Consider the following 144179-nt stretch of genomic DNA (forward strand, 5'->3'; position numbering starts at 1 on the left):
GAATCAAAATGTAAGCCATCAAGAGCAAAGCTTTTGTCACTGTTAATTGTACGCAAACGGTGTAAAGTAAGGATGTATTGATTTTACCCGATGATTTGTAATTTCAATAGTCTGTAACTTTTTGCATGCAAATACAAAGATAACGTCCAACATTCCAAGATTGATACAAGTTTGATCCAACATAACATCAATATTGCAAATGATTTATCTACCCATTTGCAATCGTAACCTATTCCTGGAAGATTTAATTTTAGATCAACATTATCGATAAATCCTGCTCAAAAACCAGACAACAAACCATTTTCATGAGACCCCATTTAATTACGAATACTTCTTCAACCGACCCCCAGAGGCTTACCCTGAACTATGCAAAACATTTGGTGCATATTTAATGGACGGAGCTAGATTATGGATCGCCTTGCAAACCATTCGTACCATAGCTTTAGCTTTCCGAGAAAATTCTAATCACTTAACGAAGAATCGCTTTCTGATGCACGTGCGCTCCTTCGGCCCTTAGAAATAATAATAATTTTATTTCTTCCAAATATTTTTTTATTAAAGCACAACGTCTATGTAAAAGCGAAAAATAAATAAAAATAAAAGAAAATCGGTGGTATCTTGCAACAGGTTGGTCGGTACGAAGCTCGAAGGACGGATAGGCAGGGACGACGATACTGTGATCATAAATAAACTTGTGCTATCGTCAATTTTTTGACTAGTCATCACTAACAATTACCACGCCGTAGAACGTTAACGACGCCCTTTTAAAAAACATAAATTCTCCATTAAAATTATTTTCAACAAACAAGCATGCTTTGAAGGAATCTTTGCCATGACATGGATTAAATTACTATCGATTTTAGTGTAATGTAAAACGGAGGCATTAGCTGGTAGCTGAAACTGGCTCAATTTAATTTGGCTTATATCTCAATTGTTAAAAACTAAATGATATCAAAAATTCAATCTGGATAAAATCGGTGACCATTTTCTTGACATATCGGAAAAAAATTCCAATGCCTTTCACATAAAAAATATGTAAAAATCAATTCTTCAGACGAAAAAAACTACAGAACGTACGCCACACATATCTACGTCTAGTGTTTATATTTTTAGGAAACGATTCAAACAATCGCTTGAAATGCATTATTGAAGCGTTCCTTGACAATTTAATGAGCATAAAATAAACTTCCCGTGCAAAAATCCATGGATGTCTTTTTATATATTTTTTGTTGTATTCAATTGCAACGGTCGTCACACGTTTTAATTTACAAAAATATGTATACATCTTGCCATCGTTCAAAATTATGTATATTCCTACCCCTCATTGACTGTCAAACAACAATTGCGTGAGGTGAAGACATCTCGTTCGATCGCGATTATTATCAAAAAACTAAGAATTGTGGAAGATTCTTTATCATACAAAGTTGTTTCACTTCGAAAGACCTTTAATTTGAGGGCTCACAAGTCCAAGTCGGTTCAGCGCATAAAAAGTTATTACAAATTCGCTATTTCATCGTAAAATCCTGACCAAGGTTTCTGTACCTATTTCCCATGCAAATCTTTGTAAATAATAGATCAAACAATTATGGAGGAATCATTTTTGTTTAAGTCGTTTGCTTTCACAACACCTTTTGTTTAAGAGATCTATTGTGCAAATTGGCCAAAGTACAAAAAATGGTAAACAAGGTTTTTTAAGCTTGTTCAACTAACCTTGGTCATCAGATGATTGTTTTTGCTGTCAAAATGCTGTCACAAAACTTCAGCAAATTCAACAACTTCACAGCACTTTAAACGGTGCTGTTCGTAAAGACCTGCAGCAAAACGAGCTAAATACGCAGGAGAAGTAAAAGTGCGTTCGAGAACGTGCGTCAGACACGTCGCAACAGAAAAAGTTCCGAACCCCGCTTAGAGGTGAGCTGGGCAAGCACATTTGTTTTGCTCAAAGAAGCATGGTGGAACGTGCATCAAGATTCGTGTCGCTTGCAGAATTGCGTTCGTCAAACGTTCCAGCACGGTACACGAATCAATGACGGCCCAAATCTGCCGTCATCGTCTTTGTGTTGTGTGTGTTGTCCGCTAGAAAGTGCTACTGCCTGCAATTCCTTAAATGCGATCGCAGCGGAAGAAAGAACAACAGACCCCATTGTTGGCAAGATTTAAAGTGTGTTTCGCAAAGATGGTGAACAACTTCTGTGTTGGCAGTGGAAAGGAGCAAAGTGCAATGGTGCTGTAGAAGCTGCAGTACTGTGAACGCAATCATCTTGCACGACGGGCGATAATACTTTTCTCGCGTTGCGGTGTGAATGGTGTACATGATTGTGGTGAAAGGTACAAATTGAAAAGCCCGTGCTGTTGTGTGTGGGTTTCGGGCGAATGGTACGCCAGTGAAAAATTATAATCTGTGAAGCAATCGGAAAATACCACAGAAAAAGTGTAAAAGTCCCAGATTAAATTGTTGCCTGGTGATGGTATTCTTTGGTTGTATGATTGCCAGCATGTACGAATCATAAACGGATAGACGTAATCACCTACGGCATTTCTTCTTCGTCCAAGAACGAATGTGAAAATGTCTCCCAAAGATGTAACCTCCCCGTCATTTGCGCTATTTTCCTGGGAAGGTAGTCACCCACAGGTCACCATTGCTTTCCCTCATCTTTGACCAAAGCAATTTCCTTTCGGAAAAGTGAAAGGATCGCACATCATGCTCTGCCCAATGCCAAATCGAGGACATTAAAACGAAGAAGGTGGCAAAATGGTACGAATGAAAAATGAAAAGAAACGGCCACAAAAACAACAAGCCCAACAAAACACAAAATCTCGCCAACACATATACACATCCTTTCGAAAGGTATAAGCTGGTTGTATGTGGTGTGCCTATGTTTGTGCATGGCAGGACACTTTGATCTGAAGGACGCGCGCACCGCGAGGCAGCAACAGGAGGGGCACGAAGGGCGGTGGTGGCGGGCGGGCAGAAGACAGGACTCGATTTGTTTTTGTTCCTATTGCGCAAACTCAGCACCACGCAGACTAGCAAAAATGCCAAGCGCTCTCGCATTTCCTTTGGGGAGAAGGAAATCGACTGTGTTGATGTTGTGTTTAACTTCTTTTTAATGCCATTTTTTATTATTCATTCTGTGCCAAATGTCATTGGCTTTTCCCCGTTGGGCGGATCTGGAGGGGTGGAACAACCTGCGGGGACATCCGGTTCCGAACCGGACCGTCTACCGGTTGTCCTATTAATTTCACCGATTTTCCCCGGGTGGAATTATCATTGAACGTCCGCTTCGGATCGTTTGGCGGGACATTTGCTTTGTTTGGGGTGCGCTGGTGGTTTTACGGGCTTGATTCCGCTTCCTTTCTAGCAGTTAAACACGCAAAGTAGTTCCGCTACGTCCGGGTGTTTAGCAAGAGTTTCCCGAAGCACGATCAACCAAAGTCAGGTGAGTTGTTAAACATATTTTTTCTGATTTTATCGCTATTCGGAATGCCATCAAAATGATTCACCTTTTAGAGAGGATTTTTGACACTATGACTTTAAGATTGCTTTAATATAAATGATAAATGACCGGCATTTTCTTATATCTAATAAATTACGCTTAATATCAAGAGTGGCGAATTACGTCATCTGTTCCTGTACAAATTTATGGAACAACCAATGCGTCTTATCAGCTACTTAAATTGTTAGCGATAAAGCTTCCGAATCCGTCTTCAAGGACGTTTGGATACCACTTCGCCTAGCAGTTAAAATCACATGGAAAATCTCCCGCGCTAAATTAAGCTAAATGATTCATTCTCCACGATTAGTTATTAGCCCGGTTGCATTTTTACATGAACGAAATAAACGTCCGTGGCCAAAGCAAACGTGAAAATGAAAGGCGCACAAAGCCATCAATTTGCGCCTGCTTCCGGATTCGAATAATGCGCTCCACTTTAGAGTACCTCCACGGCGTTTTCCCGCCAACAAAAGATTTCCATCTCTTTTCGAACGATCATTGCCCTCATCAGTTCGCAAAACCACCCCCAATTGCTGCCTTAATTTTCCGGCACCGATCGGCTTTTCGATTGGAGGGGTTTCCCATCTTAAAAGTGTTCATTGAACATTTGGTTTTATCTCTACTGCTACTTATCGGTTTTTTCGGTGGGCCAGATGTTTCGTTGTATCAACTGCCAAATTGTGCAGGCTTGCCACTTGAGAGTCATATCTGTTGGTGTTTCTTTTACGAAATAGCACGTATTATTTACCTGCCGAGTATGGGAAAACACAGCATGCGCTTGCAAAAAAAAGTGTCACATTTCTGCACGCGTCAGCTTGCTCATATCAAAACGCACCCTCCAACTCGTTCGGGGTGGCGAGGCGCGTCACCAAAAACGGCGTCCATTGCAACGCCACGCATTTAACAACAAAGCAGATAAATTCTGCAGTTTCATACGTAGGGCCGTAAAAGTCCGGTTTCGAGTTCCTGGTGGTATGCGTTTCTACTACGGTGCATCGCGACGTATCACACAAGGGTAAGCGATTTTGGATTAGAGTTCGGCTCAGGGGTGGCAAAGCTTGTACTTAGGGTAGGACACCATTTAGGATAGTAAAATGTTGTTGGAAATGGCAGAATGAAACATCAGCTAGCCTGATTAATATGACTGAAAAATGTTTTATTTGTGTACAGAAACCACCGTTTTTTGCTTTGCAAAAAAAATAAGGAAAGACAGAAACAATCTATTTGTATACTGGCACCGCATACCCTCCTAGTAGAAGACTAGACCTCTCTCCGACGAGAGTATCTGTGACCGAAATATTATAGATCGGTTGATCAGCGGTTCGTAATACCATTAGGTGTCAAGACAAGAGATTCCATCTCACATTTCTGGCGTTGTTTTTACGTTCCATGGGCACCTCCCGGGGGTTAATCACTGTTAAAAGAAGTGGTTTTATAACATAATAAAATCTCGTTAGTTTAATTCCCTTTACAGTTCATCCACTCTGTAAAAAAGGTTTGAATAATCTACATTACGGCATGGTCCGATCACGATAGATTGCAAATGTATGAATCGCCAAATTTATTTTCTTACCCAACTGCAACAGATGTTAAGAGAGTTTTTTGCATCGTTGTATATCAAATATCATCGAAACTTTAAAGTTCTTTACTACTGAAATGTTTTGTGCTAATTAAGTACTATTGTAGAGGTATTTGATCTTTGATATATGAGGGATTTGGATGTAGATTTTAAATAACCAAAAAAAAAATGTTTCATTTTTGAACGCTACTTCTGCGCTATTTCTGGTTTACTAAGAATCGTATGCAAATAAATGTCCAATTTCTCTCATATTTCCGTTGTCCATTTGTACATAAGCCACAAATAACGGAACAATAGTACTGCCATGCTGTAGGATTTTCCCCAACGACCATTAACAAACATTTGACCCATGTTCGACAACCCTGGCTCCCCAAAGCTGCATGGCCCAAGAAGTGGCAAGAAGGTAGCAGGCAGCGTGCGCGCTTTGCGTCACGTAAAACACAAACACGCGAGCGTGGCCGTACGGACCGAAATGCTCCCACCTTTCGAGATCTCGGTCCGCCGGCGACTTTAGTACGCTTCGGGAGGTCAGTCGCGAACGATCGTTGTTGTTGTGTGCCGGCGCGGGGCCCTCCTACGGTCGCTTCCAAAGATGCGCCCAACGTGAGTGAGTAATCACTGGTGGTGGTGGGAGGAAGTGTGTGTGTGTGTATGGGCGTGCTATTTTGCGGTGATTTTTGTTCCCAAAAATAGGTCCTCGAAGACCCTCCGACCAGGATGGGCCGCCGATGGATTCGTGGATGTCGGTGGATTAAAACATTAGAGGAACCGCGTCCGAGAACAGCGCAGGAACCGTAAATATAGCCGAGTGTCTCAACGGGCACACACGGGGTCGGTCGTGCGTCAGATACGCGTGGGTTAAACATTTCCCCCCGAAGAGGAAAATGACCCCGAAAGGTGTGCAGCGCAGCTGGTGATAAACTAATCCGCGCACTGATAATGTGCTGATAATGCGTTCCTTCGAGACCCGCTGTTTCGCTTTCGTTCACTCTGCTCCAGCTCCTCTTATCATGTGAGACATGGCCAGCACCTCCATTCCAGGGCTGCCCAAGAAGCTAATGATAATTGCCCGTACAATTCGAACCGCGCGCGGTTTGTTGTGCCCGGAATCGCCGGCCCCTTGCCTGTTGTGCCCTCCCCTAACCGCTGTGAGGAAACGCCACACACGGTTTTCCACCAAGCCTAATGCGTGTATTTGTGCTCCGGGGATGTAGTGAATTATTAAAGCCAATTTAATGGTGTGTACACGTGTATGTTCGCGATTGGCTTGACTCCTGAGCCCTGTGTTTGGGCTTGTGCGTGCAAATGGCCAGATGTGTGCATGTTTTATCAGCCCCCAAAACCTCACCGCAACGCCCCACCCACCGCAGCCAGCGCCACAACCATCCATTCCTGGTGGTGATGATGTTCCGGGCAGCGATAATGAGTCGATTCCAGCGAACCGGGACCGGGAAAAAATTGGAGCCAGGCCAGATACGCCCGCCCGACAGCTGGAAAAGCTTGTTGTGGGGCTGGAAGCAAATCTTCAAAGAACAAACCCACCAACAAGAGACTCGACTGTTGGGCGGAAAACTTAATTAATGAAAATGGTGTTCGACTCTTGTTCGACTCTTCTGCTTTCCATCCCATTCTGGCGACTTCCGACGTTCCTTTCGACGCTACGTCTTTCTTGAGTGCTACCGTGTTTGTGTTTGTTGAGGGAAAATGAAGGAACAAACGATCTTATTCACCGGTTATTTTTATAACCAAACATTTTCAGTTACTTTAAGTTGCTATTCGGATTATTTTTAATGGTCAAAATTCCTGTTAACTTTAAATTAATTTTCAAACATACCTTTTTAAACACCTTGATGATCAACAGCCGCTTGATCGTGATCAACGATCTTTTCTTACGAGTCATCTACATTAAGTTTCAAAATGCGTGATAATTCCTAATTGATACGTGAATGATTAATTTGGATTTTTGAAAGGTGTATCGGACGGCCTTAATGCAAATCGTACGCTTTTTTCGTTACATTTTCCTTTCGTGCGGTACAACATTCGAATAACTTACCAAGTCACGCTTGTTTCGAGGGAATATGTATACGAACGAAACTATTTGGCCACAGTCGTCATCCGGACTCACGCTTATGCAAAGTGTAAGACCTCCCGTGCGCCTAGTTTGGGGGTTTTTGGAGCAACAACCTGTTGCATACCGGAGCACTCGAGCTGGCCTTCTCGCATTTATCGCCAATGTATCGATTTGATTTTGGTTTACTTTGGCGTCGCGGTTCGAAGTAACCGCTTCTACTAGTTATATATCGGTGCTTACACACACACACACCGGGGCGTATCGAAGATTGGTTCGCGAATCGCGACAGAAATCGGGCGATTATTGCAACGGTCCAGTGGGCGGTCAAAGTACAACCGGCCGGTCTGGGTCGTCGTCGTCGTCGTCGTCGTCGTGTATATGTGGTGTCTCCATGCTCCTCTTTGCTAAAGCTCTCGCTTCCCTGGCCACCCGTTCTTTTCCAGCCCATCATCGATGAACACGCGCCCCCATTTTTCCTGCCACAATGTCCGCGAGCGTTGCGTTAATTGGACTTGGTCCAGCTTTCGGAAAATAAAAACAAAACAGTCCGAACGGTGCTGTGGCGAAGCAATTGCGTAGGCACAATTTTGCACCGTAATCACCGGAGATTTTGCTTTTGTTTCACTCTTCCTTCTTGGTGCACCGCCGATCAATCGTCATCGGCAGCAAAAACAAACAAAAATGGTCGCCGGTTTGAGGAGAAACGTTTTGTCTTTTTTATTGCAACTTCTTCTCAAATGCGTCAATTCGAAGGAGATGGCTTTTTTTATCGCGTTTCCTATAGCACAACGTATTTTTTTAAATTTTTTCATTCATTTTGCTTTGTATAAACTTACCATCCACCCAAAAAAAAATAATAATTTGTAATTGATCGCAATAATAATTATAAAAGGCTCAAACATGACTTCCATTTATATATTTTTGCTCATGAAGGTAACTGTTCAACCTTTACCTCAGTGCTGGCGAAAATGTATAAATCCTAAACCCGCGTGTTCGCACCCTTTTGGGATGCATGAAGACATTTCAGGTTTATGTAACCGCACATAATTTGCGATGCTGATGGAAACTCGGTCAATGTCTGGCCACCTAACCGTCATCATCATCATCACTTTCATGCGGTGGGCAGGGAAAGGCACTAATTCAAGTTCACCCAACGACAATCGGTCCGGGGCCACACAAAAAGTGTTCACACACTTTTCCAACGCGAATACTTTTTCCATCCCTTCCACGGCTCATGGATCGAAGGAAAACCAAGATGATTTCATCGGCCAACGAGAGAGAGAGAGCTTGAGTGTTTATTTATTTTCCTATGCATCCATCGCGTCACACATCTACCCAAACAGATTGTCAGAGTTTCAAAAACGGAGATCGTAGAGAAAAAGAAGTGAACCGCTCACAATAAATCATTAACCTTCGATTTTGAAAAGAAAACTCCATCCCATATGCCTCGTATTTTTTGTTTTGGCCCCTTGACTGGCCAAGAGTTTTGTCCTCATGCATATATGCAATCGGTGCAGTGGGCCAAAGCAGGCGTGCATGCCATTGCGTATGCTTTATCGTGCTTTTCGGCTTCGTTTTCGATCGTTTTGGCTCACTTTAGTTGTTTTACATTTTTGTTTATATGTTGCTTATGCTGCCGGTTGGGCCGTTGCAGACCAAAACAACAGCATACAAAAGCCTCCTGGTGTGTTGCGCTCTACTTATCTTGTGACTCTACCGCCCACAGCAACGAAAACACAGTAACATGGCGTACCACGATCGCCTTGGCAAGTCCCCCCCAAAAAACGTGCTATCGATCGACCGCCGTAAGTCAGTTAGTTATCTTTCGGTCGTTCGATTAACCGACCATGATATCAACGCACAGGCTTTGAAATGGAAAGGAAACTGAACTGAAAGTTGATAGCAACATTTGGTCGATGGCGAAAGTGAAAAACGATGCTTCAGACGTAATCTACTGTAGTCGATCATAACATTGATCGTACCTCGGATGGATGATAACGTGCGGAGTGTTTTTATTTTCCTTCCTGATCACAAACTGATCGCGAGTATAACTTAACCACTTGAATCGACGATTGGTTAGCGAAAAGACGGAGAAAATTGGCGACAGATCTGCGCTTAGTTAACAAGTTTGGCTAAATACCCGACAAATTAATTCGGCATAATTGATTGTTCATAATAAATAAAACTTGGCCGACTGCTTTGAGAAAATTGAAATCTGATCACAACAGATGATTCGAATGTGACACGCTGATGTCTAAGTGCAAGCCGCGTTGCATCCAACCGTGGCCCCCTGTTGCATCGTTTGGATGATGTAATGGGCAGAGAAAACAAACTCCCGGAGCATTAATCATTGCCAGCTGTGTGTGAGGATCGCTCTTCGCCCCATGAATGACATCAACAAGATGCCATTTTTCCACCTTCTTCATCTCTCGCTATGAACCTGCTAGGTGATGGAAGTCTATGTAATAACATCACCACTCCCAGAACCATCCGTTCAGAAACCGAGTCTCCGTTCAGGCCGCTAGGTGATGTTCTATTAATAGGGCCGGGTATGTGTTCCTGTTCGTCAAAAAAGCGGAGGGAAAAAAGGCATAACCTCCGCCACTCTAGATCCATCTCTGCGATCATGAACCATTTTTCTTTGCGGGAGGTAATTCGTTGCCTCCGAAAGAAAAACTCATCCACGACACGCAACCCCCGCCTGAAATGTCTCGTTCGTCTAAGAGAGATGAAACGTTAGTATCGTTCGTTGTTACGTGGGCTTAGTTTTGCTTCATTTCCTTTTTTTTACTCACCTAGTCCATTATTCTACCGTTTGCAACCTCATTAAATCATTTGTTTCACCTCTTCACACACCCAAGGCTCTGGGGAACTTTGGCGCTTCTAGAATAAAAGGGTTCCGTGCCAAATGTGCCAAGGGTTGTGACCATCCTTCAGTCCACCGAATGTCGGTTCCTCACTACTGTTTTGGCCTGCACAGGTTTTGTTGGCCCAGAAAATACAAACCATGGTTCCCCAACATTCGCGATGGTGCCATGTCATATGGCATTCGTTACTCTGGCATGTAATAGTTTTTTTTTTTGTTATTTGTTGGATTAAGATACTTTGGCAAAGGTCACCTAAATCGGTACCGGTTCCCTGTAGGATATTCGGGATCTTGAGGTTCCCCGAGGAGCCATTGCTAGAGGCATTTGTGTTCACGGTCATTGCCGGAGGTTCTAGATTGGACTTGAAAGCAACAACACTGCACATCTGTTGCGCAAATGATATTAGAATCTCATAGTAGAACCATATTCCTATGATTATTTAAGGTTTGACTTCGATTTTACAACGTTCTCTGGTGAATATTCCGTCCTCGCCGGATTCAAGAATTTGTTTCATCTTCGGTGCCACGCACAACCACAATCTGGGCTTATCCACATTCCTGTAAAACCAGTCCCCGCGGACGGTTAAAGAGAAAGTTTCTTCCGCGGAAGAAAGTGGGTCATTATTAACATCGCCCCGAGGGAGAAGGGCTGACATTCCAATAACGATCACACCGCCTCGGCATTCGTGTTATTCCCTTAAGAAATTGTCTTCCATTTGGTTTTGCTACAAAGTTTCGCGGGAAAGCGCAGAGGAGGGTATATTCGTTTACTGTCCAACACCCGACTCCATATGGATGGAAGGTTAAGTGGCAACCGGTTGGGGTCCAACTGTATCAAGTACACAACCCCCACATTTGGCGGCATTTATTGAACCAATAAAATGATCGCGAGCGCACTCTCGGACCGAAGCGGAATAGTCGATGGTGGCTTGATCGTTCGATATTCGTACTCGACACGCAAACTGCCCGTTCGGTATTAGTGGCTGGAAGTTCCGCGAAGCGCGTCACGGTCTAATCATCATCAGCGTCATCGTCATCATCACAAATCATCAGCGTAGCGTGTATTTTAAGTAGCAGCAGCAGCAGCGATCGTGAGGCAGAGACGCGCCACACTTGAACATTGCAAACGCTCCCAAGACAGCTCGTTTCAGCTTATGGAGAAGAGCGCGATCGTTGTCTAATGGATGTGGATGTGTACAAACCGAGAGCAGCGGGAGAATCGCGACGACCGCGTGTGGACCTTGAAACTGTAGGCCATAAATATTGCGCCACAAGCCGCACACTGAAACACAACAACACCTCCCATCGGGGGTTGCCCGCGCTTCTTTGGCCCTCGCGTCACTTTGTCATTTATGGCGAACGTTCTTCTTTCCCAGTGGTGGGATTTTTCGCATGGAATTAAATTACCTCCAAACCAGCCGAAGTTGGTGATGCATGGACAAACGTCTCCCCGATGTGTCTTTACACACCCTTGTTTCCAAGTTCGTCGGCCAAAAATCAAAATGTTACGATTGTTTACAATTTTATTACTAAACCCTCCTTAATGTTGATGCGTGTTACAAGTGGTACGGGTTTATATATGAAAAATAATAACATCCTCCATATCTTCTCCTTCTCCCGACAGAGCTCAACAAACGATGACGGTTTTGGCGATCGTGCAACCATAAACCACCCTCTCGATAGCTAAACGGAAAACTTCTTGTGATTATATTTTAATAGCAGCCCCGATGAAGAACGAAAATTGTTGATGAAGTGAGGAAAATAGTTTCAACCGAACGACAACGCGTACAAGTAGTGCAACAGCATATTAGATAGAACAATTTACTCTAGTGCATTGGTGAAATCGTAAGCAAAGCAGGATTCAAATAGATACAAACACAAACAAAATGGAAGCACGACCGGTGCAGGTGGTGGAGACGGGCGAGGATCACAGCTTCGTGCTGAGCGAGGATGCGCTGACGGAAATCCTGCTGCAGGACAACATCAAGGATCGCGCGATCGTGGTCGTGTCGGTGGCCGGTGCGTTTCGGAAGGGCAAAAGTTTCCTGCTGGACTTCTTCCTGCGCTACATGTACGCCAAGGTGAGGGGGAGAAGGAAGCTTAAAGGGGCGCCTCGCCAGGAGGGGAATGTATAACAAAATTGTTTTACTTGTCCAATTTGTTTTAGTACATGAACCACACCAGCGTCATCGATTGGTTGGGCGACGAGAGTGAACCACTTTCGGGTTTTTCGTGGCGCGGTGGCAGCGAACGGGACACGACCGGTATCCTGATGTGGTCCGACATTTTCCTTCACGACAGAGCCAACGGTGAAAAGGTACGATGGCTTTAATTTGATAATTGTTTACAGTTGGCCTTAATCGTAAGGGACATTTTTTTTTTGTTTTTGTAGCTGGCAATTATACTGATGGACACACAGGGCGCCTTCGACAGCCAGAGCACGGTGCGGGATTGTGCGACCGTGTTCGCCCTCAGCACCATGCTGTCGTCCGTACAGATCTACAACCTTTCGCAGAACATCCAGGAGGACGATCTACAACACTTGCAGGTAAGCGCACGGAACGTCTACCGTCTTTTATCCATCTTGTTTTACTAACGGTTGAGTTTTCCTTCGACAGCTGTTCACAGAATACGGACGCCTGGCGCTGGCCGACTCGGGCAAAAAGCCGTTCCAGCGGTTGCAGTTTCTCGTGCGCGACTGGAGCTTCCCGTACGAGGCGGAATACGGTGCGCTCGGCGGTCAGGTGATCCTCCAGCGGAGGCTGGAAGTGTCGGACAAGCAGCACCCGGAGCTGCAATCGCTTCGGCGCCACATTACGTCCTGCTTCTCGGAGATCGCCTGCTTCCTGATGCCCCACCCGGGCCTGACGGTCGCCATCAATCCGAGCTTCGACGGGCGCCTGTCCGACATTACGCCCGAGTTCAAGCAGAGCCTGCGCGAACTGGTACCGATGCTCCTGGCCCCGGAGAACCTGATCGTGAAGGAGATCAACGGGCAGCGGGTGAAGGCGCGCGATCTAGTACAATACTTCAAGTCCTACATGGCGATCTACAAGGGCAACGAGCTGCCGGAGCCGAAGAGCATGCTGGTGGCGACGGCCGAAGCGAACAACCTGACGGCGGTGGCGGCGGCGAAGGAAATCTACACACAGCTCATGGAGGACGTGTGCGGCGGCACCAAACCGTACCTCAGCACGGCCCATCTCGACTCGGAACACAGCCGCATCAAGGAGAAGGCACTACATCAGGTAAGAGGCCGCTGCCTTTTCCGCCACCGGAGGAAATTGATTGATTGTGCGCTCCCCCCCCCCCCCCTTTTTCTTCCAGTTCTCCTCGAAGCGAAAAATGGGCGGTGAAGAGTTCTCGGAAAAGTACCGCGAAAAGCTGGAGCACGATCTGGACGAAACGTTCGTCACGTTCCGGGCGCACAACGAGAGCAAAAACATCTTCAAGGCCGCCCGGACGCCGGCCGTCTACTTTGCCATTGCCATCGTGATGTACATCCTGAGCGGCATCTTCGGCCTGGTCGGGCTGTACACGTTTGCCAACTTTGCCAATCTCATCATGGGTGTCGCCCTGCTGACCCTGGCCACCTGGGCTTACATCAGGTACGGGACCGCACAGTTCATGCCGAAACACGGCTACACAGTTACTGACTGGGATGCAAATTTTACATCTACCCTCAGGTATAGCGGCGAACTGGGCGACTTTGGCGTGCGGTTAGACGAGATCGCGAACCTGCTGTGGGAAAATGTAAGTTACTTTTTCATTTCCTTCTCTATTGCCGGTGTCGGCGTGCTGCTGTACCTGCACCAGGACGAGCTAATGTACTGTCTGCATCTGGTGAACGTACTTGTGCGGGGAACTAATCTGTAGTTGGGGCAAAAGGTTTCCGGTAATCCATAGTGGGTCCTTTGGAGCACTGGCGGGACGAACCAAAGAAAGGAAAGAATAGGCCGAAGGGAGAAACTAACCGTAACAAAAACCCAGGAAGAGAAAAGAGAAGCAATAGGTCTAAATTATTCAGGAAAACAGTTAAACAAAATTCTAACCGAAAGAACTAATAGCAAAATCAGAAGGATTCACATCAAAACAGCAACATAAGCAAACATCAGAGAGAAAGTGAAGAGGCTAAAGGAAACAACATTCAAACAGAAAACGAAACCTAACGAAAGCAATGTAGAACGAAACGGAACAAAGAAAGTCAATCGTAATTGACGTAAACTGAACCGACTCCTTTGATGCGTTTGTTGTATTTGCGTGTGTTTGCGTTTGGACGGGGGGAGGGTGATATTTTTTATTTGTTATCTGCTTATGTTTTTTCGTCCCTTTTTTATTTATCATTAATTTAATTGTGTGTTGTTATTTGGTGTTGGGGAAAAGTACTAATTTATATACGAGCTATACACGTACCATGTTGTGTCGTTTCTTTGTGGCGTATATGCAATATTATGTATATTATGTTTTAAATTATTGATCGAAACAAAACGAAACTGAACCAAACCATAATCATCTACTGTATTATTACTCATTGTTTGCTCGCGCTCGTCGCTCTCCCGGAAGTGTGTGTATATATAAAATATTGTACCCCACATTCTCCTAACTCATTAGTCGCTTTTCCTCCTCCACCCTTCGGGTAGGTATATAGTGTCCGAAATTATGCCATCTTTGAGGTGAAAGTTAGAACATTTTGTTGGTATTTGCGTGCTTTCCCTTGGCAAGTGGCATTACTTTTAATTTTTTAATCAGATTTTACCATCGCATACGAGGGTATTTATTTTTTTCCTGTATTTGCTCGCTTCGTTCCACTTGCAGATCATGAAACCGGTCTACCAGTCTTGCATGGAGAAGGGCATTCAGCACGTGGCCACCCATGCGACCGAGTACGCGATCAGTGGCGCCGGTCCCGGAAGCCGCCCGCACCAGCAGAACGGTAAGGTGAAGCACTCTTGAGAGTACGCTTCTTTCTTCGCTTCCACTTCGCCGCCCGCCGCCTCGGTGGGCCGGCACCGTCCGGTTGGCGTTGGCGAAGTGCGAGCGGATGGACGCTGGTTTCGACGCTCCGACGATCGCTGGTACGGTTCGCCATGGTGGGGAGCAAAATGGTGGTGGTGGAGGTCGTCCTCCCTATCGGGGGTGGATCGTAATGGAGTGGAGAATACTGCTAACGGTAGTGTGGAGAATAATAACACCGATGCCGGATCGTCCGTGTACACCGTAGCAGCAAACGAAGGCGAACGCAAAAGCAAAGGAATCACGGGAGGCCATGGATACAGTGCTACCACCTACAGTCACGCTACCGGTACAATCCTGGAGATGACCGAACCGTCGAGTAATTATCATCATCAGCAACAACAACAACCACACCACCACCACCACCACCACCACCACCATCTCCGCCAGCAAGAACAACAAATTAAGAACCACAACCACCACCACCAACTCCACCGACGGGAGGGCAATATTAGTAGCCGCAGCTTCGGCAGCGACAGCGACAACAGCAGTGATAGTGGCAATGGACCCGTCGCCGCCAACGACGGCACTAGATTTAGTAAATTTATCACTAGCATTAAGTACGCATTCGGCAGCCACCACAACAACACCACCAATGGCGGTCCGCGAACCGACGACCAGAACATCGAACCAACCAGCAGCAGCAGCAGCAGCAACAGTAGCACACGGCCACTCGTGATCAAATTCGCCACCAACCGATCGTCCACGGTAGCTGCAGAGGATGAGAACACCGGGGAGGATCGCGCCATCAAACGAACGGGAGCACGACGGAACCGGAACTCGGCGAGCAGCTTGATGAACGGATTTAAAATCCTCTAAACGCGTAACCTATGAAGAAATCAACGGCACGCTATCCGCTTGATTTCCCTGCCCTTTTGCCCCCCCTTCCTGCCCCCAAAGGTCCCCAAAAATTGTTCACTTGGTGAATGTCCTTTAACGGATAGCAGCACTCTCGTTCTCACCTTTCTCCCGTGCGTTTTCTTTCCTCCGTTTGCATCGGTGTTTTTTTTTTTTTTTTGGCGAGAGTTAAGCCATCCTCACGCCTTCGTAAGATGTAGTATGCATTTTGAGATATTGTACATTGAGCCCATGTTACTGTTGTTTGTTGATTTACATAGTTTAAAACGATGATGTTACGTTAAATTCTTTGAACTTAGTTTAAAAGAAGTGTTGTGTTTCTTCAATTAGAGCCCCATCGGCGAGGAAAAAGTTCGCTGCCCCTCGACTTACGAACAGTCCACAGATTTTCTATAACTATGCAATTAATATGATCATTATTACTATGTTTGGTGAACGGGAAAGGAATAGATTAGTGCGTAAGCAAAAAAAAAAAACAGAAAAGTGTATTTCGCTGTTTTGACAAGCGATTGCTGTAGGGATTGTTTTTTTTTTTTATCAGGATTAGGAACAAAAATTGAGCTTCACGCTGTGTTAACTTCAAACGAAAAACAATTGCAATAGTGAGTTGGATGAAACTTAAATTATGTGCCAAACCGCGTAACTGTCGCTGAAACACAACACGGACCGCCTTCAATAAAGCGAGGAGAGAGACCATAAGGAGAAGGGATTTGCAGTAAGAATGTGAGAACGAGTGTGCTTCATTTGTCCCATCCTTCCACTCCTAGGGACGCGTCTTTGGAAGGACATTTCGTGCAAAGGTTTTACTTTTTTTATTTGTTATTATGGTTTTCCCTGATTGTATCTTGCCAAAACAAACAATATAACGAGAGAGGGAGCTCGCAGGCCACCGAAACAATCGTGCCCCGAAACACATTAGCATGACGATTAGATGAGAACGCGGCGACACGAGCAAAAAAAAAACGAATTTCCAAACGCCATCGCCATTATTTGCACAGGATGTGTTTTTGATTTTGAATTAGGAATATAATTATGTGTTTTTTTTTCTCTCTGTCTTTTGTTCTGTTACATGTATGATAGTTCGATAGGGCAACTGCGAAGCAAAGCGTTTAAATAGGAGTACACCTGTACATACATTAACAACTACTGCTGTGTCATGTCGGACGACGTAAAACAAAAAAAAACACGAAACAAACAAACAAAACCAACACTTCTTGTACTGTTTAAAACACTGTTTAAGTTTTCTACTTTTATTCGAGAGGTGCAAATCGTGTGCAGCGCAGTGTTGGCTGCGCAAGTGCGTTTAAGTAATGTGTGTGTGTGTGAATATTCCCCGTCCCTTGCCCCATGATGGTTTTCAAAGTACCCCTTTATCCTCCTTTTCCTTCGAGCGTCAGCGCAAGTCGCACCAGACAAAACAAGGAAACCTATTTGGGAATGAGATGATCACACTATGAGAAGTTCAGAAAGTTATGCCGGAGTAAACACGGTAATTCGGATCGCGGCCAACAATTGAACGTTGATGAATAAAATACTACTCTTTAACGAAACCGGATTGTAGCGGTGCAGAATGTGCAAAAAAAAGAAAAACTGAAGTGGAAAAAGGAAAGAAAACCGGGAAGGTGGAAAATTTTCCCAAAAAACACACTTGTGTGCTTGCTTTTGATGTCAAATGGTTCATACTGTCACAACGCTGTTTCGATAAAATTTGCTCAACATATTAAATTAAATTAAAAGCAATTCACATTTGCCCCTTATATTATTTTGGAGTGCGTTCCCACTTCACTGCCCCGTTTGAAAGGAAACAATAATCTATCCGCAATTTCGCTTGCCCCAATCTATTTAAATGAGGATATGTTTTAGTTCTAAAATTGCTTACAGGATAAAGCTTACGTTAGTCCTTGACTTCAGCATATGATCAAACAGACAAAGAAACTAAGCAAAAGCAAACCTTGAACGACCAAGACAACTGCTTATATAACATGCGAATGGTGTACAGAAACAATACCCAACGGATTAATTGAAAATTAAAATAAATTATTTTTATATTAAAGTTTTCGCCAAACTTTGCTATGCGTTTTATTAATGGTGTTGTGTGGAAGGGATCGAAAGAAATGTGGGGAACAACTCAATCGTGAAATTTCTTTCAATTTACTAAACAAGAAGCTGGTGCTTAGAAAGCCAACAAAAAAAAAACACTCTCCCCACCGGGTTTCGGTGTAGAAATCTAATTTCCAGTTTTATTACGACTCATCTTAACCTAACGCGCTTGCATTTGACTATTTTAGATTCTTCTGAAGGGTGTTTTTGATACAAAAAAAAAACAGGAATTAAAATACACTTCGAAGAGAAGCGTTGGAACAATGAAGTAGGGGACACATAAGGTGGAACTGGAAAATACCCATACAAACAAACGGAAAACGAAAAGCTTTATAGTAGTGATAAATAATGCAGTAACACAAAAACTTTACCCAAGCGGATCTGAATAAAAACCACAACACAAAAATTTTATCTTGCGAAGCGTAAAATCCATCAAAATGAGGTTTCAATTTTCCGATTATCTTACGTTTCTTTGTCTCTCGCTTTCTCTCTCCCTGCTTCTACCGCCTGCTCCTACGTAGTCTTGGCAGTAAGGATAAGCGTTTTCGACCCACACACACACACACACACGCAACATGGCAGGAGCCTGGTTAGACCGAGTTTATACAACATAATTGCTCTTCAAAACAGAACGAGGCAAAATGAGCGGAAGGAGAAAGACCCTATATGACTGAACATATCCCGTTTGTCTTTCCCATAACGGAGTGTGATCCATTTGTCGTTATATCTTAACTTTTCATAAAACATGCCAATTCCTTGCTACGAGCAAACTCCGTAAGGTATTTCCCCTTGCTTTTGCTGCTATCTTTTTTTTTAATCTTCAACGATCAATTCCGCATTTCTTTCGTCGTCAGGTTTGTTTTCCTTTACGCATAACCGTGTGTTCCGTTAAACATAATCAAATATTTACTTGGTTTATACATTTCTGTGGAGGAGGATGCCGCAATAGTTGCTGCACCGCCAAACAACACGAGGTTTTTTTTTAAATTGTTCCTCCATTAAGAGCTGATTTCATCAATCGCTGCTCACCTCAACTACTTTTGGTCAGTTTTGCCATTTCACGTTCCGGCATTCAATCGACAACGATAGGTCCATTTTTCGATTTTTCCGGACGATCTAAAAAAAGGTGGAAAATAGAACGTTATTAAAACTTGCGGAACCATGGCAAAATTACAATTCTATCTATCTACAAATCAAATAAGGCGTGTCCATAAACCACAGGTGCGAAACGTGATAAAATGTGTGAACAGAAAAATATGGGGAAGGTGCGTGAAAAAACGTGTCCAGCTGTGTGGTTTAATATTTGGTATACGCAAACTAAAACTTAAATCAAACATAAGACTGGTGTAAAATTAAACGCACTGTGCATTTGGATAGGAGACAAACAATAAATTTTTCACAAGAAATAAAAATAGAATTTGCCCGATTATAACACCTTTGGCTGTTTCTCCTTCTCTTCAACACTCCGGAGTTTAGGGGAAGAATTAACATAAAACCAGAAAACAAAAAGATTCGAAAAGAATTAACAAAAATCCACGCATATTTCCGTGCCTACCGGCCATTTTAACTGTAGTTGTTGGTAGCGAAGAGAAAATCGTCTTCATCCAAATCACAGTCAATAAGAAAGTCCATGCCAGAATCTACCAATGGAAAGGATGATGAAATAAATAAAATCAAACAAAAATTGGTAAAAAGTATTTACGAGATAAACGATAAACGTTGCTAAAAGAACAAAAACACGGGATCAAAATCTAAGAAAAAAATAAAAAAAGTCAACAAATAACAAGTAAACATGCAGACTCGGAAATAGACACAAAACGTGCTCAATACTGTTTTCCAACAATACTTTTCTCCTCCTTTTTTCCTTTTCAATCTAACCTATCAAAAAAAAAAAAAACAATTCACAACATAACATGTCTTTTGAGTATGAAGACATGGTTGAGCAACGATTGATGTTGAATTTGATGTTGAATTCCAATCAATAGAAGTAGAACATAAAAGTGAGACACATCCATGCAAATGTCAAGGCATACTAAGGGCACAACATAGCAGACAAGATTATTAAAAACGGATCCATCATTACCTTAATATGCATAATAAGAGTATGTAAACCACCACAACTATCAACGCACGCTTGGATGTGTTGTTTGTTCGCTGAGGCTACATGCTCGGTAGAAGACGGAGGCATGCCTTTCCAATTACATTGTCTTACGAACGAGGCAAAAATTGTGTCAATGGAACTTGCACTTTAAACGGGCAGGAGTAGACACGTTGGAAGTGAGAGAAGAAATTGTTACATTATTAAAGACATTCTCCTTCGCGTATAGTATCAACTTTTTCGTTAAAAATGTGGTACTATTGAAGTGTATTTCATTTCATCATACCATTCGTACGCTTACCGTGCTGCTGTTGTGGTGGTATCGTTGAGTTGTCCGTCTTGCGATTGCTTCCGACATTGTGATGCTGCTGGAGTTCCTAAAACCAAGCAAAGTTGTAGAGTAATGTTTTCTAACTCAAAAGCGAAACCAGGCACAACTGTCCCGAAGCCCGTACCTGAAACTCCTTGAGATCCTTCATTATCTGGTGCACGTCCAAATCGAGCGATGGTGTCGAGGGCGATTCCTTTATCCTACTGCCGGACGAACCAACCGACCCGGACGGCGGAGGGGTCGCAAACGATAGAGAAGATCCTGGGATGCCGTGTTGCATGATACGATCACTAACCGACGGTGAGTGTTTGGAGTATTTGTTGGCGGGAGGACCGGTGGGCGTTGTGTCCGCCGAACGGATGGGACTGCTACCGTCACCACCACTACTTCCACCAGCTCCGTGGGCTTTATTTTTCCCCGCGATCAAATTTTTATACTTTTCCTTGTTGAGCACGGGCAGCACGCCGGCAGTTGCGGATGGCGCTGGTCCGCCGACCATCGGCTGCGATTGAAGCAGGGATTTCGCGGAATGGATAACCCCGGTCGGGGCGAGCGGGAGCGAATGATTCTGGCTTGCGCTACCAGCTGACCCTCCACCGATCACGTTAAACTCGCCAATGATTTCAATACTGCTATCGCTATCGTCTTCACGGCTGCTCCACCGTTGCCGTTGATTCGTGGAAGTCAGATCACCTGCCGCGATACCGATCGATGTTCTCGGCTCGATTGGGAAAGCTAACGGTCCGCCGCGTTTGGCGCTCGAACTATCTTTGTCCCCGCTAGCGACAGGTTTCGGTGGAGAGAGCATGATTTGGTCGTCATCGAACGAACGCCGGCCGGTGGTGATCGTTTGCGATCGATTGGCGGCGGAATGCTGCTTCTCACCGGTGGTTGGTGGTGGCGGTAGGGGAGGGGAGTTCATGATGTTGCTGATGCTGTGATCGGAAGAGGCACGTTTGTTGCCGTTCGGTGAGAGATGCGGCGGTTGCGTTGTCACGGAAGATCCACTTCCCTGTTTTCCAACACTTCCTCCTGCCCCACCACCGCCCGACGACGAGTTGCCAATCGATTTCGCAGTACCGTTCATCACAACTCCGGCGGTGACCGTGCCGGGCGACATCCAGCTCGGATCGATGACGTTGGAGGCGGATGACGTGGCGTGTGACGGGATGACGACTAGCGGAGGATGCTTCTTTGCCACCGCACTGACGGGTGCCTTCGACAGTGCCTTTTTCCGCCGGTCGAGCTCCTTGTGCAGGTCCTCGTAACGTATCCATCCCTTCGGCCACAGCGGGACCAACTTGTTGCGCAGATATTCCGCCACAAAATCGTCCTCGGTTTCATTGCGGGGCCGTAGCAGCGGGAACAGTTCCACGCGGATGCTGTACAATTCCCACAGCAGGTCCCGCGTCTTCTCGTTCCAAGGGAACTTTTTCTTTGGATTTCGAATCTGCGGAGTGTTTGTGGTTTGCGGTGCCGGTTTCTCGCTATTTGACGCAGACGCCGGGTCGCTCCCAGTTGGCAGGATGGTGCTGTTTGCCGATGCAGCCGCCGCCGCCGCTTGTGCCGCTCGTTGTTCCGCCACAGTCTGGCAGTCATATACGTGTTTGGCCAGCAGGAGAGGCATTTGATCGGAGATTGCATACTGAAGCTGATCGAGCGCCACCTTCGCCCGGCCCTCCAACTTACGGGTGCGTATCTTTTTAATTTTTAACTGCAGCGACTGCCGGCTGATGGAGAGTTGGCCCTCCAGGTGACGGAAGACGGCGTTACGGGTACTATTGCCTGCCGCCCGAGCTTCCTCGTCGACCTGCAGCAACACTTCGGCCACCTTGCTGTCGAAATAGTTCAGCTTACCTCCGATGGCGTGACTCCGGGCGACCTCTTTCAGCGCTTCCACAACCTTCCGCAACGAGTCGGGCAGCTCGTCCGGTAGTTTGCATTCCTTCCGTTTGCGTTCCTTTTGCTCTTTCTCTTTTTGTTCTGGAAGCGCTACAACCGCTGGCCGCTGGCCCGTTTCACCGTCGGTTCCGTTTACGGCAGGGGCCACGGCCACCTTTTGTCCTGCCGCCGGATCCTTTTCACTCGTACTCCCGTGGCTACTCGCACTTTCCGACCCAATGTCCTCCTCGGAGCCAGATTCGTTCGACTCCTTACCACTACCATCGCCCTCGTCGTCGTCGTCTTCTTCCTCCTCATCCTCATCATCGTCCTCGTCGTTCTCCTCATCCTCGTCATCCTCGTCGGCACCACCGTCTCCATCTTCCTCCGCCTCGGAGCTAGAAACCCTACTAGACCCACTGCTGCGGCCCTTCTTTTCCTGCTCCATCTTGCGCAAGCTATCCCGCTTGGCCCGCAGCATGTCCTTCACCGTGGTCGTTTTGATCAACTTAACGCCACCGTCGTTTTCATTCTCATCCTTCTTGCTGCCACCACCTCCACCACAACTAGCAGCGGCGACCTCGGCCGGCGGACCTCCGATTGCCGGTTGTGTGCACGTAGCAGCGACTTTAGCTTTCACTCCATTCGCCTTTTCTGCAGATACGACGTTCGTTCCGGAGGTGGATTTAGATTTATCCTTTTCCAAACCAGCACCTTTCGGTCCACTGTCAGCCAGTTTTGGCTTCTTGGTGACATGCCCGTTCACGCGCGGCTGCTTGTCCTCACCGGATCCCACCTCCGGTCCACTGTTGCCACCGCCGGCGTTCGTTCGCTCCTCTTCACCGACCCGTTGTGGTTCGGGAGTAGCCACCGGTTTCTCTGCCTGTGGCTGGGGCGTTTCTTCCGATTTCTTTTTGGCATTCGTCGGCGGGTCTTCTTCGTCACTGCTCTCAGAGGTCGTTGAAAGTGCACGCTTCTTCGGTTTGGGCATACGGTGTACATCGTCCGGTCGTTCGAAGTTGGACAATTGCTTGAACTCCAGCTGGCCGGAGTTAATGTAGAACCCGCCACCGACCGTCTCGATCTCCTGTGGTATCAGCTCATCGTACTAAAATAAAGCAAGCAAAACCCATCATCATCCCTTGATCGACGAAAAACCTCGTGTATCTTCATTACCGCCTCGGAATTGTCGATGAACGAGTCCTCCTCGTCGTAGCCAGCTCCCCGATCATAGTAGTCCAACTTCGAGGGGCGTGAATTTTTTTCTTTTCCACCGTAGGCCGTGCCGGAACCGTACTTTCGCTCCAACTCTCTTGCCATGCGGGCTACATCGTTATCCAGTTCAGGATCGGACAGGAAACCATTGTTTGCATCATCGTGAAGCTTTTTCTGTGCTTTCTTCAATCGTTTCTGAAAAAAAAACAATTAGCGATGAGAACCAAATATGCAAGGAAAGAAAGAGTAACGTAGCAGACAGGTGACGTTAAATTACAGGATCCTTTGATAAGAAACAATAAAAATAAGTGTGAACTGTGGCCAAACGAAGAAGGTCCATTTTGAAAATGAAAGAAAATTCTATTGATGCATGAGGACGTTAACTAGGTCACGTAGGCATACTTTCTTCATCCTTTGGAGATCATAAGCAAATCAACTGCCCAAACATTGCCAGTTTCTTCCCGGCTTTTCTTCAAAGATGCTGCACGGAACCCAGGACCACAGGGGGGGCGCGACGCAGCGCGGGGCCAAGAAATGTCATCTCAAGCAAAACATGTGGTGCGTTGTGTGGACCGCGGGCAGCTGCGAAACAACACATAAACGCACACCTAGATATGGCGCAGCATGTCGCACGCACACCGCGAAACGCGAAAGGACGTGCGGAATCGCGCGTTTAAACAACAATGCACAAACGGGCAAAAGGTGCAGCGAAAATGGGTGAAGGAAATAAGAAAATGCAAGTAGAACATTAGAAACCGGGTGTTCTCCAGGGATGACCGAAAAAATAAAACGGCAGGATGGGAAAAGTTACCATACCTCTCCCTTCAGGCCATCATCTCGTCAACAAACGTCAAATTTAATGTAATGTGGAATGAAGAAGAAGAAAATAGGTGCATTGGACAATTCTATGATCTTGGTAGAAACATAATCAATACTGACAGCCTACTTTGTAGAATGGGGAAGATCCTTACTGTGGGGAAAATTTATGATACAAATGGAGTGGAAATCATGATGACCATCCCACATTTTCCATGCCATTTGTTACAGCTTTTCATACCGATTTTCGAGTCCCAATCTGACAGAATGAAGGACAGTAATTGACGTTCGAAATCACAGATCCGTTCGCAGCAAAGATGGCCACCCTACCCCTGCCAGCACAGGCGAGGTCCTCCTTACCTGTTCCTCGTGAATCAGCTTGGAAAAGTTGAACTCCGGAAAGCTTTCCGCGGTCGGCTCAAACAGGTTCAGTTCGAGGCGCACAGTTTTCTGCTTTTTCCCCGAGGCTCCGGATTTGCCTCCGTCGGCCCCTCCGCTTCCGCCAGCCGATTCCTTGCCCGCGGGTGTGTGGCTTGCTCCGCCGAATGCGGAACTGCCGCCACCGAACGCCGAGCTCATGGCGTTGGCCGAATCGAACGCAAGTGCACCGAAAGGGCCACCGGTGCCTCCACCGCCGCCCTTCCTGACCACATCACTAATCGTAGTAAGCGTTACACGTTTCACATCCGACATATTTTTTCCCTATTCAGCACACACAAGACACACACTTTTCCTGCTGCTGGCGCACCGTTTCCGTTCTCCTGCCGTTGCTGTCAGGCGGGCAGAGGGAGTGTAGATCGGAGGACGGTACGGCCCTCGCTTCGTTGCCTACTACTTCTTTTCCGCCTTCGTTCGCCGTCGCGCTTTACTTCTTTTCCTGTCCCAGGTGCAGTGTTCTTCATCCGATAACTTCTTCTACTTCCTTAATGTGGTCACCAGGTAGGTCGTTCCGCTTTTCCGTCATTCGCAACGCACACACCGACACGGAGACCATCGAAAACGCACCTTCTTCTTCTCGCTAGGGACGGATGGCGGTTGCACGGTCCAGGAGCGCAGCAATTCGACGGGACGAAGGAAATTAATGAAAAAAAATTAGGCAAAACACACTTGGTAGGCTGGGGGGGGGTACCGCGAGACCTGGCCACTGTCGTTAATTCCCTCCGGGCAACCGTGCCTAATAGGAGGGCCACGTTCACCGACACGGCATCAATTCCGTTTAATTAGTAGCACACGAACATACAAAAAAGAACACCAAATGGAACACCCCATGAGGCAGGTTTCGTCAAAGTCGAAGAACCGATGGTTTTCCGATTTTTGCAAACCCTTCAGCCAAAGCAAAAACACGCACACATTTACGACACAGTGCACTGGTCACGAAGCCGCGATCGAAGCATAGATCGAATCACTGAAGAAGCGCTTAATTCACCGTGATGCGCTGGAATAGTAGATTTCGCACGAGAACAACGCAAATATCTTGACCGACAACCATTCACCGACACCGGAATCGACAGCAAAACGACGTACTTTTCTGAAAATCCGTGAAAATCAGCGTTTACAACATGCACGCACTCGACGAAGGTCGATAGCAGAGGCAGGTCTAGGCATACAGTGTTTTGTAGACAGTAGATGTGGAAAACGGTTGACAGTACGGTCGGATATGTTTCAATTGTTTTGATGTTTTCAAACATTGATTTTAACGGTAAAAGAGTAAATGAGGCCCCGGCCACCATGTTTTCGATCGTGGGTACACCCAAAGTGATTACTATCCAGGTGGGTTCATCCCGAACAAATCGCCTTGATTTTTTTAGAAAAATAAAGGAAAAATTTGACAATCGTTCCGGGATTTGTTTATGTTTACAATTTGCCAGTTGTTGTTTCCAAAGTTCTTTCCGATAGCGTAAGAATGCCGTATTTATCTTGTTCAGCTGTTTTTTGCAAAAATAACTCATGGAATGGGAAAAAATGCGATATCATGAAGATATTGTCGTTTTAACAAACACGTTTCATGTAGCATTGTAGCAACAAAGTGTTAACATATGTGCCTTTGGACGACCTAACCGCTTTACCCATCTCGTCCAACCTCATTTACTAGAGAGGGCCGGTAACCGTATCAACTGGAACCAGCAGCTTGCTAAGAGCCCCGCTACACGACCCGAAAACTCAAAAACTTCTCGGCGAGAAGAGCGGAACAACCGAGAAGTTTACGTCAAAAACTTTTCAGCTCCGTGAGCTGAAAACTGCACCCGAGAAGTTTTTGGCAGCTAACCGAAAACTCAAATGCGTCAGAAGAAGAAGACGAAAAAGAAATACAGTCGGACGTCGATTATCCGGGGCCGGATTAACCGGGGGGCGGATTATCCGGGTGTCTTGCAACTGACAACTGCACAACCGGGTTGAAATATTTCCATGAATTTCAGGTTTGTTCACAAAATGTTTTAGCAATAATGTGTCAAATAAAATTTGTCGGATCAAAATAGCAATAAAAACTACCATAGAAAAATAATTCAACCATTTTTTATGATTAATCCACTAACTGGAACTGGTTAAAAGTGAACTAGCCGAGACTCAAACCAGGTATTAACGAATTTTACGTATATGTTCGATTATCCGTGGAATTCGATTATCCGTGGACCTCCCGGTCCCGACACCCCCGGATAATCGACGTTCACCTGTAAATGTAAACATAACAAATCTCCAAAACAAAATAAACGAACATATGGTGATAAATTTACGTGTTTCTTTTGTAGTTACGGTTAGTTAATATTTTGTTATTTTATAGCTAGAATATCAATTATAAATTCACTATTCACACCAACTGATTCCAAAATCTAAAAGTTTCAAAAAGTTTAATGATAAAGATTAAAATATTTTATTCTACCACTTTTTATGTAACTTGAGAACATCAAAATCTTCCTTCTTCATGCGAAGAAAGTTAATTATAGTTTCATTTGCTTGCTCTGCTACAGTATTGTCCAGCAAACGGTTGCCATCTTCTTGCCTCCGCACAATACGCCTGTTGCGTTGTTGCAAGTTTTGGGTACTCAAATCGATGACCCGCGATAGGGTAGTTAGCCACACTTCAACAGATTATCCATCTTTTACTTTTTGTGTGAATTGAAATAAGATCTTGTTTGCTTTGAAGGAAGATTTTTGAGTTAACTGAAAAATCAAAAACAAAAACCTCGTTGCGCCGCAAAGTTTTGAGTTTGCGGCTCGTGTAGCGTGGCTCACAGAATTGGTACCACAAAACGCGGCTACACGAACCGAGAAGATTTTGACGTAAACTTATACGGTTTTTGAGTTCTCTTCTTCTTCTTCTTTCGCTATGCGAGTCGGGGTATATCCTCCTACGCTAAGTCGAACGTTTGTTCCCTTACTCGTAATCAGAGGCGTACCGACTCGTCCTTTAGGACCGGCTAATAATAGCCATATGTCCACCCGCCGGCCACGGGAGGGATAATTCCTTCCGTTGTCAGGACACAAGAACTCGTGGTCCGCTTGATTGACTCAAACAGAACGAGATGTGCGGCAGCTAGGATTTTTCTGACCTGAGCTCCAGCTCGGCGTGACCACGCGGTCGTGCCGTAACCTTACTTTTCCGCTAACCCTTTCAGGAACTGCACTGCTAACCTCCGCTCTGATTCACTGCCGAACTGAAACTGTTTTGAGTTCTCGGTTGGAGTTTTCGGTTCGTGTAGCGGCCCGGTAACGCGTCGTAATCCTTTTGTTGGTAAACAAAACCAGGAACGATTGTCAAAAATTGATTTCAAAATGGCTGCCACATCCAGGCCTTTGAGCTCACCTCCCTTAGGACCCACCTTGGGTACACCTCTTGTGGACGTTTAAACTGAATGTATGCAATTGGTGATACATTAATTCGTTAAATTCAACCTACGAGTATTTGAATCGTAGTGTGTACCGTTAATTTCGGCTACGCAATAGTGATGAGTCTTACGATTCTTTTCACGGATCGACCCGGAATCGAGTCCGTCCCTAGAAGTATCGATTCCGACCCGTAGGTGCAACGAGTTCGGGTCGACCCGAACCAACGGGTCGAACTCGCATATGGACAGCTGCACCTACTGGTCGACCCGGAGTCGTTGCATCTACGGGTCGACCCGAACTCGTTGCACCTACGGGTCGACCCGAACCAACGGGTCGAACTCGCATATGGGCAGCTCCACCTACTGGTCGACCCGGAATCGATGCACCCACGGGTCGACCCGAACTCGTTGCACCTACGGGTCGACCCGAACCAAAGGTTCGAACTCGCATATGGGCAGCTGCACCTATTGGTCGACCCGAACTCGTTGCACCTACGGGTCGACCCGAACCAACGGGTCGAACTCGCATATGGGCAGCTGCACCTACTGGTCGACCCGAACTCGTTGCACCCACGGGTCGACCCGGAGTCGTTGGAATCGAGAGTTCGACCCGGAGCGCTCCGGGTCGGTTACGGATCGCTCCGACCCGATAGGTTCGGGTCGACCCGCTCATCACTACTACGCAATCAACCTAGGGGTGCGGTATGAGGGGGGACCACGGGCCCCCCTTATTTCTCAAAACTATAACAAACTCTCTTTTTCAGTAGACCTAGCGCAGTCCGCTTGCTGCGCTCGCTGCGGGCGCGCCACCATTTCCAACTCATTTCTTCGACTAAACTCATTGTTTCATGCTGTCCATCATGTGTGGTAAAGTTTAGTTACTAGTAACTTACAGTAACTTAACATGTAAAAGTATATTAACCCGCATTCAACCTCCACTGCGTGATTAGTTTAAACCATTATGTTCTTTTAAGCGAACCGTTAGCGATCAAATATTTGAAAAGTATGCATGCGTCGCGCTTTGCATAGCTTCAGGCGCTTAATGTGAACCAGTAGGAAGAGGAGAATCTAGCCCGGGCACTATGGGGAAAAGGCGGACATTAGGCGATGGAGAGTATGGTAAATTCAGTTACATTTCCTTGCAGTAGACAAGTTAACTAAGACCAATCCAAATTTTTAGCCTTTTAGGACTAGTAGATTTCGAGAAATAATCTGTCAAAGTCAAAAAAGTGATAAAAAATGGTCCGCGCGAGCGAACTTTTATTGATTGCTTGATGGCAATCGTTTTACAAGTATTTAAACTATGACCATGATGTTTTATACATCGTTGGAAAGGTAATATGTTAAGCTAAAAAAAAAAATTAATATGCAAATTAACCATGTCTTACTCACTTTTGCCAAGTAAAACTGTGTGGTATAATGGAAAAATACGCTTTTTCTACTTTGGTAATGCAGCAAAAAAAATGTTTCGATGTGTTCTGGTCTAATTAGTGTTTAGAAACATAGTTTAACTAATTTTAAAGTTTTTAGCAAAGTTTCACCGCCGGCATGGACCCGGATCAACCCCAACCGTAATTTCGAAAAAAAAACACTCTGCTAATCGTTTCTGATCTCTATCCCCAGCTGCATTAATTCATGCGTCGTGCGACAAATCGCGTACATTCCCCAGGAGCATTAATTTATGCGTCGTGCGACAAATCGCGTACATTAACATACAAAATACGAGCGTACATTTAGCGTCTATTAGAAGAGATACAAATGCCTTATTGTACGCTCTCGTAACGTTTCGACCTGGCGGTTGCCTACATGTAGGCGCTAAATGTAAACGGTTTTTTCGGTTTAAAAATTGAAAATTCAAATCAACAGTTACATTTTCAGTTTTTATGGATTATTTTATTATTTCTTATACCTCACCCATATTTTTACAAAAGTAACGCCTAATTTTCTAAAATTAACGAGTTTTGTCTCTGATTTTTTTCCGATGCACTCAAATTGTTGATTGTCTCGGTTCTGTAAAATAAAACACCATATTAACTCAAAAGATTGGCTGAAATTTAATACCATACTTACATTGCTTGTTTATATAATTGCTAATAGTAAATTAACTATTTAGCTAATTCCGTCAACCACGTACTGTGAGGAAAAAAATATGTATCATTCGTACCCATAATTTTGAACGGTAAGCAGTATTTACATAGTTTTACTTACATGTAAAAACCGGTGTATTGTCGAAGATCCGTTCATAACATGTTCTTTATACTTCATGGGTCAGCTTACTATCCAGACAACTGCACCCGCATCGTTCTGCACTACAACTGCATTGGGATATGTATAGTGACAGGTTGGTTCAAGGGAAGGATGCATTTTATAGAAAAATGGTATATTTTTTTATCATTAGCTATGGTTTAAATTTTCAGAAAGAAAAAAGAATCCAGGATTTGTTGATTTATACATATATGGAAAGCATGAGAGCATATTACCTTAAACAAAATTTATCGGCACATGCACAAGTTCACACCTGATCGCTGATTTGAATCCAAATTGGCATTTTGCGGTTCCACACCCGCTCTAATTCGTACTGCAATCCTACTCTATAACCAATTGATGTTTTCGATGAACTCAACTATTCTGATTTGGAAAACATTATTCAATTTCAAAACCCTCAACATTAACAAATATTCAATGTAAATTAACAACTTACTGTTACATTCACTTGGAAGAGATGATGAAAATCAAGAGATCTACCGGATGTTTTCGTCTTTACAACATTGGATGCAGACGAACCATTTCCAGCCTGGCTTCTATCGTGAATATGAGCTCTTACTGTTCATCTCCACATAGCGAACTCATAGGAAACTCTGGTGAAACTCCTGTCAAACTTGTATGGAGTTTCGAGTTTCCCGAGTTCGCTAAGTGGACACGCATTTGTTTCGGTCTTCTTCGCTTCTTCTTAATCCGTCAGTTATTAAACGTCAGAACGAGGGGCTTTGCTAGTGCTGTCAAGAGTTTCCTACCAGTTTCCTACGAGTTTCCCAGCTGTTGCGGGAACTGAGTTCGACAGTTCGACGGAGGAGAGTTCGCTATGTGGAGATGAACAGTTAAAGAATATTATGTCGTTGGTAACCATCTTCAACAAGAGTGAGAGAAATGTTCGCCTTCTGAAAAATTAAAAAACTTCCACAAATTATTTGTTACTACTTACGCAATACGGAATGGCGTCTTGCTCTGTATAATGTAATACGGTAAGATCCTCGTGATTCGCCCCGGTTCCTTCAGTGGAGTCACTTGAGAGCGTGTTCTTTGTGTCCACCATCTAATTCCAGTTTACTCAATTCCAGAGCACAAACACGGTCCACATCAGTGGTCGGAACGGCGACCGCTGGAAACGGCCCCTCTTCCGTTGACGATCTCATCAAATCTGCAATAATATATTGTTGGGGCTGAAGCATACCGAAATACAATTGCATTCAACTTACCAACCACTCTGCCATGTCAGGATAAGAAAGTGGGACTGCAATGCACAATGCATTCATGACCACAAACAAACATTCCTCAATTACCGGTTCCCGTACCGTTTTGTTAAACGATTCACATTTGTTTTTGTACAGAAAACATGTTTAATGTTTCGAAAATTTACAATGAACACTCACTTTTCACGTTGGTTTTGCTATTAAAGCAAAAACAGTATTTTTTATCGACTGGAGTCTTCTAAGCACTGCGCACAAGTTTGTTTTGGTTCGAAGACGTCAAACAACAGAGTTAATTTGGAGGTTACCTCATATAGCATCTGATTGAATTTGAATGTGATATTGAAGTTGAGTTTTGCCTATCGAGGTTAGTGGAAATCAATTTTTCACCATCACAACCAACAACAATTCGTAGGCAGACGACAATGAGTGCAAAAAAATACGTTTAATGTTTTCTTTTTCAATCAACGCTTTTTGTTCTAGATGAACCAACCTCCTTTTTATGAGTGTGTTGCGCTGAGCACACTAGCGCCCCTTCTGATTGTTCCTGTGTGACGCGGATGGTTTGAGAACCTTTGGGGTTATAGCCGTTATGCTGTGGTGTTATGTTGCCCATCGCATCGATTAACGAATCGTTACTATGGCTATCGTACGATCGCATCATTTAACGTAGCTGGGGTTAACATACAAAATGAGAGCGTACATTTAGCGTCTATTAGAAGAGATACAAACGCCTTAATGTACGCTCTCGTAACGTTTCGACCTGGCGGTTGCCTACATGTAGGGGCTAAATGTAAACGGTTTTTTCGGTTTAAAAATTGAAAATTCAAATTTGCCGTTTTATTTTTGAAATTATTTTTATTTTCCTGCCCATTTTTAAAATTATATTATTATATACAAACATTTACAAAATTTGAATATTTTTGGAAGAATACGTATCCCCTTTAACTCTCACATGTTTGAAGAGCCAGTAAAACCGAAACTGAATTATTTAAACAGTTTCAATTTGAATTAAATTGCTTACTTACATCTATAGCCGGTTCTGCACAGCAATTATTATTATTCCTGCAATTGATTCCACCAATCATCTGCTGAAAATAATCAAAAGAATATCTGTATTTCATAATGAAATGATTGATAAAGCTTTTTGTAATGAATTCAACCTACATTAAAACAATTAAGCTTCATCAAAATGTTTGGCTTCGTCTGACGGATATCACTCTTACGGAGTGCTTTGTAAGTTATTCCAATCGATCAAAGAACACGCTTGCTCAGCTCAGGATCGGATGTGAAAAATTAAGAACAGTTGCGAAGGGGAACCGTTCTTGGCGATACTCGATGCTGCTTATGTCCTAGTTGTACAGCAAAGATGCTACGGGAAATCTTGTTTGAAACGTCCATGAACTCCTTAACGAATGGGTGTTTTTCGTTTGAAAAATATTCCTTGATTCACACTCTGGTACTTTCTGAAAATGAATTCAATAAAAAATTAAAATGAAATTGAACAAACGAAGTGAGAGGGAGCATGCACATACTTTTTGTTGAGTCAGTTCGTAAGTCTGTCTTCCAGATATTTCCGTCACAAGAAAATGATCCATTCTGCGGATGATGGTCCTTGCCGTAAGAAAGGAAATAAATATATTAATTTCGTTCATTTTCATTGAAACTTTTCCACATCGTCAGCATTCTTGTGTCCTGAAGTTTTTTTAGTCGGGAAACCATAAGTCAGATTATTAAAAAAACAAATTATCATAATTTAATTACATGCATACCGTCACAATTGGTTCTGCTCAATAATTGTTGATATTCCTGGCATTGGTTAACCTTGTTAGTGGTCTCATCCATTTATCACCTGGGAAGTATAAAAAATGCTGTTATTATGATATAGTTAATCAACATATTAAACAAAAGATAGAATTCAACTAATTTGACGTACTTGCGAACATAATTATATTTTGTTACATAATCTTTTCCACAAAGGTTGCTAAGAGTTCCTAGTTTCCATGCCAGTTTTCAGAAGCAAAGGCTCCTTTACGTGGTTAGAATCCAATTAAAATCGTTTTGAAAAAAACTATTTTAAAAACTTAATCATACCTATGCTAAAAATAAACAATCTGATTCTTATCTGATATGTTGATCTAGCACCATCTATAAATAACAGATCAGCATATGCATTGTTCATAGATTCTAATTGTCCTTATATTGCCACAAACGTTTTCTGTGCAAACAAACGTTCTGTGTGTAAACTAGTGTACAAAAACACATTCAATTGAACTTCCAATGTACAAACATAAATCCCTGTTGTCACCGCCTACAAACAAACACTAAACGAATCACTTCATGAGGTTTAAAAACCAACGCACAAGAACGATTTACAGTTAAATGTTTATCTAAACTTACCTTAACGAACACCGGTTTAATTGCTAGTAGTTTCGCTGCGGATTCAGTGCCTGATGTGCAATGTTATCTGTAATGTAAACAAAGATGAAACCTCTTCACCTCTTACCTTTCATGTAGGTTATTCAAACAACCCACATCACCTTCGATATGTAAAACGCTTTAACTTTCACGAAACTCACTCTGAACTGTGTATTTTTCACTTAAACTTTTTTACTTTAGCATGGATTTTTACGATCACTTTACGAGAGGAAAGCAAGTTTGTTTTTGTTTGAAGATGTCAAATAACAACAAGACCCAAGAAGAGTTAATACGGAGGTTACCTCATATAGCATCTGATTGAATTTGTATGTGGTACTGAACTTGAGTTTTGCCTACTGAGATGAGAGGAAATCAATTTTTCACCATCACAACCAACAACAATTCGTAAGCAGACGACAATGAGTGCAAAAAAATACGTTTCATGTTTTCTTTTTCAATCAACGCTTTTTGTTCTAGATGAACCAACCTCCTTTTTATGTGTGTGTTGCGCGGAGCACACTAGCGCCCCTTCGGATTGTTCCTGTGTGACGCGGATGGTTTGAGAACCTTTGGGGTTATAGTCGTTATGCTGTGGTGTTATGTTGCCCATCGCATCGATTAACGAATCGTTACTATGGCTATCGTACGATCGCATCATTTAACGTAGCTGGGGTATGAAGAAACAATGAAAACAATGAACGAGGTAAAAGAGTAAATGAGGCCCCGGGCTAGATTCTCCTCTTCCTACTGGTTCACATTAAGCGCCTGAAGCTATGCAAAGCGCGACGCATGCATACTTTTCAAATATTTGATCGCTAACGGTTCGCTTAAAAGAACATAACTGTTGCAAACGCAACGTGGGTGTGAAATAAAGGAATTCTTACTGGCCACGTCTGTGGCCCCCCTTTATATCCTTTTGCCCGTGAGTTCCACGGGCAAAATAATCCGTTGGTACTCAGCCCGTTACGTTAAGCTGCTATCGTTACAGGGTTTCTACAAACCATTTGTAACAATAACGGTTTAAACTAATCACGCAGTGGAGGTTGAATGCGGGTTAATATACTTTTACATGTTAAGTTACTGTAAGTTACTAGTAACTAAACTATACCACACATGATGGACAGCATGAAACAATGAGTTTGATGAGTTTAGTCGAAGAAATGAGTTGGAAACGGCGACGCGCCCGCAGCGAGCGCAGCGAGCGGACTGCGCTAGGTCTACTGAAAAAGAGAGTTTGTTATAGTTTTGAGAAATAAGGGGGGCCCGTGGGCCCCCCTCATACCGCACCCCTAGGTTGATTGCGTAGCCGAAATTAACGAAAACCGGGGCCAGCCTGTATACTAAATTTCTCATGAAAAATTGAGATCAAACACTAGGCCCGGATAAGATGTCGTTTTCTCTTTTCTCAATCGATCAAAAGCAAGAGATATTTTCTTCAGTTTTAATATCTCTCAACATAGAGCCTTTGGAAGCAACATCAGGCGCAAACTCCAAACACATGTTGATTAAGTCATTAGAAAATATGTTGAACGAGACCGACCGGCAACGCGAATCCCACGATCATCGTGTCGGCATGGTCTGCGCTCTTACATCTTTCGCAGACTTTCAAACTTTGCAACGGAACCTTGTCACGCCGATTCGGATAATCAATGAGCCAAAATTCATTGCCGGGCAGTTTAATTTAATTTATCAAGAAAAAGGGCAAACCCTGCGCGCTCAAAGAAAAAAGCAAAATCCCTTGGAGGATTAACAAGACGCAAGAATGGGAGCTCTTTTTTTCTCTCTTCCTAGCGCCGGTGACAAAGGAATGAACGACAAGAAAACCGCATCACACAAACCAAGAGCCACCACTACCTTTCCTTTCCTTTGGCATCAATCTCATTTACACTTGTTTATTATTTTCACCGAACCGTGCGCTCTGTTATTAAATATAATAAATCATGAAAGATCAGGTGATTTGAAGTGTTTCCGCGGCTTGAGATCGGGTTGGCAGCGGGGTATATCGTCTTCTTGCTTCCAACGATGTCCCCTTTGGGTCTTCCGCCCCTTAAGCTGCGCCTACTTGAACATAAAATATATGCTGCTAACCCTTTTGCAGCATTAGCGAACAAATGTTTTTTGCCTTCTCGCGTTTCGTTTGTTTTCGTTCGCCGAACGGATTTCTTCATTTGGCCACGCGGAAATTTTCATTCATTCCTTTCGGTGTTCCTTCTTTTTTTTTTGTACGGTTGGTGCCCAAACAGTTGGTTTGGACTTAATGTTTGACCAAATGTTGCCAAAGCCCAAATGTTCTTTTTATTATCTTATCGTTCTCAACGATCCTATTTGCGGTAGTGTGGGTTTTTACGGGTTTTATTTTTATACCCATTGATTTTCTTGTGGCACTTTTAAATTACTGTTCACACTAACAGACAATTCGTTGCTGATGCCTTCAATCGACTTTATTGCAAGAAATACCGCTTAATCTGCTAGCATGGAAACGTTTATGTAGTGTTGTAACATAGAAGTCATTTTTATTATCATCCCATTATTCAGGTAGATGTTTAAAAAGAACTAGTAAGCCCTTAATGGGCATTAAATTACAATATACTTTAGCCCCATGGAGTAGTATTGCTGACAATTATCAATTTCAGATTAGGATATTTAAACGAAAAGAAAAGAATTATCCCCCAAAAAAATCTCCTTCTGCACGCTTCAGTCAAGGTACGTTCCCAAATAAGAACATCGATCCGTTGATGATCCGTTATGAAGAGGGAAAAGAAATATTCCACCAAAAAGAAAGATAACCATGCCGAGGCGCACACCCATGAGCATTATAAAGCCATTATCCGACGGTTCCGATGCCATTATTGCCCTGGGAAAGTAAAGGGGTTAGTTGAGGGGGGTTGAACTGGCGCGTTTGGGCGTGAACCTGCGAAACATCGCTGGTTCCTCAGGTCGGGGAAAGGAGGTGGCTTTGAGTGAGAAGACACGAGACGAATTAAGCCGGGCGATAATTGAGATGAAAGCTTGAATGGAATAATTTCAAGAAAACAACTTAATTTGAAAATGGACATTTGGAAGAAAAATTTAGGGATGGAATGAAACAAAAAATGGAGAAGCAACAGCAAATTTACACAAAAACACGACAGCTTATTGATGCCATGTATGCTTTCCATCGGTCGGTGTTACGTACGCTTCTGCCTAATGTTGTATTTTGGTGGTGGATCAACATTGTGGTTAGTTTTATGTAATGGGTGCTACTTTCCGAGGGTCCTTCTCTTCAATTTGACTGCGTTGATTTTGTCTTCAGCATATTCCCTTTGCAAAGTGAATAAAAATGAACGAATCATCCATGAAGCATCTGTAGAAGGTTGACTGACGATTTGGCATAAAAATTACTATTACTATGGTGCAAATAACTCTTCCGGTTGATTTAATAAGATATATTTTGTGTTACTTTTTTGCAATATTTTTCCTCTGCCTTAATGAATAACAGAAAGTCCCGTTTCTAATTGACCCTAATTGGGTTGTGGACGTTGATTCAAGGTTTGTAACGGTTGTTTGATAAGCAGCTGTGAACAGCTGGTTTTAAGTGATTACCTTTGATGCTCGGTTTTTCTTTTCATAAGCAACATGAATTATGATTCATCGGTGATGAACTAAATAGATGAAAGTAAAGGATCTGTGAATGCAAAGGAAAGGAGCAAAGGAATGTGAACAACTGAAAAATGATATAATTGTTATAAAACTTGTGTCTAGAACGTTTTTAAAAGTTGACACCCTCTATAAACAGTTATATCATAATCTCATCATGCAATGGCATCTGCAAACTAATCAAGATATGTAATGCGCTCTCGAGTTCTGAAGTTCATCTGTTTTATTTTAGTGGCTTGGAGCATTAGAGTGGCTCAATCAAACATTCAAACATTCAGCCGAACCATATTCATATTATTTCACACTGCCATCATTTACCTATTGCGTGTCACTTGGTAGTTTTGGAAACCAGGGCATTTTATTTAACGGCTTTAACTTTTCCAATTCAAATAAATTTATTATTTATTGCCAGCGGATGAAAACTATAAACACATGGAAAACAATGCAGTATGTTGAAAAATTGTCAAGTTTTTTTTTTTGCTGAAACTGCTGTCAATTTTGTTCCCGTGCGTTATGCTCATTTGGTGTTGAAAGATGTCAGTATCAAATTGAAGGGCATCGGATCTATTTTTTCTACTTTCTTTCCGCTTTCCTAAAAGCAAACAAATAAACACGTACGAGGTTTTACGTTATTTTGATGGATTTATTCTTATAAAGGAATCACATTTTGGAGCACGCTGCCGACACATAATTCTGAGCGAGCGTCCAAGTACCGCTGGTATCTTTCAACCATCCATAAGTCAGTAACCTGCAGTTAAAACCGAAGCTTGACCATTCGTTACAGGTCGAACATATCGTGTGATATTGTTTGTAATGTTCTCTAGCAGTGTTGATAGTTGAATCAAACAGTTTACTTAAAATAAAAATCTTCTCAGACGATCTCGCTTCACATCGCTCGGCAAACACAGAGCTGCTTGTGTGCTTTACCATGGTTTATATTTCCATTCTAGTTTGCGCATCCAACTTCATAGTGTAGAGCTTCTTGTAAACTGAATGTTTTCCGTGTCTTCGTTTCTCTCTTTACAAATGGCTACTGATTAGTAACTTTTATGTTCTGCTGTTGCGGCTGCTTAATTGAACATGAAAATTCACTGACTTAACATTTTTGTCCCGCTCTCAAAAGCTAGTATTGCGATGTGTTTGATGCAGTTTATTTGTTTGTTTTTATATTTTCTTCGGTTTGTTTTTGCATTGGCCTTTTCTCAGTCGTGTACTGCCAAACAGGTTTCTGTTTTTGTTGTAATTTGTGTCTATTTTTCTAAGTTTCTGTGCCTTCGGGATATGGAATGACGTTTGCATTGGATTGTTTTCCATGTCGCAGTTGTATGTTTGAAATTTTTTCCCACGCTTGATGTTTCATGTATCTCTTAAACCCCTGCAAACTGATATTTTTTGCTTAGTTTTGATTTGATTTCGTTCTTCTAATGTTACATTTTACACTTTACTCTGATATAACCGTCCCGTTGCGCTTCAGCATTCGCTGCATTTAGTTAGTTTTATTCTTTTTTATTTATATGCATTTATGTATATATATATACTCATGTACTTATACTTATAGGCCTCTTATTGTTGCTGCTATTTACACCACCTTCCGCTATCCAGATAAGAGGATCTAGTACCGTCTCGTGCGGCCGTGTGCATGGTGCCCGCTTTGTTCCGTAACAACATAAAAAAAACATTAAAACATAAAGAGCTAAAACCAAGTATTCACAATGTCCTGACGGTTCCAACTGGTCGTACAGACACACACATACACACCTATATTTATTCACACGCAGTGACCCCGTGCTAACACACCACCCACGTTCCCTGCATTAACTTACGTAAAGATTGATCTAGGACGTTTTATTGCATGTGCATTTCCTTGCATTCCTGGCGGCGCCATAAGCCAAGCATATCTTCAAAATATAACGAAAAGTGGTCGTTGTTTCACGTTCATCTGTTCTCCTCTGTGCAATCTTCGATTGGCATGTTGAGATAGTTCAATGGATGAGGAACAATGTCAAACAAATTCTGTGTTCTTTTTTGTTTGATAGTTTTAAATTAAGCGATACACATTTATGCTATCTTTTTGCGATTTTTGTGAAGCTTTGTCGGTCGCACATTAACACTAACAGTGAGTGATGTTTGTGGTGATCGTTGTGGGGGCTTTAAAAAAATGCATCATTCTGAGGAACTCATTTTCCACCGGGTAAACGGTAAAGGGGAAATGGAACTACTGTGTTTAACAAATAACTAAGGTTTAAAATAAAATTAATCGAAATAAATAATGTTCCCGTTTCCGTTGCAACGTGAAGTTCACTGAAACTATTGAAAGGGATCAAGTGGCAGTTCGCAAGTTCGTTGTGCAATATTCATTCTATCTACAGGGTTTGGATACCATAAAGAGGCTTGTGATTGGGAAAGTGAGCGAAACTGATTTTTCCACTCCATTTGATTTCCCCAACTTTTCCTTCTTGGCACCGCTTGGACACACACACACACACTCACACACTGATTTGACTGACTCTTCCTGACTGACTGGCTGCTTCGCTGCTCTTAGGAACAGAGTGTTTCGAATGTTCGAGAGGAACCGCGTAGGAAAGTGTGATGGACACCATGGGGAAATGGAGTGAGGGGTACGGGTTGAAGTTGTCCACATTCTGGTAGCGCGGACAACCAACCCGGAACATGGAACCTGTGGCACGGCTAGTGGTGTGCGAATGGTGGCGTCTTCCGGCGGTTTCACGTGTTGTTGTACAGGAGCGATTCTATGCTAAATGGGTTGGGCCGGATGCTGTTGCGTGGCGTTTCGCTGCCCGTCTCGTCCAGCCCGTCGCCCTCGACACTCTCCCGGCGCTGTATCGAGCAGTCTTCCGGCTCATCGCCCGACTCCGCCCCGCCGACAACGTCGATCGGGTCCTCGTCGTCGTTGTCGGCGTCATCGTCGTCCTCCGACTCGCTGCCGGAGTTGTTACGGTGCTGCGTGAGATACTCGGCCCGAAGTGCCTCCAGGTCGACGGCGATACCCTTCGCCCGCAGTTTCCGGGCCTGCCGCTCCAGCGCCTTGGCGATCTTCTTCCGGCGACGCGCCCTGCGGGAAGGGGAAGCAGAGAGAAGAACAACAGATGCACTGTTAGTGAACTCGAAGCGAATTAGTGAGATTGTAGAATATGTAGTTTCAGTTGCAGTGAAATGGGTATGAATGTTCAAAATCTAACATTTATTGTTTGCTTTCCTAAGGTTGGGAAATTATTTTGTAAATTTTCTTTATGGTAAAAAAAAATTCCATCTTTTTTTCTTCCAAATCCCATGTTTCCCCATGTTTTTTATTGTTGCAACGGTTTTGCAGCAATCAATTTGTCCATCAGAATTCGAACCGATTGGTTCAATTTTATTGTACTAGATGGCGCTGTGCATTGCGACTAGTGGTGGCTCGCGATATGCTGAGCTACCACACATGAACGGCTCTCGTATTGAATCACATAACACATAGTTTATTTAAATTGTAGGTGATGTTTCATAATGGAATAATCAATTGTGAAGTTAATTTTCAAATTAAAGAGATAAACATTAACTAGAGAAACATACAAATCATGAACACTAACCTAACAAAACTATGTTACCTGCCAAAACAAACTCAAAACTGCAGCTTCTTTAGTGGAGAAACTGTGTTCTTGGACACAATCACGTTTCGTCGAGCAAAACTCCAGAGATCCTGTCACAATCTGGATTCCCCTTGTACAGCCAGCAATGGCCTCCGGCAAGGCGGAAGGTTACCAATTACCGTACCCGTTTGCTGTGGGCCCAATTTAATTTCGCACAAAACCACTAATTAAAACACCCGACAAAACGTTCCGTCCACCGTATTGGGGGCGTTGTTCAAAAGGCCATGTCTAGCAGCTGCTACCGACCGAAGCAATGACGCACTCCCGTCAACGTTTGTGAGGGAGGAAATACCGCTTGCTCGTTGGTCAGCGTTGCCGGCGGGATGGAAATGAAATGGAAATAAAACAAAAGGGGAAAAGCACGCAAAGATGGAGACCGACGACGGCGACACCGCAGGTACGTGCGCCATATTGAACTCGTCACTTTTACCGGCGGTCCCTCGAGGGGGTGAACACGTTTTCGCAGCTATCCCCATGCGCAGGGTAAAACAAAATATGGTGTCCCTTGTGTTCCGTGTCATCATTCGCTGCACTGTGGTGCGCTTCGACGGAGCACGCAACAGAGAAACCGCCCCGGAGGAGCCGACGAATTATTGCTAAGGCAGCAGAAGCTGAGAATAAAGCAGCAGGGGCAGCAGCAGCTTAGTTCACCGGGAATCAGCAGCCTCTGGCGTTGGACCGCCGGACAAAATTAACGAAGCTCATTAAGCCGAGCTCCTGGTGTGACTTTAATTAGCGCCATTACTATCCATGGTTCGCCGCCACCGGATCGGTCGAATTGGAGCCGGTCCGTCTGCCATTTCCAAAATTGTATAAAAAGCGTGTGGAAACGAGAAGAGAAAACCACATTCGTAATAATTGAATCTGCATCGTAAAGTCCGTTTTGATATCCCGTTAGCAGCAACGTATAACAGATTGCAGTTGGACAAAATAGTCATATTTATGCAATATTTGAAAAATCGGTTAAGTTTCGATCGAAAATAGCCCCGCGAAATGCGTTCCAATAAATATCCACTAACAACCGTCAATGTGAATGTTCTTCATTCGGCAAATGGCTTGCTAGATATTTGTTTTATTACACCCTTCAGGAGAGGAGACATAAAACAAAACAGAATGTAAATTTCCCTTTCGTGCAAACTATCAACAATCACGAATGGTTTTTGCCATTATCCACTATTCGTGTTCATAAAACACCAATCCTGGGGGTTAAACATTCAAGCCTGAACCAGATTAAAGAAAAAACAAAACGAAATAAAACTTCAACGATTGTCAACGATTTTCCAGGCCCGTGAGGTGGATAATAAATTTGCAGTCAATATGGGTAAGCAACAATTGACACGGGATTGCTCCGGGATGGAAATGGATCTGCCGAATTCGAATTACCCACTTATGAAGCGGGAGGGCAGACAAAAATGGGTTGGAAAAGGCACAAGCAGAAAGAGAAATAAAATGGGTGCTTGCAGAGATTGGCCAGCGACAAATTATTTTGTGGTACGGAAAAAACATAAATTCCAGTGTTTTCGCTCCACTGGTTTTTGTTTTTCGAGATGTTAACTTTTTGTTGTCGCACTTTTATGAACCTGGTGCCCATTTCTGTTTCATCGCGGGCCTGTTTTTACTATCCACTTTCCAATTGAACGCTTCATTAATCTACTCATGGGGGGTGATTGTTTTGATTCTCTTTTTAATACTTAAAGTTTATATACTTTTTATATTTATACCCCAGCTTTTGTTGTGCATTACTATTTTATTCTATTACTAGATAGAAATGCTGTGTTTTTATTTCGTTATATTTGTTTGACGCAAAGTTCCAGTCATAAAAATGTCGCATACGCATGAACTTACTTCTCTCGGGCTTTCAGCTCACTTGGCGGGATCGGTTCACCGGAGCAGGATTGCGGATGGGCGTTGTGTGCGGGTCTGCCGGGTCCTTTTTTCGTGTGCTCCTTTTTCCGCCACTTTGCCCTTCGGTTTTGAAACCACACCTGGAGAGAGAAGAGAGAAAAACATTAAAAAAACTAATGAAACACGTGTCGAGATGAGTTGAAAAAACTGTTTAAAAACGGAATGCATATGTTATGTTAATGAATCACAAGTAAACAAAAAACACCAAGTTGATGAATAAATGAAAAATCTTGTGATATTAATTTACTTATGTTTTATGTATACGAGTGTTGGGAAAAAGTTGAACAGCTTAACCGTAGTCCACAAGTGGAGGGGGAAAAACATTCAATTTTATTCGTCCATCTACCAACGATTCCACCAACGTCCTTTGCGGCCAGTAGGTTATGTCAAGAAGAATCGAAAGTCCGAAACACGAACAGTAAATATACGAATTAGCTCAACCATTGGCCATTAATTATTTTGTCCGGAACTGGTAGGCCGATCGGGAACAGAAGATTTTTCAAAAGGAAAGAAGGACACAAGAGGAGAAAAAGCGAACGATGGTACACACGGTGTATAAGTTCGGGAAGGATAAGTTAAAGGAGACAACTGAACATGAAAGGAAATAAAAAAAACTTGTAACAGATCCGACACTGTGCCTGCAAAGGTAACGTGTGTACCACTTGACGTACGATTTGCCTTTTATGACCCATCATTGGACACCCCAAATGGGATGGAAACGAACAACACCGGAGGAAGAAGAGTTGGAGTGTGATGGCTCAATTCGTTTGACATAGAAAAAAGGGAAAACAATGTCCTAGTGAAGTGAGAAAATTGAATCAAAACCTGATCAAAGGGGTTTTCCTTTTCTGACTTTCTGTTCCACCTTTGGTAGACAAAATTTTCCTGAACTCTTTCCCTCGTTAGGCGCGTCGTTGAATGCATCGTTGCATTTCTGGCAAGTGCAAACCCCTCGCACACCTTGCCGTCCGGCTGCTCGTAATCCTGCCGAAACGAATTTCAATACAAATATTAACTGCGGCATGTTTCGGGACCATGTTCGAGGTGTTTAAATATGTAATGGCAATGGTTTTATAGCCCTTTCGCCTCATGTTCGGTGCGCAGCAAACTGGAAAGAGATGTTTTATCGTTTGTACGCCGCGGTACAAATCGACGGTCGCTTCCTTTTTTTTGTAGCCTCGATCGTTTGCTCCGCGCTTTCCTTTACAATCTTTTTTTTCGTCTCAAAACCTTACCCTCTCCAACGCAAACAGCGCTAACCGACCGAAAGAGATCCCCACATTGTGCTAACGGAAGCGTTAAAATTTCATTACGGGCTGGCAAACAAGGGTAAAGTTAAGAGTTGCAAGCTGGCCGAGCTGGCGGGTACGCGGGCCGACAGAAAAGTAAAATTTATTAAGACATCTTAGGGCCTCGGGCGGGCAAAAAGAATTGTGCAGGGAAACACCGGCCCGAATGCAGAAGGTCCGAAGGATGTACCGATCTCGAATGCACCTTTTCCAAGGATTAATGATTCGTGGAGGAGAACGACCAAAAACGGGAAAGGAGCTGCATAAGAGAGGGTGAGAAAAATTGATTCACTTTTGGGTTGAAAGAAAATAATTGTTTAACAGCCACTCGTCTTTTTACTTTTTACTCTTATCTACAGCCCAGGATCGGTTTATGACTTTATTCGCAGGTTTTTAAGCTTTCGCTCGGGCTTGCCGGTTCGGTTCGACCCCGTTGCATTAAAGTGCAGTTTGTGGATCGGCAAATAAAGGTTTGTTATCATCATTAGGCTCCTAAACGCGGGCTCGGCATGCACACAAACAAGGTAGCAGAGGGAAAGGAATTTACTGCAAACGTGCAGCCCGTATCGCAAAAGCAAACCATTCGCTCCTCATTCTATTTGAAAACGCACCTGCATTTCCCACGTGGCGCGTCAAGAATGGTGCATTTTTGCCTACTGCGGCCGCTGCACTGCAGGCAAATATTTGCTACTTACCCACACCTACTGCTATTTGCTACTTGGTAAACAAATACACGCTTTTATAGGTGCGAACGAATAAACATGGGCGGCTAAAGTGTTCAATCCAACTAGCTTGCTGCTCAAATCTGCACTTTGATTTTTCATCGAATCCGAACCGGGGATGGAATAGAAATGTTTGCCGAGGGGTGAACATGTATCACATTTATTATTTATCAAACGCAATTACCGTGATAACAAACCGGTATGATCTCGATAGTAAACATTGGAGTCATTTCTACGACGTCATGAGATTTGTTTCTATCGAAGACATAAATTCAGGTTCGAATGGGTTTTTAATTAAAAAATCTTAACCCACGGTGACGGGAAAAAATTTATGCAATCATTTCAACTAATCTCCCTCGCCCTTGGTATGGTTCAGAAGAACTATAAAATATTGGAATCGATTCAAAGGCGGCAAGATTTATTCGTTTTCTTTTCATGTGTTTGCGGATGAAAACAGGCGCGTCGTATTGCGTACTCGCAGACTGACGAAATAATTGCTTGTGAAAGCCACGGGCAAACTTTAACGACTCGTCCTGTGCGGTGTTTGGTAGCTTTCAGTAGCTTTTTGTTATGTCTTCTTCCCAAATAACACTGATTAAATTACCATTAAGTGTTTTTTGGTTCGCGATAGATTTTTGCTTCTCATTACGCTATTACATGAGGCAAAATTGTTCCCTTTTGATTGAGTTTCATCAAAAATGTTTTCGAAAGTTTCATTTGAATAATGTTTAGGCTAGCTCGATTGTTTGGTCAACAGACGATTGTGATGAGTTTCTTGTTTCTTCTCTCACCGGGGTGTCGAGTTTCTCAAAACAGCTGGTTTTCCAACCTATTCGCTTTTGAATCGGATGAAGACGCAGAATGACTGAAAAGCCTAAACACAGTCAGTTCCCGTTGGGCGCAAGTGGACTTTAAATGAGGAGCACAATTGACGCATCGGCTCATTAGTGCTCGTTAGTGTCCTCCCGGAGGCCGTCGGAAGCTGTCAACAGTTTTATTTTCCCACCTTACGACGGCCCCAACGTTGCACCCCCCGGGAGAAGAAAATTGACCGTCCGTTGATAAAGTGAACGTTGTTTGTGAAAATTACTGAAGAAAATCAAAATAAAACCATAATAGCCTCCAACCAATTGGCCAAAGTGAAGGGAGCTAAACAAGCAGCGAGCAAGATGGCTTAATAAAACCGCTTCCACCTCCCCTCTCAATGTGGCGGGAAAATCGGAAATCGTTCACCATGACGCACGATCTGCGATCTAGTAGGTGTGAAAAAAAGGTGTGCTGTTTTTCATCTTACCCATCGATTGATCAGACAATTGAGCTCAGTTTGATGGGAACGATGCTTGTGTCGATGTCCGTGAAATTTCCATTCACCATGGTGGAAAACAATTTTGCGTACGAACTTACTTTCGTAGACTAACTGTACCCGAGCCGAAACTGTTTTGCTTGGGAAAACATGACGATGACTTTCCGACGGCAAAGAACTTTTATTGAATGTTGTATTTTCTCGGCCGAACAGATTTTGATTATCAAATCAAACATAGAAGGCCTAGTTTCTAAGGGAAACTCATGAGTAAAAAATATGTATTGCCTTCGGTGGTAAGAAAACCAAACATCAGTAATTATCTCATTGAAATGAACCCCTCAAAACCCTTCAAGGTCGTTGAGGAAACATTATCCTTGCTAGCGTGTATCAATCGGTCGTCTCTGTTTGCGTTCGCACGAAGATCATTAACTACAATTAAGGGAAAATTTCTCACACCTCCAAAGGGGTCCACCTCATCATAAGACTGTTCCATCTTCGTACGAAACTTGATACACATTCAAGAAATGAGATTGTCGCCGGTCAAGGGTAACCCCACGGAAATGGAAAATGATGATGTTCTTTCGGTGCCCCTCACCCATCGCTCCAAGTGTCGCCGGGAAGCTTCGTGCGTTAAAATTATTTACTTCCACCTCCACTTCGGCCGACGAGTATCATTTTCATGCAACATGCGAACGAATTTGGGATGGCGAGTTTTCCTTTTGCCAGTGGCAAAAGCCAAGAAGGGGAACAACTTGCCCTTGTACTTGCATTACCTTCGCACAAGCTGGTTTTTCCAATCGTGATTGCCTTTCCCCACACTGGCCGCCCTTTCCTTCCTCCCAGCACTGATGACAGCACTTTGATTTATGACAGTTTTGACAGACGACCACACGGCGACCCGCAAAGGGAAGAAAAACGATCGAAGAAAGTGCGAATGTCCCTCGAACACGTCGCTGGTCGGGAAAATCGGGAAAAAGCGGAAATTTAATACATCCTGCAATGGGATTTTGATAAAGTTTTTGTTCGCCGGTGCGCGTGTGTGTGCCACGTCCGAAGTCGAGAGGCAAGGAAAAAAGGATTCGTTACTCCTTCAGGTTACTTGAAGACAGAAAATATTTTTCCACTTCGGTGAACCATTTCCATTGTCCTTTAAAGTGGCCAACATTTGCTCCCGTTCGTCACCGACCGAAGCACGTGTTTGCATGACGTTTGGTGTTTCGGTTCCTTTGCTCACTTCGCTGGATCGTCATTATCCCGGCGAGGGACTTCTATTCTCGGTGGATTGAATGTTTACCTACCGGTAGCATATAGTGTACCGTTTGAATGGGAACCTTCGCCTCTTCTTCCGGATGTTGTTCTTTTTCATTCTTTTCCGAAGGACACTTTTCGTCTGCCTTGACGGTGACTGCATGATTGATGGTGATTACATCCGGCCGAGGCGACATGACGGACGAACGGTGGCGTCCGGTCACTCCAAGCGCCGAACCTCGCCGATACGCGTATTGTTTTTCTGAATTATTTATTGTGACACACACCCTCTCACTCCTTCTGCCCTCGATTCGAAAGGGAGTTTCCGATTCCTTACACTAACCTCAAGATAGAACATTCCCTTGTGTTGTAAGCCGTTTCACAGTGTCCCTCCCTCATGTTGTTGCGATTAACGAAGCTTTATGTTCGAACATAATTGCCACTCGCCTGCTTTGATTTGAAGAGTAAAAAGAGCGCTGCTCCAATTGGAAACCGATTGTCAACGGTTTACAACCCATTATCGAGCCACAACGACGAGCAGCATGCAAATTAAATGAAATTAAAGTGTGCGTGTTTGTGTGTTGTGCCAGTGCCTAATGCGAACCAAGTGGAACACGCGACGCTGATTCGAACGATTCTCAATTGATACAATTTACCAAATAAATCCGCCCAAGTAAAATATTCGCCTGCCGATGATGTCACGCGAAATCGTTCCAATTGCTCCTGCTCGACGTAATGCAAAATAGATTGCTGACTGTTGCTCATAAAACATGCAGTGTTTTGCGATCAAATTGTTACCTAACAACAAGGTCTATTTTCTAGTTGTTTAGTTTGAAGTTGTCAACAAAGCCGAACTGTCTAGGTAATATAACCATTTTGCTTAATTCAACCGCTATATCAATTGGTCCCTTATTAGAAGTGAATAATTTATTAACAAAAGTTGAACGACTGCAGCTGAATTTTGTGGGTAATGCTATCAAAACAATTTGTTTTAGATCCAGCCAACAGATGGGAATTAAGATGCACGCCCCACCATCCACAAAATGGAACTGACCATGCAAGATGATCAAGAAAGCAGTATAAATCGACCATAACATTATGACGAACCGAAGCGAATGCTGCACAACCTCAAAATAGAAATACGGATTCGTCACCGCACATCTGTCATGGCGACGATTATCTCCTTGGCCGGCGTTCCTGGAAATGCCGTATCCCTCATCCCCCAGTTTTCGGGGCGAATGTAAATGGTAGTAATAAATAAATATGTGACAATTTTATTCACGTGCAAACTACATGTCGACCCCTTCGGAAGGTTGATGATTCCATTATCAATGGAATCAAGATCAAGAGATGGGATTGGAATATTAAAACGACCATTAGTTTAGCCTCGTGCCTAGAGATATGGAGAGGTGTATTTAAAAGCCGCAGTAGAATATTTCTTCGGTTACATCTTGTTCATTAACGATTGATGGATGAGAAAAATAATTACTTTTTCTCGCCATTCCAAGCCCCCGATCGAGATGGGATCGTTGATGAATCAATCGACGGAAAGGTTCATCTTTGTTCGGTGGATTGTGATGAAACATATCTTTAAGCGGTGGAGGTTTGGTTGGGTAAGAGAATATTAATTCAAAAATAGTATTGAGGGTATTTCGAAGTGAATGCAAATCATGTAAGAAGTTTAGTTCCAACGCAGGGTATTTCTGTGAAATCAAATAAAGCATATATTTACTTGTAAAATATAACCTCAAAACTGCTTTATTTGAAAAGATTTCCAATGGTTTCGTTCTCGATATTGTACCATAAATGCGGCACATGCCATGTTTTGCGCACGTCCGTATTTTGTGCCCAAAAAATGCTCATCACCCGACAACAGCCCTCGGGGGATACAAACACCTCTGCCAACTGAGCGGCAACTTTGGGTCGAAGCCCTGCCCAAGCCCTGCCATATCCTGCCGATTCATCCTGCCCGGGGCGGCAAGGGTCGGCCGGCGGACATTGCGGTGTCCGCAATCGGTTACAACTTTAAATCGACTCCGAAAATGATTTATTAAGTGTTTTAATTAATGAACATAGAGCTCGGCTCGGTGCGGCCCAACAGCACTCCATCGGAAGCTACCGAGTAGGTGAGTGTAGCGTAGGGTAGCGGGTCGGTGGGGTGACACAGGACGCGGCCCCAGTTTCATCCCCTTCTGAAGGTAAGAAGGGTCCCGAAAACTCACAAGTAAACCATGTGCTGGGGATGTGATTAAAAACTAGCTCCGTGTGTTGTTGTTTTTTCCATCCTTTTCCTTTGCTAAAGAGGGCAGCAGGAGAAGGGTAATGGGTGTCGACTTGGGTTTTGGGGAGGCGGTCGGGTTGAATAATAACCTTCACACAACATTATTATAACTGAGAAAACTATTTAGCCCCGTCTCGCGGGAGGACCAAGGCTCGGTCCGAAGGCATCACGGTTGATTTAGCGTCTTGCGCAAGATGGCGAGAAGGTAAGACAGGCTGGCGAGCGGAACACAGTTTGAAATTGAGTTGTTCTCGGCGGTTAGTTTCGGTGTTAGCAAAAAAAAAAAAGAGAAAAGGGCAACACCAACAACACCTTAGAACGCCCTACACTCCACGCTGGCGTGTGTTTGGCGAAAAGAAAAGCCCAAGGAGAGGGAAAAATCAAAATCGTTCAGTTCACGGCTCGTAGCTTCCAAAATCCCGTATCGAGAGCCAACGTCTTCAGGCTAACTCGTGTGCCGACCCCGGGGCCCCTGGCACCCCGGCAGCCCGCAGAGGTAATTAATTTTAATCAATTTTCTATACCCAAATGGAAACCGATGCACCGCACGGTTTTTGGGAGTCTCCGACACAGAGAAGGTTCGAGCAGCTCCGAGCATGAAAGGAAGGCACGAACCCGAGGGAACAAAATACGCCCGCCGAAATATCTCATTAGTCACACGTACACACACTCACACCATCCTAGGGACCTCTTTTTTGAGCTATGTCTAAATCAGAGCGAAGGTGGGAAAAAGCCTTCCCGAAACTCCGGGGGGTGATCGAATCGGCTGTTAGAAAAGGATAAGACGGGCCAGGGCCTCGTAATGTTACAAGAGCGCATGCAAACGGATCCAACGCGAACTAGAATCAAAACCATGCGTTTCAATCTGGCGTTGGACATTCCGGCGGAAGAAACCGTGAAAGTTTTTCCAGCCTCGCTGGCTCTCGAGTGTGCGATGTGTAAAAACAAAAGCCCTTTGGCGGACAGAAACCAACTCCCGAAGATCTTTGAAGGAACAACGGTGCGGTTTGATTTGGCATTTGGTTGCTCGTCCAGGCCAGTTCTTGGAAGCGATCCCAGAATTGCCCCGGAGGTATCTCGCAGATTCCTTTGGATTCCATTTCTTCACCTCTCATGGCAACCGGGTGTCGCGAGTCGCGAGCAATAATTATTACCTCTCAGTTTCTGCAGTCGGCGCGATTCCCAGAAATGCATCAAAACGGCCGGATCCGAAGGAAATGGGGAAAAATAAACGAAAGAAACGGATGAAAAACAAAAGACGGTAAAACAAGAAACATTGCCGGCCCATTTCTCAGCCGGACTCAGCCTTTCCCGCGGGGTGACGTTATGACAACACGTTAATTATGGATGCGTCCGCAACACGCGTACGGTTCCGGACGCATGTATGTCCTCCGGGCGCATGCCAACCAGTTGCATTCCCATTAACACCTTTTCTGCACGAGCTGACATAATGGTAAGGCGCTGTTTTCCGATCCGATCGTTTTCGAAATGTTCTCGACTACAAACGCTACTTGTTCGGTGATGCTATCAAATAAAAGTAATTTGCCTTTGGTCATAAATACATTTTAATTTCCATTTTTTTAGAAAATGTATGTCCCAGCTGGATGTAACGGAAGGAAAAATTATACCTTCTTAAATTGAACAATGACTTAAACTAAAATAATTGACATATCTTCTCTAGGACCGTGAGAAAAAAAGCACAAACTCTTCTCAAAACATAACAATACGGTAACAAAAACAGACACTCTGACAGTTCTGTAGCAGTGTAACAAAAGTGTAGCTGAATAAAGGCGTGATTAGTTTCCACTTTGAATAAGCAAGAAATAATTATCGTGTAATGTTGACTTCGATGGGCGTCATGCGTTGTTACCGCCATTTGTTGCCCGTTGCTCCGGTCTCCACCTGCCTCTTTTCTCTCCACCAGACGTGTGAAAAACTGGTTGGCAAAGGTGTTCCGTCAAGTTTTTCGTTCGGCCCTCGGTTTTTACTCCTCCCGTTTTCGCCTTCACCATTTTGGGGTGAAGTCCGGGGCGTTCGGTCTATCCCCCAATTGCTCCTATCCATTACCTAACGGTGCCAATTCCAAACGATCGGATGATGACTCTATACATTTTTTTTTCTCTCCCCCTGTTTCCATCCCTGTTTCCTCCCTCGACGGGTTTTATCAATTTTCTCCAGATTTCTTCACACCTTCGCCAACATCTTCATCTTCGCCGGACGCACATTCCGCTTTCGGAACCGGGTGCCCCCAGGGGAGTTGTGTGCCCGGGTTGCACGGGTTCAGGTGATCAGCATGAGATCATGAGATCATATTATATGGTCTCCCAGCCGTCCTCCTTCTCCTTCGTCGCCTTCTCCACTCATGATGATGATGATGATGATGATGATGATGAAGAAGTTACGATCCCAAGACACAATGGCGCGCGCGATCCGTTCCGGTCCCTTTCGCGCCTCTCCCTTCAGCCACCACCGCACACCGAGGGTCCGAGGGATTCGTTCGGCTCGTTTTCCCTCGATCGGATCGATAATTCTGCCGATGCTGCCGGAGTCCGGAGACCGCTCGCGGCTTCCCAGCGGGAAGGGTGTGAATGTATAACAAGTCTATTAATATTGAGAAACTAATTTTTCCTGACGGCTTTCATAAGTTATACGCGCGCACAGACACACAAACACACAGACACACAGAACCGAGATCGGTTACCCTGTTTTGTTGCTTGGAAGATTGAATATTTTTAACACCTTTCCTACTCTTTGAGAAATGCCGATGGTGCGTTCAAAATGGATGGCAAAGCGATGTGGTTTGGGTCGGGAGATTGGTAATTCTTTAGCAAAACTTAAGTTAGTTGCCAAAATTGATTTTCTCTACGTGAGTTTCTACTATACCTGATTGAGTTTTGAACACGAAGTTTCCCACTAAGTAAATGCTAGAGTTAGGTTGACTTAGATGAACACACCTCTTCCTAAAACAGTCTGTATAAAATTGTTTTTTTAAGAGTCAACCCAACCTGGTTGGAACCGATGGTTAAAAAAAATATCGAGGCGAAAGGGAAAAAAACCAAAACAATAAAGAAACCCAAAACCGAAATGTCTTCTGGCAAACTACCACCGATGGCCAGCAGAACAGCAGAACAGCAGAAGCACCAGCAGCAAACCGGCAGTCGCGCAAGTAAATTGAGAGTTTGATTAATGGTTCGAAATATCTGTTAATACAAAATCTCATTTACATTTCTAACTTTGCCGCCTTCCGCAGTCCATTTTATCTCCGATTTCGAGGTGCTGTTTTATTTTTCTCTAACTCCTATTCCATCTCGCTCGCACCTTTTTGAAACGCGATCGTGTGTGAGACCCGGCACTTACACTTCATATTTTCCCGATTTCCCGTCGCTGCGCCTTTTTTATGTGGCCATTATTATTGCTATTATATTTATCATTATTCATATGGGAACGTTCCTGCCTCTGCGTTTGCGTTCGGGATATCGGTGGAATAGAATCTTGGCAAACGCTGGCTTTGGACGTCCCGGGGATGAGGACTTTCGGATTCGGTACGGGGTTTTCCAGGGGATGAAATTATTCGACGATGATTCTGGCTTAGAGTGTGTAGTGTAGCCTCCGTTTTTCCTCCACTCGAGTCTCGCCTTTCAGTTCCAAATTGCTTTCAGCCCGCGAGTGTTTTGGTGGTGGCAATTGTTTTCTATTGTATTGGATCGCCACCCGATCGGAAGGAGGAAGGCAGGGTGGGCTAAATTTGGGGTATGAATTTTAACACCTTTGCTGGACAACAGCTTCATTTGTTACGATCGCGAGACGATCTTGTTTTTTTCTCTGTCTGTTTTACTTCACAATTTTATCCGTTTCGTTATAAATAAATGCAATTTTCAATATTATAGAGAGTTGGGGAATAAAAATTATTCCCTGAAGACCCACAAGAAATTCCCACAAGAAATTTGATGCTCCGACAAGTCGAAAAAAGGTATAAATGTTTCCTCTACAAGTCGAAAAAATTATTATATAAAATGTATCGGAAACCATGCTCATAAAACTTCTTAAAACCTATTCTTAAAGCACCGTTGATGCTCGGAACGTTTTCCGATCGCGATATTCTGACACCATTGTTGAGTAAAACCAGTTCCATCCTTGTCGATCGCTCACATCGAATTAAAATACTTGCTGGCTTCGAAGACCTCGCGACGAAGGGCCGCCGAAGAAGGCCGCTTGGTAGCCGCCGCAGTGTTCGGGCACATTATCGTCTGCGCAGACGATTAAAAAAATCGATTTTTAATTTAATTCCAACCGACCGGAGCAGAGGAATAAATAAAATATGAATTATGGGCCGATCATCGATGTGCGCGAAGTCTATTGATTTCCTAAACGGTTTACGTGGAAGGAAGCGGTTTTCCGTATTCGGCCCCGGCAACGGCGGAAAACACGGTGGCCATAAAACCGCGCTGTCGTATTTTATCGAGCTATCGAGGATATTGGACTTTTGGAAGCGATAAAACGTTCAAGTTTAACCCACTGCGGTCGTAGCTTAGCGTGTCTCTTTTTTATGTTTTGGTATCTTATTTAATTCCCCTTCCCACGGGGCACGATTTTTAATTTATATTTTTCAAAGCAACTGACCGCCTCATCGCAACACTAATACCGTCATCAGGGACCCATCAGGGGGTGGGTAAAGGGATGATGGTGGTGGTGCGATCAAACCCGAAACGGACGGAACATAAAAGAGCTGCAAAAGAAATGATTAACTCAACTATTTACGCGATGACAACTGATCTTGATAAATAGGTGAACGATTCGGAGTCGCGAGCGAGCGCGCGCGCGCGCCCGATCCGTCGAAGTTTTCCGCCCGCCAGAAAACGAAAGGGGGAAACGCCAAAACCCCCGCTGGTGCTTTTTTTAATTGTGATGTTGTAAATTGTTGACAAGCAACACAGGTCGGTGGAAATGGCGCGGGCTGGATGAAACCTTTTTGAATAATGATGAACATGAAGGTGCGAGGCGTATGTTATAAATAGTTTGCGCGGAGCGCTTCAGGGGCCACCATTGTGCCGCCATTGTGCCGCCATTGTGTTGCCTTACCGCGGCCGAGATGGGTTGGGAAGCTCTTCAGCAAACCGGGTGTAACAAGACTTTTGAACGGCGGAAGTATAATGCATATCAATTAATAATAAATCCTTCGATCACAAAAAGAAAAAAGAGCAATGGAATACAACAAAGTTCGTATCATCGCATCTCGAGCACAGCTTAATTAAGTGTAAGTGTCTGTTTTATGTGGAAATTTTTGCATTGTAAAACGTCTCGCCCAAAACACATTTAAAAAAGAACAAATTGCTCTATCCATCATCCGCCACATCGTCCCCGAGCGAAACGGTTCGCTTCTCGGTCTGCTTCAAAGGGAGATGGAAATTAAAATATTCCCAGCGTTTGACGAATGCTTTTGCGCGGTGTCTTCACGGCACGAACTAATAAAAATTGTTCGAAAAATAGCGAACGGTTCACTTTTATCGCATCCTTTGCTGTGGCGGTTAATTTTTTCGTGCATGGTCTTATTGGTTTTCAGCGCCTCCGGACCAGGCATCACGTTTCGCAATTTTATCACATCACGTTCACCGGTGTTGTTGGATTGCCTTTTGAAAGATTTTTCCCGGCCGCGATTACCAGGTCACGTTGACATCGTCAACGTCGCTCCACCACGCTTGGTGAATTTGGGTGCGATTAATATTCACTTCGGCAATCGGAAGGCGAGGGCAAATTCACTTCAAAGTGAAGGAAAATGTCAGAAAAATTATGGCTGACGGAAGAAAGAAATGATTTGTTGACGAAAAGCAGAATGAAGGTAGGAACACTTGTTGAGATTTACACCTTACGTGTATTAAGTATTGCCAAAACTCCTGGAGCTTGTGCAGAAGATGGGAGGAATAAAAAATAAATAAAGAGCAAATGGAAAAGAACATCCTGATGCGTTCCCTAAAAGCTCCCCAAGCGATGCTGCTCGACCACAGGCCGCAAAGTTTATGAACCATTCAATCATCCAATCAAACATACCTCATACTCCACGTCCAGCCGTTCGATCGTCAGAGGCCAAAGGGAAAAGGAGAACAGCCCCGTTCTCCTCCCATCGTCGCTCCGGGATCCTTGCCTCACTTGATACGGCGCTCTCCATTACGAAACAGGTTCCTAATAAATCACCACCGGCAGGAACGTAAATGTTCCAGATATTAAATTTAATTCGAACAGATTTTTAGCACATTACGTTCGTTGATTCGTTTTCTACCGGCTGGCACAAGATCCCGAGGCTCCTGGGGGAAAAAAAAGCGGCGTGGTTCGCTGCCGTTCCCCGGTTTCAATTCTCGTTATCCAATTTCGGTTCGATTGATGACCACGACCACGCTGGTGCGGAGCGTTTCAGATGATGGTAGCCGGGCTGGCAAGCGGAAAAACCGCAATTTCACCCACAAAATGAACCATTCCAAGGCTGCCTTGCGAAAGTCATTTGTCGAATGTCAGCGAGCGGAGGGACGAGAAGTCGATGAGGTTGATTTCATTCGGACCGCTGCCTGCGACAAGGATGACGATGGTGAAGGGTGGACCTAGCGAGGTCCCTCGAGTCCCATGAACAGAGAAGCTGCGCCGAAGCGCTTTGCCGGGGGAAGTTGAAGTTGAAGCACCGAATCAGCAGAACGCAAGCCAATGAATGCCAAAGATGCTGCGGCAGAAGCGTCGTTCTGGCAAGGAAAACAATCATCAACACGCTTGGCATGGACAGGGGATGTCGACCCACCGTTTCCTTGGTTTGGTGAACAACCGATTTGATGATGTTTCGGGATGGCGTGAATTGCGCCTCAAATGGGTATTAGGGACCATAAAGCGTGGTCCGGTGAACGATTTTTGGGGGCGTTTTTCGGTTCATATATCTTCCGAAATCATTTAGTTCATTTGGAGGACGTATGTACTGGAAACTTTGTTGCTGTGACTTTGATTCTCTTATAGAGGCATTGAATTTTCAGTATCATTTAGATTAAAATTGTGAAATCTATGGTACTCGTTGGTAAAATATATTTAATTTCATTTATAATGTTACAATGTAAGCTCATAAAGAATACTACAAGAATTTATGGATATGTTCTGTAGTGGAGCAGAGAGTAAAGCCAAGCAAGCAAAGGGTCCTTTTGCCAGCCAAAGGTTCACCATGTCCTTACAAATCAAACCCGAACAAGTAAATCCCGTGTAATAAGCATCATCAAGTCTCTCGAATAGTTGTTGACTCCTACCGGTAGTGGTTGTTCGTCTTTGTCCTGGCATTGTTCTTGTGGCCAGCTTCGTTTCCTTCCCCCTGGACCTCAAATGCTGCAGAGTGTTGACTCAAGCACGTTTTTCCCCCTAACAAAACCTCGACAACAGCGCCGAAGTACCAGATTTCCCTTAAGTATACGTAAGGGAGGGCGGTCGAAAGCGGAATTGATAAGGTTCAGGGTGGACCAACAAGGCAGCGACGAAGGGTAGCAGGGTACGGGAACAGGATCGAATGAGGAACAAGTTTCCTCCACACGCACACGCAAACAAAGGCGTACAGCAAATGAAAATTACGGAGGGAAGTTTCGTCGATAGGGATTTAAGTAATAATAATATTGTTGTTAGGTTAGATTATTATATTTCCCCACCCGAGTTTTTCACCCTCGGCAGGGGCAGGGAAGGACAGGGAAACTTTTTGATTTCTACCACCCACCGACCGAGCACAAATCCCTTCGGTGTTCGTCAGGTTTCTTCCAGCGACTGGTAACCGCAAACGTTCAACATAGGAGAGAGGAATCTCTGTTGAGTGAGAGAGAGGGGAAACAGGACGTATGTCCACTTGTTCACTTTGCAGGGTGAACTGCGGAAAAAAGGGGCCAACAACAGGCGCACCAGCAGCAAAAGGCAAACACAAAACAGCAACAAACGACAAACGGGAACAGATTTTATTATCACACCGAAAAATGAACTCGGGAGAGTTTTCCGCGCGAAACAGGGCGAAGGGAGAGAAATTTTCCCCTACCGGGGTCGGTAGGGTGGACCCGAGAGGAAGGGGAGTGGGTACTTTAGTCCCGGGATTTGTAACGCAGCTTCTGTTCGGAATTGTTGGCAGTTAATTTATGTATTCTCGTCCCGTCCTCATCGGAGTCGTCGTGCATGCCAAAACACCCGACCTGGGAAGGGGCACGGTTTGGAACGAGGGTTGAAACAGGGGGATAAAGGAGGAAGCGTTAGGTCCCTTTCAACACAGGATTTTTGGTACAATTTTCGAGTCAATTAAAAAAGTTTGACCAAACAATAGAAACAATCAGATTTACTATATTTCCTTATCATTGGAGCAGTATGTAGAAATGATTGTTAACTACAATTATAAAAATAAATAACTTAAACAAACGGCTCCGAATTAGAAACTAAAAGAATATAAGGAAAAAATGTGAACAGAAAACAACAAAACATAGTAGGAAAACACCCAAATCATTTTGGAAATATTGGCATCAAACAACAATTCATGGAGCATGCGCCAATATTTCCCTTTCTCTTCCCATTTCTTCGAGAAACACTTGTTACCAATACTGTTTCCCTTTGTTTTCTCTTCCTTTGCCGTTCCTAAATGTCCTTTCCGTTGTCATTGTCCTGCTGGCTACTGGTTTCGCTCACAAACACCAACGACCAAAACGTTGCATAATTTATAGCACATTTGAGGTTAGCGCTCAAGCGCCGCTGCGGACGAAAATCTGTTCAAATTGAAATGATCCTTCTGGAAGCGCCTGCAGCCGGGTGGGTGGAGGATGGGAGCTTTATGGAAATGAGGAGGGTGCGTTCAAAACACGGAAAAACTCAAACCCCCCAAAACACCAAACCAATGTCGTGCAACGCAAGGAACAGATTTATGCGGTCGTTGTTTCCTTTCTCGCGAAGGTGTGACAGGTTCATCCCCGAAAACACAATCGAGGGAAGCGGGAAGCGGGAAAACTTCCTCGGGGGCAATTTCCGACCAACTGCCACATCGACGAGCGCACGCTTTTCCTTCACAAAGTGGAAGCACAAGTCGCGAAGGGTCGAAAATCCCTTGCTCGAGCGCGAAAAACTCAACATTTCCCGCTGGGTAGGGGAGGAGATGCTGTTGAAATCATTAGCCCATCACCGAACCCCGGGCGAAAAAGGGCGGCGACCTTGAAACAGAGGAAAACGAGCCCTAGCTGTGTCGCTTGAAAAGAGGGACACCGTTGTACCTGGGCTTGTAGTAATCATCGTGACAAACGTGGAAATGATTATTTTTACTTTTATTGCCATCATTTCTGTGCAGATAAAGCCGGTCGAAAGACGCGGAGGAACAAATAACATCGGTTACATCCTCATCGTAAGGGCTTTCTCCGGAGGGGTGCAGCGTTTTATTTACAGAAAGCTAATTTCCTCTTATAATTAGATTATCCTCTGTTTAGCGGTGGCTTCAAACGGCGCAGCAGGCGGTTGCTAAGGGTGTATCGATGATAGATCCTTGCACAAACGTTTACCGTGAATAGGTGGTGGTGTTTAATTTTAGCTTGCCAATCATATTAATTGCGGAGAGCAGAACATGTTTGAAAAGTATTTGAAGCAGGTTAATTTACCCAATGAAGCTCTTGATTTGAGGCACTGGATATTATATCCTGATTTCAAATTCAAAAAGTTCTAGAAATTTTAACAATTTAGTTTGAAAAATTCCGCCAACTATTCCACTTTTAAAAACGATGTAAAACGATCCTACAACACGACATTCTCCATGTCATGAATTTGGAATTGTTCTTTTAATAATAGAAAACAGTACCATCGTCGACACATTATGCCGCACGCCATCGTAATTGGCTCGATTGTAGTTCCACTCCGAGACTCGTAGTGATCGGACGCTCTTTTACGAAGCAGAGCAAATAGTTTATCTCCGCAAAATAGAGCAAGCCTAACAATGGCAGCTTTGAGAAGTACCCTTCGGGTGGACTTCTCAAAGATTCCTAAAAGGCCTCCCGTGATGGAGGCAACGACCTTCGTGATGACAAAGCTGGGTCTTACCAGCAACAACATCAGCTCAATCCGGATGAAGCCAGCGACATCCGCAATGTTTATCCGTGTGAAGGAGCAGAGCCTCGCTCTAAGAACCGTCGAGCAGAACGACGGAAAGCACTCGCTAGAATGCGACGGGAAGCATTTCCCGATCCCGATCACCATGGTCGACAACTCCGTGGTCGTGAAAGTCCACGACTTGTCTGAAGATGTTTCAGACAAGACAATCTCGGATTTCTTCTCCCGCTACGGAGAGGTGCGCGCGATTCGAACCGGCGTTTGGGCAAAACCTTATCCATGCGCCGGAATCCCGGACGGATACCGCTATGTGACAGCGGTTATCACAAAGCCGGTGCCTTCGTACGTCACTATCGGAGGTGAAGAAACAATGGTGACCTACCGGGGCCAGCACCAAACGTGTCGTACCTGTGGGCTTTCGGTGCACCATGGCATGACCTGCACCCAAGGCAGGAAACTAGTTGCTCAAAAGGCAAGTGTGAACGAGAGATTATCGTACGCGTCTGCCCTGCAAAGTTCAGCAACATCAACGACACGCGCATCTGCACCGGTTGCAACACCAAAAAGCGTCCCGGCGAGCGCACCGTCCGTCCCGGTGCGTACACCAACCTTACCAGCGAGCGCACCGGCCGTCCCGGCGAGCGCACCGGCCGTCCCGGCGAGTGCACCGGCCGTCCCGGCGAGTGCACCGATCATCCCGGTGAGCACATCAACCGTCCTGGCGCGCACACCGACCGTCACGGAGGTCGCACCGGCCGTCCCGGCATCATCACCAAGAACGCCTACAACGTTGCCAAGCGACTCGATAGGCGTAGTAAATACGGCACCGGGTGCTATAACTAAGCCCGTCGTCTCCAGTCTGCTGCGAGCAAGTTCGCTGAACTTGACATCTGGCGCCAAAATCCATCAAGCTTCAAGATCGGCAGCAACATCGGAGGCCGACTCGGACATGGAAACGGAGCAGTGCCAGGTTTCGTCGCTGCCTTTCCTCGCCCCTCGCATTCCCTCTCCTACTCCTTCCACATCATCCGTGCTGGTGACAGGTAAGAGAAGATCGGACGAGACGGTAGAGACAGACGGACCGGGAGTTCGGACGGAGGCGCCGCCCAAGCGCAAGCCTGGCCGTCCCCCCAAAAACCCTGGGCTGCTAAAACCCCCGACACAAGACCCGAAGCCGACAGAACGAGACTCGCGCTAATTTGGTTGAGATGGATGAATCGCTGAAATCGATCATTTTCGCATCGATTAATATCAATGCGATCTCCAACTCGACTAAATTAGATGCTTTACGGAGCTTCCTGCGGAATATTGACGCTGACGTTGTATTCTTGCAGGAGGTTTATGACTCTGACTTGACGCTCCCTGGGTACAATATTGTAACGAACGTTGACCACACAAGGAGAGGTACTGCGATCGCTATTCGCGAACCGATAAAATTTTCTCACGTCGAACGCAGTTTGGATTCACGTCTCATCTGCGTTCGGCTTGAGAATAATTCCACATTATGCAACATCTATGCTCCGTCAGGAACGCAGCGTAGAGCGGAGCGGGAACTGTTCTTCAACCAGACGATAGCCTACTACCTGCGGAATGTACCAGGACCGGTCATTCTGGCAGGGGACTTCAACTGTGTGTTGAAGTCCAAGGACGCTACCGGTGGAGGGAGTCAGAGCCTTGCTTTGCAAAACGTTGTGGATGGATTAGCTTTGTGTGACAGCTGGGAGGCCATCAGAGGAAACGATGTTGAGTTCTCCTACATCACACGTGGTTCCGGTTCGCGAATCGATTGCTGTTACGTCTCCAAGACTATGAACGACCAACTGCGTAACACGCATATGCACTTGGTGTCGTTCTCAGACCACAAGGCACTTACGGTACGTCTCTGCCTTCCGAACATACCTGACGCGCGACGAAATGGCTATTGGCAACTACGGCCACATATTTTGACAGCCGAAAATATAGATGATTTTAGGGGCAAGTGGAATTATTGGACAAGACAACGAAGGAACTATGGTTCCTGGATGGAATGGTGGATTTGTTTCGCCAAACCAAAAATTAAATCGTTTTTCCGTTGGAAAACGAACCAAAAATACTCCAACTTCCGCTTGCTTCATAACATCCTCTACGCGGAGTTAAGGTCCTCATATGATCGGTATTTGGCAGATCCTAGTGAGCTGTCTAATATTAATCGTATAAAAGGGGAAATGCTCCTCCTTCAGAGGCGTTTCTCTGAGGACTTTGCTCAAATAAACGAAACGAGAGTAAGTGGTGAAAAAGTTTCCACTTTTCAGCTTGGAGAACGAAGGCAGGGTCGTACCGTGATTTCAAGCCTAAGAACTGACGATGACGTTATTATAGACAACCCTGACGAACTATTGAACTATGTTCAGACGTACTACAGGGACCTGTACTCCGACGAACCGACGTACCCTGACCTGTCTTTCGCATGTCACCGTGCAATTCCCGAGGATTGTCAAACCAACAACGGTTGCATGGATGAAATTACCGTGAGTGAAATCCTTCATGCAATTGAAAAATCGAAACCTCGGAAGTCACCTGGTCCTGATGGAATCCCAATAGAGTTTTATCTACGGACATTTGAGGTCATTTGGAAAGAACTAGTATTAGTTCTCAACGAAGCCCTCAATGGCCATATTCCGGAGAGTTTCGTTAATGGGGTCATTGTCCTCGGAAGAAAGAAGGGTGATGGGTGCACGTTATCCTCCTACCGCCCGATCTCTCTCCTTAACACGGATTACAAACTCCTCTCGAGGATATTGAGGATTCGGCTTGGAAGAATTATGGATAAGTGGCAGGTGATATCACCGGCGCAGAAATGCAGCAACAAGCCCGCCAATATTTTCCAGGCCGTACTCTCTGTTAAGGAGAGAATCATAGATCTAAAGCGGAGGAGGAAGTGTGGAAAGCTCGTCTCCTTCGATCTTTCGCAGGCGTTTGACCGTGTTGATAGGGGCTTTCTGTTTGAATCGATGGTCTCCTTGGGTTTCAATCCGGATCTCGTCTGCCTTTTGAGGAAAATTGGAGAACAGTCCTCTTCTCGTGTCCTTGTGAACGGCTCTCTATCCTCTTCCTTTCCTATCCAACGCTCCGTGCGACAAGGAGATCCCTTGTCAATGCACTTGTTTATCCTATACCTTCATCCCCTCATCACTAGAATCGAAGGTATTTGCTGCGATCCGGATGACCTGGTCAATGCTTATGCTGACGATGTCTCAGTGGTGAGTACGTCCCCTTCCAAAATTGAGCGAGTGAGAGCGGCAATCGAGGCTTTTGGTGTCTGCTCTGGTGCCAAACTAAATGTCCACAAGACTCTGGCTTTGGATATTGGAGCGGTATCAGACGGGCACCGGCTCTTAATACCATGGCTGCACACTGTGGAGCGCCTGCGGCTGCTTGGAATCCTTTTTTCCAACAACATTCGGGAAGCAGCCGGTCACAACTGGGACCTGGTGATCAACCAGTTTCGTCGGCTGGTGTGGTTACACAGGGTGAGAGACCTGAACCTTATGCAGAAAGTGGTTCTGCTCAACACCTTCTTGCTGCCGAAGCTGTGGTTCGTTGCGTCGGTTGTTGGTGCACGCGCAATGGACACAGCCAAGGTAACTAGCCTGGTAGGGTCTCTCCTCTGGAGCGGTGCTGGCGGAATACGGATCCCACTCCAACAACTGGCGCTGCCCCGAAACCGTGGGGGACTCAACCTCCACATCCCAGCTGTGACGACTATAGCCCTGTTGACCAACCGGTATGTGGTGGAACAGGAGTACCTGCGGATTGGTGCGGACCACATACAATACGCTGACAATCCGCCTGACATTGCAGCCATCCCATCAACATATCCATGCCTTCGGAGTGTTGTCCAGATACTCGCATACGTTCCCTCCCCTCTTAAGCAACACCCGTCCACTAGAGCGTTTCGCAAGACGCTAGTGCAACGTTTCCCAAATCCCAAAATCCAGGAACAGTTTCAAAATGTTGTCTGGAAGATGGTATGGAAGAACATCCATTCCCCGAAGTTGTCATCGGAACAGCGGTCGGCACTTTACCTTGTCGTGAACGGCAAGGTCCCACATGGCGATCTGCTAATGCGGATGGGACGCGCATCCTCATCGTCCTGTATGTTTTGTGTTGAATGTGACACCCTGGAACATAGGTTCACCTCTTGCACTCGCGTTATTGCCGCCTGGGACCTGCTGCAGCAGTGCATCAGGAATGAAGCTCCAGGGTGTCAGTGCTCGTTTCAATGTCTCCGTTTTCCAGTACTCCGCGGAATGAGTACTGCGCAACGAGTAAAAGTGCTTCGTCTGTATGCAAACTACATCATCCATATCATTGGAAACAATGATACTGCGATCGATCTAGCTGTCCTTAAATGTACATTGTTTCTTTGACACTATTGTAAAGACCATATTTATAAGCAAGTAAACTATTTTATAAATAAATAGTATGTTTTATAAAAAAAAAAATAATAGAAAACAGTACCATCGTCGACACATTATGCCGCACGCCATCGTAATTGGCTCGATTGTCATTTTTTTCTACACTTTTTCATTTTTCGCCTCCTCTTCCGTCTCACAAACTGTCTCTTTTCACGCGTTTTCCTATCATTTGCCATGCGATCAAAATTTATGAGGCACCAAATTGAAATTAAATGCATTTTTTCCTGTTTCCATCGTTTCGCATTCGGTACCCGTTCCCTGGGTTGTATCGCGGACTTCCACCGTCACTACTACTACTACTACTAGTACTAGTGCTACTATTTATACTGGCCCAGTGTCGCGGTGGATAGCACGCCCCATGCATAGATGTATGAGGTTCGCTCGCAGTTTCGTAGTAGTTTTGATTGCCCGTGTTGTAATACCAAATCTGCGAGCGAGCGGCACGAGCGAGCATAAAGGATAATTTATGTCACAAAATGTCATCATTTTTTTCACCCTCCCAATATTCCGCTCTCCTATCGGCTGCCCGGACTAAGAAAGGGAAATGCGCCGTTTCCTCGTTTTCTAGCGGCAATGAAATATGACTAAATTGCAAGCTTCTCCTCCGTGCCTACGATACGATCTTGAGGAAAAATCTATGAAAACCGCACTGATCCTTGCCTTTGATTCTTGGAGTACTTTCCCCTTTCATAAAATCCTCCTTCTACGTCTGCACTCGTAAAATCGTTTGTCGGAAGATTGTTTCAACTATGATTTAAAGTTATAAAGCTGCTGGACGGCAAGAAAAAGTGTGCTGTCAACTTACCGCCACCCTGCTCTCCTTGAGATCCAACCGCATCGCCAGCGCCTCGCGCATGAACACGTCCGGGTAGTGGCTGGCGGAAAACGCCCGTTCCAGCTCCTCCAGCTGCCAGGAGTTGAAGTTCGTCCGGGACCGTCTCCGCTTCGAGGCGCTGCTTTCGTCGTCTCCGTCGGCGGCCGATCCTGTAAATACGAAACGAAATTAAAATAACGTTTTCTCAGTTACTTCCGTTGCAAAACATCAATGGGAAAAACGATAGAATTTTTAAAGAAAAACGCTGTCCTTTGAAACGGGCCTTCGACAAACAAAAAACCTTCGGTGGGAAAACTTCTCATCGTTAGCCTTCCCTTTCGATACGCAGGCCATGGTGATTGTACTTCGATCGCTGGGAAAGTGGAAATGTCTGCAAGGCTACCAAATGAAACAACTAATCAAACACTACTCCAAACGGGGTTCGTCGTCCGGTTGGGAAAATCGGAAAGACATCGGCACTCTGCGGAGGGAGGCGATGAAAAGCTGGAAGCAAGTGGAGAAGAAAAAACGGACCCATTTCTAAACTATAGCATGGGATAGACGCGGAAATCGAACTGCCGATCGTCGTGGCCCGACTGAAGGCGTGATCGTAGCGGAGCGCCAAGCAAATAATTGCTGAATCGATGTGACGAATCGCTAAAGTTGGCCACCATTGGCCACGGGTGATTGCTGCACACGACCACCGAAGGCAACCATGTTTGCTTGCAGTTGGATGTTTTTATTTTCCATTTCATTTCTTTAACCCTTAGCAGCTCCGCAACGTGGAAGGATCGTTAGTGTGTGAGTCGGCAGGAAAAGTGTGTCCAACCCAACGCCAATTAACACCATGGAGAGTCGTAAAGCCATTTTTTAATCACTTGTCAGCCACCCTGAGGGTCGAATCGATTCACTAAACGGGACTTTTCATATGTTTTATCTCAAACACATAAATTACAGTTTTCTGTTACTCGGTATTGATTTGAAACATTTGAAACACAATCTTTATCAGCATGACCCCTTGGCGAGGGGAAATGATCTCATTTGAGTGAGTGACGAGGAATGTGTCCTTCTGGAATCAATTGACGAGCAGAGGTACATATTTATCCCGACCAATACCACGCTATCAGTGTCACAATTAAATCCTGAACCCGCAATGCCCAACCCCGGGCCACGGCAGACAGTCGGGCTGGGGCTTCAACATCTTCGCTATCTAGCACTCATTATTTTTCGCCTCGGAGGGCATACGGTCCTCCGAAGACCGCCTTATCGGACGATCCTGAAGGTCCAATGCCAACGGCGCGATTGCTTAATCATCCTGTCACTCATGGCACGGCCTCACACACCGATTTCCTTGTGTCACTCTTAACCAAACGCGCGATTGATAATGATAATCGAGAGAAGAAAAAAACAACGGGGTAAGATGATTAAACGCGCGAACAAAACCGTATCCCAAACACGAAACCGAAACAAGGACCATAGAGGGGCAGGAGGTATAAAAAAAACAATGCAAAGGGCAAGCAAACAAGCAATAAATTATACTCCGACAGGCCGTTTGTGGAATCGGCTTCAAATATCCTTCAAAACGAACCGATCGGACAAACAAACCCTATAAGTAACGGGTTGGGAGATGGAAGTTAATGGAAGTAAAAAAAAAACAATAGGAAAGAAAGGCAAGCCGCTGTCACACCAAACACGAGATAGGCAGTGCATCGAAATCAAGTGAAACATTCGTAGAACCCCCGAGGAAGAAGGAAAACAACATGAGGCTAGGCGTACATTTGGAGAGGAACAAAAAACAAATGCTTCACGAAAAATTAATGCGTAATGAGTCGATTCACTGAGCCATGCTGAGATCGGCATACACAAACACACACAATCAGGCACGAAACACACACATTAGCACGTTAACCCACACGAACGCAGGTTACACTTATCGTGTAATTGGAAGCGACTAGTTAGTAAATTATCACTTATTTATTAATTACTATTATCGTCACGCCACATGTTGCGTTCGGCGATGGGCGCTGAGGCTGTCAGTATGTGTGTGTGTGTCGGTGTGCAGTGGTCCGCGGCTCATCCAGCCGGTCGTCATTATCGTGCCCATGGGCCGTCGTGCGTACACGTCGTGATCATCGTTGGCATCCGACGTGAAGGTCGCATTAATCGCCTTCCATGAGGTAGTCGAAAATTGTCGCTTTGAAAATGATGGAAAACGTGTGACAATCGAAATGGGGAAACTCGAACCGAAGCACGATGCTATCGGAACACTTTCCTTCGTCTTGTCACACGTGGGGTACGATAAAACAAATTTCGGGACAACCGTGTTTGATTTGACACGAGTGATCCCCCCTTTTAGGGCTCGGTGCGCCCAACTTTTCCATTACGAACGCAAACAAACACGCGAACGTTTCCCAAAAAGTGGGTGAAATTCCTTTACCAGGCTTTAAGGAGCCCTAGTGGAATCATAAATCAATCACATTACAAGTGTTAATCGAAGTACGAACCCGTTAGTTATCAGTTCAACTTCATGTTAATAAAGAGAATGCGGGGTTTTACTTTGCTTGGGTTGGGCCTCCGGGACATTTGATATCATAATCCTGCTATCGCAAACAATTTTGGCAATTTATGATAATTTGTCATGGCTATTCAAAACCATTAGTTATTCATTTCATTTACCTTATATCAATTAAACTTCGTTGGAATAGACAAAAGTTACCGTTGGATTTACCAATTATAGATTTGACTCGGGACATAAAAGTTTGATTATTTTTCAACAAAGGCAAAATAAAAGTTAAAGCAGTTCTATTTTGCTCTTTTTATTTGATGAAGTTTACTTTAAAATATAGATTGTAATTGTTTGTTTCTTTTACTCCCATCCTCAGGCGGGTCCCAAAACCAAACCACACCTTTTCGCCCAAAACTACCCACGAACGATGCCTCTATGGCCCCAACCTAACAATTAAGACGTCTAAAAATATGTCAAGTTCGACCAGATTCACCTTCCAACCGCAGCGCAGGTTTGCCTCGAAACCCGAAAGCTCTAATAGTTTCGCCCTGCATCTAACGATTGCCGATTCCGTCGACTTTTATGTTCACCGACTTCAGTTCACGGACCCGGGCAACAGCCCAAATTATGATTAAGGCCAAACCCCGAACTGGCCGGTGCTGAGCATAGGAGCAGTAGAAGAATGAACCCGACAAGAAAAGAAAAAAACGAAACAACGAGAACCAAAATGGCAGACGGTTGACGACGTAAAGATTGATGATTTAATTAACCCCGCAGCAAATTACTTTATTTCAATCTACATCTTAATCGCCTCTCGCACTGGGCGCTGAAGGAGGAAGCGAAACTATGGACAAACCCGGCGGGGCGAGGAAAAACATAAACAGAAAACAAGGAAAAGGATCCGTCCACGGTCGGCGGATGTGTGGTGGAAATCGATTCGCCACCGTCTACCGGCGAAAGCTGGGCCAACACTTGTTTTCCCAAAAAAGGGATCCACCGGAATGGATGCCCTCTGCCGGGGCTTTAATAACACATAATGACACGGACACGGACGGTGTGGTGTTATTATGAGCGGTGGGAACCTGCGGCGGGACCAGGAACCGTTCCAGGGAAACACCGGACCATCGTATGTCGGAGAGAAAAATTAAATTCTTTCCACTCCGATGAATTAATATCCCTGGCGCACCCGGAGCTGCCGCACCACAACCTTCTACGCCCGCAAAGGCCCGCTCGTAGCATCGGATGTCCGGAAGCCTCCGGGCACGGCCCTCAGAATGCCGGGAGTTTGTTCTCCAAGCCATCGAGAAATGCTCGCCAAGTTGCGGAATGCTCAACCTTCGTGCGTTTAGAAGTTCGAAGGACGCCGGACCTACTATCGCTACCTGTTTGGACCTGTCAAACCGTCGTCGTCTCCCGGAGAAGGCGTTCCGACCAAATTGGACGTGATCAGAAGCAAACCGCACCCGGACCCAGGGTGGCAATCCTTGTTTGAGCGGGCCCAAGGCCAGTGCATATCGGTGGTCGGTTGATTGATTTATTTACGAATAATAATTTCGTTTCTTTGACCGCTCGTTTCGAATCAGGGAGTTTTACCTTCCCGAACAACTTTTAGTGCCTTAAGTACTGTTCTTCCTTTCATTAATTATCTAGCGTGCAAGAACATCCTCAACGATCGTTGATCGTTGCTTAAAGCTGACAGCTAAAACCGGAATTTTGCTACCTAGTGACGACTACCGACACCGGGTCCCCTGAAGGATTTTAGTTCTCGTCAAGAAAATGAGCGAAAAAGTGGGTTTTAAACGATTTTGAGGGGTCCTGATTTTTTTCCAAACAAAAACAATGCACCATTAACCTCAAAACCATGCGTGATGAGGAACATTTTCGGAGGAACAATTCAATTTCCCGATGCCCCAAACTGAACAAACCTCCTGAATCCTGAGCCTGCACGCAAAAAACTGGCCAAGTAGTAAGCGCACGTCGGTGTGTCGGCGACTCTGCTGGCGTTTGGCCGAACCCCACAGTTACTTGTTGGGTAAACATGTAGATCGTGTCCTTGTTCTTCCTCCGACTCACCAGGCTCATCATATTTCCTGTTATTTGACCGTCAAAAACCCAAGCTTTCGCAAATTTCGGTCGCCCGGCCAGCTGCAACAGTCCCGTAAAAGCGGAGCATGGGGACGAGAGAGTGCGGCGGAGGGTATCAATTTTCCCAATTCCTGAAGACAAAATTGACCATCCGGAGGCGGAACGATAAAGCTGAATAAAAACACGGGAAAAAACAATGAACCACGGCAGACGATCGAATCGAGATCGCGTCAGGCAAGTTTGGTTCATCCTTCAAAAACACACATACACACACACCAGGCCCCCAGGTATACACCCCCGGGGTGTGCAGCAAAAGGCAGGGTTCGAATCGGGGCTATAAATTTAAACTGCCTCAAATTAAATTCAATTTTTATAATGACTTCATTTATTCCGAAGGATGCTTTATTTTTCCTTCGCCACTCCGTCGATCCTCGCAGCCGGTGGGTGGTACAGGGAGGAGGAGAGGGGGGAGGAGTTTGATTGAAGGATGCACGAAGGGAGCGAAATTGATCGGCATGATGATGAAGATGATGCGATGAAATGATCCCCCCGTCCTCGGTCTCCCCAAAACGGTCCCTTCAAACGAGCTCCAGAAAAGAAACCCAAAGCGATAGGACGTGATGTCGATTGATCGCCTGGAGGCTGTTGGCATAAGCAATGAACCAAGGGAAGGGCAAGCGTTTTGCAGCGAGAGATGGAAAGTTCGCTCGTGTTGATAGCAACCGCAGAGGAGAGAGATGGAGCGATAGAAAACAAAGCGGATGGATTCGCTACCAGGAACAACTCGAACGGCAAGGACGAATCGGAGACTCCAGACTCCAAGGAGTGATTTTTGGAGCTTCGATCGATCGGAACGCATCTCGATTGAATGTTTTCCTCTTTTTTCCCCCTTTTCATCACATCTGCTAGCTTTTGGGTCATCAACGCTTTCGGGTTGAAGTTGTTTTGGCAAGGAGGTGTACGCTTTCAAAATAATAAAATTAATTCATCGTCCGAAGGAGCTCATCTTTGCATGTTCTTTTCTACAAATTATAATAAGACCCCGGGAACAAGACCAAAAGGAGTACAGTGTTCCAGAGCAGCGTTAAAGTTTGTTGTTATTAATGTTATTATGGTCCCCGCTTCCTTCCTTTCTCGTCCTTGCTGCATGGATAGTTAATTGTTATAATTGAACATAAAACTCAACCAGAGCGTCGCAAAAAATATTTACAGTGATGCATACAATAATTTCGTCAGCAAGGCTGAGTTAAGGAATAGCTTTTGGAAAGCTTCCTATTTTTTTATAACAAATTAAAACAAACAAAAATAGAGGAGGCTACTGGAAGATAATTATTCAAAACGTCGCATAATGATGTTTGTTACCATTTTTAAATTTGTTGACAGTTCATTATAAACTTGACCAGAACTGTAGCGCACCGTAAACGTCAAACCAATTTCTGTTCCCCTCTACCGTCCAGCTCCCGCGCCCCCTTCTCCACAACCAGCGCCATAATTGGGTGGTGCGTTTCGCGGCTCGCGCTTTCGGTTGATTGAAATAACGCTCCAACAATGGCCTCCCTTGGGCACGGGAAGAAAGAAAAACACGACAACTTTGGATGCGTTTTTTATCGATCCAAATTGGACGCAAACGGAAAACTAATAAATGTTAATGATTGCGGTGTTTTGCTACCCAACGCCGCCGATGAGCGTCCATGTTGTTCCGGGCTGGAGCTGGGAGCCTCCTGCACTCGATCGTCATCCCCAGAAGGCTGATTACCGATCGTTTTCGATGATGAAGCATCGTGTTCGGTCGATGGCGAGCAATTTGGGCCGCAATTGTGCCCGAACATCGTGGTGAAACATTGTTATCCACGTTTCGACCTACGTTCTTAGTTAAACGAAACATCGATTGAAGTATGATTACTTGGAGGAGCAAAATTAAGCAACTCCTTTCTTGCTCTTTCTTATCTGCGGCGATCGATGATCGAGCTAAGGCAACAAGCGGAAAAACCATAAAGAATACAAGCCACTACTAAAACGCTCAACTAAACCCGTGTAGAACCATTCCCTGACCAATCGTGTTTTTCCCTTCGCAAAAGAGTTTGATGGACGCGCAGACCGGTGTGGATCTCGATTCCATTCCGACAGCAAAAACCCACAAGGGCTCGAATCAATTTCAACCCCAGCCCCGGCTCCTGACGATAAGTGAAGTAATTGAAACAGATGAGTGGTTTACTTAACGCGGGCCCTTCGCCAAGGTCCACCGATCGCTTTGACGTGCACGATGATAACCGGTCCGGGCGACTTTCGTTAACTGTTTTCGAATGGCCGGACCATCACCATCAAGCAAACAAAGCGGCCCAAAAGCGATCGATGGTGCATGAAGGTGAAATGCGAAGGTGATATAGGAAGGGGTTGAGGGAGGGGGGGGGGGGGGGGGCGCAAACCCCTACATTAACTCCGCCAACCTCAAGCTCCTCTTGCCAAGGGTTTGGTGATGATGGCGCGAGATGATGTTGATCATGTAGCCGATGATGGCGAGCACATTTACCATAATAGCGAAATGACTCAATTGGGCCACAGACAAAAACGCAACAACAGCGGACTGCAATTGAATCGAAAGGATGTAGCAACGGTTTTCTTATTATAAAATGTTGCCTACGACCCCGAAGCGTACACTTTTCTTTTCCCGTCTTTTTTCCGTAAACACCGCGGAAAAGCAACAACCACGGGAGACGAGTGGGGTGGGGGTAAGTATAGGTTTTTGTCTGATGTGAAACAATAAGCGTAAATAAATACACACAGTCGGACGGGGAGCCCCGCAAGGGCGCAACACGCAGAAGCGCGTTGTTGGCGTTTTGCTGCCCGGCGGCATTTTATTAGTTTTATCTTTTATTTAAGGTTTTACTTTTCCGCTGGAAAAACCTTGGCAACCGCGCCCGAACGCTGCCGATGATCAACACTTCATTTTCCACCGCAGATCGCGAAATGCGAAACGCGAAACGTGAAAATTGCTGTCATTTCGGTTGCGTTTTTGCGTGACGCGTCCGAAAGGGTTTCATTAGCGTCCCGGGCTGCGTTTCGGTTGGCACGGAATGTCACCACAATTTAGCTCGGGTCAACGCCATTATTATCATCACCATCATCATCCTCATCATCATCTTTATCATCATCATGATCGCGACGGTGGGGTTCGCTTGGAGTCTCGGCAAGTGGAGGCTGTTTCGTCGTAATCGCACCCGGAATCGACCCGCTCTGTCCGAAATGCACATTGCAATTTCGCCTTGTTTTCAGCTCGCGCGCTCGATGGTCGCCTTTCTCTTTGATTAAACGTGCACCGACCGACCTTTCACAGCTTTTCGGGTGTGCAGTAGACCTTTAAGGTTTTTTACCTTTTTTTTCCATTTATACGATCGACAATCGAGTTAATTGAATCTATTCAAGCTGCCGTAAATAAATTGAGCCGAAATTATTTGTGCTCATAAACCAAAAACGAACTAAAAATACGTACGTGAAACAGAAAAGAATTATCTCAAATTGTATGCGGGTTGTGTAACGTGCCTTTAATGGCGTCATTTGGCGCAAGTATATCGAGTAATCGAGTTAACTTTCACTGTCCAAGAAATCAACGTGCGTTCCCGATGGCATTCGAAAGGTATTCATTTTCTACACACCCTTTTGAGTTTTATTATCATTTGCAAATTACCCCGTATAACTTGAATGAAATGTGTACATTAAGATTTTTATGATTACTTTATCTTTCAAAATCCAATATCAGTTATTGATCAAGCACTTACAGTTTACAAATAGGATAGTGGTTAAGTTTTCTTTTCTTTTCGGAAACTTTTTAATCAGTAAGCCATTTACGGAAGATCGTAGCGACACTATCCATCGTTAAGTGTTATTATTTCTTAAAAATATTTAAACTAACTTCAATTTAACAATACGTATATGTTATGCTGATAACTTCACGAATCAATTTGATTACACACAATCTCCATCAAAATACAGCTTCATAATTGAATTAGATTCAGTTTGCTCCAACATAAAAAGGAAGCAAATCTCAACAAACGCAATAGCGCTCCACTATCGAACATGCGAATCGGGAGCATTATGAAATATTACACCGCGTGTCCAATTTTTCGCAATTTGTTGCCAATTGAAAAGGGCAGATTAGAATCTACTCTTCTGTTGAAGGATCTCGCTGGACGTTATCATCATTTTTCCTGTGTCCCGATTTGGAATTCCTCCTCTTTTTTGCTTCGTAACGTGCTTGACACTTGGCATACGAAAGGCGTTTTACCGCTCGTGCGCGCCTTTCTACACTTTCTCCCCGCTCGTAGAAACACATGCGCACATTTCACGACTCTATTACTGCTCGGATAATTTATAGCCACAGCTTGTTTTACTTCGGGTCGCTGCCACCGTCTCAACCCGTCCGCGAATTCCTATCTCTTGAAGCCAATGAACACTTTTCAGTTGTGCACGAACAAAAGGGAAAAAAACGAGAACATACAGAAAACAATACAGATGCCAAACAAGCAGTAGAATATGTATTAATAAATCAAATTCGCAATAACACTGTGTTCTGATTATGTCGGTTGTGTTGTTTTTTTATTTATAAGCATTGCATCCGGTTTTTTTTAAATCCTCGTACCAAGTAAATTTCTTTTGCTTATTTTTGTCAAGATTATCATGGCTGCCACAGTTCACTTCGCCAGACGTAATTTTTCCTTTTTGCTTCGAAAGCAAATCCAACTGTAATTACTTCTGATGCTGCTGCCTGGCAACTTCTACAATTCGCCAAAATAAATCATTCAATGTACGCCCGTTACGCCAAGACACTTGCACCTCTTGCTGGCCGGGAGAATTTTTTCTCCCCATCCCTCCCCCGGCTACACCACGCTCGTGCGCCGTTTACCACACGCAACGTAAATTGAAAAATTATCAATTATTTGTTGTTTGCGCTTCGCTGCTCCAAGATGCCACGGCCGCGGGCCCAATCAATGTTGAACCGGGTTTCCTTGTTCCCCGTTTCTCCTCCCTGCCACCTTGCCTGCACATGATTTCCGGGTGGCCAGACTCCTGGCACCAGTTGTCGCACCGCAAGATTGGGCCACGCAACGGAAATCGTTGCGACACCGTTTCCCGACGCACCTCGACGCCCGGTGACCTCTCGTTGCCCTTTCGGGGATTGGGATGCGCGCGAGGCCATATCAGTCGAACGGGCTCGGGGTGGATTCGAAAGTGAAAACGAACAAATGACAACATCACTTCACGGCGGTGACCACCGGGTAAGTACCGTCGCAGGAAGGGTCAGTCTAGCCTTGGGATGGATTTTTTGTAGAGAGAACTCGACCTTATCAGAGAGCTGGACCGTAATTTGGTGTCGGCGGAAGTGGACCCAGCCTTATCGCGCCGGGCAATTCGGGGGAAACGATGTCGTAGCCATTAACCCACAACTGCGCGATGAACCGGACATTCTGGAGGTGCGGATTGCGATGGCCATCGCGCAATCGCCAGCCCGAGATAGCATCGGAACCCAAAATTGGTACGAAAAATAAGATTGTCTACTTCGCTGCCAAAGAACCGGCTTTCGACTGCCAAACCAACAGGACATGGGAAATATTGTCGCAGCAGCATTCGCTCTGGATGGCGGATAATTTTTCACGGTCGTGTTCAACTGTGATAACATCAAAAGTATCTTCCAAATGAAAATCTCCCACCCGACGTCCAAATCCCACCGGCGCGGCCAACAACAGCGGCGTAAAGCCGCAGCCAACGTCCGGCTTAGGAGGCGAGCGGGGGTAATAATGTTTCCGAAGGGTAAAAACCCCAACACGCCCATTTGTCACACGCAATCTTGCATGCAGAATTTTCCTTCGCCCAAAAATTAACACAGATTTATTGAGGTGCATCGTTTCACTATCGTCCCAAGCGCATCTCAGATGGTAGGTACTTTTTATTTGCCCTCCTCTGAAGAAGGTGTCCTTTTTCCAAACCCGATGCGCACGCGGCCAACAATCGTAGGATCAAAACAGCGTTGTGTTACTGCCAAATCCGCGGATGGTGGTGTAAATCCTTACAATTTGTCACGCCTGTTTGAAAGCGGGGAACAAACGATTGAGGTTAGAAGCGCTACAAAGAGGGTTTGGTAATCTGTTGTACTTCATTTAATTTGTATGTTTATTGCCAGCCACTGTTGCAGATCCAGCAATATTTAAAATATTTCATGTTTTGTTAAGTAGGTTTTTAATTTAAGTTTCTTTATCAAACAAAAATGTTTGCATTGTTTAACCGACATATTCTGACATCATTAATTGGTTAAATAGTTGGAAAGTCAAATATTTCCCGCACAAACCAGTTGCATAATTTCTATTTAAATAAAATGTGTTAATATTGTATTATTATTTAATTGAAGTAGCAAACGAATTGTTAAATAATATATACACAATAAGTATTTCCGTTCAAAGGAACTACGTACAATATAAAATTAATTCATAAGAAGATTAAAGTTCTTTGAACATCACAAAATATTGATTCAACATGCTTTACAGATGAAAACAGGTTTGGATTGCTGTAATCGAGCTCTGATAACCTCTTATTTGTTTTCCTAACGTAACCCAATTTGTTTATTTTCCTAACCGTAAAAAAATAGTAACACCAGCTAGGATTGTCACATCAACCGACGACCGGTGTGTCGCCGTTTCCAAACGTGCCTTTTAGAGTTGTAAATTGGCCCGGCGGCACCAGAAAGTGTGTGCGCGGGCCGTATCAAATTGATATAAATATTTGCACTAAGAAAGTGGAAAATTAAGTCCTCGGCCACGTGCCACTAGCGGATGAGTCGGAGGCCGTGAAGAAGTCACGTGTCACACTCCCACCCGGTCCGCGTCCGGATGCTCTTTGCGCCGTGCGTACTTCACCAGCATTAGCAAGCATTAGCGAGGGAAAACCCGTCGAGCCCTCGAGCCCATCGCCGCCGTCGATCGGAAGCGTATGCTGCGGATTACCTCCATTGCCCGAATGTGCGAGTTGGGCACGTGACCGCGGCTGGGAAAAGTGCTACGGTGGGCGCTCTTTTCGTGCCGGCAAAATACGTGTTCCACAAAACCCCTTCTCACCCACGAACTAGTCAATTTCCGATAAGCGATTACGGAACTGAAACAGGGAGTTGGTGAGGATAGATGGAATAGAGGCGGTCGTCGGAGGGTTTGGTGTTTTTATTTACCTTTTTTGTGTACGTTGAAGTCGAACCAATTTTCGATTTGTCTTAGTCCTCGCCCTCCCCTTCCATGCCTTTTCGCTACGTTTTGATAATTTAACGGGATAAAGGCATTAAAAATAAATAAATTTACTTGCCCAATCTTTCCCGGCAAAGGGAACAGGGGAGTAAATCCAGCCCCGGTGTGACATACCCGGGAGGTTTCCGATGTTGATGCTCTCGTTCCGGTTCTTTTTATGTGGTATAGTTTGCTACCGTTGATCCGTGTTTTTTATCCTTTTCTATTTACCACAAGCCGAGAACGTGCGTCATGAGAATGATTCGATTGTGGTTGATGTTCGGGTGGGAAAACCTTCTACAATTGGGAAATAGGATAATTACATCCATCCTGTCAAACCACGAATCATTTCCTTTCCCTTCTCGGAAGCTTCGACGTGTTTGACTTCCCGAGGTCCACATCGGAGGGGTTGCACATGTAGATTTGAACAAGGATAATGTATATGTGTGTATTGGTAAATTTTTTGACACACGGAAACACTGTAACACGTAACGATAGTAACGCGAGCGAAACGTGAGAGAAAGTGTGGCGGGGATTTATTTTATCTTGCGATTCACTAGTGCGATAATCATTTTAATTCTACGAGAAAGGAAAATGTGTCATCCTCGGGCTCCGTAAATCAACTCCACAACTAGCGAAAGTCCAATACTATCTCCATTTGGCCAACGATCGCGTCGATATGGTTTACAAGCAGATTTTTAAGGATTAACACCACTCTTAGCCCATTTGAAATACTTTTAAATCGTGAGAATTTCAAATGTGTTGTATTTTTGTATAGTAATTTGAATAGCAACAAAATAATCCCACGTGGTAATTGGAAAGAGCAGCATTATCGTTCAAGATATTTATCGAATAATTTACAAATTTGCTTAAACGGAAACTAAATAATTTGATTGATTGAATGCGATCAAGATTACGTTTGTTTTCCTATAATTATAAATACCATACCACTAGCACCGTTTTGTTCTATGCATCTTTTCCAGACACACAATCTTGTTGCGCAGCTCATGATTCTTAATTTATTCCATGCACACACCGCATGCTTACCGACAGCTTCTCACAATGAAGTTCTTTGTAATTAATATAATCATGTTTGCGTGCGTTTCTTCATTTAATTACACGCTGAAGGAAGTTGATTTCCACCGCGCGCTGTCATATCTGCACTTGTGACAGCTCGAAGGCGAAGCTGTAACACTTGTCTTTTTGCAGTTGACTGAAGACAAAGCGCTCGTTTGAGTTAGAAAGTTGGAAATGGAAACCCTCCTTTCCCGGCACTCTGACGACCACTTTTGCAGGAACTCCATCCGAACTCGCAGGCGCGTCTTTGTTTTAATGTGTGATTATTTTAAACTGAAATTAGAATAATCACCTTTACATTCTGTCGGCCGACGGCAAAGGGCGAGTTACACTCATGCATTCGACCGTATGTGAATACACACATGCACACACACACGCCTCGTGTGTAACGCTTGTGAATGCTCCCCATTTAAGCCCGCCCGTTCCGCCCGAGTCCCGGGAGAACTTACAAACCAATTACTGTAAAATGGCTCATTAAGAGACAGTCGGAATGGTGTGGATGGCGCAGCTTTAGCTTCGATGCCTCCATTACGTCCCACCTTTCATACCCTTTTCCGCGGGACGCTCGGAAAACCATTTCCTCGGGGATTTTATGTCTGAACCTTCGGGGATCCTTTTCCAGTTGTTTCCAACCGGCGGACCAACCTCGCCAATGCGAACAGATCGGGTCAGATAAAAATCAAATGAATTAAATTAAACTTCATCCGAGCAGTCTCCAAAATGGGCCACGTGGGTGCGTCCGTGTGGGAGCTTCGAAGAGAGCTTTCGCAGAGAATTATAACCTGTATGAAAACCCACTAGCATCGCACCCCTTCGTAGATTAGCCTTTGTAAGTCCTTTTCGAGGGGGGGTGGGGGGGGGGGGGGGCGAATGTTTCCTTACCAATGGAAAAAAACAAAGAAAGAAGCAGAGAAAACAGATAGAAGAGAAAGGGCTCTTGTTGAACGCGTTTGGAAGAGAGCAAAGTAAAACAGCATAAAACAAACATGGAAACCGGAAGTGGATATTAAAAGCCCAAACAAAAGAACCTAATTATTTTACCTATTTAAACCCGCCAACCAATCGGGCACCACTCGGCACCGGGACGGCCCGAAAGAAGGCCCACTCACTGTTTGTTTGTTCGTGCCCTCCCATCAGGAGAAAGGAAAAGGAAAACTGCTCACAGCCCCAAATGGCGCCAAACGACGACCAGGCCGCCATTTCGACGACACGGCTATGAATCGTGACCTGACAAACGACGAAATGCAGCGGATGCAGCGCGCAGGAAGTCGGCAGGTCGGTTGGTTGGTTGGTTGGCTGGTTGGTGCCCATTGAAAATCTAATTAAATGAATACGACCCCCCTCCCTTTTCCAGCACCCCAAGCCAGTGTTGATGGGGGGGGCTTCCTTCACGTTTGTAAACGGTTTAAACTGTGCGAAACCGCACGAAAGAAAACGTTGCACGGGGGGCCTGCCGTTCCCGGGCGCGTTATCTTGCCGATCTACCTTCGACTCTCCACACCTTCCAATTAACGTTTAAAGTTATTAAAAGAAAATTACCGAAGATGGCAGTTTGGCGGCCCAGCGAGTGGCCGGGCGATAAGCTAATTAATTGCGAAATATTCATAGTTTTCTCGTTTCGCTCCTCCTGCGCTCGCGTTCGCCTCTAACGGCTTGCGGTGATAGTGTGAAGTGCGATACACGAAGGCACACCAAAGGACACACGAGCACTCTTAAGCCATCCCATCGCCAATGTATGCAACAATGATGAACTACAATGCCGATGGCGATGTACGGTAATGATTATTTTATTTAATTTTATCTTTCGTGCTTCGTTTTTCTCACCCCCCTTGTAGGAAGTAGAAACTTTTGAAAGTAATAATAACAGGACGCAGGAAAGTCGGAGGTGTGAGTTTTTGTTGTACCGACAAAGCAATAAAACTACTCCAAGAATTCTTTTCGTTTGCATTTTTTACTTGTTCGCTTGAAGAAGTCAGTAAAAAAACTAATGTTTGAACATCGACGAAAGGAGCTTATCGTTGGATCTACGTCTTGTTTCGATTTTATTTTTTGTTTTTTTGTAGCGACGCAAAACTGCTGTTGGCAAGTGAAATTTAAAACACATTAACGTACACAGAACATCTCGTTCGGCAACGTACGCACACACACACGCACAAACGCACGCGGTGGCCAACACGCATAACGAGCGGAGCGAAACATAATGAACAGCGAACAAAACAAAAACCTATTTTATCATCGACATGTCGAAACATGGCAATAATTAAAGAGTAAAAAAGAGAAGTAAACAGAAAATTATGGTCCACAAAACCCGCACCTCATCGCGAGCGGAAAAAGTTAGTCGTGCAAAAACATTGGGTTTTAAATTGAAAGCAAAAATATGGTTTATCGAAACCGGGGTGGAAAAGAGGGAGAAATGTTTAAAGATCCATACTGGACAACGGGATGACATCCAGGTCGCACGGGTAAAACCAATAGACACTCGCACGCGGACAGCGGCAGTAGAGCATGTCATTCGTGCAATTCCATGTAAAGTCCATGAAATGATTTACATAATGGATCGATTTGTTTCTGCACGGGAAAACAAAGCAGGCGCCGTTTTTCGGCTCGCACATTGTTAATTCGATGAATGCATCGATAAGGGCTGCACTGTAACAGAATTACGTTACACAAAGCCATTTTTATAATTTCCCGTCCCTTCCAATCCTCCCGCCTCGTCCTGACGATCGTAACGGGTGCAAATATGCGTCACGGCAAACAACTCGTCGACGGAACTGAGGACATCCGGAATGGGGGGCTATTGGCCGAGCCCCAAACCTGAGCTCATCCCTGGCATTGTTTGTGTATGTTTCTGTGTGCCATACCTCTCCCTACCACCCATATTCAACCCATGTGCGCATTTTAATTTAATTTGCCGAATAAGTTAATTAATTTAATCAATTTGTTATCTGAAACGTTCATAAATAACACAGCTCTATTATCGTCCGAGCTTGCCGCTTGCCAACTGCTGCTCCAGGTTTTTATTATTGTTTTTTTTTCGCATTCGAACGGGAGAAATTTTTCAACATAATGAAACCCTTATGGCTGCCGGTCGCTGAAAAGTCGGCCATGCTCGGGAGGCTGGTGTTGAGTTTATTAATGTTTCGTTGTTTTTCCTTTTTTTTCCTCTTTCTCTCCCTCCCTCTCTCTCAGTCCAGCTTTAGCTCCAATTTTCAGTTTCTGTTTTGCTTATTCACCCGCTGGTTCCCATTTCTTTTCTACAATGCACTGAATGCGCATTATAATCGTGATGAAAAGCACAATAGAAGCAACAGAATAGGTGGAGAGAAAACATGGTATCATTTCCTGGATGAGCGGACAGAGTGGGTTTACATAATTATCATCTCTTTTTTCTTATGTTTTATGCTTCATTTTGTGTTTTTTTTAAAGGAATGGGCGACATAAATGGGTACATCCGATGATCAGTCTTCGTCTTTCCTTTATTTTTTTACTTAATGCAAAAGGCAGGTGGAAAAGTTTCGAACTTGTCGAAGTGTAATGTCAAACAGGTTTAGGATGGATTTAAAACACTCTTCGTATATTTGCTTACCGCTTATTATCATCATAATGGTCTATAAGAAATAACGAAATGCATGGCTCAACCACTCGAGGGTGTAATAAATTATAGTAATGTTTTCTATCGTCCGCCTTTCCGCGGCTCAAATTATTAACAATGAACGAACGAACCTCATTCAAAATGGAACATTGTATGCATCTCAAATGAAACGTAATATAAATGCTAGCTTAATTATTTCGAGCGTTTGCCGTTTTTGTCGGATATAATTCCTTTAATGGCATGCATTTTAAATGCGTTAACCCGGGTTCCATTTCGGGTTCCGTTTCGCGGCACAGAACAATTAAAAACATATCTTTGCAACCGACTCAAGTGACCATTGTTTCTTTTTCCTCCCTCTCCCACGAGGGGCTTCGGTTTCTCCTTGGAATTAGCCATTTTCATTTAGCGCCACCCTTCTTCAACTTTACATAATAAAATCGTTTCTATTCGCACCTCGTAAAGCCCGGCTGGGAAAACGGGTGTTATTATTTATCGGTTTTATTGCATTGTTAGATTGTTTTTTATTACAGTTTTCCGTTGCTTTGCACCCGTTGCCGACGGTTACATTCCCATTTCTTCGTTCGGGATCTTTCACCAACTGGCCGTTGGGCGGGAAACGGAGCCATCAAAATGGAACCCAAAACGGGGCGGCACAAAATGGTGGAGGTTGGACGGTAACGCATGCACCGATCCGGGATTTTCCACCCTCCCGACCACAAATGGCCGAAAACTGAAATGAAATAAATGAACTTTAGACAACCGTCCAGTGCGGAAGAGCGCGGGCCGGGGTGGAAAATGAGCTCCCATGAAACAGCCTCTGAATAAATCACGAACCGAACGGTGGCGCTGGTGCTGGTGGAAAACAAAGCGGACGACGGTCCATGAAATTCCAATTTACCCGCAGGCCAACCAACCGAACCATTTTCCACCATATTTATTCGATAGCCTTATCCCCGACGTGTCTAATGGCCCAAAAGAAAAAACACAACACCCGCACGCACGAGTGGGTGGGAAAAGCGGCACCAGGGGGAAGGGGAAGAGAATTTTATTGCGTTCGACAGCGCACCGAATGCCGCTCCTAAATGCTCCCGTGAGCTAAATCGATCGCTAATCGATTGACCACATGTCGCAACGACACTTAAGGCTCGTCCATTCCCGACCGAATACCACGTACCTGTTTTCCCGAGGGCGGGGGGAAATAAAGGCGGGGTGCAGGTGCGTCCGTGTGCACGAACAGCGAAACCGTTTCGAAAAACTGTACCCCAAACCGAAAATAAACGCGTTCGACAAACTCGAAATTAGAGGAAAATTATACTCGATGAAAGATTGTGGATCTATTAATTTATTTTCCAACCCCAATGCCCCCACCCTCTCCATGCGGTGGCTCCCCGTGTGTTACCTGCGAGCCGGAGCAATGGACGAACGAAGGAAGGCCTAAACTGTTGCCGACGCGGGGTTGCGCTATTTGATGTCGGTAACATAAATAATTGATTGTACCTCATCATTAGCGCATGTGTTAATTGTATTTTCGCTCGAAAACTACACGCAACCCGGCAAGACACACTCACACACACGGGCACGCAATGACCCGGGGGAGGTTTGGGTTTTGCGGGCGGGTTTTCGGGGGTTTTCCCGGTGAATGCGATCGAATTAATCTCTAATGGAATTTCCATAAAAGCGCAATTAAACGCTGAACATAAAATGGTGCTTATGGGGCACCGAATTTTGTTTTTCTTACCCCCTGTACGATTTTCTTCCACTTTTTACTTTTGCTGTCCTGCTTCGCACATTGTGTGGAAAACAATTTGGAGCCCGAAGGCATTTATCGATCGTTAGGATTAGGTTTGGGGTGAATTGCTTCGCTCGCACTCGAAATCGATGCACAGCTCGGCAAATGTTTCCTCACGGTTTTCTTTTTGCGCGAGTCCGCCGAAGGAAAAAGGGGAAATGAAGATGGGGAGTCCATTTCATTCAATCTATACAACACGAGCCAACGCCAAAGTAGCGGAGGATAGCAAAAAAACAAAGCAATATGGCGCATACACAGCGGATCGGGCGGATGCTCGGCGGAAGCAGAATTTGTGGAGCAGACTCCATCTTTCAATTCACTTACAACGACACGAAACGTACAGTGTACGTACAGATTGACGCACACAGGCTCCGATCGAACCGAGTCCTGCGCAGCATCAGAAGATGCGTTCATCCTGGTTTCCGTTTCCTTGTGAACACAGACAGACACAGCGGGGTGGACATGAGATTTGTTGGTGTGTCGGAACAATGTTTCGACCCGTTTTCTACACTATGCCTGCGCTTTTCCAGCATTTGAAGGTGCGCTTTTAAAAAGAGGTTCGAAAAAGCTTATTGAATGATGCATCCCAATTTCATGTGTTATTTCAAGAGAATTTTTTTAGAACATGCAAACATGTTTCTTTATATTATTAACTTTCTTTTATTATTTAGGTTTTTATGTAGCCTGGATGGCTTCAAATCTGTCACTTTGTTTATTATTATAGTTAAATAGTTTTTAAAGTCTTAAGGCGATCTTTGTGCAGCTGCGATAATTGCTCAATTTTGTATGCAATCATTTTGACTTTTGAATGCAAGTGATAAAACGTCTAAAAGTGATCAGTGATCGATCGAAGAACGTCGACGTTCTTGTTTTACGAAAGTATGCATGATTATTGAAAATTTAAAACAAATGGTTGGGTCATTGTTAACTTTACCTAAAAACCAACTGCTTTAGTTACTTGCCAAAAGATGCAAAAGACATTTAAGTATTGGATTTGTTAAAAAATGTAACAGCTTTGTCTTATTCAATCAAAATGCTATCGTTAAGATATTTGCATTATTGAAAAGCATGTTCAACAAAGAAAACAACAAACCTGAAACTTGAAAGCAGGTCAATTAAATATCTACAACTTTAGCGAAAGCTTTGTTAATGATGTCCTTTTGCCACTGTCATTGAAGTATCCATATCCAAGACATAAGTTTCAAAATGCTTCACTTTCAAAAAACACCATTCTGTTTTCCTTCGCTCGATGAAATGCCCTGTTGGAATTGAATTTCCCCTCCCTTTCGAGGGCTTGATGTGTTTTTTTTATCAATTTTTTTCCTTCTCGTTTGCCCCCAAAATACACGCTCAACGCACACCAGCACACGCCATCGACGGCGAGTTCACCGTTTCGATAAAGTGTGATAATTTGCTTCGTTACTGTCCGGGACCGTTCACCTTCCTTTCCTTTTTCCCCCCCATTTTCCGCGACGCGCGCGAACCAGATTTTCTTCTCGTTAGCCTTTTGGCGACCGTAAAGCGCGCGCGGCACCAACACAAACGTGCAAATCGTCCGGTCACGACCACTACCAGCCGCATTTCTGGGGGTTTAGGGGTTGGTGGCCAGTTTTAGGGGTTTATGATTGGGGTCTTTGGGGTTAATATTCCGCTCTCTCGGCGAGTTTTTCCTTCACTCGCGCGCGTATTCTCTCTGCGTATTCGCGGTCGTAACTCATTGCATGCGCACTAACACCATCAGAACCCGCCGGCTCACCACGCATGCCTTCTAATGCCTTTTTCTTCGTTCGCTCTCAGTTTCTCTTTCCTCTTTTTTTTCTTCTTCTACGCCGCAGACTGTCTTCGATGGCGAACGGGATAATCATTTTTCCCTATCGCAGAAACGCACATTGAATGTCCAGTTCGGCTGTTTGACCAAAGTGTGCGTGAACGGTGCGAAAAGGAAGAAGCATGAAGGAAAGAGTGAGAGAGCGCAAGAACGCGCGTGAAAGAGAGCCGCTAAGCGAGCGCGAAGGAGGGGTTGACCGTCTTATGCTGCTCGCTCTTCTTATGCTTCGCGGAGATGCTCTTTTCTGGTTGTGTGTTCGCTTGTGTTTTCGCGGCCCCCTCTTTTCCATCCCCCCTCCACAAACACTCCCGCGTGTACGGTCTTCGAGGAGGGGCGTGTCGCATTATCACGCCTTTAAAAACAATTTCAACACAACCAACAAACGGCGTCCTTCGGGGACTTGGAGGCTCTCGCCGTGTACTCGTTGTTGCTCTTTTCTTTCGCATTTTGGTTTTATTTTTTGCCGTTGTTAATGCTCCTTGTTCGGTCGTATGCGCCGTGAGTGTTGTAATTGGCCGTCGACCCGCCGCGCAAATATGTTGCTAATAAATAGTTTGCTCCTCGGGGCGGTTGGTCTTGGTTGTTTTTTTCTTTCAGCCCCGTTTCGGTTTTCGCCTGCCATTGTTGTTACCTCCGTTATTATTGCTGCTGTTATTAATCACTTTAGCTCTCGGGTGCTGCGCAGCTTCGATGCGTGTGTGTGGAACCGATTCTCGCGCCCCATTCCTATCCATCATTTTGACGATATTATTTAGCGGACCCCGTGATTTATGAACGAGCCGAGAAGCCAGGCCGGCCCTTCGCTCCGCTTTTCCTCGTCCCGGTGGGGCATCTTCCCCCCTTTAGCATGTTGGCGAAAAAGCCGGCAAACGGTGCGATTTATGTGCACCGTGCGATCGCCAAATCGGAAGTTAATAAATGTGCGTGCAACCCCATCGTGGATACCAATGAATTGTGTGCGCTCCTGCAGTACGGCGTTCGTCTTCACAAAGCCCTCGTTGGAGGAAACCAAAAAAGGAAAACCTTCGTTCCAATTTGGCGAGAATTGTGTCTGCTTTCTCACTCACTCACTCTATTTCTCTCCCTCTCTGTCTCCCTGCCGGTCAGTGAAGGATTTATCCTTGCGTCCTGCGCCGATGCTGCGGCTGCTGAGTGATTTATTCTAAGCAATTTATGATGCCGCTGCCTTTTGTCCGGCAAAGTGCTCCGGCCCCGTTCCGGCAACCACGTTTGGGCAACCAATTTTCGACCATCCCGCCCGTGGAGCTCCCGAAATGGTGCTTTATCGCTTCCTTCGACGGATGGCGCAAATTCTAACTCATGCACATTGCGATGGAGCGGGAAAAATCACAGTCTAAAACAACCCCTCAAGCGCTTATCGACAGTCCCGGTTTTCCCGACACCAACGAGGAAAAGCGCAACTGTCGCAAACTGTCAACCGGTCGAGGTTCAAGCGAATCGTAACGTTTCAGCATGTTGGGGAAAAATGGAGGAGCCAGAGCGTAAATGCTGCAGAACTTGGCGACCGTTCGCGAGACGATAATTTATCTTCAATCAATTGACGGCGTCCGTGTCCCTACCTTTACCCATTGTTGAGTCAGGATGTTTAGCCAATTGCCATTAAATAAAATGTTCCCCGAGGATTTGTTTCGGTTGTGCAGTTTTTGTTTCAAGATTGAAAACGTTGTAGCCTTGCTGGGTAGTTCAAAAACTATAAATATAAATCCAAACTAAAGCAAGAGGAAAACATGTTGCTCAGTGGAAGCTAAACTATTTCCATTAAATAAATTCCAACACTTGAAACACCCTCGCTCTAAATCCCTTTTATACACAATTTAACACAGTTTATAGTGTCGTAACTTTCGCTCCGTGAGTGCAACGTCATTTCGGGCTTTGCAATGGAAAAACTTATTTGCCACACTTGGCCATATTTGTGCCATTCGAGGCTTTTCGGGGACTACCGTGGGCTTCTCCCTGTTTTGGACGATTTATTTGTCCGGATGGGATGTTTTGCTTTTTTTAACGCCAATTTATATCGCTTCCCGGTGGGATCGTTGTTCGGAAAAGCCAGCCAAAAGCTGCAATACGACTGGACGTTGCTTGTTTTCGGGGAACGAACGAGAAACATTTAGCGTTCGTTGGTAATCGAGAAACACTTCTCTTCGGTGATTGTTTTCCACTCTATTCTTTTTTAAATTGCTGATAAGTTGTTAACAATTGAAATAAATTTGTTTAAAAAGGGATAGTAGATGTCTTATACGATTAGTTTGAATTGGTCCCATTGGTATTCGAACGTTCGTTAAATGAACAACATTTCCAAATATTTTCACAAGACAATCATGCCATCAAACGGGCTCATCGTTCCACTTATACACACTTTTGTTATATCTTTATTCTGACGATAAACTTTTGAAGGCCTTCTTTTGTTGTCTTACTGCGGAACCATATTTTATCGCCAGTATATTGTGCTGTTGTAATATAGTTGCTGAAGCTCGTAAAGCAGAAAACAAAACACACTCTCGTTGGTATGCACTTCTTCGGCGAGCACACGGAGCACACCAAGGAAAGCCAAAGTCCTGCCGAGGACTCGGGACGGTAACCACAAAATAGTAAACGATTCCCCAGAACCGAGAACGTTGGTCTCCAATGAAAACAGATGTGTGAATTATAACGCGTAAACGGCGCGGGACACGGAGGACATCGTCGGGCCATCGTCGTCGGTGCTCGAACTCTGCTGGGGCCCATAAATCAGGTCCGGGGATGTGCTCGAACAAAGGAAAGCGCGGGTATGAGGGTTTGGCCGAACAAGAAAAACCCGGGCGGGAAAACTCATCCCGACGGGCGCGCGGAAGGATGGACATGCTCGAGCCGGGAGCGTTCGAGGGAGGAGGAACCAACAGTGAATTTGACTTCAGTGAAATAAATTGGAACACATTTGAATGCCAGCCACTGTTTGGAGTTTCCACCCGTTTCTGTTTGGATTTGGTTGAGTTAATTTTTCCTCTACACTGAGAAGAACCTTTTTTCACCAAGAAAACTCTAACAATTTTCTGATAAGAACCCTAATTTATTCGTGACTGTTTAACTAATCTGCTTTTGCTGTTCACACATGTATGCTGAAGAAAACAATTTAAAAATCTTATAGCAGCGAATGGCTGTAAATTATTGATTTCTTTTCGTGCCTTTTAAGTTTACCCTCGGGCTACGTAGAGGTGCCGTTGTGTGCGTGTGCACATTTTGTATTTTATCATTTTCCCTTCATTGGCCACCGGTCATGCAGTTCGTGTCTGTTTCGCTACCGATTCGCGCGTGATCGCGTGCTGCCGGTCACGTGGTGATTGAAAAAAGGAAATATGCGAACAAAATAATTACTGCCCTCCCCGTGCCGTGCGTGCGTACCCCTTTTTCCCCCCGGACAGTGCCACCGGGCACGGGGTCGTGTTAGAATCGTGCACCGTAAAGGAAAAACCCCGGCTGGTTTGGGCCGTTATCGGGACAGCTTTGCTAATAATTGCAGCCATTTATTAACCGCCCGGTCGGGTGGCGTTTGCGGAGTTTGGCGGGTAGGAGGAGGGGGGCGATAAAGCCCGCCGTGGGGCAAAGGATTCTTCGGGTGGTGCTTTGTGGGTCAGTCAGGCCCGTTGGGAATACTCGAAGAGTAAAGCGAGGAGGGAAGGAAAGATATACTGCCCGGTTCCGGGCGTTGCGAATCGGGCAAATGGTTAATTAAAATGTAAATGTTAAATAACAACCAACAAGCCTTTGTAAATGGGGGGGAGGGTGAGGAAAGGGCTTGAGATGTCCATCAAAAGAGGGTGGTGAAGGGGTTATGCTAATGTCGGACGAGCCAAACACGAACGGTTGCAGAATGGAATCCGCACGAAGCTACCCAATTTTCCGGCTGATTAAACACATAAATTGAAACATCTGATTTATTTGTTTCTATTTTCCTAAAAGTGGACTAATTAAAAAAAAAATATTAGCAGGTTTATATTAGCCAGTTTTGGTTGCCATCTATACCTTCATCCGTAAATGAAAGCTACATTTTCCGCACAAATAAATATATTCCCGTCCTCGGGGAGACTTTGGAACCAAAGCTGTCAAACTCATTGACTTACCGAACTCTTTACGCCAAAGTTTGTAGCACAGTGTTCATTTAACCTTCCACAATGTGCTCCCAAATGTCCACCACAGAACTTATGCCAAATCCCACCGGTCCGGATGGCAACCATTGCAAATGTCACGCCAGTTAGAAAACATTGCACCGCGCGACCTACTTCCTTCGCCCTTTCTTTCCATTGCCCCCGAAGGACAATGTTGTGCTGAAACTGTTCGGCAAGTTGCACGTATGAGTTTTCCGGCGAACGTTTGCAAAAGTTCAAGCTCCAAATTCATTCCTTCTCCCGCTCTCTCTCTCTCTCTCTCTAGGGACCGTTAGCGATCCTGCGGTCACGGCTTGTAACGACTGGGTAAGAATCCCGGTTGCAGTAGTTTTCTGTCCTCAAGCCCCTCAACCTCGCTCTGCGACGGGGTGACCATATTGTCCGGACAACATTGTCGTCTCTGGAGATGGCGCCGTGGGCCAGCATTATGGTTGGTGGCGAGTAAAAGATGCAGCAAAGAAAGCCAACCATGATAATCATTCTTCACTGTCGACCTGCAGAAGGGGTAATTATTATCCCGATGGGGAGGACATGGCACCGCGAAGCGTGAAAGAAGAACTTTTTTTACAGAAACAAATACGCCCTTTACAAATCGGTACCGCGCCTCGGTGTCGAGCCTTTTGGGATTGGGAAAACCGGGCGGCGAAAGGCATTTTCCACTTGGCCGGAGATTTTTTTACACCGGAGTGTCTGGCCTGAAGACTGATTACAAAACCAGGTTCGCAACATTGTGGCCAGCAATTGGTTTTGATTGGACGTTAAATTGGTTTGGGATTGTTCGAGTGTGTGTTTGTTTGAGTGCGAGCTTCATCGGCAAACAAACAACCAATCAATCATTTGTTGAAAGATTTCCCTCCGAAGAATTGGTAACAAAACATTCATGGCTAAATTTGTTTCACCTTCGACCTTAGTTATCAAATTATTATTAGCTTTTACTGTAGTTGATTGGAATGTATTGATCCAAACACATTTAACGGACTGCGTTAATTCAAATATAGTAATATCGATCGTTAACCAATGTGGCTTATTTTCCAGAATAAATATTTCTTCCATTCACTCAATTAGTTTAAATGAGCCAACACTCAAATATCTATTAATAAATGCCCCCAAATGCCGAGTTCAGTTATTACTGCTCAGAAAGATTGTTTTGTTAAATCACTGGAAGGAAAAACATACAGATCCGGTTCCATTTCCCCGAGCTTTATATAACCACGACCGAATGTGTGTTATTCGAACGGGGAATCAACAATAAAATCATAACTGTGGATCCACGACTCGATCTCGGAACGATGATCATGATCATGCTCATGATGATGCTGTTGCTGCTGATGGGCCTGCAAGGTGTCGGTGAAAATTAATCAAATCGTAAAGTTAGCGGTACTAAATAAGCGAAGGATTAAAAAAAAACGGAAACCTCAAAATATTCGACCAATTCCGTTCGGTAACGGCGGCTTCCCCACCGTTGGCGGAGGGAAATGATTATCCCCACTCCAGCGGTAGACGAGGGGAAACGGGGGAGGAGAGGGGGGGGGGAAACAGCTCACGCTCAAAATAAGAAATAAAAATCCCCACGATAGCTGACCGATCGTTACGAATCGGTTCGTTTTCCAGCACCACATTTTCCCTCTCTGCTCCGCTCTGTCTCTCAAACTGACCCCGACCAGCTCCCCTCCATACCCATCCCCACCCTTCATCGCCCGACCGACAGAAGCGGCGCACGAACGCGGCACGGGAAAAGGAGAAATAAAATAATTGATTTAAACCTAATGAACAACTTAATAATAATTATCATTTCAACTCGGAATTATGGACGGGAAGAGCGTAAACACGCAGACGCAAACACACATACACACACGCGCGGAATCTTGGTGCTATCGTGACAAGGTTTTCGGAGTGTTAGGAATGGAAACGGGGAAGGGATGGAAGCCCCCCAACCGGGCATCCCGGTTCCCCGTCCAGGAATGGGAAAAAAGTCCGAAAAAAAACCCCCAAAAGCACCGACGAAGTGAAATGGGGAAATCTGAAGACGAGAGAATAGAGCAAAAAATAAACGGAATGAAGGGGAAGCGGGACCTGACGGCTACTACAGCTCCGCCGGAGGGGGTCTTGAGCGTGTGTGTGTGTGTGTGTGTGTGTGTGTGTGTGTGTGTGTCGGCAATCGAGGTAAAGATCACGACGCTGCTGCGGCTGATGCTGATGAGACCCTAATCCGTGGGGATCATGTTAACAAAACCGACGATCTGTTTTCCACTAAAGAAGACATCTCGCGAGGTACGAGGCGGGAAAGGCATCACCCGGTCGGTGTTTTTACCTTTTAATTTCATCTCTTTCACCCGGAGTCGGTATACGTTTTGTTTTTTTTTTCATTTTCATTGCTTTCTTTTTCCTCTTATGATTAACTGTCAGACGGGGCAGACATTTATAACAGCGCAACCAAATGATAGTTTTAGTGTTGATGTATTTCGTTGAACCTATCCCCATCCTTCTGATACATCTTACGCATTCCCTGCCCAAAGGGGGAGGGGAAGGGGGTCTATGTTTTGATGGTTTGCTATTGTGGCCGCGGTATTGAAGGCTGCAGCCCCGGAGAACGCAAAACGAGACACGTCAACAATGCGCCAGACAAATGAAGCGTGCTTTGCGTGGAAGCGACGGCACCGGCATGAAACGAGATGAACTTTTCGAGCCCGAACGAAACGAAAGACTTTCCGCAAGCGACGAACCCCTTCCCCATCCGGGATGGACGGGAAGCGATCGTTCGGACCGGGCGCGATCCTAACGCAGTTAATAAACATCTTCATGCTCTTTTAAGGAGAAGAAAGATGATAATCACACCCAGCACTCCCGACCGTCCGGACCCGAGCGAGAAGCCTCCCCGGGCTTGGGACCTCCTGTTGCTTGCGATGATGCGATTCAACAAAATTATGTTTCGGTATTTTAATCTTATTGATCGTTGTTGTTGTTGCCGCGCGCCGTGGCTTCCGCCCGATCGCACGACCATTGGCGGGGTTTTACAGTCGCTACGACAGCTTCGACAGCTTCGACTTGCAGAGCTGCAGCCTCCTGGCGACGAACCGCGTACGTCGACCGTACGTTCCGGCGGTGTGTCGTAAAAAATGAACTAAACGAGCGTGGGGAAAAGATGTGTATTTATGAGAAACTCACGAATAATTAACCTGCAATGGTGGCCTCACGGGGGGGAGGCGCGGGGTGGCGGAAAATATGGATGGGGAGAGGCAGAAAAGAAAGACCGACTTCAATAACGGGCAACAATGGTAGTTATCGTTGTATTAAATTGTTTCCACCGCACAAATCACAAGAACGGAACACTTTTACCGACGCCTTCGGTGGAACTCGCTGCGTCTTAGTGTTTCTGTTTTGTTTCCCTTTCCTTGTCGCCCGGACAAAAACACGCCGACTACGCGGGACTCGAAACGAAAAAGAGCGCGAGAAAGCGAGAGATGGGAATTATTGAACGAAACGATCGACAAGCCGATCGAGTGGCTGGGATTCCGAACCGGACGCGGGCATATTTCCTTAATCTAATTTTAAGCATCACCATTATCGCACCTTCGCGAGGCTCCGCTTGTGAAATTCTTCGTCGATCCTGTTCGATCGCTCCGCCCGCATATGGGTTCCCTTTTCCTCCCCACAGAACGGGTCTCGTCTACTTAAAAACTGAAATGATTGAGACATTAAGAAGCGAAACCTGATCGTCACTACTTTCGCTTCCCATTCTCCACTCCCGGAGGGGCGGCGAAAGTGGTGGTGGGAAAGAGACGACCGTAGGGCATGAAATTACACCGCGAAAGCGGAATGCAATGGGTTTCGCTCCTCTATGATTGCGCTCCACCAACAATGGTGTGCGTCATCAATAGACAAGGCGGAAAGAACGCCATCCTACGAACAGGGATGACTTCAACCCCCCTTCCGCTCTGGAAGAAGGCGCGGGAAACCCATCATTACGGGGCGCTGGCGTCCCGTCTGTGGCGACGGTAATGGCGACGAGTGGCGGGAAATGTGCCGCCGCCAGCAGATCAAACGCGGCAAAAGGCCGAAGAATTAACCGACAGTTTCGTCCGTTTTGTCTTAAACCTTCGCCTTCGCCATCGTATGCACTCTTGCACTCGCGCTTTTCTCTCTTTCTCCTTCGTTGGCTCTTGTTATTTTCTTTAAATTTTCTTGGCCTCCTCACTCTCCCCACCCCCTCTCCAACGGGGAGTGGCTGTGGGGAGGATCAATTTTCAACTAGCGCTCGTTACAACCACAAACAATCAATCTCCGCTTATGAATCACTTTATTAGCGTGTGCATCATCATCATCATCATCTTCATTTACTCCTCGCTCCATGGTATGTGTGTTCGGTCGTTCAATGTATCCATTTTCTTTTTAGATTTGTGATCCTATTTTAGACTTTCCTCAAACAGTGACTTTTATACCACCTTGCACCATTTTCAAATTAATTAGAAAATTTCGACTGTTTCGAAAAGTTTTTCTTCAAGGCAAAAAAATGTTTAAAGTCAAACTGGGTAAAAATGGTTGCAAAATAACCAAAGAAAAAGAACCCCGACTACCATACGGTCCCGAATCAAATACAAAATCTAACAAATCAAAACATAAAAGAAGGACCGCCGAGCGAACGCTGAACGAGTGCGGTAAAACAAAACTCCTTTCCATTCAAACACGGCCGCACGAACAATCGAAATGGCCAGCGCGAAAGAATCAAAAAGGAACTGGCAGTTGAACGAGGGAAAATAACACGAAGGCACGCAAAGGGAGCGCGAACAAGAAAAAAACAAGGGTGGGGAGGGGTGAAGCAAAACGCAAACCCGAACCCCGAGCCCGGCCACTACAACGTTCGAAATAATTCATTTGCCGACTATTCAATTACAAAACGTGTAAATAAAGACATTTTCTCACTTCCAATTTTATGCAGGTTTCGTGAAATGTTCCACCGTCCGACGCGCCAGGAACCCGTTTCTTCGCCCCAGCTGCTCCCCGTCTCTCGGACCGCAACTCGCGACTCCATCAAGCAGCAACCCACGAGCATAAAACCCCACACCGCCCTACCCCGCCTCCCCGGCCCATCACGCGCTTTGCCAAGTCGGCTCGTTCGCATTCACATTGATTATAAACGACGTCCATCCGTCCAACGTTCCCGGTTTGGCACCCTTGAGGCTCGCCGGCTCGAAGGAACCGAAACCCCACTCGGCCCCCAAAAAGGCTCCCCCTCCCTCCTCCTCCTCCTCCTCTTCGCTCGCTGGCCGAAACCGAACGCAACAGACGCAGAAGCGGCACTATTTGGTGCGCCGCAAAAGCGCGCCGAGAGCCGCATGATGGCATAATAATAATCGTAATGGCGTGACGGACCTGGACCGGAAAGGAAGCTGGGGAGGGGTAGGGACGGTGGGCGTATAGGCTTTTGGGGTTGCCGTTTGTTGTCGTGGTTGCTGATGCTGATGCGGGTTCGGGCGATTAATGGCGGCACGGAGCGTGGCGTTGCCGGAGCTGAGCGAAAGGAAGCTTGTAAAAATGCCAACAAACACAACGACTAAATTTTATGCCCTTTTTCGGTCCCCACCCCCAACCCGATCCTCGCGTCCCGTCCTCCCCGTTTCGTCCGGGGGAGTTTCCTTTTTTGCGTTTGCTTTGTGCGTTTCGTAAACTTTCCAACTCCTCGCCGCGGGAAAACCGGGGGGAGGATTATTTCGTCGCCTTTCCCTGGTCGTCGTCGTCCTTCCGTCCTGTTTTGCGAAACAAGTGCCGGGTGTCCCCTGGTTTTTTTTTTGCACCCTCAAAAATGAGCGAGCACGCCGCCGGGAATGAAGTCGTTTCGGGGCGACTTTGGCTCGGTTTTGCCGAATTAATGAAGCTCCCCAGCGTTGATGAGCTCCAGGATAAACACACGGCGAAGCAGCACGACGAAAGGAAACCCAGACATTGACAGTAGGTCCTGCAAATAGCCTGCACTTTAGAGTATTTTCAAAATATTTGAACTAGTTAAATTTAAATCCATATGCATAGATTAATTCTTATTTCACTCTTTTCAATCACCCCTCAATTTAGGAAAGGTCAGCTTAACGATGTTAAACTGAAAGCGCTTGACTAGAATGGGATAATCACTGTGATGTCAACCCCAACCGGCACCCCTTCCCCCCTTGGTTTCATACCTTTCGTCCTTTACGCTGCCGTTTTGTCGCACCTACCGACAAATTGATCGCCTTTGGTTGCGTTGCACGCGGATTGTGCGCGTACATTTGCACCGAAAGGTAAGCGGGGCGCTTTGCAACGCACAACACAAAAGGCAACATTAAAAATACTCCCCTTCTTCCCGGCCAAACCAAGCCTCTCGAGCGGACGAATGGCCGTTTCGCGGCACGAAAGCTTATAATTGATGCCCAAACAGGAAAACCTTTAACCAACCACCAAGCCGAGCCGTTCGTTTGGCCCCAAAAGGGGATGCAGGGGATGAAACATACCAACACCCGACACTCGACACTGCCCCTCCCCCCCCCCCCCCCCCCCCCCCCCCCTGGGGCAATAAATTGTGAGGAGATAATAAGAGTGAACGTTAAAAGGATAGTAAAACCGAAAATTGAAAACAGCAGAAATAATTTCAAGATAATTTACCGCCCTGGAACCGGAGCCCGGGGCCGGAGGGCAGGCGAACTGCGCCGGGCTTGGTTTGCGCCTTCGTCGGTGACGGATTATTGGAAGGCAGCACATAACGAGTGTGAGTTGCTCCGAAAGCTGGTTAAATATGGTTTGGATAATGGCGGCAAGGGACGGGCCTGTGCTTGGGGAGTTTCACCGACCTTTGACGAGCGTAAGACAAACCTAACTTGACGCGAGGGGCACAACACTTCCTTCCTTAGTTCGAGCGAGCGGCATTTGCTTTACGGTCAGGGGCCGTTTGTTGCTGTTATATGCAGCTAAGCATTCCTTCCAGTCTCATTAGGCCTTCCAAATTGCTCTATCAGGTGACGCACGGTTTTTTTTTCTTGTATGCGAACAGCAGAAAAGGAACATTTTGCGGAAATCTTTGCCAGCCTATGGCAAAAACAAGCTTTTTACTTTTTATTTATGCTAATTTTATTTCCATTTAAATACACAAACAATGTATAAAGTAAGTTGAAGTAAACTAAAAAGGAAACTAATTGGGTAGTTGAACGAACAACTTCAATAAATGTCGAAAACAGTGGAAAACCACAAATCCAGAGAAGGGATTCGAGGTCCTTACAGAAAGTTATCCACGCTTTAGACTAAGACAAATTGACCTCCTAGAAAAACACACACGCAAACAAATCCCTTATAATGACTTCCAACAGCAGGATCAAGCTTGAAACGGAGCAATAAAGGACCGACAACAGTTTTCCTGCAGCCGTCGGTGAAAATAAACGCTGAGCACCGAGTCCGAGTAGTGGCGCGAAAAACCACCGGTAGCCGGCAAAGCCCGAGGGAAAAGTGGGAAAATTAATGTGTCACTTCCGGTCTTCGGTGGAGCACGATTGGGAGATAAGATTCTATCGAATGTGGTTATTTGTATTTCTGCTTCAAATTTGAGTCTGGTACGTTTTTCCCATCGCGGTTAGGAAATCTGTTTGATAGTTTATATTTGTTCCAATTATAGTTTTGCCTATATTTTTCAACAGTAGACAAATTAAAATGTTCATGCCGAATAACACTCAAGAAAAGCGTGTTTGCGTCCAAAGCAGTTTTCAATTCCATTGAATTGATTTTAACCGACACCCTCCCCACCCCAGGAGAACCATTATGAATACGTTATTATGTTAATCTGCTTTCAATTTTCCTCTTAATTCTGTTTTTGCTCCCGGTTCCCTCCCCCCTCACTCCACCACCCCTCAGGCGTGAAACGGGGTTGCGTGCGGAGTGGCACCGTTTTAGTTTCCGTGCGCCTCGGCAGCCGACGACCGTACGCACATCGACATGAGCGCCGCGTTTTTTTCCATGCATTATTAATTGGGGTCGGAAAAACACAAAATGCCGGGGAAAAGGTACTCCCTACCCGACACTACTCTATAATTACCGAAACGAAAATTGAATATTTCCCAGTACCTGAGGCGCCATTTTTTGGCGAGGCAAACAAATCGAGCCCGGGTGTCTAACCCGGTGATCCTTAGTAATTACATCGGCAAAACCGTCGGTCGCGTTGGTCGGTTGAAGTTCATTTCTGACGATGACTGAATGTTTATAAATATGCCGTCGGTGTATCAGTCTCTTCGCTACAGGAAGGAAGAAATTCCAAATGTGTTGAAGAACAAGTCTGCATTGTTTTGAAATTATGATTGGTATGTTTTATATTTATTTGTACAGTCTCCACTACGAGTTTTGTATTCTCATCCAAGTTATGTTAATGTTAAAGGAAACCGACTTTTCCATTGTGAACGTAGTGCCAAAAACTCAATTTAAAAAGATCCCATAACAGATGATGCACTTTGACATTTAAATGATTGTTCGTCAAACAAGTTTTCGAAAAGTTTTTAATTCAATCTAAACTGACCAGCCTTCCTACGAGAGGCCAGCGTCTAGTCGAGAGTTTTCCCTCATCATGCGGTATTTTTGGAGCACGTGCTCTTTTTGTTGTCTTAATGTTGTTGTGCCGCCTTGCACAATAATAGGAAAACTTAAAACCGCACACAATTTGATCGGGCATTGCGTGAAACGTTTCCTTCCTTCCTCGCCGCTCAAGTGCCAACTCGCTCGGATAAAGTACCCCTCCAAAAGGCTCCCTTCAGCAGATCACGAACCCACGCACATATACACACAGACAATCCGGATCCGCTCTACCGAGGGAGGCTCCTACCCGCCATTGGCTCAGCCCACCCAAATCCAATTTGGCATCCAATTAATCTAAATTTTCATATACAATCTACTTCTTTCATCTTCCGAAAGGTCGCCTTTCGTGTCGCCTCCTTGGTCCGCTCGTTGCCTTTTCCGAGCGTCCGTTGTGGCGATGGGAAATTCTCGGAGAAAATTTATTTCCTTCCTTGTCCTGTGAGGAAGGCCCACTGGTTTGGCTATATTTTTCTGTATCCCTCGTGGACGCCATTGAGACGCAGTGCAATGTGAAGCTGAACGAATGCTGGAGATATGTCGAAGCGGAAAAGCACGCCAAGCGGTAGGCGAGATGTGCAAGTGAAGGAAAACCCCGAAGCTCCAGTTAAATGACAGTTCTGCGCAGGCAATGTGCTTCTTGGATTTATTTGCAGCAGAGGACTTTTCTTTGTCATCTTTAGATTTACTTTCTTTTGTCGAGTGTTTGTTTTTTAATTTTTTGTTGCTCCAATTGTTATTGTACAAAAAGATGGATATGAAATGTGTTACTCTTTCATCCAAAAATAAGTGCATTAAAATCATACACAAAACAACAAACAAACTTGAAATCTCTGTTGGGCTTAGCAAAAGTTTCCATTCCATATTTCAAAAGCCCAATGCAAATAAGGACTTACCAACGAACATTCTCAGCAAGCACAATCGCAGAAGACATAAGCTCTAAGGAATAATTTTCCACTTTCAAGTATCATCAAAGAAACTATCGTTCCAATTTTAGTATATGTCCAGCCGAAGCTAGGACGATCAAAGAAACTATGAAAGATGAGAAAAGTTGCACCAACTTTGCTGCTATGATTTGGGTCTAGATGAAGTAGAAAATACTTTCCTTACACTCACACTCGGGCCGCATTTAATCTCTTGGATATTTCGAAGAAAAATTCCATCATTCACATGCCTCTTTTTGATTTGATTCGAATTTTGTTTACATTCGAGAGAAACGCTCCTCTTAGATCCGGCCCTTGCTATTTGAACGCTTGAACTGTGGAAAATCGATGATCATCGGCCGGAAAATAATGACCCTTTTTGGGTCCATTTTCCCGCGGGACGGCCACATCATTACAATCGACGGGTGATAACTCACCATAGGATATCATCCGTTTCATCACCGGGTCGACAGTTTTGCTCCTTCGAACCGAACGAAAGGTCCCAGGCGGTATCGTTCCCCGAAGAACGGGAGATTACTGGAAACAAAAAAGGGGTTGAGGGAAACAACACATTCCCGCGCGACAGAACTTCTCAAAACACTTTCCGCAAGGTGATGAATAGCAAAAAGGGGAAACAGCTGCTCAGCAGGGAAAACAAAATAAAACTGGGCATACAGACAAGTGGCAAGCATGGTAACCCCTTTTTCCCTTCGGTTGGTTTTTCCTCTTTTTATTTTTTTTTCGTTTGCGCAATTGCTGGCCACTTTGCCGGCTGATTTTTCATTCATGTCCTGTTGCCGGCACGCAAGTGCCGAACTTGAGCTCATCCCGAATCCAATTGTAATTGAATGGGCATGAAAACGACGATCTGGTTGTGATTATTTATGAGATCTTTGTAGCGCGGGGGTCGGGAAAATGGGTTGACTTTTCTCTTCCTTGATCGGGGTGAACGGGGAATCTGGTTTAGTTTCAGGTGACATCAGGTTGCTTACATGGAGTCGAGGACGTTTGCAACCGATTGTAAAACGATCGAAAAACATGGGTTACTTAGTTAAGATTCCTGTTTCACCAGACCTTGTAAATATTTTCAATATTAACTGTTTTTATTTGCATCTCTTAGCAACTAAAATGTCCCTTCCATCTTGCAACCAATTGCCATTTGTCTCCATTATTTGGGAAAAATTTAACAATGCTCGGCGTATAATCACCGAGCCACAAATCGGTACAAATTGATGACTATTACCAGCAGTAATCGATTGGTTAAAGCCTCCTGCTGTTCGAGGGTGAGCATAAACCAGAGCCAAACATAAAAACCAGGAGTTTTCCACCGGGAAGGTGAAAGAAATAAAAAAAATCAACCAGCAGGTAAACTGTTGTGGTTGACATAGATTATTGGTTGGTTTCCCTTTTTTTTTGTTTCGTTCTTCTCCTACGACCATAATAGAATCTTGCCAACGACCATACGGTCCGGAACGAAGTGTTCGTGCGATCAAAAAATCAAGAAACCAATTCAACCATCTGTCCACCCTTCAGTCTTCGTCGGAAAATCGTTTGTTCGTCCTCTCCCTCGGAAACGTTGCAGAAAATCCCTCCCTTCTCCTGTGTTGTTGGGGATGCCTTTTTTCTACACAAGATGTAACTTATTTACGGCAATATTTGCACGACGGTTTTGACTCCTGTTTCCCTACATTTCATCGCCCCAAAAGGGTGGATGCAAATTTGCCTCACAAAAAAAACGGAAATCAAACAAACTGCTGAAGGTGTAAAACCTTTCGCACTATTGCCAAACACTTCCAAACGTTCCGATGCTTTCCGACCCGATGCGGTCAATAAATTCAATCCATGCGCTACGACGAATGAACTCCAAACAATCCTTCGCACCTTCACGAGCAAGTGTAGGGGGGAGGGAGGGAGGGAAGGAAGCAAAGGAGGTACAAAGCTAATCCTGATCCTGGCACAAAGACTCAACATACACCTTCACTCCCAGCGGGGTTTTGCACACGTTAACCCTCAAATCAAACCCACTTCAAACACCCTTCCGCAAACCGCCCTCCCATTTGTTCGCCCTCGCTACGCCCTCGTTGGAAAATTCGAAAGGCAAAAGTCGTTCGGACTTTAGCCACTTCGTGCCAACACCCGTAAAAAAGGGCACGCCAAATAAACCAATTCGTATTCCGGAAGCCAACGTTGTTACCTCCGTTGCCTTCGGCCTCTGCAAGCCTTTAGATCGCTCGTCTGACTGTGGTTTCTTTTGCAGCTCGAGAAAACTCAACCAACCCACACCCACAACCCCTTCGGCCAACCAACCAAAACCCCCAAAGTGCGGTTTTTGCGACAAAGCGATCTTTTTACGAATGCTTACTTACAGCTAAACCGATTCCGGAAACGCAATGGATCCGTTTTTCCGAATGTGGCCATAAAAGACCCGTTCTTCCAACATGCATATGTGTGTGTGTCTGTGCGCGTGTGCGTGTTGGCATTGGTCTTAGGATTTTCCGGTTCCTTCAGCCCCCACCACTCGCAACCCTTCAGACACGGCTTATTAGACAAATGTGTATCGAATCGGATTTGAATCAGCACAATCATCGGCCTTTGGCAAAGGGGAACGGCTTCTTTCTTATTGGCTTGCGGTCGGTGCCTTAAGTGACTAGGTGTGTGCGTGTGTATGTGTTTATACGTGTGTGTCGATTTTATTTTCCCCTGGGAAAGCCACTACCACGCTACCGTTGTGGGAAGCGGGGGATTTACCGAACGGAAAATTGGCCCCAAAAAGGAGTCACGGGCAAAATAGGCCAATAAACGTAAACTTCGAGGACCCTTTTTTTATTTTTTGTTTTTCTTGCAAGGGCATACTGAAGGAAATGCGTGCACGCATGAAACCAGTAGAGTTCTGCTGGTGTCGGAAAATTCGGCCAGTCAAAGGATTGCGTTGACGCGCCGAGCAAAAGGTGAAGTTTGGAAAAAACGGTTGATTAAGATGCGCAACGGAGAAACGTTCGGCAGTAGGAAATCGGTACCCTTTTGAGGGATGAATAAACGGCAGGATTTATTCGATTGCGAAATAGACTACGAATGTCTGCAGACTCCGCGAAATTTGTTTTCATTATCTTATGCAAATCAGGGTGTGATCAAATGACACTGAAAAGCGGCACAAAAACCGACACGTAAGCAAAAATAAAATTAAATAATAAATTCAACTATGTTTTGCTGAAAGGTTCTATTTGGGATCCTCTATAGAAACAGCGTTTGACTGAAACATATCAAAGCAAGGTATCCAAAGGAGCGGTGCTTAACATGGCAGAAAGTAATTATCCAATTTCGCTTTTCCTAAAGTCAAAGTTCAAAGCGAGAACTTGTATTTAGACATATTTTTCCCGCAACCCCATGGAACTCGCACTTGTTTTCCTATTCCACGGAAAAGCCTACCGTTTTGGGTTGAGTTTTGAAATAATTTCACGGATTGATAAGCAGCTGGTACGATTTTCGGATTGGCGTGAAAAAAGGGGTTTTTGGGCAAAATGCGAACACACCCCGGAGAGGATCTAGGGCCTTTCCCGAGAGGGCCGTTCGAGGGGCATAAAGCAAACAAACAAAGGGAGTCTGCTGTCTGTGGTTGTCTATTTTGAAAGTGTTTAATTTCAGATTTCCTGCCACCGATAACCCGTTGCTTCCCCATTCGCGTTGCGCGTTCGGTTTGTCACCGGGCGCACAGCAGCTCGCACTTTGACAGTTTCGTTTTCCATTTCTATTTCCACCCCGGCACACCAACAATCGTGCCCCGCAATCACATCGGTTCGGTGATGGAAAATCCTTATCTGATCCCGGCTGCGTCCCGTGATCCACAACAGCGTCATCATCGACCCTCTCGCCTTCGTCGGGATGGCTATAATTGGAAAAAATGCCTCCTTCCTTCTTCTCGTTGCTTAGGTTCAGCATCAACACACTAAAAAAAAAAAACGGCGATCACGCCGGAAAACATCCCTTGCAGGAAACCAGGGATGCGCACTCTCTTTCTCGTTTTCGCTGTCTCTTCTCGCACAAACAAGTCAACAAGGACTGCTCGCAAACAAGGTTGCGGCCTGTTGTTGTCGACCGGCATGAATTAAATTACATTCGTTACAACTCATTAGCACCGAATGGCGAAGGTTTACGACATGCCGCAGGAGCAGGACTGGATGTTGGAAGGAACTCACCGCGTACCGAAAAAACACGACAAGGACGAGATGTTGGAACCAAACCTCTAGAAAGGGTTGAACCGAAAGGGGGACTTGAAGTGGGCAATTAATTCCTTCCCGACCGGCCTGTAGCGCGTAACACCATTCGGCGATTGAAGTGGAGCGCTTACGGCAAAAGTGGTACAACACTCCAATCGGTTTAAATTTAAATAGTGTGCAGCAGTGTAGTTAAAAGTAGTTTATTTCCCGCGCGCTTTTAATTTCCATAAATTTGTTGCAATAAAGTGAATTCGTCAGCGAGTCGGGTTTGCTAAAATAGCCTTTACACAGGGCACAATTCATCGGTCGTCGGCGTTCCTCGGAGCGCGAAACTATAACGGCACCGTGAAATTCCGCCCGGATCTACTTTAACGGTCAATTTTAAGCACGTTCCGCGCATAAATTCTCATCAAAAAGCCATAATGGAACCATTTCGTTCTGCTGCTCCCGACGTGCAGGTCCTTCGCAGAACTGCAACAAACCGATGGTTTGGTGCATGTTTCTAGTTCATTCGCATGTGCTGGGGAAATGTATAAGATATTACACATTTTACATTTTCTTCCCATCAAGCAGCCCTTAAACCCCCCTGCTTATGATTTCTTGTCGAACCCTGCCGGCGTTATTCAACTAACCGAAAATCCATTTTCAATCCAATGTATAAGACGTTGTAGCGGAGAAGTAAATAAAACTCAAACGATAAAATGTGTTTCTCCTCCCCAAAGCTGAATTTAAAAACAAACTAAAGCTGAGGGAAAAACGAAAGAAAAAAGTAAAAGAACCCATCCTCCTACTGGCACGCAACGGAATCCGATCCAACACGGATCGCCGGCATCAAGCTGATTATGATTATTATGCGACGATGATGATAGTAACGATGCTGGTGATCACGCCTTTCGGTGCTCGTTTATGTTTTATTGAAAACCTATGGAAATGTATGTTAAGCAGTGATGCAGCGCAGTTTCAGCGTGTTTGGTTTTTTTTCGGTGTGTCTGTTTTGTTTTTGATTTTCGGTATTCCTGTGAAAATGGAAGCTAAAAAGCTTTAACCGACATAAATAAAAAAGGAATACATTATGCAAGCAAACATCGTTGGCTTCGGTAAAACTTTACGCAGGAGAGGATCAAAAATAATATCTGCGCCGGGCAATTAAATCAAACTCAGCGTTACACAGTTTGATACAAAACAGTCTAAGCATTTTCTAAAGAATTTATTTTCCATATTGAGTCTTACGAAAATCTAAAGTACATCCAACTTTGTAAGTTTTCCTCACCATACAACGGCCTAGCAAAATATTCCTCATCGCATATACTACTACCCTGAGGCAAATTTAAATTCACTGCTCCCCATAAGGACCTTGTTATATACAAAAGAATATTCCGAAGGAATCCTTAAAGCATCGCACTTTCGCCCAAAACCAAAGCGGGAACGAATTGTTTATGGGCATGGGAATTGTTTTAGGTTTCAATATTTCAACGCAATACGAACGAACACGATGACGCTAGGCATTCGTGTGTTGAAGCAGTACTTTCGCGGCAAAATAAAACGATATACAGGATATAAATTGAATTGATTTGAGAAAATGATTCAATAACCATAAACTACGGGGTGGATGATTTTGAAAATTGATATGTTGTTGGATAAAGTAAATGATAGTCAAGACTTAGCAAGGAACAGTTGTAGTTATACATCTCATCAAATGTCCATCTGGAATGCATCTCGTTGATTCATCTCCGTGCGTTCTACACCATATAATTGAATGTAAAATATTATCACGTATTTCACTAGCTAGCAATTCCTAGAAACGCTTGACATGCGGAGAAAGTGATGATTAAACTCAGCCATCCGTTGCACGCACAGGATTAAGAGAACCTAATTGTGATTGCAAAACGATTCCAAGTAAGTGCTGATAATGCACGGCTACATTCGAAGGAGGAAATTGTGCAAGTCAAACGTAAAAAGCAAGCCTTCCTGGAAAAATGTGTAACTTCCTGTGGTGGGAGCAACATTTTTGGGTCACACTTTTCTGACCCGAAATTTGTGAAGCTCCTAACCGACTAATCCGCGGTTGCGTTGGCAGCTCAGTGATTCAACGATGATTTATTCGTCTGAGAGTTGGATGCTTGTGCGGGCTTGTGCTGTCGCTTTCATTCGGTAAGGGGGTGCAAAAACAAAATACAAAGAACAAGTCAAACAAACCAGATTAACCAGGGTGGCCTACGCGAAGCGGAAATGGATTCCAGTACCCGCAGCATGCTTGGGGCTTGACTTAATTGCATTTCTTTCCTTGTTAATGTTGGTCTTGTCGCCCTTCCCAAGCGCACCGTTTTAATCGGGGTGGTCCGTTTCTAATTGCCGTGTTTAAGAGCCGAGCGACAAAAAAGATTTTTTTAATTTTGTGATTTCACATCTTCTTCATTCTTCGCAAAAAAAACAACGAAACAAAGTCAAACAAGCCCGAGATAGTGGAGGCACGCATGGGCGTAAGTTCACGGAACGCAATCGCACCGAACAATCGGAGGGGGCCATTCGAAAGGGTCAATCCAATCAACTTCCGGCGCCGTCAGCATCACAAAGTCAGAGCTTGTGGAGTGAAGGCTTGGCAAACAATCAATGAAAGGGTCGGGAACGCAAGTACGAAGCACCGAATTCACCCACTTTCGATGGCGTCTTCGGGCGTCGTGGTTCCGTCTGTGAGGGAAACCCTTCGGTGGCGCCTCCAGGCCCTTGATTAGGATGGTGAGGACGGGAGACTGACAGGCCTAATCTATCCCAGCGGGCGTGTTGGGTTAATGATTTATGTCTAATCAAACGGCGTGGCGCCACAGGTTTATCGCGCGCTAGTGTTGCGCACCGGAAAGCTGTTCATCGGCGAACCGGGCAAAAGTGGAGGACGGGTAGGAAAAACGCCTTGCGCAATGATAATGAACACTTACGGGGAATAATAAACAAATGTAATTAGAATCATTCGCCACTTAGTTTGGAAAACCCGCTCTTCAACTTTGACAACGCGAGATGTCTGCACCGGGCGTTCGGACGCCACCGGGCACTTGTTTGTTCGGGGCAAATTAAAACAGCATTTTCAGAAAAAAACAACCTTCACTTTCCTCCCCTCACCCTCCTCCATCTGGCCCGGTAACGCTGGGGCAACGAGCTTTTATTAAATACAATCATAATTATTATCAATCGATCGTCAGGATGATCGCAGACATTACATTAATCACCCGGCAGGCCGAACCGGTTCCCCGGGACTGTCGCCTCGCGAGTTTGGTGCGTTTTGAATATTAATTTGTAGGCTGGAAAATATTTACCCCGACTGAAAGGTATACGAGGTTCGCCGGGCACCAAACGACCCAACGGTGTTATTTTTCATTTTTGCAAAGATAACCGGACAACGATTCGACCAACGATTATCAGCATTTACCAGACATTGCAGGCAATTAATACACCATCCGAGTCAAATGGTTTATTGCCTCGATGAGACGCATCGAGCATCCGTTATGTTTGTTTTTTATTTTTCTTCATTTAGGGTTTCTCTGCCCAAACGGATCGACTCTAATGTTCAAATGGCGAAATGATTGGGTTATCAAAATAATTCCCGTCGAACTCCAGAACACAAACAGCAAAAAGCCGTTGCTTTCGCAAAACGGCACGCCACACGTGTGTCCGCCACGGTCACGCATACACGCACCGGTAATCAGCAAATTAGGGAAGACACAACAGGGTCCAAGATTAGCTCCCTTCCCTGTGCCGGGACGTTCCGGGTCGAAATTGGCGCATATCGGCAGTGCTGCATAATTTTCAATCAGCTCTGGCAAAGGTCAGCACTCCGCGAGAAGAGTTGCTCGCTGGGTTCCTGGAATCTTCTCTTTTCGGGCGCGCTTATCACGGTCCGGCGAAAGGCAAAAACGACACCCATTGATAGCAGGTTCGACGGTGCAAAACGGACGAGCACTGATGTTGGTGCTAGGAAGATGATTTTAATAAAATAATTAGCTAAGACATCATACTCAAATGTTTGGCCTGCTGTGCACCCGAAACTGTGCGCGGCTTTGTTTGCTTGCGGCATCGGAAACCAGAAAGACCCGTCCACCAGCCCCGGAATTTGAAGGTTCCGTTCCAAAACATCGAACATGCTCCGAACACCGTTGCCAGCGGGAGCCACAGCGCATAAACCACAATCGGAAAACCGCGCGCGACCGAGGGAACGGAATGGAAGCTCTTCGGGCGCTTCTTTATTGAGATGCTGGCCCGAAAATATGACACGATTATCGTTGTGACTGTTTCGGACCCTTCGTATTTGGCCGCCTGAAGCGGGGGAAGTGGAAGCACCTGGAGGAGGAGTCCCATTATCCGATTAGTTACGATTATTATTACACCCGTTGACGAGATTCGACCGGCAGCAAGCAAGCAGCGGCAGCAGCATCCTGCGAAGGAATGTGACTGTTTGAGGTGTTTTCGACCCTGTTCCCTGTTTTCCCTTTCCCATCCCTCCCCCATTCGGAACGTCAATTTCCATAACATGAGGCCGGGGGATAACCGTGCAACCAAAAAAAAATATTAAGTATGCAAATGATATCGATCGGATCGGTGAGGACATTATGATGATATTCGATGATTTTATTGGAGCTGGCAGTGCAACGGGGTTAATGCAACCAAACGCTATGCTTTTTAATTATGTGCCGTTTGAGTGAAACTTGACGAACCATTGGTAAACGTGTCGAGGATCATTTTCAACGATGGAATATGTGGGACAGTTTTGATGGTTTTAATAAAAAATACATTTGATTCATGGTTTGTGAATTGTGAAGAAAATCGACCTCGACTAGAGTAAAGTGCCTTCACACGTAAAACCAACTTTTCTGTGTCGTAAATATGAAAGGCATTTATTTCAAACCACCAAAAATATCCATTCTACCCTACTCCTGTTGTACTCCTGTATACTCTAAAACAGTCGTTGTTTAAGAGACCGGTTATAAATGTAACGATAGATTACAGTTTTGAAGTCTTATTAGGATATCTTAACGCTTGTTTTGACCACCAATAAAATCCAGCCCATTCATAACCCTCTCGAAGGCCCATTCCGTAGAACATTCTCCATCCACTTGACCGAAGGCGCCGATCCGAAAAGCGGCTTGATTGCAAAATAAATACGACCCTCGTCCGGTCGCGCGCTGCTCGTAATCGATATAAAATTATACCGAAAAAGCCTACGTTCCTTCCGTCCTTCCTTCCAGTAAAAAGGGCACCGATTGGAACGCGCCACCAACGCATGTATAAAACCCTCGAAAATCGCCACAAAACGTTTCGAACGGGACTCGAGGATTACAGCTTCGCACCACCGAAAAGGGAATGTCCGCCGTAAACCGATCCCGGGGAAGCTGGCAAACGAGCAAAGATATGCCGACTTCCGATTGGCTACCGGTTGGGACGGATCGAATGACGTCCAGTTTCATCCTCGATGGGTGGTAAATTTTCGCCCGACGATGTTGTCCCCCGTTTCGGGATGCGTGTTAGCCACTAGGTTTATTATTTTCGATTGCTTTTCAATGACAACCCCAAACTTATAAGATCATAAACCGATCCGGGCAGTATAAATCGAGCTTGTTTAATAAATGGTGCCAGTAAAAGGAGAGAAAATAACTTGTAAAACAATAAACTTCCATTCCAGCTTCCACTTTGTTTCTGGTAGCGGAAAAGCTGTGTTGGCTAGAGCATTGCCAGCGCAACATTTCCCAATCGTGGTAGAGTCTGCTGCGTAAATAAAAATTAAACAGAATGTAGAAAAAATTACACAAATGAAAAAGAGGAAAGGTCGAAACGAATTCTATATCAATCAAGCCATATTTCAAACGAATCTAATCGTCTGCCTTATCCTTAATCTTAGTTTCGTCCACAAATGTGATTGTTAAGTAAAAATGAATAGAAACAACCCGAAGCACACTATCATTGGCACTGGTAATCACTACGATTACTCTCATTAGCACAATCAGTTTAATAGGTTGACTAAAAAAATCAAAATCATTGGTTTCGCATCGAGCTGCCCAATATGTCACAGCCGGGAGACTTTGGGAGTCAGTGTCTCGGTGCGTTTTTCGTCAGTTTATTTGTTTTGTTCGCTCAACCTATCAACATTCGATTGGCGTTCAATTAGGGCGAGATGAGATTGAGCCAGCGACGAAACCCTTGCGCAAAGTCTCGCAGCTTCCAATTACTGTCATTATCGCGACGACAACGACACGACGACTGGACGTTGGCAAATGCTGACGGCGTGTGTGTAGGCAGTGCCCAAGGGCTCCCGGCTGCTGGCTGCTAGTGCTTAGACACTTGCCATCACTTAATCGTGCACCCGGGGAGAGGTTTTCCGATCGGTGCGCAATAATTGAATTACACTCCACTCCAATCCCCTTCCCGAACGGGGTGTGCAGATTATTAAAAAGGAGGCTCAATATTAAAATGATAATAACGGGTGCAGGAAACGGGGCCGTTTGGCGTGCGTGTGTGTGTGTGTGTTTGTCTAATCTAGGCTGGGACACCGGGGCAGGATGTCGGGCTGGCGGGTTGACTGGCGTTCGACATTTTGACTGAATAATTGCTCCGTCGCAGCAAAGACAGTGGAGCTGCTACTGCACATCTCTTGCGAAGTTGCAGCTGCCTGCACTTGCCGCATCGTTAATGGGTGTTAATAATCGTGCCCTTCTTAGTGTGTGTGGTGTGGCCGCGGACATGGGGAATGTTGGGCTCGTTAGCGGAGGAAAGTAAACAATTACATTACGCCAGCGCTTCATATTTGCTGCTGTCGGGATGATGCGGCCGTCGTTCGGCGGCGTTTCATTCAAGCATCATATTTGTTGTTATTTTTCCAAGCCCTTCAAGACAACACCCGGCTTTGACGGGGCGTCAGCGAACGGGCGGTTTTAAAAGGCGTCTAATTAGTACTCAATTTTCCACTGGCGGAGATATGTACGCGATTTGATTTAATTTACACTCGGTGGATGTTGCGCATGCAAAGGGACGGGTGGGGAAAGACATTTTCTTGATCGTACGCCGCCAATTATCGTTCACGTGTTTGTCGTTGCGACATAGCCCTAATTAAATTGTGCATCAATGAGGAACTAAATGAATTATTGTTTGCCTCAAACATCAGTGTTTGGTTTGATTCGTTAAACACCGACTTCACTTACCTCGATCATCGTTCGAGTCTTCACTCGGTGGTCCCTGCATCGTGCGGTGAGGTGATATGTTAGGATGGGAGCCCCCATTCACGAGTCCCCCCGGTAGGCTGCCGGCGCCGGCACCCACCCCGACGCCCCCGACCGTCCCCGCGCCGCCTCCTAGGCCGGCCAGGTTGGGCGGAGCGCCGGGCGGCCCAAAGCGCGGTCTCGTCAGAAAGTGTCCGCCGAAGACGTTCGGTACGCCGAACTGTAGGAAAGGGGCCCATTGCGGGGGCACGCTGGAGCGGTTGCGGGGGGCCAACTGGGCGGCAGCCGCCGCCGCGTACAGCTGCAGCGCCGGCTGCGAGCCGAGCGTTTGCAGGTTCTGCAGCATTCCCTGGTGCTCCAGGACCATCGCGGGAACTCAACAGCGTCAACGACTGCGAGGCGTCAACGGTTCTGGCGTCGACCACTGCCACTCATGCGGATGCCACCTGGAGGCCAGAGACAAGGGTATCACCAAACAGAACTCTGGACTGGAGGAAACACGTTCAGATACGAGGGACGTAACAGATCACTAGATTTTGCACATTCACTATAAGAACGATCACTACAACAAATCCAACGCGGTTGGGCGAAGTTCAACAATCAATTATGTTTCAGCCTACTTTGTCATATAGTACTGATATAAAATTCACTTGTTTTGCCAACTTTTAAAACTAATCATTCTGTTTCTACACTTTACACCTTCTTATTTTCACACCTGACACACCACAGGCCCACAGTCTTGCTGACATTGAAATGACTGGTAAACTTTTAATTTCTCCTTCGAAAAACGGTCACTACAGGTATGGTACTGGTTGTAATCACGCGTATGATCCCAATTAGCCGTCGGGTTTTGGGTGTGCAATGTACTGCAGCGATATTTCACTTAAACATCTCACTTCTTGATTTCAATTTTAGAACGTTTTGATTGTTGAGAGTTTTGTCTCTCTGTTCACTTTTAACATTACAAGTTTTCATCCTTCACTTGTGATAATGTTTTTATTTTAGTGACATATTTTTTCACTTCACTTTTCTTAAGTGTACAATACACTTTTATCATCAATTTTTACGATCCCGGTAATAAAAGTAAAGCTTCAATATAACGAATAGATAAAACATATGACACAATTTAATGTTGTTAAATACCATTCATACGTATTAAAACATTCTCAGCCTTACAGTTGAGTTGACAACATTTAACCAAGTTGCTATTTATTTAATCAAGAACTTTGCCAACACAGCGAACACTGGAATGTTTTTCGTGTTATTCAGTTCAGCTGTCTTAATTTTGCCGACGGAAATAGTCACACCACCTTGTCTTTTTTAAATAAAGAATGTAAAAATCAGTCCTATGTTATATGCGAAAAGCAACATCATTTTTTATTGTGCTTAAGAAAGTTAACTCATTTTGTACCACTCCTATATTTCTTCTGCTAGTTTTTCTTTAGCATAGTTTCAAAAAATTGTAATCCGTAATCTGTAAAATTTATGAAAATCTATTTTGAAAAGCTTTGCAGTTTTTTTCCTAACAAGACTAAATGTAGATTACAGCTCAATTTTAATATTATTATATATGGTCTCCCTACGATTCCAAGAACAGCAATTCATTATTCATTTGTAAGGAAAAACTTTGGAAACATCGTAGGTGTTCCACAACGGACTGCGAGAAAAATTCAGGAGCCACAAAGGATACAAGAAAGGATATGCTGAATGCAGTTCAATGGATGTAGTGTATAACTCCGTAACTCAGTTCCCGATGACGTTGATACAATTGTTTGCACACCATTCGCTTTAACGCACACTATCGTGCCTGTAGGCACACGATTTGTTATGAAATTTGCACAACTGTCCGTAATAAAAACAGCTCTTCCGTATTCGGTTCCCAACAAGACTCACCAGCCACTATGGCTTGGAATGGTGTTTTTGATAAACCTACAGAGATCACAATATTTCACGCTAAGAACGATAAGTGCTTGCCAATTGAAAGACACATCTTCTGGTACTACGAGTCACAGAGAACAATCAAACATCACCTGAATCGAGCGTTTTAAGTGAAAAACAACTAACAAATCGTCCACTGATTAACGGGGCGCAGCAAGAGTCAGAGAGCAGTCGCATGGGGCCTACACAAACACAACCAACACAAGTGCATCCCAATTGCACATGCAGTTCATGCTCACACAGGAAGAGTAGCACAAAACACATTTGCAAACACAAACAAATGCACAACCGCATGTATTTTCTCGCATTCTGTCAGTAGAGGAAAACAGTCCGTTGGCGGCAGAAGTAAACGATGGAGGCATGGAAGCCAATCTCGATGGTTTGTTTTACCTGGCACGTGCAGACGTTTGTTATTCATACACGGTATGCTGCCCGCTACGTTAACAGATACTGTGTCAAAGGAGAGTTTGTTCCAGTTTTGTTATGCTCACTTCACAACAGTCTTTGTTTGTATAAAACTGACCTCAAAATATACTGTTTGGAGATTTCACCTCAACATGTCTCAAATTCTTTTTAACTTTTGCATTTTTCTCATCCTTCAGTTTGTATACATCAACTGTCAATTTGTTTACAAATAAAGTAGGATACACTAATTAAATGCCATCCTTTTCTGGCTATGTATTTCAGGGATTGTAACGATAGAACCGATTTGCGAGCACATTCACAACTGATGGTACAAACTCGGACATCCACTATCTTCACACCTGGTCGATTGATTAAACCTACGACAGGAAGGCATCAGCCATGTGCGAAAGAGAGCGAAAGAGTGAGCAATAACACAAAAAAGAAAGGTGAAAGAGGGTTCATAGCTTTTCAACACGATCGGAAGGGAAAATAACAAAAAAGCACACGTTCACCGGTGTTTCGAAAGAAAATCAACAATCGGCTGTCAAAGCAGCACACAGTCACCAGGCGTTACGATGCGTTACGGGCACGAATAACGCCACCACAGGATCCGTCCACAATTTTCACGTAACGGGAAAACTTTTCGTTGTGTCGTTACACGTAAACACCGCATACCTCCTGCCGGCCACTCCTTCACCCATTCCTTACCCAAACGCAACAGAACGGACTGCACGACCGATAGGAGAAAGAAAGAAGCGCGATCCACACTCCCGTGGAGCCTTCAGTAGAGCCCAACAACGACGACGACCACGACGACGACCGGTGCATGTGCTTGCAGCGTGTTTGTGGCTGAAAAACTGACGGTTCCGTCCGTCCGAGGAAAGCGTCCATGCCGACGCAAGGTTGTGTCGATATATTTTCGCTCCGTTTCGGCTTCCCGTCTCGCTCAGGCACGCAGCCCCCACACACACACACACATACACACACATCCTCAGATTTTAGCCCTCTCTAAGCACATGTTGGAATGCGTCGACGCGTTGACGAGGGAGTAGCAATTTCGACTATTCATTCGATTTTGGTTTTGCCTTTCGTTGGGGTGACCACACTCACACAACTACCTCAGTGCTGTGAGTGTATTTCTCCACCCCTGTGTTGGTAAGTCGTCATCCTGAAGCAGCCTTATCATTCGTCATTCGTTGCCACAACAAGGACGGTCGGGAAGAAATATGAGGTGAGATTTCGTAGCGTTGATTTCTCTCCAGCACACAATGATTGAACGAGAGAGAGAGAGAGAGAGAGTTAGCGTGAGATAGAGAGAGAAATCCGTATCCGCAATGGGGCGGAGACACAAACGCGCGAATGGAAGGCACACGCACACACGCTCCCAAGCAGGAGAGATTGTTATGGCCGCAGCTGTCAAACAAAACCGTTCGGAAGCCACGCCTTCGGAAAGTCAATGCTTGCCGTTTGTCGTCGCGAGGTTGACATCTTCGCGGGGTTGGAAATTGAATAGAATAGTAGTTGGGGGAGAAAACACCATAACGCCGAAGAAAACGCACATTGGGTGGAAATCGGGTCGCGGGGAGGTCGAAGGATAATTGGATTTATAGTGCGCGTACAATTAGCTCCACCCAGTGTGAAAGTCGGTTCGCATTCCGTATGATTGGTGTGTGTCCTCTCTGCCACTGTGTCCAGGCGGGTTTGCTCCACCGTGCGCCTTTTTCCAAGCACAGACTCCTTGCTGTACATAAATACTTCCTCCCTTTGCTCCCAACTTCACCACCTATCTACTATCCTCACGGGGCAACAATCTGTCTCACTTACACCAATCGGTGAATTATGCACACCGTCCTCCCGGCTTTTGATAAGCCAACTCTCTTCCCTGCTTCAAGGGGGTCGTGGGCGGCTGAGAGATGGGTTTCAATTTCACCTCATGTGTGTGTGTGTGTGTGTGTTTGGGTGTGTTTGTCGTGGATCGTTTTGCGCGTTTGACATACGCAAAAAAGATGGTGCCGTTTTGATTAAATTTCCCCCCGTCTGGACGGGCTCCGGTCGGGCTCCGGTCGGACTCGCGGGTTGTGTATTGAATTTAAGTAGATTGTACATAAGTTTTCCACCGGTTTCCCGTTCCTGCCCATCTGCTAGCGGGCGGGTTCCAAAAGAAAAAGGGAAGAGCGCCTAACTGAAGAATGAAAATGAAGCGTGCGAGCGCTCTCTCTCTCTCTCTCTTGTCCCTTTCAGTATCGTAATTTTTCATTTCCAACCTGGAGGCTGTGATGTCCATTTTCGCCTATTTTACCGAAACCAGGAATGAAAGCGCCCGAAATTCTCGGGAGGAAACTTTGAGGCAAGGAGACTGGAAAATACTCTTTGAGAGGTTGTCAGAAGGCACGAATTTTTGCAATTGCTTTATCGCACACCGAGCTGATGGCCAACAGACGGTTGCCGACGTATGTGTTCTTCTCGATGGTGCTTCAAGTGTTCCACAACAAGCGAAAGGAAGTTCCTAGAGTTTTCCCCTGACCTTATGGTGGTGGCCGGGATATATGTTCGACTCCATGCTGGATTTAATTTAATTCATTTCTGGCTTATATAGATTTTTCGTTTTTTGCTAACGCACAGTTCTTATTTTTCCATTTTCCAGCAGTAATTTTCCTGGTAGCTACGTTTTCAATTGCCGTACAGCGATGAAATTTCGACACAAAAAATTAATCCCTTAAAATAATAACCTCACTTAGGCAAGTTTCATTCCACCATTCGTTTTTCCTTTTTCCATTTTAGAGACAACAAATTCGGTGAACCTCAAACACATCCAGAATATCCTGTCTCTCACGTTGGCTTTCTCACTTTCCCACTCGGAAAAGTCATTGCGACTGATTTGCCAACTTACGCCCGGGATTTTCCCAATTTTATTTGTGAAAGCAAGTGGAACGTGACTACGACGACACGAATTTATCCCGATTTGAGCGTACCTTTGGTGGGCGTGTGTTGGCACTCTTATGTATGCGGTGCGCTTCGTAGGTCGTTTTTCTTTTTTATTTATATCCCCCCTTTGCCCACACCAAGCTCCCCGTTCTGTGGCTCCCCCAACGATACGCTGACGAAACCGTTTCCATACATTTCTCCGTGAGCCATATTTCACAATTCGCTGCCCAATTTCCTATCCGTAAGTGTCCTGTCCCCCGCCACGATGGACGGTATGTACTTGCCACGTAGCCAGCTTCCCTCATTTGTTTCTTTTACCTTTTTTCCATATACTTTTCAAACGATTCTTTATTTCACAACCTTTCTCGCTTGCTCGAACGAGGCTCGACTGACTCGCTTTCTCTCTTTTGCATCATGGTCTCGATTTATCGTAGGCGGCTGCGATGCCGGCAGGAGAATAGGAGGCGGAAAAACTGGGCACAAATGTCACGTACGGCACTTTAGCGAACGATTCCACACCGTAATAGATCTCCGGAACGCAGCGCCCATCATAAACATCATCGTGCCCCGGCGAGTCTCTCGGTTTCGCTAATCACGATTGATTAATTTTTTGTCCCACCCTTCGGTCGCTTCTCCCTCTCTCCCACCCGTAACTTGCCAAAGTCAAAGTGTATTTCGAGATCGTGCTTCCCGTTTATTCTCTACGCTTCCTTTTCCTTAAGGAGTCCGCAAGAAGAATTCATTCCAACTCTGGCATGACATGGTGTTGGAGCTCCACGCAGTAACGATGGTCTGCGGACGGTCGCGATTTGAGACGAGCAACACACTCGAAATAATAACCATTTTACCTTCTTCCGACAGTCTCCCCGCTTGTTCGCCCCCCGTTGGGCCTTTTCATCGATCGGCTTCGAACAATCCTACTTCGGAGGAGCCGGGGTAGCAATCCGAAACGGGAGCTGGTGTGCCGGTGAAAACATAATGCTGACACCTCGGAAAGCACTGATTAATGAGAAGATACTCCCACCTCGGGATGGAGAAGTGGAAAACAAAACCATTCCAACTGGACTTCCGCTTGGTTCTTCGGCCCGGCCAACTTTGTTGCCATCGACAGCACATTCCCGGACGAGGGACGAAGTCGGCAGCACCTACAAGGAGAAGAGTAAGAGCGGGGTGTTTGCGCCTGTGCAGCGTTTCAATTATCGTTGGCGAACAAATTAACATAATCGAATCGAAATTCAATCATGGTATCATCGGAGCGAAAATTCTTTGCCGGCAGAAATGTTTATTACGTGATAAAAGTCGCGTGGAAGAGACGACAACCCAACGACAACGGAAATATAAACAATCGATAATTGTTTGAACTATATTTTATGCCAAAAATTTCCTTGCTGGTTCATGTTTCAAACAATGCAAAACTTTCACAATTTTTTTAAATTCAATGCATGATTATTGTTCCATCCGAGAAAATGACTTTCTCAAACATTAACGAATCATTTAATTTTTTTTAAGCATCTCTACATCAAGTAAAATTGCTACATCGGGAAATTGAAACATATTCTTTATCAAACTTTGATAAGTTCTGTTTTAAGCTGTGATGCTTCCATGTGAGTTAGTTAAACCGAACGCATCAAATTCTAAAAAACAGTTCTTAAAGTAATATAGTTTATTTCAATTTGGGATAAAGTTAAAGCGCCATTTAAATTAAAACCCAGCTCAATAAAGCCATAATCAAACCCCGCATACGGACTAGGAATTATATTATGATGCTCGCTTTCGAACTAATCTACTGTCAAAAGGTTCGACAAATTTTACGACACACGGCAAAATTTAGACACGCGCCAGCAAACACACCTGCCGAGCATTTCCGCCACACAATGAACCGGAATTATTGATAACACACAAATGCACCCTGGGACTCCGGGCGGATAAATGCTGCATGAATCTTCGCCGCCCTCCACCAACCCTACTGCCCACTCAGCCAACCCCCATCTAATGCTAACCCCCCCTCGGCAGCATTATATGGGCCGCGTCGGTGCATCCATCAATCCGGCCCGATAGCGGCAAGTGGAATCGAATTAGCGAGCAATTATGAGCCACCCAGCATGAGATAGTCCTAGTCCCGGAGTCGACTACCGACTCGCCGGTCCGTGGGGTTATGTACTCGCCGCTCGGTGTGTTGGTCATAAATTACTTATGCAAATGCCACAACCGACCCGTGCCAAGTGTGCCAAATTTCCTTCCTATGCCTTTCGGCCTCGCCAGCGCGGTACCGTTTCGTCGTTCCCCAGCCGTGGTTCGGAGGAAAATCGATAAAATGGTGGCAGACGCGACCAACCACAGCATGTGCAGTGCGCTGGAAACCGGAAGCCAGGCCGGTTTTGTCACTAGCACTGTTTAGTGTCTTCCGTTAAATGATTTTCGCATCGCGAGCGTCCATTTTTCCCGAGCAACGGTGTTGGTGCCGGGTTGTTAATTTATTTCAATTTAACTCAAATGTTTTATTAATCATTTTGCACAGCTTTCATGCGACCGGTCACATATGCACACACGCACACACAAACACGGGAACGGAATTTCCACGGCCAGGGCGAAATGCCAAAGTCATTAGTTTGTGCAAACATTAATCTACCGGAGGTGCGAAATTTAACCTGTAATTAAAACGTCCGATGACCAATTGAATCATCACGTGGTGCTTTCCGGAGCCGGAACGCCATCTTGCCTTTCCTCACCCCACTATGCGAAACGGTAGCAAATTATTGCAAATTTAAAAAAACTCAGACGGAACCGGAACCCGTGTCGGAATTATTAGACCGGCAAGTTTAAATTATAGTGTTAGTCCAATGTAAGATGAATCAAATTTATACTTTTTTCAATCGATTATTATTATATTAATTTCAATTATAAATCTACAAAAAAAAACATATTTTGTTCAGAAATACACTTTAATTTTCAAATACTAATATAGTTTTTTCCCAATTTGGATATACTTGCTTGTCCCTGTGGATACAAACTCTTAAACAAGCAAATCAGTCTCATCAATTTTTATGCGTTTCCAAGTAACTAATTTATACTCTTGCCAAAATATTTATAACTTACGTAGGTTTATTGGAAACCATACCGCGATAAAAAAAACTATCTGTGCAAAAGAGGGTAGAAAAATAAATTAAAAAGTCTCAGCCAGTGCACCAATTTTGGCAACCACTCTCAAAGGCGGAAAGCGAAGGCGGAATTGTTTTTAATTCGAGCACATTATTTTCTAACGTTTATTACCAGATTATGACGGTGGAAAAGTTGGCCATATAATTTATGGTCGTTTGCCATTTTTTTGTTGTTGTTGTTGTTGCTGTTCCGTTCCTTTTTGTTTTTCAATCGTCCGGAGCAGCCCTCCCCTCCTCTCCCAACGATTCTTCCATGGTAGCTTTCTTTCCACCAGCCTTGTTGGAGCATGTTTGGCCTTAGGGAAGGGGCGGAGGGGATTGAAAATCTCAAAACCAAACACCCGAAACGACGCAATTTTCCGTACGTCTACCGTAGAGTGCGCCCAGCTCGCTACTCCCCCTCTCGCCGTTTCCGAAGCGTAGGGGCCAAACGGTATTCATCTTGATTTCATACATTTTTGATGTGCCTTCTCCGGAACGAGAGATTGTGGCAAGAAAAGCTGGCAGGACTGTGGGAGAGGGACTGTCTCCGAAGGTTTGGAAACTTTCCAACATCAAAGCGGTCCAATCGTGGGAAGGCGAACGAGGTTTGGATGCTGCTGGTGGTGGAAATCTGGTTTTAATGAAAATTTACCGAACCAACATAAATAATTCGGTGCTTGGATTTTTATTCATGGCCGCCATCGCTGAAGCGTTGCCCTCCCGGGTTTTTCTTCGTCTTATTGCGCTTGCCAAATCAAATGGCAGTTCCGAGCGCTGCTCGTACATGCGGGAGAGCGGTACGGGTTGGATGCTAGAGGAGAGATATTACAATTATATGTATGAATATTACAGACGAGCATCCCAGCGAAGCCGAAAATGTCGGAAAAGAGACAAAACCATATCTTTTTACTGTCTGCTTCTCATTAAAAAAATAAAATAAAAACCCGCACACTGATGGTTCTCATTTTCTTTCAATTGGGTTTTCCCAGAATTGGACATTCCTGTTTATGGTTCCGAGGGAAATATCTAGCCATTCTGCCCCATGGAAAACTCTTTCGGGCGAAATGACACTATCACAATCGAAAGCTAATTATTGTGAAATTGATTTTCCGCCTGACCTAAAAGCCGGATGTTATTGTCGCACGAAGGATCACTTCGGATTGCTTTCGGTTTGCGCATCCGCATCCACCAGCGCAACTTTAGTCGTTGTTCTGAGTTTTCCGACCTGCCCCGGGCAGCGGCATAAGGGTGAAACACAATTTTTGTTCTTTCCGGTCCTAGCTTGATGGCCGATAAGAAGAAGAACAACGGGTGGCTGCACCGAACCCAACCAAAAGGACAATAAAAGGGAGTCAGTTGGAGGAACCTCAGCGAAATGAGCCTCCGGCAATGTTGGTTTATTATTTTCACCCGACCCGGATGGGCGTCTTGCTCGACTGTGGCCAACCCTGGATACCCAGAATTTGCGGCAGGAAACCTTTTTGCTTGAGGTTCAGATAAAAGAACGAAGGCGGCGTTGAATGAAATGTTTGATAAATATTCATCGTTTCGCTTGAAGAAAGAATTAGAGGCGCTCCGATGAAATGGGCACAATTGCAGCGTAGATTTTCCTGCCCCATAAGAAACGCCTTTGGATGCTGCTGAATCGCGACGAAGGGCAAATGTGGCCAAACTTTCGGTCGATACAATGACGTACTCGGTAGTTTTTTTTTTCAATAAAACTTTCCACTAGGAAAGCTGTTTTACCATCCAATTCTTGGCTTTATTGAATTGAAAAATCGATTTTGGTCGTTTGAAAAATTACCATTCTGTATTCATGGGGAAAAATAAGGTCACGACAAAAAAACAACATAACAAAACACACGAAATCGATGATGCACGATGGATGCTTCGTTTTCCTCGGCAATTGTTCCAGATGAATTGTAAATGTTGCATATTTGCAAATGTAACCAATAATTTAAGCCTTTGCTGCAATCCGCAGACCAACAGAAATGAAAAGACAAAACACACGAAATCGATGATGCACGATTGATGTGATCAATACGCGTCAGAAACGTTGGCGAAGCAGTCCATCAAAATGATGCAAAATTGGTGAACTCTATAACATTTCCACATAATCCGTGCACGACTAGAAAATAAAAGATAAGCTTTCGGTGCCCATTGAACCGAATTTGTATCGATCATTTCAACGCACCACGTGGTAGGTGCATTATGTTTTTATATTAACTTTACAATACGTGCAGTGTTGCTTATTTGCAGCGCACTGGTCCGATAAAAAAGTGGAGACAAAATAAAACCACATCCATCTTTTATTCACATGGTTAAAGGAAAGTCTCATTTGAATAAATTATTGTCACAATCACAAATCGAAGAACATAGAACCAGAATCGTTTCGCAAATTCAGTTAGCATAAAAGGCATATGACGAACGATAAAGAGAGAATTATTCATTCTTTTGCCAGAAAATTATTTCATTCTCTTCCGAAGCAAACATTAAAGGACTCAAACACCCCTGGACACCTACATTTGCAACATTACACAAGATTCGAGAGGAAGCCCGCAACCATTCCGACCGTCCGAGCTACTGCTCCGGATTCAATTAAAAGATTCCAACTCTTTCACCCAACTCTAGGCTCGAGAAGTGTTGCCAAGCAAGCGTTGAATCAATTTACAGAGTTTATCCGACAAATTTATCTTGTTTTCAAATTCTCAGTTTCTTTATGAAACCATTTTTAATCACCCAATTTTATCTAATTCTTTAAATATTTTACTTTAAGGGTCATCAATCAAGAAGGAATAATAGTCGTTCTCAAGAAGTAAATTTTATCTTCATTTGCATGGCAATTGCACATGTTAGCACATTTCGGATGTTCTCTTCGCTTGATTCAAAAGTAAAACAACCATTGATTTAACAGTTTTATATAGCTCTTTACTTGTTTTCTTTCTTTCTTTTCTTTTCTTCTTAGTTTAAATCTCTTTTGTGTCTGTGTATGTGTATTCAGTGAAATACGATGATGATGTGAATCGTGATAAGACTTTTTTTTAAGAATGTTCGTTTCTGTTTAGTTGGGTGTAGTGCTTCTGTCGACATTGCTCCCTCATGCACTGGCCATACTCTATCCCGCAGGCATCTGATCCTGGATCTGTGTTTCGTCTTTGCTTGCATTTGTTTCCACACTGTGTTGTCCGCTACAGACGCTACTCTAAAATGCCATTTGAGATTTGCGTAAGGTTTTAATTTCCACTTTACATTAACTATAACATCGGTAGTAGGTAACATGCTGTTTTAACGGGTTTCCTACTGGTTGTTTCCAATCCACTGCAGGCAGATGTTCAATAAATGTTTTTTCAGGTTTGTCTGCTCCAAATACACGTTTGACTACAACACTTCTTAAAATTCGATCCTAGGGTTTTTCTTTAACATCATTTGGGTTTCTTTTCTCGGTTCTGTAGATCATTATTCCTGTGTTCAATTTCTGTTTATCTCCTGATCCCGGTCTCCATTGTTTGAAGGTTTATGCCTGTTGTAGGTTCGTATGTTATTTTTTAGCTAGGAATATCGGAAGCATTTCAGGTTAGTATTAAGTTAAGAAGGAACGACGAGCTGATTGGACAAAGAGAAAAGGATGGTTGATATTTTCGTAAATTTGGTTCAATCTATGTGATTCATAGTTTAGTATTTATTTTCAACTTATAACATTTCTAAACTCCCTCTCAATTTTTATTCTCATCTCGAAGCTACAAAATTATCTAATTATTTGGAACTGAGAAAAATTAAATACAAACACTGTTTCGTTGCGAGAATGATCGTGTATAAGGCAAAAAAAGCAAAACAAATCGTTCGAAAAGAGATGTAATAATTTCCCAGTAATAGAATCTTTCAGTATAACAGAAGGGAAGAAAGCTTACAACTTGTGTAGACAAATCGTAGCGGTGGTTTTGATACAACGTTTGACGCAAGTGTAACTCACATTGAATCATTGCATTGAGGAAAAGGATCTTACAGTCAGAGCGTCTATTTATCAAAATTAATTTAAAAAATCTTCGTATCTTAAAATATTCATTGCATTCTTACATATTATTACCACCAGACCGTTTTTTGTTATCAACCGAACGACCGCAACACAACAAGTCCAGCTTGTTCGTATAGCGTGTACTAATATTAAAGTTTATTTTTCCTCTTCCTCAGGCGGATTTTTTGTCTGTAAGTTATATTGAATTTCTTGCTTTAGGATATTACTTATTCTCAAACCATACGGTACATGATCTTTTCTTCATGTTGGACCAATCTCCATTCGGTAGGTTTAGAGAAACGTTTACATCTCTTTTTAATCTGAAGCACCTTTTCAAGGAACCGATTGTTGCTGCTTTAATAACAGGTTCTCATGATCTAGCACGAACGGGAAACTATGTCCATACGGGACCTATTTTTTGTCAATTCAATTCCCACATTTCCTGCTACGCCCTATCATTTAGCTAACCCTTGACTGAGAAGGGTTCTACAACATTCGCTTACGACTAGCCACCATTTTAGTTAATACTAAACATAAAACGATTGCCCTGCACCGAGAACCACAGTACCAGGGTATGTGTAATTCCTGCACGTGAGTTATGAAAACTTCTCCGGTGAGTGTTTATCGATTATCGATCTGTTTTTATTAACATCGTCCAGATTTTCACCCGGAGGATTAGTTCTCTTAGCATAATTACCCTAACAGCATAAAGAAAAAAGTTGTTTTGTGTACCCGATGGTACACGATTCATTTTATGTTCCCCCTATTCTCCATATGAAAATTTTCTGTTATTCGATCGATAAGATTCAGTAAGGAACAAAAATAAATAAATATTATACTAACAAACAACGATGTAATTGAAGTGCATAAAGGTTGTCGACAACATTGAGACATCACATCCGATTGCAATCTAACACGACGGTATGTTCACTTGTCGTTTGAAAAGTAAGGAAGATGTGCGACAGAAGTGTTTTACAGAAAAGTGGCTTTCTTATTTCTTAGCAACAAACCATACTCGATAATCTGTTTGATTTCAGCCTTGCATCAAGATGTATACAGGGTTTTAAGCTCAACAAATGTGTTTGTTTCTTTCGTTTTACCAAATGGATTTGGAAATGGAATAAAAACAAACAAAAAGTAATCATTCATATCAATTATTGATATTTACCCTATTAAATTTCATAACTATTTAACTAGAATCAGACCTTTTTGTCACAGAAAACTGGCAGATTAGTGTATGGGTGTGTTTGTTTTTCGTAAGTTTTTTTTTGTTTTGTTCTCCTATTCCTAATGGCGGAATAGTGTAAGATTCCGTTCGATTGCTCCTCGAGCTAAATGCCCCTTTCCCAGACGGACGTATGGTTCCCTCCAACTCGTCCACCATACGTCCACACCATGCTTCCTATCTAACACCTACCGGGGTGTACTTTTTCAGTCACTTCAGCTGCCCACTTTGCGAACGATTGCATCCTATTTTTACGTACCGTGCATTACATTACTAAACCTGCTGCGGGCGGAATCTCACCGTGGACCGGAGTGCAAACACCAATTCCCATCCCGAACCTGTCGCATCAAGGAACGGATAGTCAACTAAATTTGCTTGCATAGTGGTTGGTTTGTTCATGGCCTTCCGGGCCACACTACACCCACCGCGGGCGTTTTTAGCATCCCGGACAGACACAGGAGCGCCCTTACTCCCGCAAACTCGGTGCAAAATTGGTAAGCACAGTTTTGTGCATAGCACATACACGAAAACTAAGTAGATATATATAAAATTTAAAAAAATACACACAAACACAACAGCCTATGGTACACAATTCGTAGCATTGCTTGTTCCTTCTGGTTTGCACGAGGGGTTTGGGCTCAAGAAAGCACTGGGCAACCCCAAACACCCGCACACACACACACACACATACACACAATCGCGAGACATTGAATCGAGAAATTGGTTAGATTAGTATCAAAAGTTACTCATAAGCACACAGTGTGGTAAATTATCTACAAAAATAGTTTAGTATTTAGTCTGGTTGTGCTGTCCAGGTTCTTTCTCCTCCTGTGTCCTGCCTACCTGTTCGGTGCCAAAGTGTGCCCTGCTGTGTTGCAGACATGTTTTTCAAAGGGATCTCATAAATGTACTCGTTCATCTTTCCTACTCCAATGGAAATGTCCTTCTCTACTTCTCGATTCCTTTCCTTCCAGAGATAACAGCGCGAACGCGGATTTGTCTGCGGATTTTGTTATTTCGAGCATAGTTCTTGCATCTGCGTTGCCTGTGGAACCACTGGTCTTTGTTGAGTTTTCTGTTTTGCTTTCTTCTCAACACAGCCTCATAGAGCACTGTTGCTAAGTCAAGTTCCGCTTCTAAAATTGCCCTAACTGGTGGGTCGACCAAACTGAATTTAACTCGTCAAACTTTGGTTTTCGGGGGGAGTGTGAGTGTGAGTAGCAAAAGAGAGAGTAAGTGAACAGAAGAAAAACCAATGTTTAAAATAGAACTTATCCTTACCAGTACGGGAGCACCCATTTCAGCCGGCGGGTACTTAAGCCATTAAAATTGCATAGCCTTACCATCTAACCTATCTCTAATACAAGGTGTGTGTAATACTTTCTTGCGATGACATATTCGATTTTGGTTTTTACTAATATATACCATCCTTTCTTCCTCCCACGGTTACACAAGGATCGGGAGACGTCACACACGGAAACGACTTTAATCTTAGATATTATTGCACATTGATCCGTCTATCGTCTTGCTTTGTGATGTGTTCTAAATTTCTACTCTGTCTAGTGGCGGTATGCATTAGCACGTTAAAAGGGGATATATTAAGTGAAACAATGATCGCGACTACCGTAGCCATGTTGACCGTATCGGCCGCGGGAGTACAATGGAAAGAGGTCAATGTGAATTAAATTTGAAAATCTATGTTTTTCTCTTTCCATCAACATGTTACACCTGATACGATCAACGTCACTCAGGCCCCTCATCAATCACGATAACAATCTCTTTGGCATTTGGTAGCTGTGTCTCGCTCAGCATGCAGTGCGGATGGTTTGGAATTGTCCTTCTGGCGGACATTCCCGAACTCCACCTATGCCGTTTTGATAGGAACTGGCGCCACCGCCGCCGCCGCCGCTGAATGACCGTTTGAGACCAGTTCGATCGGTGAGGGGCCCCGCGAGATACTGACGTTTGCCGTGTCCGCTGAACCCGTGGCCGGAGGACCACTTCCCGAGAGCGAAGCTAGCAAACTACTGCTACTGTGCTGATGGTAATGATGATGATGATGGTGATGATGAGTACTGCCATTATTGTGATTGATATCCCCGTCGCTGCCCAGATGGCGTGAACCGCCGTCGCTGCTGCCGAGACAGTTTTTGATGATTCGGTTCTTCTCGCCAAAGATTGTCGAGTGCCGGCCGGTCGTGTTGGCGTGCGATCCGCTGCCGTTCGGGTTCACGTTCACTTTATCGCGTACGATCGACCCGCACGACTGTGCCTTGTACAGTCGGCCCCGCTGGAACAGACCGGACAGGGGAACGTAAATTTTCTTGTGCACCTACGGACGAAACACAGCAGCAGACAGAAAGCAGGGAAAGGAAACGGTTAATCACTGTGCACAGAGTTATAAAACAATTGACAACATTGCAGGAACAGACACACTTAAGTTTGACAATTAGGATTGCTTTATATTACTATGGCCATGATAAAAAAAATACAACATAACATCCTTTCTTAATGTACAATATATTATAGTACTGTTATCTATCCTTCCGAAATCCTTTTAACTTATAAAAGAACACACAACAAGGTAACCTAACGAGCCTTTTTGCCGTACAGTTTGTAGTTATTTAACCTACATTTGTGGTGATTGTACTAAAATGTTATGCTTTTTCGTAGTCCTACCCATTTTTACTAACGATCACAATTAAGTTCAAGTTTTACTTCGAAATATGTATTGGAATGAATTGTGCAACTTGGTCGAATGTGTAGCACAAAACACAAAAGCTTACGATGATAGGAACCGTCTTACGTTTAACCAAGTACATTCGTTTGCGGTAGCCTTACATAGAATAGTACTTTTAAATAATTTTTACACTTTATACAAGAATATACTACTGATTGAACATTAAACATAAACAAATAGGTCAAACATCGCAACGGCGTTTTATAACGACCAACACATTCCGACAAATTTGAAAATTTATTTTCACGGTGAAGGGATTGAACAATTCAATGTTTCCGTCTTTTAACGCTCACCTGAAAATAGCGTCCGAGAATTTTGATCTTCTTCGTGTTGCTCTTACCGCCCTCGGCAGATGCACTGTTCAGGGCTTTGGCGAGCTCGACCACTATCTCTATATCATCGCCAGCAGCCGCCGTCGAACAGGGATCACCCGGGACGGTACTTACTGGCCCCGGGCCCGCCGTGGTCGTCGTTGTTGTCGTGGAAGCTGCTGCAGCGGGTTGCTTTTTAAACGTCTGGAAAATTCGTGCACTAAGCCCTTTCGATTTGGACGGCGCATGATTATGATGATGATGGTGGTGGTTCTGACGCGTCGACGTGGAACCTTTCGAAACCGGGAGCACTTGATGCGCACCACTTTCGGATGCTGGATTCACCTTGCACGAGTGAAACTCCTCCTGTGTATGATTGACCGCATCGTGCTCTACAGCGTTATCACAAGATGCTTGCATTTTCACCACTATCGGTTCTGGGGATTCGCGCTTTCCGGCGACCGTACCTGACGTTACCATCGCCACTACCGGAGTAGCCGTAACGGTGCAGCTCGCCAGCTGCTGCGTAACAGAATGGCCACCAACCTCCGACTCCTGCACTTCCGTGATGCGATTAAGCGATTGGCTTTCCCTAAGGCGCGTCTCGACCGGTCTCCTTCGACCACGATGCCGTCGGAAATCGACCTGTTGGGACGTCGGTTTCTGTCGGTTGCCACCCGTCGAGCCGTGCTTGTCATCTGCCGATCCACCTCCTCCACCACCACCACTACCGCCACTCCCACCACCACCTCCTTGCCCATTGGTCGTCGTCGAGATGCCCTTAATCTGTGCCTTTCCCGCACCACCTGCGGCGGCCGCATTGCAGCCCGGGTCTTGCGAATCGCTGGAATCATCGTGCGAGTCCCGGCGTTGCGTGAGCGGCTTAACCGTTGCGTCCACTATTTTGTGTGCCCGCTTTTTTCGGTTCTCCGAATCGTCATCCGACGCGTCCGAACTGCTGCACGACGCCGTACGCGACTTGTTGAACTTGCTGCGCCGGTGTGCGTTGTTACCCGTACCCCCCGCACCGGTACCGTTACCCGTTGGTTGGCTCTGCTGTCGGGCCGCTGCGAACTGGCTGCGTACTACGGGCCGCGGCGTGGTGGTGTTCGAGTCCGAGCTGCCCACGTCCGTGCCCTCTTCGAAGATTTCGTTCAGACAGTTCGTCGTCGCGGTAAGTATCGCGTTCGAGCGCGTCGGTGAGGGCATCGTCTTGTACTTCGGTATCGTGGACGTGGTCACAATGTTTAGCGTCGGTATCGGGATCGTGATCGTCGAGCTGTCGGTGATAATTTTCGTCGTGACCAGCTCACCACCGCCAACACCGCTCGCTCCGCGCATACACTGGTCGAACGAGCCCGAACGCACGCTAACACCGTCCACGATTTTCACTAGCGACGGCTTCAGGACGGATGGCTTCTTTGAGTCTACACTTCCGGCCACGTTCCGCTTTAGTTCCGGCATTGGTTTGCGGTGAAGGCCACCGCCCGCAATCCCTAGCCGATCCTTCGTGCTGCTGTTTTCGCTCGTAACTAGCGTCACGTTTCCGATTCCACCGAGCAAAGGTGACATCTGTTGGTTGGTCAAACCGGTACAGCAATCAGTTTCGTCCATCGTAGCTGCCCGTTCCGGTTGTTGGTATTTTTTGGCGTCCTGTTTGAGCCGCTCCGACTCCGCTATTCGATCCTGCACTGTCACATTGATCCGCCCCTCCGATCGCGATCCCCTCCGGTTCAGAGGCGTCGACAGTTCCTCGTGACCAGCACAGTGAACGTCGTCTTCATCATCTTCCTCCTCCTGCACGATACTACACTTCCGACTTCGACCCGTCTGAAAGAGAAATTTGTGTGTTACAAAAAATCGAGCTCAATCTTCATTACCAAAGTTTAATCACTCACCTGACCCGTTTCAGTTCCCGGTGTCCTGGGGACGCTCAAGTGCATGCCCAGTCTCGTGGTTAGCAACCCACCCGGCGTGTCCTCCTCCTCCTCTTCATCTGCCTCGTTTTTCTTATGGTTTTGCAGCAGCCTACAAAATATGCTTACATCAGTTAAACGATCATGCCATCCCGCAGGATCAATCATCAAATTTGCTGGAGGACAATTGTTCGCTGTATTAGTTCCATTTATTACTAATTATTATTTTGCACTGTACTGGTACGCCAACCAAAAAATAAGTAAACAACAACAAAACTTCATACACCATGCAGTCGGTTTTGTTAAGTAGGTAAGCTCGCGCTCGGCTGTTGTACATCGAAAGGACGAGTTATGGTCGATCACATAAGGAGTAAAACAAACATCCGTCATTTATTTAAGGGTAAGTAAGTAAAAGCAAACTCCACGGTGCACGGTCTGAAAAGCTACTACACAGAACTACAAGCTGATCCAGGTAAAAAAAAAGTAGTATCCCATCCCGCTCACACGTGTCATTCGGTTAGGTATGTTCTCAGTTAGAAAGTGTACGCTAGGTAGTGCCAAACACTGACAGATTCCTGGAAGAATAAATATTAGAAAGTTTAAAGAAAACATCGTGTTAGCGACGCAGCCGATTCGTTGATGAGTGTATCTGAGGGTTCGTAGTAAATGTTGTGGCGAGATCGTGAAGCATCGTTGATGTATAAAATGTGACATAAGAGTTTAATGTACAATCTGCTTGCATTTATGTGGTTGACGGAACGAGCAGTTTAATTCCGACTGGATTACGCTGAAAGTGTACGACTGTTCATTGACTTCAACATGATCAGAACACCCGTTTTAATGTCATTATAAAAAAAAAATAATACACTTTTTAGTTGTTAGCAGGGGTAAGAATTTTATGTAGGAACCCATAAACTACTGCAAACACGAATCGATATTAATTTAATACGTTTTTGTATTCTGAATTCTGTATCATGCTAAACATATACAAGCCAACACTAAGTGTAATATGATGTGCAATGAAAACTATCTATAGCTTAATGAAGCATTCAGAACACTATTTACGACAGCACAACATAAGACGATTGAGAAAATGCCAACACTTAACGCAATAGAGAGGGGACAGAAGCAACATTGCAGTTATATACTAAAAAAAGTTCGTCTTTTCATTAGCAATATCGAAATCAATAACAAGTTGAAAGCTTTTTATCACACCAATAGTGCAAAGATGCAAAAACAAATGACGGTACATGAAGGAACATAAACAAAGCGATATAAAGAAGCCATATATCAAATTAACCGCCACTTATGCTGAAGTAGCCAATAAAACAGTACAACAAATTACACACACAGCAAACCAGAATGAGATTAATGTCCTCAATAGTACAGAAAAACGGGCACAAATGACCCCCGTTTAGGCAGTACATACCGTGACGAATTGGAAACCGGTAACGTGAGCTCCGGTTTCCGTTTTTGCGCTTCCTCCTGCCGATGGGCCCTCAATTTGCGCTCCGCGAGCAAAAAGTAGGTTGCCGTGATGTGATTGTACTCGTTACGATCTAAAGCCCTGTACGAAAATAACGATAAATGGTTAAGAACATGGCCAAGATTGGGTTCGCATTAGTACTTACTCTAAAATTTCCTCTTTGGTAGCTATTTTACCGTTGATCATCTTCTGTATGATCAACGAATGATCCTCCTCGCTAACCTGCTCCCGGCTGACCAGTGGTTGATTCTCCGGCGTTTCCTCGCCGCTACCCTCCATCAACCACTCGTCCTGAGCGATCTGGTGCAGTGTGGCTCGCTTTTCCGGTTCACGCACCAACATCCGGCTGATGAGACTACGCGCGATAGGAATGGTGGTAATGGAAATGGTTGCATCAGAGGGTGGATGGATTGATTGAAAAATGGCTGTTCAACCTACTTTCGGCAGCCGTCCGATACGTGGCTCGGCATGGTGTACTTGCAGTCCATGATCATTGTCAGTGTCTCGGAGTCGTTCGCCTCTTGAAACGGTGGGTGTCCGCAGACCAGCATGAACAGTATCACTCCCAGCGACCAAACGTCTGCAAGATCGAGCAAATAACGATCCGTTAGAATCCGACTGGGACTCCTACAAGTTTGAGGATCCCACACACTTACCGACTGCTGGTGCATCGTACGAATCGCCGAGCAGGATTTCCGGCGCCGAGTATGCCAAACTGCCGCAGGATGTCTCCAGCTTCTGGCCCGGGCAGAACTTATTGCTGAAGCCAAAGTCGGTCAGCTTCACCACACCGAGCTTCTCGAAAAACACCACATTCTCCGGCTTTAGATCTCTGGAGTTGCCGAATGGGGCGAAAAGGAATGGTGTTACGATACATACGCTTCCATACCATCCGGGTAGCGGGCCTTACCGATGCACCACGTGCAGCTGATGACAGTAGGATATAGCGCGCACGATCTGTCGGAAGTACTCGCGGGCCAAACTCTCCGAGAGGCCCGTCTCGTGGCGCATGATGTAGTCGTAGAGATCGCCGCCATCCCCCAGCTCCAGGATGAGATACAGCTTCGTCTGGGTGTCGATGACCTCGTACAACCGCACCACATTGGGATGTTGGACAAGCTTCATGCATCTGTTGGCAAAAAAAAAGGTTCCCACATTAATACGAGTCAGTTCGGCTGTTTTCCACCGCGGTGGAAGGCCTACACTCACCGCACTTCCTGGAACAGATGTGCCCGGGAGATATCGTCCAGCTTGGTCTTCTCGATCACCTTCACCGCCACCTTCTCGCCGGTGAACACGTGCCGGGCCAGCTTTACCACGGCGAAATGGCCCGAACCGAGCGTTTCCTCCAGGTCATACAGGCCCGCGATCTTGCCGTCGTACACACCAGCCCGGCTGGCGGCCGATATCCCAAACGTACGCTGCATGCTTTCGGTTGGCCGTTACGTTCTCCCTTTTCTACTCCTTTTCGGGGCGTGGAGCTGCCGATTCACAGCCGTTTCGCACACCACCGAATGGCCGCGCGGGAAAGTGTGCCGATATTCCGAAGAAAGGAGCGGGGATTGGATATCCTCCCCGCGTTGTGGCCTAAAGAGACCGGGTTCTTCTATCCGTCGTGCGGCGACATTGGGCTACAGCGGAGTATGTTCTGTGGAGTGAAGAAAGTAATATTCGATTAATTTATATAGTGGACTTATGGAACCGTGTTATAGATAAAATTAGATTGTTTAAAGACAACTAGAACTAGTTTCTTCAAAAAGTTAATAAGTTGAGATGGGAAGGTAGTCCAAAGGATATCTTACTAGGTCGATTTGCAAATGAAATTATCAAAGCCTGCTAACACAACTTTTTAGACGCGGAATTTGTCTGCCATCTTTGCCAGAGTTTTACTGTCTGCTTCGGATGTAAATGCAACCTGATGACTTCCACAATACAGACAGTCATTAGCGCACTCCAAGCTTCCATGCAGGACATGTCAAAGCCATTATCATTCAAAAACGGTCCGTCGGCTGCCACGTAAACCCCAACCAGGTTGAGGATAATAACATTACAATGAATGGGTGAACGAGTTCCGCACCCACAACGCCCCCAGCGCTCCACCCGGGGCTCTAGTATCAAGTGACAAAATGGTTGCCTCGTGACGTCCGGCCGAGCGGAAGTACTTCCATTTGCGCGCGCGATTTATGCAACGTCACCGACAAAACACACGTCTTAGGCTGCACCAGATTCGCGTGGACTTTCCGTTCTCCCAGTAGACCATCTATGGGTGGTTGAGGCGGGCAGGTGAGTCCCAGCCCACCAGTTTTTCAGTGTTTCTAGACGAATTGGTGTCTGTTGCAAAAGGTTTCACTTCGTTCGGGCTATCTTTTTCTGTGCCATCATATTCCCGCGCACAAGCTGCTACTGCCCGTCCATCATCGTCATTTTGCCACGTGAGCGAACAGCACCCGCTCCGTTTCCCCCACGTGGCGGAACTGAACCTCCGAGGAAGCCCATGCTCGGGCCTTGGCAGCAGACAGAGGAGGAGGAACCCTGTGGCCAGCTGTCATGTGATCCGACCAGGCGGTGTGAAGTTTCGTCAAATCGGATTATCAGACGTTGGCGGGACGGTGCTGGCCGACGAGTCGGTGGAGAGATGTAACGGACCAGCTACAGCTTTGTGAACATTTTATTTCTGAAGTACCAGTTCAGCTACAGTGAACAGCTCTCTATTAAGAAACTTTGCGTTTCTTTGCAAAGAAGTTGCATTTCTTTGGGCCGCTTTTTTGTGGTAACTCAAGTGTCGTGTAGAGAAATTTGCAATCCCCAAAAATGTAAACCTAACACGTCAGGCAGATGAGAAATACTGTAGTGGGCAATAAATGAATGCTTTAAAACGTGCAAACCCATGGAGTAATCAGGTTCGCAGAGGTCGGTTAAACCACTAACGAGTTACCGCCTTATATGTGGCGCGCTCCGAGCGCAGACTGAAACCAATCGATAGCTAAAACCGATGCGTCAATCAACCGACTCCAGCAACCGCGAACGAGCATAACGAGCCCACACGCAGCAACACCATCCACCGCTCTCAGGTGGGAAGACCGGATCGCGGGGGTGGACGGTGGATATGATGCTGCTGTAATTAAAAATATCTGCCTCATTAATCAGGAATGCATGCTGCACGTGTGCACGCGCGTACAATGGGCCACCAGCACCGGATGTGAGTCGTTCTCACCCTCAGCGTGCCAGCCAATTCGTGGCAGTTTATTTTTAGTGCTCTGTTCCCGAAAACGAATGCACATTGTTTGCATAACATCTCAATCGATCACAACCTCGCAGCCGTCACTTTGAAGGCGGAATGTGGCGGCAATCCGTTTCGATCCAAATATGTGACAACGACGACGGACCCAAGCCGCTCCGAAGCACATAGTTTGTGTTTGGTGCGAAAGAAGGTCTAACAACACAAGTGTTGTGGAAATTATAAAACTCCCCTCTGAAAATTGGATGTCTTTTCAGAAACTATTCAGTAGAAACATGACTTTTGTTGACATCTGATGGTGTTCAGTTTCACCAGCGGCAATTCAATGTGAAATCAATCCCTTTAATTTTGACAGGAATAGTTTCAAAGACTTGAATTACATGTTAATTCAGCATGTGTAATGTGTTTAAAAAAATTGTAGTTCAGTTTGAAATACACAACTGAACGTGCATGCACTGAAAGAAACGGTTTAAACTGGAAACCTTACTTTACTGGCTTCTGGCATCACCTTTCCGAACGCCGAACGTGGCACCATCTGGTCTTTCCTCATTGCTTCATCGAACGCTAAGAAGTCCCACAGCACTATCAGCAGCTATGCAGGCCCGAGCCTGCACGAACCAACTGGCCGCAGACATTGGTGGCGTAACTATTTATGCACCTTCGCCCATTAGCCAATCCTTTTATAGGTGGGACAGGTTCGCGAGCGCGGAACACCGGTACCATTCCATAATCTGGAACAGGCACGGCACATACATACACAGCCGTGTGTCTATGACCATATATATTACTGGCGCAGAAAACCCGCTCCTGCCCACAACAGGATTGCCGCACGGGCGCGGTGGGCACGCCACGTAAAAGGAACGAGAACCGCAGTGGTACGAAAGCTGTAACCAAAAATAATAGCAACAACTCGGATTTATCAACTATCGCAACTGTGAAAATGGCAGTAGGCAATCCGCGTGAAGCCTCCAAACCCGGACCAACACGCCGCAGCCTAGGGGCGTGTTTCGCGCCTACGGATGGTCGTGGTTTCCGGTCGGCCGAGATGATCGGTGGCGAACATATTTCAATCTCTCCCGGGGACCACGACTCGGCGAGCCGCAAACCTACTACCCCCCCTTGTTGTTGTCAATCTTCATTAATGGTGCTTACGCACGCGTCTTTCGTGCGTTGCCGAGTTGGTTGGTACGTCGGCTAGACGTCACTCTTACGGGTTTCATTCACAAAGACGCGTATATCGGGGGGGAGGAACTGGACCGCCGTTTATCTTTCGGTGGGTTGAAACGGGGTGATTTTAACGTAATAATGTTTTAGAGCAGTAAGGAATTATATTGATCATTCCTTTCAATTCCTAAGCTCGGAATTGCTTTCATCAGTTTGTGGTTCTTGGCGGTAAATGAAAAACATTGCACCGATTCGATGTCAACAACCATCAGATTGAAACCTTGTTCTCCCCAGTGGTAAATCATGTCGCTTAAAGGAGTCACCATGGCGAAAAGATGCTGCATTCTTTCATGGTTCAAGATGCGCTAAAAACCGACCACGATCGTGTTCGTTCCCCGAGTGCCATACACGGTAGAGTTTATCCTTCAGCTGATCGACGCCACAATAATGATCGACACAGCATTGCACCCAAAGTAAACACGGGTTGCCGGTGTTAGCGCCGAGACACGCCGTGCTGGGTTTATAAGCAGATGAAGAAGTGATAAAAAGATCAACGAAACAGAGCTGCCCCTCGACACTGGTCGTGGTTAGTGCGTCGCCAAAACAATCGACGACATTTTGTAACCGAGGGTTTGGTGTGGTTGGTGACCGAAAGTGTCGTTGTATAATAATAAAATCTACCAACGCTCGCCAACGTCGACCAACGCGCCCCCTTGATCCGATTCCGATTCAGGGCGCCACCCAAGAAGAAGGTATGGGTGTGAGTTTTTTTTTTGCAGACTTCAGTAAGGAGAGAGTGCTTACAATGAAATTGTATAAGTTTTTGCTAAAATAAAAACTGTAGTACACGATCGACTCAAACATACGGAAATTGACAAAAAGATGAAAATATTATCTAAAGCATAATAGACACTTCGAACAATCGACTCGAGATTAACACGAGTGGAATGGCACAACATACCGTATTCTTGAAGAGTCCCATCAATTCAAACCATAATACATTTCTAAATATAAATATGTAAACGAATTTAAACCAATAAAATATGTCACAAACACAACGAGGAACTTACAACGAAAACGAAAAACAAACGCAATATCGGGATGAAAAACTGTTCAAAGCTGGGCGCGGATGGACCCGGTAGGACGAAATTGAAAAACAAAAACACAACGAGAAGAACCTCTCTCTCTCTCTCACCGGTGGCCACCTTCATCCGGAACTTTTTGAATGAAAATAGCACCCATTCGGAGCGCGGTTTCATTCGCATTTTCCCACCGAAAAAACGCTCACCTTGCGCTCCTCATGTCCCAAACCCCAGCATGGTCCAATACCAGGACGCAGGATAAAACCGCAGGGTGGCGGGAGTGTGACCCGACGTAGGGTGGTTAATTTTGGCAACAAAATGTTTTTGTTTTCAATTTTAAATTTAAAACTTGATCTACCCATCGATGGTCCGTGCCGGCTTCTGGTATTGGTTTGCCGCTTCTGCCTCCTAGGGGAAACGACGAAGGGTGGGGGGGGGGGGGGGGTTGGATTGGCTTGCTTGGGAGGCGGAACCCCGTCCTCGGCCTTTGGCCCGCCCCAACCCACCCGCACAAGCCACACACACAGACAGCAATGCAGAAGAAACCGTTCGGGGGCTAAAAATAAGCACACCCTACTCCCTCTCCCTCCCCTTCGTCCCGCCCGAGAGCCTTCGTTCGCGTCCAACCGAGGTTCCCTTGACCCTCAACCCACACGTAACAGTGCTGCGGCTGCTGATGTCGCCTCTTTCCTGCTGTTTGGTCATCGTTTGCTTCCTTGAGGCGGTATCATCCGCAACATATCTTTCAACAAACGCTTCAAAATCGAACCCGGCTGCGACAGTGCAGCGTTGGAAGTGCGCCAGCCATACGTCATCCGAACGGAGGCTTTGCTCTGTGTCTTCCGCGCCATCGCAACACAGTCTCGTCCCCCCTTCTCAGTCGACCTTCACCCACCGGCGGACATGCGATCAGGGACGCGACCGATAAACGAGTGGTAGGGAAACCTGGTGGGGAGCACGGGGGACGGCACAGGGTAGACAGGGTTGTTCCCCCGCCTCAAGGTCGATGCTCCATGTCCATGGTTCGCTCATCCGCTTTTTTCCCCCATCCCTTCCCAACCCCAGCGGGTGGTTTGTTGGTTTGTTTATCAATGCCTTTTCTCCACCACTTTCGGCCACCACACCCAAGTGTTGTCTACGTTTTGCTGTCTACTCTTAATCAATTTGCCACGCGGGGTCTTCGAACTCGCCCCCCCCCCCCCCTCCCCTCCGGCTTGCCGTTGGAACTGGCCGGGATCTCCATTCCATGCCGTATCACGACGTTGTACAACGACATCCGCATTGTCTGATAAGAACCTCGTTCGGGCGACTGCTTGCACGCGAGGGGCGCGACAAGGGCCAGGCGGGAGATGTCTAACATCGGAGAATATCTCAAGAGGTCTCGCCACATATTGAGAAGTGGCCATTGTGCGGTGGCATCCCTTTCTTAGAACAATTTTGATCTGTTCCAGACATATGGAAGGAAATGTTTTCCAACAGCATTTTACAATGCCTATGATTGAACAAACTCCTTACCTATGCAATACATTGGATTAGGTCGGACAATTTTAAACATAGCTTACGTAAATCTGTAAGTAGTGAATTATGTATGCAACCAACGAGTCTAATAGTCTTCGTATAGAATAGATTTTGAATCAATAAACTGGCAAAAGCTACAAACTCTTAAACATTCGTGTACACTGAATTGTATTCTGCAATAGACCCTTCAATAGATTTGAAATTTATAAACGATCTGCAATATTTTCTAATTACATTCTGCTTCTAACAGTATTAAATAACATAATTTTAAATGAAAGTAACAACGCTATAAATGATGGTAATTAAAGAAAAATTTCTTCTTCACAGTCCAGTGTTCCATTTCATTGCACCGGATGAAACTCGATGTCCTACAACCTGCGTCCACCGGGCGGGATAAATGATGCAAAGTGCATTCGCGTGCATCATTGGACCGAACAACGGTGCAACAATGTTGCAGTGAAAAGCGCAGCTGAACAAGTAAACAAATATCTGCCACCGACTCCCGCCACAGTCCACTTTGCTGCTCGGCTCATTTTCCGCCCTGGACTGGAGAAAAGAAAAAAAAAACTTTGACCGAAGCCGGGACCGAAGCACAGCCGGGTGAAAACGTATAAAATAAAAAACAGCAAGTAATATTATTACTGCCGTATGAATAGACGGCGATGAAGATTTTCCGAAGGGCGAGCGACGATGGTAAAATAAGGCAATCAACATAAACACCACACTTTCCCTTCGTCGGAGAGTTTGGGGGGAGGATGAGTGCACCGTAGGATGAGAAAACGTGGGCGATCGGAGATCCGCACGTGTGAATGATTGTGTACCCACACATACCCACACAGAAACAGTACCAACGACCGGCCATTACGAGACACGTGCTCGAGTGGCGACTACGATGGAGAAGACACATCAGGCCGCATCGGACTAGATTTACATTCCCGATCTCGCTTTTGGTCGATTAATCCCATCCTCGTACTTCACGAGTATCCCACCCCTCCCCAGGGGGAGGGAGATGTACACGCAAGAATGCATTTTCCCTGCACTTGAAACAAACAAATACCGCCAATAGCCAATTAGGAACTGGTCCAGTGGCTCGCATCGCTGCGTCCGGAATCCGAGAAATGAAAATGATTTACGTTCGATGTTTACGATCCCAATACGTGTCAGGGGAGAAGATGGTTAACCCTGGAGGCCGATGTAGGCGGAATTTCACAGAAAGCTATGCGAGTGAAGGTTTATTGTTTTCTAAACATAATGCAACAAACGATGTATAAGAATATTTATAGAATATTTAATAGGTTTTTTTTATAAATTCTAAAACGTTACAGACCATGTTGGAGTTCAAGTGGGAAGTATGAAGCAAACACAACTAGAGTTTGTGTATAAAACACAAAAATATTGTTTTGTCAAACTCAATCAACCTTTTTATGCACTCAATGGTTCCTCTTAACATGTAAGTAACAGTCAAACAGACAAATGATTTTGGATTAATTTCATGCCACAAAAGTACGCTCCCTCTATTATGTCTAACCAGCAGCGCTTATCCAATTGTTGCATCCATTGATTTTTCCCAGCAACAAACAAGCTCCTTCCAACCATTTGTTGACAAGACTTGCGATAAAGGCATACGTCCGCGAGTCAATCGGACGTAAACAAAAACAAATTATGTTTGCATTCGCCAACGACCGCTTTCCCCTTCGCACAAGCGAACCCATCGCGTCGCAAACTTCCGCATAATAATCAGGTTAATTTGAGCGAGTTTTATTACTTCATCTCTTCCGCCAGCTCGAGCGAGACTCTTCGGGGCTGTACGTTTACTTCTAGCCGTGCCTGAGATTTGAACTATTTGAAGATAGCTGCTCTCGGAATGCGTTTGTCCAAAACGCGTGGCAACCGAAACTGTCACAAGATCCCATAAAGTTATGGCAATAAAAATAAAAAAAATACCACCAAAGCATAACACAACCGTATGCAAGCAACGGGAGACCGGGCGTATTCGTGACTAGTTTTCCCTTTTACGATCGCAAACCGCCCGAAAACACTCGCGGCAACTCTGTTTCCACTCCAGATTCGAGATCATTTATGGAACCTGGCCGTGGTCGTTGCGACACCAGCAAAGTGTGTGTGTGTGTGTGTCCATGAAACTCCCCACAAGTGTCGACGAAAAGAAAACTCGGGCGTCGGTGGCGGCAAAGTCGAAAGGTTATTTTTATTGTTAGTAAATATTTTCCAATGAATTAAGTGTGTCCCATCCCAATGCGGATTCTCTTCTCTCTTTCTCTCTCTCTCTCTCGCTCCTCTAGGGGGATGAAAAAGTCACCTAAGTATTCAGGTTTTGGGTCGGATCAAAACAAAATCACCAACATAAAAAGCACCACCCTCATAGCGGCACGTGAAGGGGGAGGTGTCTGCTGTGGTTGCACGCAAGTGCCGATTTCTTTTCTATTTCTTTTTTTACTTTTTTCTACATTTTTACAAACCGACGGAGATTAATTAATTAGCCACATTCCGCCGCTTTTCGTTCCACTCTCGCCGAACGCCAGTGAAAGGAAAGGTGACTTGGTTTGTCGAGCGATCCTGCTCCCATCATCTTGCCGAAGTGTGGCTTCCTCTGTCGTGCGAATACCGACGCTTGGGATGAACACTAAAAACCACATCCCGATTGATGTCACGGTCAACGACGGGCGTGCGTGAGACTGATCGAACGTTGTGCAAGACACCCGCGTGTTTAATAATTCCCAGTACCCTAATATTAGCCGTAGAAACTAACTACTCACGTTGCCTGTGACAGCTAAAAGTGCGTGCTTGGCGTGCGTGTCACACTACGGCTTCCCGAAACGTGGTTCTAATTTCGGCGTATAATCCGATGCAGGGGCGTACTTCTTTTATGATGTCGTTAATTAACAATTTGCATGTCTAAATCATTCGTTCTACAAATCGCATTGTTCGGTGCGACCCTGGGAAGTCGGTCGCGTTGGGGTGGAGAAATTCGTTTAATTACTTCAAGGTGAGCGCGATGATCACATGATTTATTACACACACCCTCAGAATCGGAATGTCGCGCGACTGGGCACAGAGCACACACTCTCAGCAGTAGCAACAAATTGAGCTGTTGAGCTGAATTTGAACTAATTTATTTTAAAAATCGTTACCCCCAACGATCGCACACCATTTACGTCATCCGTGCGACACACACACACACACAAATACAGGGCACAGCATAAGCGGCGAATTATCTTCCCGGGATGCCCGGGATTCGGGTTGTTCCGGCCAAGAAGTCGGCGAATCCAGAACTGTTTTCCTTTTTTCCCCGTCCGTCCATCTGCCCGAGCTTCCTTCATCCCCCCCTCGCTCTGTTGCCGACTAACCACGGCGGGGGGAAGTGTACCGAAAATGTATAAATATGCTGGTCCCAAAACGACGTCCTCGACGGGGTCGCGCATTCAGACCGATAGAGTTACTGTCAATGTACGCGCGCGCGCTCCACCGAATGTGCGTCATGTTTCGTGCACTCCTTTTTTTCCGAGCGAATCATCAATCCTTCGGTCTGCCCGGTCTGACGTGTTTCGGGACGGAATTTGAGGGGGTGTAGGGGATGGAGGGGGACATCCCCGGTTTAGCTTTTCGCATTTTCCTATTTATTCATGCCAAACCGCTGAGTAGATCATGTACTGCACCCACGCTGCATCTCGCCTTTCGTGAAAAGTCACATCCATTGACAAACCCTCCAACGCTCGAGTGAGTGTGGGATAATTGAATGTGGAATTGAATAAATATTACATAACCCATAACAACCAGCAACTTTAAAAAATATTCCATGAAGTAAACCACCTTTGTTTTAAACCACTTAAACGAAACATTCAAAAAGTCTCCCCAGTTCAACACAAATGCAATATTAACCAAGGTTAGAACAACCGATTGCCAAATGGCGACAAAAAGCTGTTTTGCTCACAACCGTTGCCGTTTTTTTCTTTTGACCAGGCAAAACCATTGCACCGATGACGCGAAAAAAAGGGTGGGGGAGGGGGAGGCTGAAAGAAGGGTGGAAGTGCGAAAAGACCGTCGATGAAGCTCACAGATGCATTTCAACGCCCGGCGGTCAGCCGACCGACCGGAGCATCCATAATAACCCCCGCGTTTGACCTTCCCGCCGGTTATGCACACGTATTTAAATGAGTAAGAAGAAGAAGAAGAAGGTAGAAAAAAAACGAACAAACGCACCAGCCAAACACAGACGCACGATCCCACAAACCGAATCTAGGTGGCACGTCTGCTCCATGCGGATGCACCGCTAGGCCGGGGCCGAGTGTTGACATTTATTCCGAGAAACTGCACAGCACGCGGACAGCAGGGGGTTGGTAGCGCGGGGTGGAGGTTGGCGGAAGGGCGGGTTGCCCGTTGGCATTGATTATCGAAATGAGCAAAACGGCAGTGGGTGAGTTATGCTGCTGGATGGCGCCAGCGAAGATTGGAAGGAAAAGTATTGTACCCCCCTTCCGGTAAGAACTTTGACTTCCGGAATTGGCAAAAAAAATCTTTTTTGAAAAAACTAGCTAAACAATTATTAGAATTAACTATATAAAAAAAACCAATCACGATTAGTTTCAAATTTGTACAACCCATTTTGAATGGTTGCAACATTCAACGTTTGGTAACTTTTATTTTTCTTAGTTGCACTGTACTAAAATTCACTGAAACTGATTTTTTTAACTCCAATATCATATTTTCTAATAAATCTCTTTATTTCAACCCAATCAAACTGAAATATAATTGCATTCAATCAGAACTTTGAGGAAACTATTAACAAAATATTCATTAAAAAAGTTCAGCAAAACAAATCATTCTCAACATCATACGAATGCTGCCGTATAGATTTAAAACCCAAAGTTGCAGAGCGCAGGCAAAACTTAACCAAATCGGGCAGTTAAATAAAATAAAACTTACACTAATAAAACATGTAACGTTTTTCCTCGTAACGTTTTCTTTTTCAAGTGATGGTTTGAGGCGTTATTGATTCAATTGGTAAAATTTCCTGATTTGTTTTTGTATTTTTTTGTATTGTGTTTCTCACTTAAAAAATATAGATTTTATTGTAGATAATAATTTGTCACTTAGCAAAAAAAAAAATACAGAGTTATCCTCCCCCTCTTTAATCGCTGGGGAGATTTGATGGCTCCACTTCTTCCCGCAGACAGTGCGAACTTTGATTAATTCGTTTCCATAGTGCACCACGGACGACCGGACGAAAGAGGAAAACCTGTGGCGCCCGTATACAATGGAACAAGGGGCCAAAGAGCTTTCGGTGAGCGTGCTGAGGAAATGTCCTTCGCCTGACGACCGACACCGGAGGTGTTAAATGCCCTACCGACGTGACGATGAAAAATGCATTCAGCACGATGCAAAATAATGAATAAACCTTCCGTTCGATCTCATGTATGTACCGATAAGAACGCTATTTATTTGAAAAATATTGACATTACATTTCCGAATGTTAACAAACGATCATTTCTTACACAACCTTGGCTTGGATCAGTTCTGCAACAGATTGATTAAGACCTAATGATGATCATGCGCTAATTGAGTGATCTGTTTAACCTCACCCTTTAAGCACGAGCGGCGTCACACTCTTTTGCTTTACAGAAAAAGAAAGCAACACGAGAACTTGAGGGATGCCTCCGGCATCGGAAGAATAATATACATTCTTCCCCTCTCCCCTGCGGGCGCATTCCTTAGCCAACGAACAAGACTCTGACTCACGTAAAAAGGAGAAAATATAGCATCGCTACTACGCGATGCAGTCGATCGGAAATGCACGTTCAGATGCACTTCCGAAGGTTAGACCAGCACTAATGTGCGCTTCTCGCCTGGCTGTCACTGGCAAAACCGGGGACTCGTCGTTCGCTGGTCGACATTTTGACGAACTAATGCCACGTGAGTGGGTGGGGCGAGGGATGGGAGGACCGTCGAGCTGTTCTAAATATGGAACCGATCGAAGCAGGGAACCAGTTCAACCCCACTAACGAACCAATTTTCATCCCCGGTAGAACTAATGGAGCCACCCGAGCAATTGTTCCACCGACGGGACAGGACAAAAGGGGAACGAGAAGCGAAGGGAGAAGGGGAGGATGGGGTGGGAAGAAAAAAGCACTCTCCGTTTGATGAGGCAGCAGCTGCCGCAAATGGTGCTGTGAAATATCGGCCGAAGGTGCCCGGTACTCATTACGTACTTCTGCGGCCGGGCCATCGGGAAAACTACATGCGCACTTGTGGAAAACTACACACAACCCACCACGAGACACCACACTGCCGAGCTTCGAGCTTGGTGCTACTTCAAACAGCTGGTTATTAAATGGAACACCAATTGTATACGGTAGTGTGCGACCGTGTAAACGAATGACGGATGCGTTGATTGGCTGATTGATTGATTGATTGATGATCGCAAATTGTTCGATGCGAGAAGTAGGTTTCC

At 45.1% G+C, this 144179-nt stretch overlaps 4 protein-coding genes across 4 annotated transcripts; 1 reads left to right on the top strand and 3 right to left on the bottom strand.

Moving 5' to 3' along the window:
* Window positions 1-11896: 11896 nt before the first annotated feature.
* LOC131287010 (atlastin) lies at window positions 11897-15130 on the top strand. Its single transcript, XM_058316024.1, has 7 exons — window positions 11897-12091; window positions 12178-12327; window positions 12403-12558; window positions 12629-13258; window positions 13338-13618; window positions 13697-13763; window positions 14826-15130. Exons 1-7 carry the CDS (start codon window positions 11897-11899, stop codon window positions 14961-14963), a joined length of 1617 nt encoding a protein of 538 aa, XP_058172007.1. The 3' UTR covers window positions 14964-15130.
* A 3172-nt stretch (window positions 15131-18302) lies between these two features.
* LOC131289289 (ubinuclein-1) lies at window positions 18303-25422 on the bottom strand. The gene is made up of 6 exons (XM_058318514.1): window positions 24683-25422; window positions 23468-23701; window positions 20949-23399; window positions 20535-20912; window positions 20381-20456; window positions 18303-19097 (listed from the first exon to the last, which is right to left on the bottom strand). The coding sequence occupies exons 1-6, from the start codon at window positions 25013-25015 to the stop codon at window positions 19054-19056; spliced, it is 3516 nt and encodes a 1171-aa protein (XP_058174497.1). The 5' UTR covers window positions 25016-25422; the 3' UTR covers window positions 18303-19053.
* A 14969-nt stretch (window positions 25423-40391) lies between these two features.
* On the bottom strand, window positions 40392-110980 carry LOC131287137 (homeobox protein unc-4-like). The gene is made up of 4 exons (XM_058316156.1): window positions 110596-110980; window positions 65393-65571; window positions 43160-43299; window positions 40392-40740 (listed from the first exon to the last, which is right to left on the bottom strand). Exons 1-4 carry the CDS (start codon window positions 110978-110980, stop codon window positions 40392-40394), a joined length of 1053 nt encoding a protein of 350 aa, XP_058172139.1.
* A 15142-nt stretch (window positions 110981-126122) lies between these two features.
* LOC131284029 (SNF-related serine/threonine-protein kinase) lies at window positions 126123-132138 on the bottom strand. Its single transcript, XM_058312883.1, has 9 exons — window positions 131921-132138; window positions 131622-131840; window positions 131368-131543; window positions 131150-131291; window positions 130857-131066; window positions 130655-130792; window positions 129208-129337; window positions 127292-129139; window positions 126123-126590 (listed from the first exon to the last, which is right to left on the bottom strand). Exons 1-9 carry the CDS (start codon window positions 132136-132138, stop codon window positions 126123-126125), a joined length of 3549 nt encoding a protein of 1182 aa, XP_058168866.1.
* Between the last annotated feature and the right edge of the window lie 12041 nt (window positions 132139-144179).

Source organism: Anopheles ziemanni, chromosome 3 (genome assembly GCF_943734765.1).
Source record: "Anopheles ziemanni chromosome 3, idAnoZiCoDA_A2_x.2, whole genome shotgun sequence".
NCBI lineage: Eukaryota > Metazoa > Arthropoda > Insecta > Diptera > Culicidae > Anopheles > Anopheles ziemanni.

Excerpts from the sequence above, each read along its gene's own strand:
- LOC131287010 (XM_058316024.1), top strand. The coding sequence starts at position 11,897 with ATGGAAGCACGACCGGTGCAGGTGGTGGAGACGGGCGAGGATCACAGC. Across the intron at positions 12,092-12,177 it reads TGCGCTACATGTACGCCAAG|TACATGAACCACACCAGCGT; the intron begins GTGAGGGGGAGA and ends AATTTGTTTTAG. Across the intron at positions 13,259-13,337 it reads AGGAGAAGGCACTACATCAG|TTCTCCTCGAAGCGAAAAAT; the intron begins GTAAGAGGCCGC and ends TTTTTCTTCCAG.
- LOC131289289 (XM_058318514.1), bottom strand. The coding sequence starts at position 25,015 with ATGTCGGATGTGAAACGTGTAACGCTTACTACGATTAGTGATGTGGTC. Across the intron at positions 20,913-20,948 it reads TCCCGCTCGCCCCGACCGGG|CCGATGGTCGGCGGACCAGC; the intron begins GTTATCCATTCC and ends CTTCAATCGCAG. Across the intron at positions 19,098-20,380 it reads ACCACCACAACAGCAGCACG|ATCGTCCGGAAAAATCGAAA; the intron begins GTAAGCGTACGA and ends ACCTTTTTTTAG.
- LOC131287137 (XM_058316156.1), bottom strand. The coding sequence starts at position 110,980 with ATGGTCCTGGAGCACCAGGGAATGCTGCAGAACCTGCAAACGCTCGGC. Across the intron at positions 43,300-65,392 it reads TCAAGGAGAGCAGGGTGGCG|GTGTGGTTTCAAAACCGAAG; the intron begins GTAAGTTGACAG and ends TTCTCTCTCCAG. Across the intron at positions 40,741-43,159 it reads GAGCTGAAAGCCCGAGAGAA|GGCGCGTCGCCGGAAGAAGA; the intron begins GTAAGTTCATGC and ends CCCTTCCCGCAG.
- LOC131284029 (XM_058312883.1), bottom strand. The coding sequence starts at position 132,138 with ATGCAGCGTACGTTTGGGATATCGGCCGCCAGCCGGGCTGGTGTGTAC. Across the intron at positions 131,544-131,621 it reads CAGCTGCACGTGGTGCATCG|AGATCTAAAGCCGGAGAATG; the intron begins GTAAGGCCCGCT and ends CGGCAACTCCAG. Across the intron at positions 131,067-131,149 it reads GTATCGGACGGCTGCCGAAA|TCTCATCAGCCGGATGTTGG; the intron begins GTAGGTTGAACA and ends TATCGCGCGTAG.